A 144,179-nucleotide genomic window follows, 5' to 3' on the forward strand; every position below is an offset into this window, starting at 1 on the left:
TTTGGAACATAAACAAATAGTCTGTATTTTTTTCCAAAGAAAGGTGTTAGCACTAACCACACTGCGTCGTTTTATTTATATGTAGAATAGCATGATGACAAGCATTATATTGTATTTTTTTTGCGATTGTAGTTACATAGCGCTCACAACCCCTGACGGGGTATCAAAATGCTTTCCGTCAAGTAGCACGCTACTCCGGAACCTAAAAGGATTAGTGGTCGATTAGTATATGGAAATAGGAGTTAATTTGAGCGGTGGACGCAGGAGTTTGTTAGTTTGGATTGAAAAGGCTAATGGAGTGATAGAAGAGGGAAGAGTCTAGAAAGAATTCTTTTGTTTGCCCGTGTTGCCGTCGCTCCCGTGAATAACTGGCCTTTAATCCTGGGAGAGCATTGCAGCCTACTGCGGACCCGCCCGCCAGTCTCCAGCCACTCCCTCGCTCTCTTACCAACTGGAGCGGGAGCCGCCGGGAGGAGACCGGCGAGGGCAGGACCACAACCCCCAGCAGCCCTACTGGGGTCCGCCTCATCAGTAAGCGCCTGGAGGCGCATAAATACGGCGTCACCACTACAGCGAGTGGAATTCTTTTGTTTGCCCGTGTTGCCGTCGCTCCCGTGAATAACTGACCTTTAATCCTGGGAGAGCATTGCAGCCTACTGCGGACCCGCCCGCCAGTCTCCAGCCACTCCCTCGCTCTCTTACCAACTGGAGCGGGAGCCGCCGGGAGGAGACCGGCGAGGGGCAGGACCACAACCCCCAGCCACCCTACTGGGGTCCGCCTCATCAGTAAGCGCCTGGAGGCGCATAAATATGGCGCCACCACCGTCTCACGGGACGCCGGGCGAAGCCCGGGCCAAGGGCGGGCCCGTCCTAGCCCGTCACAGACCGGAGGAGACTGGGCTGGGGCCATCCTCTAACAACTAACATAAGGTACCTCTCTATTAAAGGCCCTACACGCTGATCAGAAAGGGAATATACAGCACCCCCGCTGCATAGTACCTAGTTAATCGAAATTTGTCATTCGCCCTGTCTAATCACACACAATGTCATCGAGGGGCTCCAGAAGTAAAACGCTCAAAAACATGGTGAAATCTGTAGGTCCAATAGATCAATTTATTACCAAAGTCAATCAAACTATCGACCAAACAGTAATGTTGATTGACCGACGAGTTTCTTACGAGCTAGACCAAGCAAGACGCTCGTCAATGGGATTATTGGCACAAGCACAAACCCCAATTATACAATCAATAAACACATCTGCACCGGAAATACACGCGGACATCCATGTCATTCCCAATTCAGTCGACCTGTCAGTATCCTCACTATTGTCGGATTCGCAACTGACTCAGGGCCTCGAGCAAACTCCCGACATCTTTGCGAGCCCGCAGTTACTGGAAAATGATTCTACACAGAGCGACTCAAGGGGGTTAAGGGAGGGTGCAATCCCGAAACACCCGCAATATAAGGAAACAATTCCAAAAAACCAAGATATTAAAGACACTGTAACCTCTGAATCCTCACAACATAACTTACACTCTAAAAAACCTTGTCAGCCTAATATAACTAATGAGCAAAGTCAGGACAACAAGAAACTCATCGAAACAACAGAGGCTAATAGAAACATTAATCCTGACGTTGTCGTGGTCGATGACCACCCAAATGTAGTTAATTCTAACAAGACTCACATAGAAAATCTAGTTTCACTTCCAGCTAAAAGCAATAAAAAAGGCCGAGCCTCAACACTCTTTGATGAAAGAGATAGCTGAAATAGTTAAATATCAGCTACAACCAATTCAAAAAAGCCTTGAAATCATTGAGAAGCAAGTAGCAATACTAGTTGCCATCTCGAAAAAACCCACAAACCCAAGAAACCAAGGGCTGCCAAATTTGGGTGGGTCTAAGCCCGCATTTAATAATGCAAAGCCTAGCAACAATTCAGGACAACCATCTAACAATAATACGACCGTAATAAATACTCCAACTGCAAGGTCAGGAGACCCTGTGAAAAATTCCAATAATCCACCTGCTACATCAAAAACCAAGACCCCCCAAGAACCCCCTAAAAAAGCCCCAGACCTGCAAAATCCGCCGCCAGTAAACGCTCCCCCTAGACCACTCGCAACAACCACTCCCCACCATGAACAACCCCAGAGGCATAAGACTAAGCCAGAACGTACAAAGAAGAGATGGCCCAAATTAGTAAACCTCCCACCGGAGGCAGCCCCTTTCGTAGCTATTTTAACAGGAGTTCCAGAATTAAGTAACGACACAGACGAACCAACTTGGTCTTTACTAAATAAAACTTGTCACTGGCTGAATATTAACAGACCAAATCAGCATAATTATGTTACCAGAATTACCACAGCAAGAAGAGCCTCATGGATAGGACATCAACCAAAAACTATCCCGGGCGACTGCATAATAGTCAATTTTGAGAACCCCCGTGCAGTGGATTATATCTGCTCCTGGGACTCACTAGGTAGCAGCGGAGGAATAAATGTAAAACGACTATCATTTTTCTCTCCCCGACAAGGTCATTACTCTGAGGGCCCTAACTGGTCCTCAAACTGGTTTTGGAACCAGCCTGAGCATGGACAAAGAGGGTGGAGCCAGGGAGACTGGGGTTCTGGAAACAATCAAAAGGGCTGGCCCCAGGGAGAATGGGGGCACGAAATCAAAGATCGGGGTGACTGGAACATATACGGCAGGAGGGCCCAACAACCACCATACAGGGAACCATGGGGCGGAATACCAACTTTTAATAGCTACAGCTGCTTAGAGATGGTCGGCTGACCACCATCACAGAAGCACGTCACTACTCCTTCGCCTAACAACAGAGTTTCACCCAACAAATCAGTCAAGTATCCCGAAAAGATTACATCTAATAAGGTCCCTTTTAAAGTAAACCAACTGCTCACACGAACTAACTGTGACGCCAAAAACCCAGAAAATGGCAGATCGGATACAAGAGCAGCAACGCCCTTTTAAGGTCCTTACCAGACCTCCTTCTCCACCACAAACTGGTTCAGAGGCGCAGGAAAGCGTCTTAAACCCGACACCTGAGTCACAACAAAGTCAACCCGAAGAAATCAGCGCTCAGAGCATGACATCCATCGTAATTGGCGACAACTCTGATAAAAGGCTGCTATTCTGGAATGTGGCGGGCTAGTCACAAAATACACTGAAAAAAGCTTTCTTAGCTTGGTAAACTCGAACGACGTAATTTGCCTTCAGGAGACATGGCTTAATGACCCAATTCATCTTTTGGGCTACAAAACATACTTCTCTCAAGCCATAAGATCCAATTCAGGCAGAAGTAAGGGAGGCCTAACAATATACATTTCCAACCTCTGGTCTTGTGAAATAATTTCCGTAATGTTAGATCAGAACTTTCAGATCATTAACATACGTGGAACCAGACAAGAGGTCTACACTATCATCAATTTCTATAACAACATGAGCTCAATAGAGTTGACTAAGGCCTTAAATGAAATTTTCCACCTAATAAACGATCTCAAAACAAAATACGCAAAGGACTTCCGTACAGTAATTTGGGAAGGAGATTTTAATCTCCACTTATGTAACAGAAGCGATACCCCCATTTGCGGGATCACAGATGAAGAAGGAAACTGTTTAACTCACTTTATTCACACCACAGAGGGCAGCAATTTACAGGCCATGATGACTGGTTTAGATATAGGGTTCGCTAACATGATAAAAACGCCCACAACCGAATTCACTCCAACTTTTCACGGCAGAGGTTTCGAAACCCTAATAGACTATATTTTAGTATCCATAAATAAAGCAGAAAATATCAAGACCTTTGAAGTGCTCGACAATGCACTCAGTGATCACTTCTCCATCAGAATGACGTTCCAGGAACCTAAACACCAGAACAAGCTAGACAGGGCGTACTCTAGCATGCTACACCAGCAAGTACTAACACTGGACAGATTAAACGGCTACACCTTAAAATGGGGCAAAATAGACCAGGAAACCATAAACACAAGAATAATTAAAACATGCAGAAATGAAATAGAAAGGTGCTTAGATCCTTCCACAACTCCTAATGAAATTCTGACTAACTATACTGGCATTGTGGAAAACATAAGAAAAGAATTAACTAAGCCCCACACACAAAACAGGACTACAAGAAAGGGATGGTTCACCACGGAATGCACAAAAGCTTATTCTAATCAAAATAAGGCCCTAGCCAAAAAAGAAAGAGATAGAGAAGAGGTGATTAAATTAAGGAAGGTCTATACGCTCGCAATTCGAAAAAGGAAAAGGGACCTGCAAGCAAATTTATGGACTGAACTACAGAAAAGCAGCACTCAAAAAGATAGTGCTGCTTTCTGGCAGATAGTGAAAACTCCCTTCCTAACAGAAAAGCACGATGTCCCCTCACTAGATGTTGGCGGAACGCGTCGACTGGATGCCATCTGACCTCTTTTTAATTCATTTTGTGAATACATATGTATCATCATTTTTATCAACTGTGATTAATGCACTTACTTTTTATTCCCTTATTTTATCAAATTAAAAATTAATAATTTTTCTAACTGAACTAGTTTGTTTGTTGCATCTATTGTGTACTTTCCTCAGTGTATGCCTGGGATTGTTACTTTTCACATACCCTCACTAGATGTTGCCATAAATGCTGGGGATTGGGTGCAACATTTCTAAGGGGTTTTCAGTGAGGACAAACTTATAGATTTAGATCATCCGGACCCCCTTCCGGCGGTGAAATACCCACTAGCTATCCATTTCACAATCAACGAAATGATGAAGGCCATAAAAATTGCGAAATTAGGCAAAGCACCAGGTCCAGACTCGGTTCCTATGGACCTTTATAAATACATACCTGACCTCTGGTGTCCACTGCTCACTAAAGTATTAAACGCGGCGATGGAGATTGGTCTCCCCGAATCCTGGTCAACCTCGATACTCGTCCCCATCTTTAAGAAGGGTAACAGAGACAGCCCCTCCTGTTACCGTCCCATCTCCCTCCTGGATTCGATCGGAAAAATGGCAGGGCGCATACTTCTTGATCGTCTCCAGGAGTGGTCGTTAGAACACAGGGCAATCTCAGACCTACAATATGAGTTCAGGACGGGACTGAGCACAGTCGACCAGTTCTTAAACCTAACACTACTGGCCGGAAAGTACGTAGACGCAAAAAGATCTTCTCTACACATGGTCTACGTCGACCTCACAGCAGCGTTCGACTGTGTCGAACACTCGAAACTATGGTCAATAATGTTGCAAATGGGGATTGACCCACCAATAGTTGATTTCCTTCGTGAACTATATACCGGAGCCACGGGAAAGGTGAGATTTGGGACTGGTGGTCAGTTAACTGATAGTTTCTTAATACAGAAGGGGGTCAGACAAGGATGTGTGCTGGCCCCTTTCCTATTCACGCTCTACACCAACGGGCTAGAGGCTACAATGTTAAAGGGTGCAAAAGATCTTCCAGCAGTCGGTCGTCGGCAGATTCCAGCATTACTATACGCCGACGATGCAGTAATCCTCGCCCGAACCCTAGTCCAGCTCCAACGGGTATTGAACAACTATTGCTCCTTTATGACCAGCTTGAGCCTAAAAGTTAATATAAAGAAAACATACGTGATGCACGCTGGTACAAAGGGGAAAAAACCAAGGAAAATTTACGTGGATAATTCACCCCTCGAAAGAACAGATATGCATCCTTACCTAGGCATCATCATTGATGAGGCATTTAAATGGAAGGAAGCCATCAACTCCCGTAAACTTGCCTTCATAAGAACTATTGGCGCACTAAAGGCTTTCTCCCTTCGGCTCGGTAAAAGACCTCCGACCGAGATGTTAAAAATATACAATGCCAAATGTCTGAGTACCAAAAAGCTACAAAGGGGTGGCTCTAATCAGTATGGCTGAGCCAATAACTAGAAAAACAAAATGGAAATGCCAGTACTGATCCAAACAATTAATTGACAAATGTTAGAACACAAGACCTGAAGCAATGATTCAAGGCTGGAAGCTGATTAGTAGCTTTTATTATTTTGTTCAATTTTATCAAAAAGCAGCTATATTTTTAGGAAAAGTAAACAGTATTACATGCTAGGTACAAAAAATAATAAGGGAAGAGGGAATCTTTCATTATGTCAAACATGTCACAAGCATACAACATTCAACCATTCAGGGACTATGGGGGGAATATGACGTGTGTAATATATTACAGTGAACAATATTTACAGTGGGCAAACAAGCACAAGGATGCTGGAACAGGCCACAGTCTGCGAAGTATTTTAGAGAATATTACTACTAAAGAAATTATTTATACGAACAGTACATTCCTTACACAAATTCAAATATTCACAGTTTTTGTTAGGTGAAGAAAAAATGGACAAAGTAATGTACAGAAAGCGGTGATAAGCAACGAGGCAATTCAGATGGACTTATCACCCATGCAGACTTGAGAGTGGTAATGGGCCTACGCGTTTCGAATCCTGCTGGTCTAAAAGGATTCTCATCAGGGCCTTTAGTTATATCTGGAAAAGGAAAGAAAAATTTTTTTTAAGGAGAAAATTATACAAAGTGTGCATTCAGTGGATCAACATCAGAATCCCCACTCAGGTTACACCCCCTCCTCCACAGCTTACCAAAAAGGTGGAGTTACATCCATATATTGGTTTTCACAGCATCATGGCTGGGGGAACAAACTGTACCTAAAAATGATCAAGGCAGACTTAGGTTACCTACAGGACTAGATCAGGGTGGCTGAAAGATGGAAGAATTGGAAAACTCTTAATCTTACCTGCCTTGGTAAAAAGAGAATGCTATATCAAAGGCGGAATCAATTGGAAGAACGGTGGAAGTACCTGTAAGGCAGTGGACACATGTAAAATTAGGGCAGACTTCTTATAAATGAAGCGCGAAGAAGTTCTAAGGAGGCAGCAACAATCCTTACCTACTATTCTTACGTCTTTGTCTTAAGGTGCGGCCGCCGTTGGAATAAAAGTAAAACTTAGCGCGAGGTCTATAAAAGAACAAGCATTGGAAATGCAATAGGTCTCGCACCATTAGAGTTAGTGCTTTTAGAATTGTTTATGGGTTTTTCTTGTAAATGTTTAGCATTTTTGTTTCCTGTAGCCAATGCTAAAGTATTACAAATAAAAAAAGCCATAAACATTTCTAAAAGCTCTAACTTAAATGGTCTGAGAACTATTGCACTGTGTGAGGGTGAGGGTGAGTGAGGGTGAGGGTGGGTGAGGGTGAGTGAGGGTGAGTGAGGGTGAGGGGTTGAGGGTGAGTGAGGGTGAGTGAGGGTGAGTGAGGGTGAGTGAGAGTGAGGGTGAGTGAGGTTTAGGGTGAGTGAGGGTGAGGGTGAGTGAGGGTGAGTGAGGTGTTGAGGGTGAGTGAGGGTGAGGGTGAGTGAGGGTGAGGGTGAGGGGTTTTGGGTGAGTGAGGGTGAGGGGGAGTAGTTGAGGCTGAGTGAGGGTGAGTGAGAGTGAGGGTGAGTGAGGGGTTGAGGGTGAGGGGTTGAGGGTGAGTGAGTGAGGGTGAGGGGTTGAGGGTGAGTGAGGGGTTGAGGGTGAGGGGTTGAGGGTGAGTGAGTGAGGGTGAGGGGTTGAGGGTGAGTGAGGGTGAGGGGTTGAGGGTGAGTGAGGGTTTGAGGGTGAGGGGTTGAGGGGTTGAGGGTGAGGGGTCGAGGGGGAGGGGTTGAGGGTGAGTGAGGGTATATACAATTCATAGTTAAAAGAAATAATTATATTGGCAAACCACCCAAGTTGATCAAAATCCACTGTCATAAGCCAGTCAAAAAGAAACCAACATTTTATAACAGCTAATCACTTCACGACAGCAAAAATAGACTGCCTCAAAGATTTTATGAGAGCAGCTTCCATTTCCCCACAGCTAGAAATAGAAAAAATAGCAACAATGATTGTCCCTCAAAAGCTGAAGGCAAAACTGTGTTTAGACACCCACCATTGCAAAGAGTAAAATCAAAAACAAAATCAAAGAACAGCGTTCTCAGTGGTGTTAATATGGATGCATTTCATAAAATATAATGACTGGTTGAACGTACTAAACAATAGGCAATCATATTCTAGGATCATTAGTAAAAAGGACAACAGTGGCTGAATAAGTAGCACTCAAATGACCGATACCTCTGAAATGCTGGCAGGGCTAGTTTACATTCGGACAATTGTGGGACCGTTGACAGAAAGAACAGTATTTCTGGCTAGTCAGACATAAGAATCACCTCAAAGGGGGAGTGGCTGAATCATATGTCATTTGAGGCTTGGCTAGTCAGAAACCAACCACCCTCATAAGTCTAGCTATTTACACCTCACTAGGACTGCATACGTTTAGGAAAATTAATTCTGCATTATCTGTGCAGAGGGAAAAGTATATTAAACCAGCAGCAAAAGTATATCATAACTATATACAGTGCAGCATAATGAGCAACACAGAATGAGCCCAGGCGCAGAGACATTTCCCTATATCAAACAATAATAAACCTCAATTCTCGTTCTTCTCAACTCCTACATATTGTGCAGTATGTTACTACATAAACATGGAAGGCCAATACAAGTCATATTTATCCTCTAGTACTGTATCCCTCGGCAGCAACAATCACCAGCTGAACAGAATTAGAATATCAGTTGAGATCTGCCTCATATCGCAAGCTAACCCTATTGTAGACTACCACTGCAGATCCCAACTAACTGCATACTATGACCGCTTTTTCACATTTCATAATGACAATCACAAACGGGATGATTGTAACAAAAACAATGCAATCAGATCTATGCCTGCCCAAAATCATAAATATAAACAAATCTCATAATGGACAACCTTATACGGTAACCAGCTTAGTTGAAGGTGAACATAAGAAATACCTTTTAAGATTTAAAAACAAATGCTTCCGAAATATAGAATTTAGTACTACTCAGACTGTACACAGTGCACTTTGCTTTTAGAACTGTACTTTATAAGCACACAACACTGCTAAGTTGGTAACTCACTTGCAATACCACTCAAAAAGAGTACATCTGTCATCGGGAAGCTTAAAGTGATTACATCAATTAAAGCAAATACCACCTTCCAAGCACCCTTTATGTTACAGATTGACCACTTGTGCACATTTACATTTTTTCAGGAAGCAGGCACGCTGGCAAGAACGCCTGTTTAGCTGTCTGCCCCGCCTTCAGTTTCACAGCACAGGATACTACCTGCCTTACACTTTTAGCGTACACATTTCACTGTCGGAATCAACCGTACCGGATTGTGTATTTTCACAAAAAGAAGGCGAACTGTTGTTCTTACATTTAAAAAGTATGGGCACCTCATGCCCCTCAGTGTGTATAGTATCATAACAAATACGGCACCCTGTCAACCACACACCCTACATATCGAGTCTAACTTATGTAGGCAGGGAAGCACTTCAGCATCCCGCATATGGGTAATACGTGCTATATAATTGCTACAAATGAATACATACCAGGCAAGGTTTAGTAGTACAGTTTGTGGCACTTGCAAAGGCTTTAGTGTACTATGATTAACATTTTTGAGCATTCTAACAACTTCTTAGTGAACAGAATTGTTAGCCTTTTAACGTGCGTTGTTTAGAGGAGCAGCGTGCACGGTAAAGAGGGAGCATCTGTAACATGTTCATTAACAGAGTATGGTCCACCACACTTTTAGTTAGCTTCAAGGCGCAGTCTGCGGTACAATACAAGAGGGAATAAATACTATGCATAGTTTACACACAAAAGGGGTGGCGCAAAGAAACACAGCATCATTGCAAGGTTCCTTACCCTCACAAACAGAAAGGGTAATTTCTTACCAAGCGGCAACAGCTGAGAGGGATTGGTGGTTGCGGTCACCGCCATATCGCCTTCCCGCAAACAAGTCAGCTTGTCAGAAACCTGCATTAAAGTCGGACGTTCCCGATTTGATGGCTGGTATTGTGTTCGGCCGGAGCAGGGGGCGGAGCAGGGAGAGCGGGCTTTGTAATGTAATTGACACGGCCGGCCGGTCGTGAAACTGAAAGCATGGCCGGCCGGCCGTGAAAGCCTTTGATGCGGCAGGGGGAAATGCGAGACGGCGGGGAGGGGGCGGAGCGGGTAAACAAAGACGGACGTGCACGCGCTTTTAAGCTCAATGCGCATGCGCATTGAGCTTAAAAGTCACGGGCACTGCAAGGAATCGCCATGATTCCTTGCAGTGTGGATAAAGAGTGGATAAGTCGCAATACTCTCGCCTTGCTCGATGCGCATGCGCATCGACAGGCGAGACCTAAAAATGGAACAGAAGCTTCAGTTAAATGCAACAGCCGCAAGGTACTGACGTCACGGAGTGTAACTGCTGGAATTTCTTACCAGGAGGACTGGACATACAGTGTGGCAATTGAAGTAACCGACACTTTAACTCAAAGATAGTTTGGCGAACCTACGAGAAGACCAACAAGGCGCTCGTCAGTACATTCGAGATATAGCCCGCTACTGATTGCACAACGCTCGGTGGACGCTACGCTGCTTACCGTAGTTTAATTGCGAAGGGCGCGGTCCGCTGAACGCGGCTTGCAGATTACAAACAATTCAAAGGCCCTGCAACAGTGTAACATGACAATTGTCAGGGACCCATTGAGACAGATAAAAACCAAATTTTCAAACAAAGATTATGAATGTATTACCGTCAACGCGGCGCTGCACGCTGGGGGTATGTTGAAGATAATTACTACGATAAAGGCGGAGAGGTAGGAGTTAGCTATACAGAAATAAAATGTGACCGACTAACACTGCGGGGCAAGCGTTTTATTAATACTCACATTTGAAGCTTTAATCAAGGACCTCGGGCGGCGGCGTGGCGAAAAGACTGCACTATGGCGGAGGCGCCTTAGCTAGCTGAGCTGCCATCAGAACGCCCATATATACAGGTTGATAATTAGTCCACGCCCACAAAGTTTCCCAGTATTCGGTTTGGAAAAGGAAAACCCGGACCGGATTGGTGGGTCCGTAAAGGCTTACAATGGTCTATTCTAACCAAGGAATTTACAGGCATAGAAGGGGAGGATGGAAGCCAAGCGAAACTACTTATAACTTAAATATTTCGCTTAGTTCATTCAGCCCAGACACCGCAGTGTCAAATTTAACTATTAATAGAGCTTCCCGTTTCGACAAGGCCAGATTCTGATCGCCACCACGTGGATTTTTTTCCACTTTGGAAATTACAGTCCATTTGAGGTCACTTACAGTGTGTTGCATCCGCGTCCAGTGGAGCACCAAAGGGGCGTTTTCGACCCTCCTTTTGATTCTCGATTTATGCTGCGAGATCCGTTGCCGGATCTCTTGATTGGTTTTGCCTATGTACAGTAGGCGACAAGGGCATATGATGCCATAAACAACAAACTTACTCTTGCAGTTACTGAAGGATTCATGCTTCCAGAAAATTCCATTGTGCTGGAACAGTGAACCCTCAATCGAGGACTCGCAACAGAGGCAAGTACCACATTTATGGTGTCCAAGGATGGGCGGCATCCCCATCATTTGGCGTAGCGTAGCAGGTTTAGGTGCTGGCATGGCAGCCCGAACTATATGGTTAGCGATGTTATTTTCCTTTTTAAAGGCAAATAGGGGGATGTCTACAAGACTGTCATCCAAATCTTTCACTAAATGCCAATTCTGCTTTATGACTTTTTTCAGATGATTGGCATTGGGGCAATATGTCGTGACGCAGACCTGTCGCTTTAATTCAGGTTTAGTCTTGCGTTCTAAGGTGGTCTCACGCGGTGTCCATTGTGCTCTCCTCATACAGCTCTTCACAAGTTTCTTAGGATACCCCCTTTCGCACAATTTGGATGTTAATTGTGCTGAGTGGGTTTGAAAATCTTCTTTAAATGTACAGTTCCTGCGGACTCGCAGGAACTGCCCAAATGGGAGATTTTCTTTGAGGTTCCTAGGGTGATTACTTGAGAACATAAGGGACTTATTTCTGTCAGTGGGCTTGCTGTATAGGGTCGTAGCCAGTTTCCCTTCAGAAGGGAAGACTTCCACGTCTAGAAATGCAATCCTTCTAGTTGAGCTAGAAATACCAACGCAGGTGCCTACTAAATTCATTGTTGACTTAGCAGCGTTCGCCTTAAAGAAGAATTATTTCTGCTTTAATGGAGAATACTACTACCAAGTCAAATGGGTAGCCATGGGCTGCCCCTTTGCACCAGAATTGGCGGTACTATTTATGGCAATGTATGAAGAAGCGTATATCTATCAAAACAACCCTTTCATTCAATACATCGGAGCGTGGCTCCGGTTTATTGATGATGTCTTTATGACTTGGACGGGCGATAGTGACACCCTTGACCAGTTCCACCAATGGTTGAATGATAGAACTGCTGATATAAAATTCAGTATTTCTAGCTCAACTAGAAGGATTGCATTTCTAGACGTGGAAGTCTTCCCTTCTGAAGGGAAACTGGCTACGACCCTATACAGCAAGCCCACTGACAGAAATAAGTCCCTTATGTTCTCAAGTAATCACCCTAGGAACCTCAAAGAAAATCTCCCATTTGGGCAGTTCCTGCGAGTCCGCAGGAACTGTACATTTAAAGAAGATTTTCAAACCCACTCAGCACAATTAACATCCAAATTGTGCGAAAGGGGGTATCCTAAGAAACTTGGGAAGAGCTGTATGAGGAGAGCACAATGGACACCGCGTGAGATCACCTTAGAACGCAAGACTAAACCTGAATTAAAGCGACAGGTCTGCGTCACGACATATTGCCCCAATGCCAATCATCTGAAAAAAGTCATAAAGCCGAATTGGCATTTAGTGAAAGATTTGGATGACAGTCTTGTAGACATCCCCCTATTTGCCTTTAAAAAGGAAAATAACATCGCTAACCATATAGTTCGGGCTGCCATGCCAGCACCTAAACCTGCTACGCTACGCCAAATGATGGGGATGCCGCCCATCCTTGGACACCATAAATGTGGTACTTGCCTCTGTTGCGAGTCCTCGATTGAGGGTTCACTGTTCCAGCACAATGGAATTTTCTGGAAGCATGAATCCTTCAGTAACTGCAAGAGTAAGTTTGTTGTTTATGGCATCATATGCCCTTGTCGCCTACTGTACATAGGCAAAACCAATCAAGAGATCCGGCAACGGATCTCGCAGCATAAATCGAGAATCAAAAGGAGGGTCGAAAACGCCCCTTTGGTGCTCCACTGGACGCGGATGCAACACACTGTAAGTGACCTCAAATGGACTGTAATTTCCAAAGTGGAAAAAATCCACGTGGTGGCGATCAGAATCTGGCCTTGTCGAAACGGGAAGCTCTATTAATAGTTAAATTTGACACTGCGGTGTCTGGGCTGAATGAACTAAGCGAAATATTTAAAGTATAAGTAGTTTCGCTTGGCTTCCATCCTCCCCTTCTATGCCTGTAAATTCCTTGGTTAGAATAGACCATTGTAAGCCTTTACGGACCCACCAATCCGGTCCGGGTTTTCCTTTTCCAAACCGAATACTGGGAAACTTCGTGGGCGTGGACTAATTATCAACCTGTATATATGGGCGTTCTGATGGCAGCTCAGCTAGCTAAGGCGCCTCCGCCATAGTGCAGTCTTTTCGCCACGCCGCCGCCCGAGGTCCTTGATTAAAGCTTCAAATGTGAGTATTACTAAAACGCTTGCCCCGCAGTGTTAGTCGGTCACATTTTATTTCTGTATAGCTAACTCCTACCTCTCTGCCTTTATCGTAGTAATTATCTTCAACATACCCCCAGCGTGCAGCGACGCGTTGACGGTAATACATTCATAATCTTTGTTTGAAAATTTGGTTTTTATCTGTCTCAATGGGTCCCTGACAATTGTCATGTTACACTGTTGCAGGGCCTTTGAATTGTTTGTAATCTGCAAGCCGCGTTCAGCGGACCGCGCCCTTCGCAATTAAACTACGGTAAGCAGCGTAGCGTCCACCGAGCGTTGTGCAATCAGTAGCGGGCTATATCTCGAATGTACTGACGAGCGCCTTGTTGGTCTTCTCGTAGGTTCGCCAAACTATCTTTGAGTTAAAGTGTCGGTTACTTCAATTGCCACACTGTATGTCCAGTCCACCTGGTAAGAAATTCCAGCAGTTACACTCCGTGACGTCAGTACCTTGCGGCTGTCGCATTTAACTGAAGCTTCTGTTCCATTTTTCTTTTATAGACCTCGCGCTAAGTTTTACTTTTATTCCAACGGCGGCCGCACCTTAAGACAAAGACGTAAGAATAGTAGGTAAGGATTGTTGCTGCCTCCTTAGAACTTCTTCGCGCTTCATTTATAAGAAGTCTGCCCTAATTTTACATGTGTCCACTGCCTTACAGGTACTTCCACCGTTCTTCCAATTGATTCCGCCTTTGATATAGCATTCTCTTTTTACCAAGGCAGGTAAGATTAAGAGTTTTCCAATTCTTCCATCTTTCAGCCACCCTGATCTAGTCCTGTAGGTAACCTAAGTCTGCCTTGATCATTTTTAGGTACAATTTGTTCCCCCAGCCATGATGCTGTGAAAACCAATATATGGATGTAACTCCACCTTTTTGGTAAGCTGTGGAGGAGGGGGTGTAACCTGAGTGGGGATTCTGATGTTGATCCACTGAATGCACACTTTGTATAATTTTCTCCTTAAAAAAAATTTTTCTTTCCTTTTCCAGATATAACTAAAGGCCCTGATGAGAATCCTTTTAGACCAGCAGGATTCGAAATGCGTAGGCCCATTACCACTCTCAAGTCTGCATGGGTGATAAGTCCATCTGAATTGCCTCGTTGCTTATCACCGCTTTCTGTACATTACTTTGTCCATTTTTTCTTCACCTAACAAAAACTGTGAATATTTGAATTTGTGTAAGGAATGTACTGTTCGTATAAATAATTTCTTTAGTAGTAATATTCTCTAAAATACTTCGCAGACTGTGGCCTGTTCCAGCATCCTTGTGCTTGTTTGCCCACTGTAAATATTGTTCACTGTAATATATTACACACGTCATATTCCCCCCATAGTCCCTGAATGGTTGAATGTTGTATGCTTGTGACATGTTTGACATAATGAAAGATTCCCTCTTCCCTTATTATTTTTTGTACCTAGCATGTAATACTGTTTACTTTTCTTAAAAATATAGCTGCTTTTTGATAAAATTGAACAAAATAATAAAAGCTACTAATCAGCTTCCAGCCTTGAATCATTGCTTCAGGTCTTGTGTTCTAACATTTGTCAATTAAATGTCTGAGTACAGCAACTTTTGGTGCAGGGGTCTGGGGAGGGGCAAATGTAGACCAGCTCCAAAAAGTTGTAAACTCTTTCCTAAGATTTTTATTGGCCGTAACGAAAAGTACAACTACATATGGGTGCCATCTCGAACTCGGCATGGATTATATTTCTGACATTATCAAAATCCAACCGTTCATGTTGTGGCGTAGAATCTGGGCAACGGATCAATGCCAGCTTACAAGAACAATAGTCTCGGACTGTATGAAACTTGAGAACACGAGAAAGATAAGATGGTTGGTCTATGTGAAAACATTCCTCACAGACATTGGATATGTGCGATTTTTTGACGATCCCTTATCGGTAACAGACATATCAAAAAAAGAACTAAAAACACTCTGTCTGTCACACCTATCTCAATTGCGGTTGCTGAGCGAAATAGGGAAGCCATCAGTCCAGCAATGTTTATTAATTCAGCTAGTCCCCACTATCCAACCATATCTTCAGTATAATCTAACCCAATATGAAAGATATCTCCTCACCCGTTTCAGGTTTAATTTATATCACTATATGGTTTTATTTCCCAACCAAAATGATTGGTCACACAATGTTTCTGTTTGTCCTTGCGACTCAATGTCTTCACAGTCCACAATTCATGTTCTCTTTTTTTGTAAATTCTATACACCATTACGTAGGCGGTGGATAATACCACTATTAAAGGTTTTAAAGATCCGTAAATGCCGCCCGGCCTATCTGGCCCTACAGTTTTTAGAAAACAACCTGATGGCAAAATCTATTGCACAGTTCCTCAAATTGTGTGTTAGGCACCGAACGAACCTCTGAACAGTGACTGAATAGCCTTTCCGAAACAAGACGGACTAATAAAAAATGTTTTTTTTTAACATCCTTCGAATCTAGAAAGAATGTGAATTAAAAAAAAAATTATTGTGTTTTTATGTACTTTCATGGCTTTCAAAATAACGGAAACCGAATAAAGATTATTTGATTTGATTTGAGTCTAGAAAGTGTTATTTAGTAGTAAGATGAGGTTTGGGATGAGTCAAAGGAGGGATACATGAGGGAAGAATTTAGAAAGGGTTGTTTGGGAGATCATAGTAGTATAATTAGTTTTGGGGTGAGCCAGGGGGGATAGATGTCATCACATCCCAGCAAATCTAAAGCTAATTTAATCTACCATTATTCTGGTAAAACCCCAAAACGCTATCATTTCAAATTGCTCCTAGCAATCTAGATGCTTCAGTGCCTGGAAATATTGTTCTCTACTTGATCACATCCAATGGTTAAAATTAGTGTACTTTTCCATTTCTTACTTCTGAATTGTTTTGTTGCCGGTGTATCTAAGCATGCACCATATAGAAACTTGTAATAAATAAATAAATAAATCCTCCAAATGCATTTCATGGGTACCTATGTGTTTCCTAATCTTGAGAGTACATCATTTACGCTTTGTAGAAAACATACTTTGTTGGCAATATTTTACAAAAAACGTTCTCCACATTCCCTCATTCTACTTCTGGAAAAGAATGACATACAAGGTGTAGCAAAGATCTATTACAAGAAAAAAGGATCCCAAACCCATAAGCAAAGATGACACAGTCGAACTTCGCTGAAATCTAAGAATCTTCCCTCTCCAGAAAGTCCTAAATCGACTTAACACTCCCCCTTCTAAATTCTTTCAAGCTATAACTACTTCCTTTCTTATGTCACCCTCAGTGCCTTAAATGGGCCGGTACTCACAGGTAATGAGCACCGGCATTTCTCTACTGCCAAGGAGAGTACTGGTACTCATAAACCTTAGGCGCATTGGCTGCTAGTGGAGGTGACCTGTCTAACAGCCAAGGCACTTCTGTAGCAGTGACTGGTGAGCTGAGCCCCTGCTGAACTATTCAGTGTGGGCTAATTTGCATAACATCCGGTGTCCACCATCATGCTGCGTTGCAAACACCGGAATCGAGGCAGCCCAGTGACAACGCAATTAAGAAAGCCAAAGAAGTTAACAAGGTTAAATTGGCTTTAATCTTACCTGCCTGGGGGCGTTTTTGTGTGTGGAAAAAAGTGAGAGAAAGGAGGGGGAAATCGAGACACTCTTGGGAGGTTTATTAAAGGAAATGTGTGGAATGCTTTGTGTGTGCACGTCTGCTTGTTTCTTTCTCTGTGTGTGTGCACTCAGGAATATATACTATTGTGCCAATGAACAGTATATAACAGTGTGGAAACTGCAAATATTATAAAACAAGGAAATGTTAAAACATCACCGCATTTGGCTTTTGTTTTGTGTAATGAGTTAATACCTTTTGTTTAAAGAAACACATTTTTCATATGTTTTAGTATGTGCTGCAACTAGTACTGAAGTCAATAAGTATCAGCATGGCTTGCTCTTAGTCCCGGCCCTAGCCCAACCCACTCGCCGCATTTAAATGAGTACCTGCACAATTTTTAGGTCTCGCCTACGCAGCGCACATGCGCTGCTTAGGAGGACCTTTAGCCGTCGACCTGCTCTTTTTGGAAGCACATACTCGTGCTTGTGGCGCCATATACTTTGCGGGAGCGAGCAGCGGTGCGCATGCTAATTGGCTGTTGCTTGCTCCCACAAGGCAGATGCCGCCACAAGCATGATTATTCTTGAAAACAGCTGCTGTTACTCCCCCTCTCTCACTCACAACCCTCCCCCATTCCTTTCTTTGATGCTTTTTTTTCAACTTTCAACGCGAGGCGCGCACGCTTGTTTTTCTTGCTCTCTTTTATGAGCGAGCAAGGACGGTGTCAGCAAGGACTCTTTAGAACACTGCTGCTGCGCTGTCTCAGGCTACTTCAGATTTGCCTTTTTGAACCATCAACAGGTCAGGGAGATAGCGACTAGTCTCCGTCTCAGACAGGGCCAAGAGGTCTTGGAAATGTCAGACCTTGTTATATTATGTTGTTAAGTTTTGTAAAGCTATTACCATTTGTACAGCGCCTTTAACCAAAAGAACAGTCCTGGAGAGCTTTCTTAATTTGACTGCCATTTTTGTACAGTTCTGGGATTTCCATCCATCGGTTTGCACAATTGTCTGTGTTGCGCTTTCCAATTGTTGTGTGCCATACAATATATTGTCTTTTTTCTACCAGTACTCTAACTCATTGTCGACGCACAGCAGCTCACGAGCCCCGACCTAAAGCACTTTGAATGCGGCCTCCTCAGGGAACTGTAATCCATCTGTAACAAAACTGGTGCTCGTGTAAAGCGCTCTGATACTGGTCTAAGTCGCGCTATATAAAAATCTTTAAAAAACAATAAACAGACCCGTGAATAAACAGTGCTTCCTGTAGCTGCACATGTGGGAAACATCTCTCTGCTGTCTGAATTCACCTCCCTTTTAATCTTTTTTTCTTTTCTTTTCTCGTCCAATTCTTTTATTAGCCAAGAATTCTAGCAGAAAGAAGGGTGTGCTTTTGTTTTGTGGGCTCCGTGATTAAACACTGCAACAGTGAAAACTGAAACTTATATTTCAAGTGTCTTCACATAAAAGACAGAAAGAAGATCGACATACAAGCAGATCAAGTATTAAACAGAGAATAACTCATGGCAAGCCATGTACAAGGCTTGAGGCTTCCACAAAGAACATTACTCTGATGCACGCGCACAAAGTTCAATCCTTATGACCTATGATGGTGTCTACAGTAGCTTTGGGTAGCGGTCACAGAGTAACCCAAGCAAAGGAAGGGACAACCTACCCTGTTGTATGGAAGGATGCATTGTTAAAGAGCTTACTTTATTTAGAGTGAATTAGGAATTAAAAAGCACACAAATATGCGCTCAAGCAGTGCTTTTACGAGCTTTGTTACTTGTTCATTGGTTACATCCAAGCAGCGAAGCTGCGCCCTGCATGCGAAATACACTAACTCAGGGTGGAACTTTTCTCCATCAAAATTTTTATAGCAGCAACTCAAAACAAGTAAATAGGACAGTAAAAAAACAACAACAAAAAACACACACTAGCTGACGCTATTGTAATTGTTATTGGTTGTTATTGGGGTTTTTTGTTTTAAATTGAACCTCCAGCCATACAGAGATGCTTTTAACAAAATTATACCGTTCTTCCCCTGCCTACATTTAGTGCTGTGAATGCGTTTATTATTTACGAAAAATAATAATTCCAGAATTGATCTTTATGTCCAGACCTGACCCCTACTGATATCACACAAGGCTAGCCTATTGGAGGAAGCGAGTTAATTGGTGTCTTCTTCAAGGTTTCTTTCCCGATTCCTGAAGGATGGTTTTGGCACTTTCTTGCAAAGGCACCACATAAATTAAACATCTTTACTTATACCCTCAAATGTATGAGCAGACCAGGAAGCATAACGGAGGCTGCTTTATTACACATAGTTAATAACCCATACAGAGCCTTAACACTACTCATTATCGGATAACAGTCCTCGACTTATCTGCGGCTTATCTGCTGAAATATTATTTTGGAATATTTCTTTAAGAAGTCATACAAAAAAGGAAAGTAACAGTGGTGGATTCCCAAAGGGACAGCACCTAGTCAAATTATTCTCCAAGAAATCTCGCCCACTAGTACATGGGGCAGTATGTGTGCACACTTCAAAGAACACCCACTGTCACAATGCAGGTTCAAACATGAACTATAACAAGATTTGAAAAAAGGCCAAGGAGACCTCCGTGTAATATCTACTTAAATCTTTTCTTTATATGCGGGTAAGTGTAGGGTAATTCTATTGCCAAACAGCTCTTGATGAAGCCTGCTAATGCATCCCCTGGTTCCTGCGTGGCTAGAAACGATAGCGTCCGACCAGACGTCCCCCTCCGTCAAGTACCGGTCTTGACGGAGGGGGACGTCTGGTCTCCATTACCTATCTACCCTGGTTCCACTACCATTGGATTATTGTCCTCACTTTCTATGTGGCTTGAACACAAGACATTGCAACACCTGATATCATTGGTGCGATTTTGAAGGCGGTTGAATCCTCTAACGCCAGTTATCCAATTGGATTTAAGTTCTAATTATACATGATACTATCGGATGATCAATATAGTTATCCGGGCACATTCTCACATCCCTCACCTACGGTCCAGAAACCAGGGACATTATCACCATCTGACTATCCTGCCCTGAAGAAGTCCCTTGTGGACGAAACGCGTCGGCTGTAGATCCTGTATATCTTTTAACCATCTGAACTAAATAAAGAACTTTCAAAATTATATGAAGAAAAATCTCTCTGATATGATCATTACTGATTACCTCGCTGAAAATATCTATTCCACTAAATGTTGATGTGGTGCACCTTGGCCTTTTTTCATTTCTTTAAGAAGTATTTTAATTTAAGTGCATCAAAAATGCAAAAGATAAAAAACTGAATTTGGGGAATAAGCCGCATCACAGGGTACTATAACATGCAAGGAACCTCACAGCGGCACACATCGACATGTATAATTTTTTTTTTGTTGCTATTATCCTCCCAGTGCTGGTTGGAACAGATTAAATAACAAGCATTTGCAATGCTATCGGTCTCGCATTTGTTAAAGTCAGAGCTATCGGAGTGGTGAACAACGTTTTTAACTTATTTTTTTGTTGGCAGTGGAGTGATTTAAAGAAACAAGCATTGGCATAGCCAATAGGTCTCGCCTTTGGGACCTTATAAGTGTTTAGCCATGCAACAGTTGGTGTTGTTGCATCAAGGATATTGTGCTGCATAACTAAATACTTATAAGGCCCTAAAGACGAGACCTATTGGCTATGCCTAAACTTGTTTCCCATTTACACCGTTCACCCTCATATACTCACCACATCTACATCTGTAAAGTGTATTATTATTTATATACGTAAAGAAGATGTGCTGTTCGAATTCAATAAATAAAATTGAAAATTGCATTTGTTTTTAGAAAGGATAACTAAAAGTAACAGCAATGTTTAAATTGTTAGATATTTTAGAGCAGTTGATTTTATAGAATTGCGAAAAAATATCTGGGGCGGGTCGGTTGATTTTTTTTCACGAGCGTGGCTCTGCATCGAACAGTTTAAGCACCACTGATTTAAGGTCCGGAAGTGCACTGCACCCGGGCTCCCAGTCGATGGGGTCAATTGTACTAATGAGCACGGAAATTACGCGAAATCAGCACAACCATTGAACATAGGAAACGAACCGGAAGTGACGTCGTTTGGGAGGGGAAGTGGCCTTTCAAAACAAAAAAAAAGACAGCTACTACTCCACCAGAGGCAGCACCCGTGGAGACATGGACCCGGCTCCGCGTAACTGCCCCGCCGCCAGGGCCCCGCAGGTGGAGTTACCGGCCCCGCAGGCCTCCGGGGAGGAGGGCGAGGAGGAGGAGCTGCTGCTCACCGAGGCGCGGCACCCGCTGCATGTGCTGGAGGGCCTGAACAGCCTGCGCCTGCTGCGCTCCTTCTGCGACGTGGTGCTGTGCTGCGGCGGCCACGACTTCCCGTGCCACCGCCTGGTGCTGGCCGCCTGCAGCTCCTACTTCCGGGCCATGTTCTCCAACTCCGGCCTGGCCGAGGCGCAGCAGGAGCGGGTGGCCATCAACGGAGTGGAGCCGGCCATGATCGGCGCCCTGGTGGACTACGCCTACACGGCCCAGGTGGTGCCCCAGCCAGACCTGCCTTGCATGCGCTGCGTATTGTATACCGATCTGTGTATTGTCCTGCTGCCCCTTCTTTGCTCTTCATCCTGTAAGAGTAGCTCAGAGAACTTGTGCATAGGATAACGCTGCAAACGCACTATTGACCCATGCATCTTTTCCCGATGGCTTTTAGGCTGTTCCTCAGCGGCAGTCGCGGAGTTGGTATTCATCAGTAACTGGGATTTTTCACCCGATAGTACCAACCATGAGGTGCTAACTTATTATACAAACAGTTATAAGTAACCATTGGGTTTGGTGGTTAGGCTGTTAAACAAGGTCTTGTTGAGTCACCCTTCTGACATAGGGTACACGATATCGGCTTGTCTGTGCTATTCAAAAATTCTGATGGCCCCTGTTTTCTGTTCGTATACTCTTGATTTTATGTAAGGTCTCCTCTGTTAACGCAGTCACTATTGTTAATCTATCCCGCGCCTCATTGCTCCTTAATACATTATGTAATACATTACCTCGCCGTATTGGCTGCCTCGAATATATGATGTTACCACGAATACAAGTTCCACGCATGGCAATACCACGCGAATTTTAGTTCGCAAGTGGCTTTACCACGCTGGAATTTGCAACGAAGGATCATACCACGCATTTTTACGTCCTAAACACAAACACAAATGCTAAAGATTATTTTCTTACCTGACACCTTCCTGTCTTTCACCAGCAGCCCGTACCTTCCATCCACCATCGAAACAAGCGTGAAAACACGTCTGCCAAAATTAAAAAAGGACTGCCGTAACGGCACGTCTTTGGGGGAGGCACTTTCCTTTTACCTCAGTGCTACTGTAGTGCGTTTTTTAAAAAAATGTAATTAACCCGCTCTGGAGGAAGCCGTCGACGCCTGCTCAATTAGAGCCGAGCTCAGGGCAGTAAACTGACACTCGGACGCCGTGTGTGGCATCCTCGTTGGTACGGAAGTGCGTTTTTTTTTTTATTTAATTAACCCGCTCCTTTTTTTTATTTCTGGGGGGGAGACCCCCCCCAGGCCCCCCCCCCCCGCCCCTCCCCCAGCCGACCCCCGCCAACCCCCCAATCCCCCTAATGCGTGGCAAAGACGTCGTGGAAGGAACCCTGCGTGGAAGGCACCCTGCGTGGTAAGTGTCACGTGGTAAACGTGAGTAGTGGTAATGCCTTCGTGGTAAATGATGTTTCCCGGCTGCCTCGCTACTAAGCACACCACATAACATTATAACACACAGATGCCAGACTTTGGTGCAACTGAGAGCTACTGTGCACTAGGAAGTTGATGCACGCATCTGACATGCACATCGGCCATCGGTAACACTAGGTAGGCGACAAGACTTAATTCACAAGTCGGTCCTCTTGACGCCACTTGCCCCCTCGTCCCTCACATATTTGGGGGCAGTTTACAGTTTCTTTATTTTTGCATAGTTAACTGAAACCATTGCAGGATTAACACTTAAAAGAATACAAATTTAGCCAAACATTCAATATAACTTCATCCACCTTTGCTACCTTTTTTAGGCGCTATAATTATAAAAGGGAAATCTTCAAGTAAAACCAGTTAAAACCCAGAGGTAGGGAATGTTCATTACAAGTTAGAATCCGAAATAATAATGGTAATATTAATGAATGTCCTTAGTTCGCTGGGTACTACACGATACAGTCACATATTTTTTTTGATCCAGCCGTGCTTGCCCATTGACCAAGATCGTGTTATATATGTTGTTCAGATTATCTGGGCTTCTTGCGACGTTTCCATTATAGTGCAGGTGGTCTGTCCTTAGTGTGGTCAGGCAAGGCCTCTTCCAGTCTTCATGACTACCTGCGGTGCAGAGTATTCTGATTGCTTTTCAAGTTTTCTGTATTTTAGGCATTTTTTGTTCTGCCAGTATAATGAACTTTACAAATCTACAATTCAATTGTATGTTTTCCGGATTTAAACAGGCCAGCACTGCTTGTCGGCTGGTGTAGGTGATTTTCTGCTTGAGAGGTTCTTTTAGGAGCTGTTGCCATTCTTGGTGCAGTTCCTTACATGAGCAGATTATTAGATGTAAAATATCTCCTTGCTTGATGTTACACAGCCTACATGTGTCTTGTGCTATTGTCCTCCGCCATGGTGGAAGATGCTGTGCATACTAAAAAATCCCCAATCTATGCCTTAAAAAGTTCATTTTTATGGCTTTAGGATATCCCTGGTTGAAGAATGTTTGTGAGGCAATCATAGGAATTCCAGGTCATCCAGGCATGAGATCTCTTGGAGAAGCTAGCCTTGTCCTCCAGCAAGGAAATTTGTTTTATGGACTTCTAGACTAGTTTTTAGGTTTTGCCTAGCCAATGCTTACAAAGTAAGCATTCGCTAGAAAAAACCTAATGAGAATAGTATGTGGGGCTTGGAATCCGCCCCGTCTTCTATTGGCTAGCTCCATAAATGGAGGCTAGCCATTGAAGACGGGCCTGTCCGTCAATGCCGGACCAGATTCGGGGGCGTTCCCGAGAATTTTTGGCTTTTGGCGACGTCAGCCGAAAGCCTGTCCTCTGGAACGCCCCCGAATCTGGTCCTGCATTAGAAACACCGGAAGAAAATGTCCGGCCCGCCGCCTGGTTGTGGGCGGGGCCGGGAGGACGTGGTTTCGCTTCCCCCTTCTTGGGGAAGCCATTTCCTGCCTTGCCGGTCTCCCGTGTTGTGAGGGAGACCGGAGATGCTGCCCGCAGCGAGATCCGTCCCGAAGGAAGCAGCCGTGTGCCTCCAGCCAGGGCCGCGCTGGGATTGGCCCGGCCGGCCGAGCCTCCGCCACGTCATCCGGAGGAGGAGTGGAGAGCCTTGTACTTGCTTTCAGGAAACCGGTACCGAGGGAGGGGGGGTGCCATTGGGGTTGCGCCACCACCAGCTCTAAAGCCAACAACGGTTGCGAGATCTAAAGCGCTTACTAAGTGTCCCGATTGCATTCATCGTACAATTTGTCTTCCCCTGCTGAGAAAGGGAAGCGCTCCGATCTGTGTCTTGCGCCCGGACACCTCCGGAGTGCGTGATGCATTAAATGAAGATGCCTGCAGCACGTGGAATACCCGAGTGTGCACAAAACAAATGCGCCCCGGGTTTGTGCACTTCATTGGATGTGAGGCGGTGCTGTCTGTACCAGTCGCCTCGCTCCTACGCAGTATGGTTTGGCAGGACTACATGCGAGCCTTTCCCGAGCATCGCCCCTCGGCCGGGCAGCTGCGGGCGGGCGGTGTAATTGAGCCTGTGTTCTTGGACTTCAGAAACGGTCCGCGTGTGTACGTCTAACGCACCTGATTCGGTTCTGCAGTGAACTGTTTCATCAGAATGATTTTGTGGGCAGTGCCTGAGTCAGACGCAGCGCGGCGGATCAGCTCACGTGCTGAGAGACGGGGAAGCCCTTGCTTGACTCGGCGTGCCTTTTCAAGCAGCAGGCTGTGAAACCCCAGCGCTTTAGCGTGTTCAGGTCGCGGGTGATAGAAAAAAAACTGTCTCCGCTTCTCACGGAGGTTAAAGTTGCATATTCTTGTGAACAGAAACGCTCCGGAATTCGAAAGACCTTGACAGCATATGATGTATTTGGCGACTTGGAAAAAATCCCGGTTTGCTAGATGACAGTGCCAGGGTTAATTTTCGGCACATCATACCAAGGACATGCAGTGTGCAGGTATGTGCTTTGTATATGCACTATTTACGCGTGTGCAGAGTCCAGTTTGAAATTTAAAGAACACGGTATAAATAAACAGTTACGGTATACAATTGTATCCCCTTTTGTACTGTAGCTGGTTACGGAAGATATTAGACACTGAAACAACGTTTCTAACATGTTTATTGTCCACGAATCCACCTCGGCGTGCTCTTGTTACTGTGTCACTTACTCAAGGGCGCATTTTATGGGGTGCGTGATGGGGATGCAGGGAAGCAAGCAAGACCAGAAAAAGACTCATTTAGCAATGTGACCCACATCCAACGTCTTCCCCCCCCCCCCCCCCCCCCCCCCCCCCCCCCCATACAGATTTGTTGAAATGAAAGATGGCTAGAACTGGGAGGTGGGCACTGCTGTGTTGCCATTCTGCTTTGTGGCTGCGCGAGGCCCCTTCCCGTGTGTGTGTGTGTGTGTGTGTGTGTTTCCCGTGCCGTAAGTAATGCTCGTTTCTCAGACTTGCGAAGTAGGCGTGGGCTGCACAGGGTTCAGTTTGTGAATTGCTGACTCGTTTCCATGGGCACGTGGCTGCCACGCTGGGTGGGGCGCTCCGCATTAAAGAATTTGGGTGTTCTACTGGTTTAGGGACATAATTTAACCTTGCCTGGTCACATTCCTTCTTAGTAACAAAACAAATGTATTTTGAAAAACACCTTCTGTGATGGAGAACCTTCCACATATTCATCATGTAAACTAAAGCTGACCTCTCCAGTGCACCTGCCTGTGCAAATCTCTTGTTCAGTTTGAAAGGCCGGCCACTTTAGGATGTCAAGCATCCTTATGACAAATATGGCACCCTCAGCAAGTTGTGTGATTTTTCTTTTCTTTAATTTTTTTTTATTCTACCAGTTACACTGGATGCTGTGGTTTGTGGGCTCATACTCTAAACGAGAAACTCCATGTCCCAAAATGCATTGTTCTACCAGCTAAAGGACCTGAACTGGTTGAAGGTCTCATGATATGGGGACACTAGGGCAGGGAGGCTTGCACACGTCTAGAATGTCCGTGCCCCTTTGCCTGCTTGTGCCTCCGTGTGCCCCTGTTGCCTGCTTGTGCCTCCGTGAGCCCCTGTTGCCTGCTTGTGCCTCCGTTTTCGTGCCCCTGTCACCTGCTTGTGCCTCCGTTTTCGTGCCCCTGTCACCTGCTTGTGCCTCCGTTTTCGTGCCCCTGTCACCTGCTTGTGCCTCCGTGTGCCCCTGTCGCCTGCTTGTGCCCCTGTCGCCTGCTTGTGCCCCTGTCGCCTGCTTGTGCCTCTGTATGTCCCTGTCGCCTGCTTGTGCCTCTGTGTGCCCCTGTTGCCTGCTTGTGCTGTGTGGGTGGGTGTGTGTGAAGGGCTCTGTGTGGCTGTGTGTGTGGGGGGCTCTGTGTGGCTGTGTGTGGGGGCTCTGTGTGGGGGGGCTCTGTGTGTGTTTGTGTGTGTCATTTGCGAGAGATAAAGCTAGTGGCATTGTAAATGACAATGCCATTTATTTATGTTAAAAAAATACATAAATAAAAATGTCAAGAGCAATGCCAATAGCTCTAACTTTAACAAAGGCAAAACCATTGCATTGTAAATGCTTGTTTAAAGGTTAAATTGTCGAGTTGCGTGTCCCAAATCCCATGAGTTTGGTACATTCCAGGGCTAGCTGAAGGTAGCTTCTAGCCTGGGACTGCTCCCTAAGCTGTATGTCATGCCACAACAAGTAATTTAACGTGTTTGTAGTTGTGCTTCTGATCTTATGCCAGCAAATGATATACAAGCCGTACCTGGCTAAGGCTTGTTGTAGAAGACCTAACTCCAACCTTATTTGAGCAGGTGATGTAAAGGGCGGAAGGCAGAACATGGTTCTGTATGCTTTGACCTGTATGTTGTCCAGATCCTTAGCGTCTCTTCCCCGCATTGCCTCGCTGCCATAGGCTATCGAGGGGAGAAGTTTAGCCTGGACTACCTTCAGCAGTGGGGTCATTGATACTTGTACTGTTGAGCTGGGTCAAGTTTAGTGCCGCCCAGGAACCGGTTTCTCTGCAGGTTTTGTTGTTGTTTATTGACAACATTGTCCGAGTCTTACTTAGATTTAGTTTTAGCTGAAGTTCCTGAGGGCGATGGTCACTGTCACCCTTGTCCCCATTCTGAACCCATAGGATGTATTGGAACGGAGAGAGACTTGGAAAGGTGTAGTCCAGTATAGAGCTTGTTGTTGCAGAGTAAAATGAATCGACCGGAGGAGAGTCGCCCAGGAATATTCCGTTAAATGCTCGGAGGTTTAGATGTTCTAGATCATCGAGAAGGCTGCTTTTGCAGCATTTCTTCCTTTCATGCAGTGAGGTGCATTGTGTGGGGATATTGAAGATAACGCACTGGAAGGAGGAGTGATTCCAGCCCTCGCCGGGTGCACTGCTTTAATGTCCAGGCATCACAAATTATGCCACACGTTAAATCTTTTGTTTTCTTCTTCTTTATTTTAATCACAATAATCCACATCTTGTTACATTCTTCTTATTTTCACATCTTTTCGCTCTGTCACAAGCGGGAACGCTTACATCTAGCTTTATTCTAAATGAGGCAGAAATGCTAATCCAAGCCTTCTTCTGCGCCACGATTGCACATGTAAGTTTTGTTAATGTTCATTAAAATCCATATACCCAATGCATTTCGGGCCTTTAAATTTGGCCCTTCGTCAGGGGTTATCTAAAATGCAAAATACATAATTAACTCTATGTTCCATTCAGTGATACTGCATCTTAAATTCTCATACCATCTTTATCAAAACAGAGCTGTTGCTTAAACTAACGTTTTCCCGCTAATAAACGTAGCCTACCGCTACACATTATCCTGAATACCTCTACTCCCTTCCATGTCTTTCCACCTTGTTGTTATACTCCCCATGTGTCCCAAAGCCTCCCACGTCATCTGTCTACCCTTATCCCCCCTCCAGAATGCTCCTTCCTATGTGCGCCTCTAACCACGTACTGGTATTCCATTGCTTAATGCACATTCCCCCATTCTTTTTCATCATTGCATATGCGTACCTTTTTGCAAAATAATCACGTTCTCGTGCTTGCGTCTGCTGTCTCGTCAGACTTCTGTTCAACTCCTACGCTTTTCAATGTGCACCCGCCTTCTTGAACCTAAAGTTATCCCCGCCCCTCTGTTGCACCTGTGCGTGGTTAGTCCACCACCCTTCCTTCTTTCGCGCTGTTGTTACACCATCCCCTCTTAATCACCGCCTACAAATAACGTGGCAGGGCTGTCCGCGTTTTTTCGGGGAAGCACGCAACAGAAGACGACTAAAGTGATTAAAACAACTGAAATTGAAATAAAGAAGGTGTGCACCGTGAAACCTATACAGTGCAGTTTGACATTTTACAGCCCAAATACCTCGGAGCACCCACCGCAGACATTTGACAAAATTTGATGAAAGATCAAAAATGTCACAAGCAGGACGATGGTTTAACCAGTTGTTCGCAACAGCTTTCATTAGGTTCATGAATTAAGCATGGTACACAGAGAACGTTATATGTCTTATCAGTGTTATTGTAATTGGATTACATAGTAATTTGGGGGACGAATAACATACACCTCACATATCAAGGCGAAAACTAATGTTAGTTGACATCTACGGGAGGGCGGGGTAATTATGTTGAATACATTGATGTGGTGAACTTCGGAATGTTAGCAGTGAGGATTAAGGATGCCGGATATTTAGAATGGAACACGAACTGCAACATGGGGCCTGTAGGCGGTGATTAAGAGGGGATGGTGTAACAACAGCGCGAAAGAAAGAAGGAAGGGTGGTGGACTAACCACGCACAGGTGCAACAGAGGGGCGGGGATAACTTTAGGTTCAAGAAGGCGGGTGCACGTTGAAAAGCGTAGGAGTTGAACAGAAGTCTGACGAGACAGCAGACGCAAGCACGAGAACGTGATTATTTTGCAAAAAGGTATGCTTATGCAATGATGAAAAAGAATGGGGGAATGTGCATTAAGCAATGGAATACCAGTACGTGGTTAGAGGCGCACATAGGAGGAGCATTCTGGAGGGGGATAAGGGTAGACAGATGACGTGGGAGGCTTTGGGACACATGGGGAGTATAACAACAAGGTGGAAAGACATGGAAGGGAGTAGAGGTATTCAGGATAATGTGTAGCGGTAGGCTACGTTTATTAGCGGGAAAACGTTAGTTTAAGCAACAGCTCTGTTTTGATAAAGATGGTATGAGAATTTAAGATGCAGTATCACTGAATGGAACATAGAGTTAATTATGTATTTTGCATTTTAGATAACCCCTGACGAAGGGCCAAATTTAAAGGCCCGAAATGCATTGGGTATATGGATTTTAATGAACATGAACAAAACTTACATGTGCAATCTTGGCGCAGAAGAAGGCTTGGATTAGCATTTCTGCCTCATTTAGAATAAAGCTAGATGTAAGCGTTCCCGCTTGTGACAGAGCGAAAAGATGTGAAAATAAGAAGAATGTAACAAGATGTGGATTATTGTGATTAAAATAAAGAAGAATAAAACAAAAGATTTAACGTGTGGCATAATTTGTGATGCCTGGACATTAAAGCAGTGCACCCGGCGAGGGCTGGAATCACTCCTCCTTCCAGTGCGTTATATTCAAATAACGTGGCAGGGCTGTCCGCGTTTTTTCGGGGAAGCACGCAACAGAAGACGACTAAAATGAAACAACTGAAATTGAAATAAAGAAGGTGTGCACCGTGAAACCTATACAGGGATATTGAAGATGCCATTTTACTTACAGACCTCCTCTCCTTCAGCTGAACCAATGAGATATTGGTATAGGTCCCCAGCCAAGATAAACATAGTTTTTTCCATCTCTGTAGCGTACGTTGCCACTTGATCAGTGAGTTTTTTTTTGTTGTTTTTTTTGTCTTTCACTTTACGTTTTGGGGTGAAAATACGAGTTGATTAGGCACACCTCTGTTTCTTTGGCCTGGAGGGAGATAATAATTGTGACTGCTATTATTGCAGTTGATGTCGAGCCAGTGAGAATTGCTGAAGTCGTACTCGTTGTGGAAACCTAGGTGGCCAGCACCCCAGAGCGATGTCCAAATCTACCGGTCCTTTTTGCTGGTGTAGCAAAGCACATGTAGCCCTGAATGTGCTGAGGATCCGTGAGCCAGGTTTCTTGCTGCAAGATTATGTTGAAGGTTCTAACATAACTCAGGAAATCTGTGTCATCTATTTTTGTTGCTAAGCCATTGATATTCCACGAGCATAGACTGAGCGGGGTCCCCTTTGCCCTGCTATGGGCTTTGTCCTGTGAGTAGCGTCAGTCCTCCTCTGTGCATATGATTATAGTACAGGATATTGCTTCCCTATTAAATCCTTGCCATGTGGAAGCGGCTACCCTCTGTGATATTTCTTGTCGATCCCACTGACTGCTAACGCTCTGTTGTCGAGATCTGCCCCGAGCACCTCTAAGTACACTGTTTGAGTGTGCATGGTGTGTTGTTGGTCCAGGACTTGCGTTGCTTAATAGTGGAAATGGATAGGCTGGTTTTTGGTAGGGGGCGATATCAATGCCCCAATTTTGGAATGTGCCCCGATTTGCTAGGATTGTCTCTGCAGTTTTGCTTGTGATCGACGTTGTCTTTATGGCCTCTGGCCTTTGAGGATTGGCGGTGTGTATGAACTCTACGGGAAGTAGATCCTTTGACCTAATACTGGCAAGATTTGGAATTGCCTTAATTAATCTTCATATATTTCTTCTGTTTAACGTATCCTGATGGCCCTTAGAAGTGTAAAGGGGATAGAATACCAGAGCCTCTATTTCTTGCTGTCTGGTACTTGATGTTTGAGTTGCTGGCAGATGTTGGTTTACTTTGGCCATCGGTACGGGTTGAAGTGTGTAGCTGGTTTCTTCTTTGGGCGGAGTTTCCACTTGATTGCTTGATGCTTCTACCGTAGAGTTCATTGGATGTTATCAATTAGGGGGATATTTGTTTTGAGTCTTGCACCTCGTCCTGAGTCCCTTTGTCCGGGAGACTCCAGCTGGGGCAATCATTGATTGATGTAAAAGGCTCTGAGCATTGACTCCTGGTTTGGCCTGTTCATCTTTCCAGTACCTTCTCTTCTGGACCCGTTGTTTAAACTCATATTGGTTACTTTTTGCTTTGTTTCAGTCGGCCTTGGTGCCCCAGAGTTGCCTGCCTCTCCACTTGACTGTTGAAGGTATACAGATTTGTTGGGTAAGACCTCTATTTCTCCCCTCGGGTCTTGGCAGTGTGTTGCCTGTTGACTATGGCCTCTGACTGGTTTTGTTATCAACGGGATGGTTGTAATACTTTGTCTATTTTCTTCTTTGTGTTCTGTGTTAGCCCCAGATGGGGGTCCATGTCCATTTTCTTCTCCAGTTTCCGCGTGTGCCATAGCTGCAAGTGACTGTGTTGGGGCACCTCCTAGTTCCGGGGGGTTATTGTTGATGGTTAGAGACTGTTGTGCTTGATATACTTGGGGGCAGATTTACAAGCCCCTAGCGCTGCCATTGCATCACTATTTTTTGAAGCAACGGCGGCGCAAACAATCTGGCCAATTTACAACGTGATGCATCTAGGGAAATGAGTCGCGTTGTAAAGCCCTGCATCACATTATACCTGCGCTAGGTATAATGTATGCATGTTAGGCGTTCCAACACAAAAAACAATGTAGAACTGACGCTGTGAAATATACATTTCACTGCTTCACTCTACGCCTTAACTGTGTCAAAATCCCTACGCCTGCTCAGACCAGGCGTAAGGAATGATGCAGTGCTTTTTGTATGGACTTACCTATCCGTTGTGGCGCAGTGCTGGAGTTGCATCACTTTCATGAGCAACTCCAGCAATGCGTCCCTTTTGTGCCAACAGATGCAAGATGCGTCATCATTTCTGACGCATCTGTTAATCCTTGCACTGTATTGTAAATAAAGTGCATCCATGGTGGCGCAAGGACATTTGGCAGTGGCGCAAGGAAACTGACTCATCTATGCAGATGAGTCCGTTCCTTGTAAATCTGCCCCTTGGAATGTGGTGGGATGTTGCAAATACTGTGATGCAACTAGTCATGCATGTTTTTGAATTCTAATATGCTGACTAGTTTAGTTCGCTGCTGTAAGTCTGGTTTAGTTTTATTAAATTACATATGTATCTAAAGATTTATTTCTTCGATTTAGGTGGTGATCAACAAGGGAAATGTGCAGGCCCTGCTGGCTGCCGCCAATCTGCTGGACATGCTGGCTGTGCGGGAGGCCTGTTGCCGGTTCATGGCCCAGCAGATGGACGAGACCAACTGTGTGGGCATCCACTGTTTTGCAGAAGCCCATTCGTGCCTGGAACTACAGCGTCAGAGTTTTGAGTACATTCTGCAGCACTTTGGCCGGGTGTGCCGTCAAGAGGAGTTTCTCAGTCTGTGCCGGGACAAGCTAACTGAGATAGTGGCCAGCGATGACCTCAACGTGTCCAAGGAGGAGACAGTCTTTGAGGCAGTCATGTTGTGGCTCGAGAAGGAGCTGTCGCGCAAACAGAGCTTTGAGAAGGTGGGTGCTGTTGTACGGACTAATAGTAGGGTTGGGAAATTGGTGCTGGCAGTTGAATAAATGAGGTGGGCGAGCCAACAAATTAATAGGGATAGCGGAGCCTAGGGTCTGGCTCGGATCTTGGGGCCCGTTCACGAGCTGAGCCATGAAAATGTGTTCTCTAAATTCTACAACAAACCACGTAAAATATGCTAAACTCTTCATAGTAATAAAAAAAAGTATTACTTTAACAGTTGGAAGCTTTGACATTAATGGGGCATATTATAACCCTTATTAAAAGCAATAGTTTTATACAGCTGAACTCTTATCCGAAAGTGCTTGATACACGATCATGAAGAATAAAGAGTTTTGGTGAAATTAAATATTTGCATAAGATCACACAATTTAAGCAGGGGAGCTGCATTTAAGCTATGTTTTCTGGTTTCACTCTGTACAGTACAACTCCGCTGGTAAATGGGTATCTTTTTGTCTTTCCTTAAAGGCTTTGTTTTTACCTCTTAGGACATTCTTCTGCAGTTTTTGAAATATAGCACAAACTCGAACCAGGGGTATTAAAGCACATTACACGAGCACCAGTTGAATGAATGAAATATAATTTTTTATAGCGCGTAAGTACCCGAAGATGTCTTAGCGGAAAAAAATTAGACAAGGTTAATTGTTAATAAGCATGGAGAGATTAAGGACATGATTTTGGCGGAAGGGTTACTTCGTCACAACGGTGACGGATATCCCATCTGCTGAAATATAAATCCCATATGCTATAATGGGTTGTGTATTTCGGCGGATAGGATATCAATCACCCTTGTGTCGGAGTAACTTGTCTGCAAATATCTAATTTAGGCCTTAAGTGATTTTCCCAGAATCCCATGATGTTATGCGGACGCATAGACTCAAACCTGTTTCCAGAGTTCCATATTCAGCAGTTCTACTTCATCCTGGGTAGAAAGAGGTAGGTAGAAGCCATGAGCAACACTTCAAGCTTAAGCGTGGCCGAGCTTTCAGTGGTTCGTCCACCTCTATTGAGCTGTATTGAAGTTCAGTGCAATAAGCATTAAATACGTCTCACCATGTTCTTATTTCAGTTGCTTCTATTAGACAATTAGTTGTTTCGGCTGTTGTCCTAACATAAAATCGAACCCTGTCGGCTGAATCCTCTCTGTGCTTTCTGCTATGTGTGCTCTCAATTTACACAAGAAAACGCACAGACTAACAAAGTGGCAAGCTTCTTGTACTTTACTATGGGCATATTAAGATCCTATTAGTTCATGCTTTTGCGGTCCTTCAGTACCTATAAAAAGATCTCTGAGCCTTTAGAGCTTCACTGGATTTCATTTAAGCAAGAAGTGTAGAATGTAGCTCTGGAGGGACCGATGTATGCCAGCGTTTCAGAGCTATACACTTTAGTGTACAAAAAAAAAGTGATGGATGGAATGCTTGAGTTAATCTCAACCACTGGGGTCGCATCCCATATCTGGTGGACTTTTGCACACCATGCCACTTCAGCTTGGACCCAGCCTTATGCAAATACTTCTTGGCCCTGCTCCGTTGGGAACAGTCCAGCTTGAACTGCCTGGCCAGGTATTCCCTGAACCGGAAAACAAAAAGCCCAATGCCGGTTTCGCCCTGATAAGGGGTCATCAGCCACCTATTGTTTAGTTAGTGTGCACGGACCCACTTATTGACGCCATCCCACATAGGGCGACATACTTTAGTATACAAAAAATGGGTGGATTGGATGCTTGAATGAATCTCAGCCTCTGGTAATCACCCGGGCTGCTTGCCAGTCCATCTTTATTTTGCATACAATGGAAATTAACAATGGACTGGGATGCGGCCTGAGTAAATTGCCAGTGGCTGAGATTAATTCAGACATTTCCTTCATCACTTCTTTTGTATACTTTAGCGTTTCAAGGTTGGCTCTGACTCTGTTGGAGAGAGCATTCTCCCAAGATAATTCTTAGGAAAGATCCAGCCCTCCTTGACACTGTGTTGAGCACAGCTACTTTAGACAGTGAGCTAGTTACGCTATATGAAAAAGTTAATTGTAAACCTGGTTCTCCATCATAGTAACATTTCATGAATTCTGAATCTTTAGGAAACCATTTATAGAAACTTCAACAATAAAGTATGCATATTTTACCTATGATGTATTTTCTTGAATGTTTGTCCATAACTCAAGACTTCCAAAAATTAAATAGTCATTTTGAGTAAACAGAAAACTATCACCATAACCCATTTTCTATTTTTAAAACCAAAAGCAATGAAAGGACAATACCTACTTAGGCACTTTTATACTTAAGGCTATTTTAAAAAACTGAACCATGCTGTAAATAATGCAGTCTGATTCATCTATCCTACAAGGTGCAGCCCAAGGGAGTTGAGCTCCAGTTGGGTCTCTTTTTCTAGTTGCCATTCGTTTTAGTCCAAGTTACCTCTCTGCTTAATTTCAAGAATCAGGGGACACAATAAACCGAGTTATTTAGGAAATTTTCAAAGATGCCTATAATGTGTATTCAGAATACAAGTATTCAATTTTTTTCTTTGTCACCATAGGATCTCTGCTGACATTCTTGAACACAGAATAGAATGGCATACTCTGTGCTAAATGCTGCTAGTATATAGAGAGCAGAAAAAATAGAAATGCTGCAGTTAAAATGTTTAACCAAACTGATTAAAGAAGGCATTCATCCTGGGTTCTGAGTCTAGGCAATAGTGTTTGTGAAGATACGACCTTGTCTCCAGGTTGCTGCTTTATGTCTCTGCCCCCGGTATCTTGCTGAATAAGGCTGCATTTTACATGATCTAATGAGCTCTAGATTTATAGTTAAAGTGGCCTATATAATATCAGATTGCTAACAGGATATCATCCATTAGGGTGAAGATTGTTCCGATAGAGCCACCTCTGTAGTAGTAGTGCTACTATTTAACTAAAAATTATTTGAAATGCTGATCCTAGCTCATTAAAACCTCTCTCATTCAATGCAGTAATGTGCCTGGACACGTGGATTCTTTAAATTTTTTTTAAAATCATAATAAAACAAGCATTTGCAATGCATAAGGTCTCGCATTCGGAAAGTTTGAGCTATTGGTATTGTAAATTACACATTTTTTATTTGTGTTGGTTTTGAAAATAGCAAAAATAATAGCTTTGTCATTTACAGTGCCAATAGTTATAACTTGTGACACCTATAGCATTTGTAATGCAATATGTGTTGTATTCACGTGACTTAGATATATTACAAATAACAATGGCTTTTCATTTTTTTAATAATTAAAAGTTATTGTAATTTATAATGGCAATAGCTTAAACTTTTGTAAATAACTTGTGAAGAATATGTTCAGTGTATTTTATTGTGACGAAAATCCAAGAACAGAAGTGAAATACTAACCTCTTTTTGTGACATTTGTAATAAAGCTTGAAACATTGAGAGAACGTATTTGACCCAGTTGTTGTTGAATGGTTGCACAGATTGAGGCTGTGGTGGCGCTGAGTGATGCTGTGGTGGCTACTAGTGATGCTGTGGCATTCAATGATCATGTGGTAGCGCATGGTGATGTTGTTGTGCCCCTTAGTGATGCTGTGGTGGTGCTGAGTAATGCTGTGGTGATGCGATCGATAGAGTGAGATAGATAGAGTGAGTGGGATAGATAGATAGAGTGAGGGCGATAGATAGATAGAGGGAGGGCGATAGATAGCTAGACAGAGTGATGGTGATCAGTATCTAGATAGATAGATAGATAGAATGATAGAGTGAGGGTGATAGATAGTGAGGGCGATAGCAAGATAGAGTGAATGAGGGCGATGGATAGAGTGAATGAGGGCGATTAGATAGACAGATGTGGTGAGTGTGTGTGTGTGTGGTTTGTTTTGCTATGCTATGTTTTGTTGTGTTTGGTATGCTATGCTATGTTTTGCTAGGCTATGCTATGTTTTGTTATGCTATGTTTTGTTATGCTATGTTTTGTTATGCTATGTTTTGTTATGCTATGTTTTGTTATGCTATGTTTTGTTATGCTATGTTTTGTTATGCTATGTTTTGTTATGCTATGTTTTGTTATGCTTTGTTTTGTTATGCTTTGTTTTATTATGCTATGTTTTGCTATCCTATGTTTTGTTGTGTTTTGCTATGCTATGCTTTGTTGTGTTTTGCTATGCTTTGTTATGCTATGCTTTGTTGTGTTTTACTATGCTTTGTTTTACTATGCTTTGTTTTGCTATGCTTTGTTTTGCTATGCTTTGTTTTGCTATGCTTTGTTTTGCTATGCTTTGTTTTGCTATGCTTTGTTTTGCTATGCTTTGTTTTGCTATGCTTTGTTTTGCTATGCTTTGCTATGCTTTGTTTTGCTATGCTTTGTTTTGCTATGCTTTGTTTTGCTATGCTTTGTTTTGCTATGTTTTGTTTTGCTATGCTATGTTTTGTTTTGCTATGCTATGTTTTGTTTTGCTATGCTATGTTTTGTTTTGCTATGCTTTGTTTTGCTATGCTTTGTTTTGCTATGCTTTGTTTTGCTATGCTTTGTTTTGCTATGCTTTGTTTTGCTATGCTATGTTTTGTTTTTTGCTGTTTTGTTATGCTATGTTTTGTCATGTCATGCAATGTTTTCTATGCCATGCTTGTTTTGCTATCCTATGCTTTGTTTTGTTATTCTATGCTCCGTTTAGTATTGCTATCCTATGCTTTGTTTTGTTATGCTATGCTCCGTTTAGTATTGCTATCCTATGCTTTGTTTTGCTATGCTATGCTTTGTGTTTTGCTATGCTATGTTACGCTATGCTTTGTTACGCTATCACCTTAGCTGCTTCGCAAATATCCCTCCCCAGTGCTGCGCTGTCCATTGGAACTAGTGCTGAATGGACGTCCAATGGTCGTGCGCAGCACTGGGGAGGTAGCGTTTGTGACGACCGTTGGCCGGCAGCAGCGCTTAAGAGGTTAAGGTCTGGTTTGTTTTGTTAAGCTCTGGTTTGTTTTGTTAAGCTCTGGTTTGTTTTGTTATGCTATGGTTTGTTTTGTTATGCTATGGTTTGTTTTGTTATGCTATGGTTTGTTTTGTTATGCAACGACATCACCCCCTCTCAAGCACTCTGCGACTCCCTAGCCTCATTCTTCCACAACAAAATTGCAGACATCCACAACAGCTTCGACAACCAACGCGAAGACCAACCCACCCATCCCCCTGCAGGACCCCCACCTCCCTTGAACACCCTCAATGACTGGAAGCCAATCTCCACTGAGGACACCATCCGTCTGATGAACTCTATCCACTCAGGATCCCCCACAGACCCATGCCCTCACCACATCTTTAACAAAGCAGACTCCATCATAGCACCGCACCTCCGAGACGTCATCAACTGCTCCCTCGACTCCGCAACCTTCCCGGAAAGCTGGAAACATGCCGAACTCAGCGCCCTCCTGAAGAAACCCACAGCTGATCCCACCGAACTCAAAAACTACCGCCCCATCTCGCTCCTTCCATTCCCGGCCAAAGTCATTGAGAAAGCGGTCAACAACCAGCTCGCCGCCTTCCTCGAAACAAACAAATCCCTCGACTCCTCACAATCCGGCTTCCGAGCCAAGCACCGCACTGAAACCGCCCTCATCGCAGCAACAGACGACATTCGAACTCTCCTGGACAATGGAGACCCAGTCGCCCTCATCCTCCTTGACCTCTCCGCAGCCTTCGACACAGTCTGCCATAGCACCCTTCTACAGCGCCTCAGAAACATCGGAATACAAGGAAAAGCACTGGAATGGATCACCTCGTTCCTCACCGGAAGAACCCAGAGAGTCCGCCTCCCACCATTCATCTCAGAGGCCACTGAAGTCATCTGCGGCGCACCCCAAGGGTCCTCATACAGTCCCACCCTTTTCAACGTATACATGAGCCCCCTCGCGGCCATCGCACGCCAACACAACCTCAACATCATCTCCTACGCGGATGACACTCAACTGATCCTATCACTCACCAATGACCCTAGCACCGCCAAAACTAACCTACACAAAGGAATGAAGGAAGTAGCCGAATGGATGAAACACAGCCGTCTGAAACTGAACTCTGATAAAACAGAAGTCCTTATCTTAGGTACCTCCCCCTCTGCCTGGGACGACTCTTGGTGGCCGGAAGCCCTTGGAAAAGCACCCATCCCGACGGACCACGCACGGAACCTGGGCGTCATCCTGGATTCCTCACTTTCGATGAACAGACAAGTCAACGCCGTCTCTTCATCCTGCTTCAACATTCTTCGCATGCTCAAAAAAACATTTAGTTGGATCCTCACCGAAACTAGAAAACGGTCACCCACGCTCTGGTCACGAGCCGACTGGACTACGGAAACACCCTCTACGCTGGTACTACCGCTAAACTCCAGATAAAACTCCAACGAATCCAGAATGTTTCAGCCAGGCTCATATTAGACATCCCGCGTAAAGAACATATCTCTGGTCACCTGAAAAACCTCCACTGGCTCCCCGTCAATAAGAGGATCACTTTCCGGCTCCTAACCCACGCACACAAAGCACTCTACGAAACCGGACCCGAATGCCTCAACACACGACTGTCCTTCTACACCCCCTCCCGCCAGCTACGATCATCCAACCAAGCCCTTGCCACTGTACCTCGCATCAACAAAACCACCATGGGAGGTAGATCCTTCTCCTACCTGGCAGCTAAAACCTGGAACTTACTTCCCACTTACCTTCGCCTTACTCAGAACCACCTAGCATTCAGACAGCAACTTAAAACGTGGATATTTGACAAGTAATTCCCCACCCCTCTTCAAGCGCCTTGAGACCCTCTGGGTATGTAGCGCGCTATATAAATTTTTTGACTTGACTTGACTTGACTTTTGTTATGCTATGGTTTGTTCTATGGTTTGTCTTGTTATGCTATGGTTTGTTCTGTGAGGGTGAGGGGGGTGTGAGGGTGAGGAGGTGTGTGACAGGTCAGGGGGTGTGAGGGGGTCGGGGCGAGTGAGGGGGGTGAGGGCGTGAGGGTGAGTGTCGCCAATGAATATTGCTGCTTCGCCTTCTTTGAAAATGTTCAGTGCTGCAAATAGAGCATGCCGCCCTAATTATCACAGCATGAGGCCCCAAAGTGATAGTTATCACAGCATGCAGAGAGGCGCCCACACTGCTGGAGCACTCAACTGCACATTAATTATAGTTGAGTGCTCCAGCAGCCTGGGGCGCTTGTTGACATGCTGTGATAAGTGGGGTCTCATGCTGTGATAATTGTTACTTGCGACGCACAAGCTGTTCTAAGGTGAAGCTCCTTCATGTGTGCCCATACTACAATAAAAACTGGGCGGGAACAGGATACTGAATCCCGCCCCTCCAGGACTCCCTGACCTGCCTCATGGTTGCCAATATTTACAACAAGGGGTGGTGAGGGACAGAGTCTCTGAATTAAGCAGAAAGCTCTCACCCAGTCAAGAGATCAGGGCTAGATCCAACACCGTTTTTTAGCTCACTGCACCATCCCAGTTTCAGAACCTGGCTGTATGCAAATTAGTCTGTTCCTGTCCCAGTGCATGATGGGAACAGGGCAAACCAAACTACAAAAGCCAATTCTTACACTGGGAAGGAAACAAGCTCCCGGGGACCGGTTTCTGGCATTACAGCCGTCTTCGGCCCGGTTTGCTTGAATCCTGATGGTGCAATGAGCAAGGGTCTCACATCTGAGAATACCCTTCCACGCTTAGGGTGGACAAAAATATTTACAACAAGGGGTGGTGAGGAACAGAGTCTCTGAATTAAGCAGAAAGCTCTCACCCAGTCAAGAGATCAGGGCTAGATCCAACACCGTTTTTTAGCTCACTGCACCATCCCAGTTTCAGAACCTGGCTGTATGCAAATTAGTCTGTTCCTGTCCCAGTGCATGATGAGAACAGGGCAAACCAAACTACAAAAGCCAATTCCTACACTGGGAAGGAAACAAGCTCCCGGGGACCGGTTTCTGGCATTACAGCCGTCTTCGGCCCGGTTTGCTTGAATCCTGATGGTGCAATGAGCAAGGGTCTCACATCTGAGAATACCCTTCCACGCTTAGGGTGGACAAAAATATTTACAATGGATGGGGCAGTGAGATAAATAACGGTGATGGATCAAGCCCTGATCTTTGGACTGGGTAAGAGTGGTCTGCTTAATTCAGACACTCTGTTCATCACCACCCCCTTTTCTGAATCATGGTTACCAAGGCAATATTTCTAAAAATATTGCCGTGCTACCGTAAGGCAGGTCATGGAGTCCTCGAGAGGTGGGATCCAGAGCAGACAAATCTGCTAAACAGGAGCTTTTTCCAATGGCAGGCCTCCGTTTCCAGAGGCCTGCCAATGGAAAAAAGGAGCGTGGCTTCACGCCATTCTGAAATCCCCTGCTCACAATATCTCTTTGCCTGTAGCAGGGCCATGCCCTGCAATGCAGGCTTCGACCTAAAAATGATTTGGGAGCCTAGAGTCCTTTGTTCTCTCTAAATAGCCTCATTGTCCTATTGACACCTAGGGTGTGCAGTGACTTCTATGTTTTGTTGTGGGCATTTATAAAGCACATAGTCCCCAAAGCATCATGGCACTAAACAACTTCTGTTACTTAATCATACTTTAATGACTACTTAGATATCCTCATGTTCCATCCCAGCAAATGAGAGTTGTTAAAAGTTTCCTGAAACAAGAGGCCAGGCCCGGCTCGTGGAACAGATTGCAAAGAGTTTTATGCATTTGTGGCTGCACTAGGAGTGGCTTGGTCATCAAATTTACACATCCAGAACTTTGGGACGTTAAGGATAAAGGTATTTGCTAATCCTTATTCTCTGACGGGAGTGCATAACGGAAATCTGAAAGTTAAAAAGTTGGGTGAGTTTTTGACAAACAATCTTATGCATAATAGTCATGGTTTTAAAGTTCTTTATTTCTACATGTAGACAATGTAATTGGAGTAAAGATTCATTTTAGAAGAGTCTAGGCCCAAATTTGGTCGCCCATCGGGGGCTTATTTATTGGGATCAGCGTTGCTGCTGGTGGGAGTACGAAGGTCCTACCAACCAATAGCCGTCATTTTCAGATATTTAGATATAAGCGGAGTGTTTCCTTTTATTTGATTAATTTTTATAATAATGACTTCTATTCTATTCCAAATAGGGCTTTTTAACTATATCGCTAAACTAGATAGTCGGCATGGTTTGGAGGGGTTCACTCGGATTCTCTTGAGTGGTGTTTTTAATGCAAAATGTACATCCCCTCTGCATGGTGCGTGTATATCCCCCTCTGACCCTGCTTTGCGCAGGGGCACCGAGCTAGCTACTTTCCTGGCCTGTTATAATCTCGTTAATGTTATGGACTTTGAGGGAGTTTTACCTGATACGAACTATAGAGCACCCACATTTAAAGGAAGGAATTGTTCTTCAACTATTGATTTCATTTTTATTACCCCCTACTCTTGTGGATCGCTTAATGACCGCTGAAGTTACCGTGACTTATCACGCGGACCACAACCCTCTTAAAATAGTTCTGAGAGTAGCATCCCGCCCTGTGTTCTCTATAGAATGTGGGGCCAGGAATATAATGCCTTTGAATGATAATTTAGAAGTAAAATGGAGGGGCGTTGATTGTGACAGTGTTCCAAACTATACTGAAGGAGAATATGCACTAAATTAATTGTTGCCTATCAACCTACGACCCATATCCTGGGGTAGTCAATGATTTTATTTAACTTTGTACCGCAATTAAAACTCACTTGTCAAAACCAATCCCCCGGGCAGACAATGCACCAAGGTGGTTTAATAATGAATGTTCAGAGGCTAATAGGAATTTACGGAAATTTTAACGTCCAGCCCAAGGTGCATGATAGATGTGAGAGCAGCCAGGCGGAGGTACACCACAACAATTACTAATCGGAAGGGTACACTCCTGAACGATCGTTGGGAAGCCTTATCTAAGGCTGCTGCTACAAAAAAGGGTAACACATTATAGTCTGCCGTAAAGAACTTGCGCTCTATGGGCCAGCTATCGACACCGGTTAGCTGTACCATCTCGAGAGATGTGGGAGAGCCGCTTTTCTAAGATTTATGCCTCACCTATACAAGGGTCAGAACAGTATGTATTGGGCCAATTGTCCGACCTGCAAATAACTCTGCCTAAGGTGGAAGAAGCGATTGACCAGAGCCTGGGAAATACGGCTTCTGGTCCAGACGGCCTGCCTACAGACTTGATTAAATGGCAAACATTGTTTTGGGCTCCGCTCCTCCTGAATGTTTTTAATAACTTGCTGTATGCACCGTTGCCGAGCACCTGGGCCATGAGCACCATTGTCCCAATTTTTAAAAAAAGGGGATCGATCAGATCCCATTAATTATAGGCCAATTTCTTTGCTTGATAATACCCTAAAGATATTGGGCAGAGTTCTATATAATAGGATCTTAGAATGGTCAGAGGACAGTGGTATGCTAGAGTCATGCCAATCGGGCTTTCGCAGTAAGGTCTGGACAATTGAGCAGTGTCTAAACCTAAATTTGGTCACTGTAAAATATACCATTGCCCGATCCTCCCAAGTTTATTTGGCCTTTATGGACCTATCGTCTGCTTTTGATTTAGTTAATAGGTCCAAATTGTGGACCATTTTATTGGCCTATGGGCTGGATGAGCCTTTGGTACATTTTTTGGCGCATCTTCCCAAAGATCTCAAGGCTCAGGTTAGGATCGGTAGTGGCGGTGAGGTCTCTGGTGCTATAGGGGTGGGCAGGGGTGTCGGACAGGGATGTGTTCTGGTACCCCTGCTTTTTAATATTTACATTAATGGTTTGAACACTTCACTGAAAGCTTTGACAGCAGATGTCCCCAGAATCCATGGGATGCAGCTGCCTGTACTGCTTTACGCAGATGATGCGGTCTTAATTGGCCGTACTCCGAACTCTCTGCGTATTTTAGTAAATTCCTTTGTAAACTACATGGGCAGTCTAGACTTAAGAGTTAATTAAAAAAATCTTACATTATGTCATGTGGCCCTGGAAAGCGTAAGCTTAATTCAATTTTGTGTAGGCAGCCAAAAATGTAAAACGACTAGCAGTTTTCGCTATCTTGGGGTGGTCTTTGCTGCGAACGGCTCCTGGACTGAGCATTTGGCTCATTCCAGGAGCAAGTTCTCAAAGGCCACTAATTCAATCCTTAGTCTCCCACGTCCAAAGAATACAGGTACTATATTAGCCATTTAACATTTTTTAAAACTATAATGTATCCCTGTTGCCACTTATGGGGCTGAGATTTGGGGCAATGTGAATACACACTGAATTCAGCGAGAGGAAAATAGGTTTTGCAGAAAGCTGTTGGGTGTCCCAATTTCCACCCCTCAATATATTTGTCACAGGGAACTTAATTTAAAATGTTATTAATGATTTTATTAATGCTCGCCCAGCTCTTTTTTTGGTTATCAGTTTGGAGGAATCAAGCTGCGTCTTTAACTAGAGGAATTATTAGCGACTGTCTTAAATGTGAGAGGGGAATGGATATTCCATGGTTATCGGGAGTCTACCATAGTTTGTGTAGTGTTAATAAAGGCAGTCTCTTCCTAAACCCAAGCACAGCCGAAACACTGCACAAAAATGAGCTAAAAAGCGCACTCTATGCACTTTATAACACAGAAAGGATTTGTATGGAATCAAAGAAATCCTTTGCATTTATATATATGTCCATAGAATCATATAGGCATCCTTTACCTATCTTACTCTACTAATAAGTCACTGGGAAAGGAGTATTTTATTTCGCCAAAGAGCGGGCACTGTTAAATTTCTCTTATGTTTTCCGCTTGGCTATCAGCCCAATCTTGATCACGTACTTTGTCCATGTGATGGTGTGAGTGGCCAAACTGATTTACATTTTTTATTCTCTTGTAAATAATATTTAAAATATACTTAGTGGTTTTTAACCCCTTTTTTAAAAACAAGCAGAGACCTGTCTCTTTGGATAATGCTTATCAGTGGTTGCTTACTTTGAATATCGAAGAATTCGTTTTTCGCACCAGCACTTTTTTGAAAATTGCCACTAGAGCACGCAAGACTATGTGTAACGCCTGAATGTTTTTATCCTGGTACGATCAGTATGATCAAATCAATTGACGACTTGCTATTGTATAATATTGTAAACTGAGTAATATGGAATCTTATTAACTTTTTTGTAAATTTGTGATTGTGCTTTTATGAATTTTTTTGGAATCCGAATAAAGTTGAATTTGACAAGGAAAAGGATAAAAAAAGGTTTGCGCTCGAGCTTACAAAACTGTTTCCCTTTGGGACGCAATCGGTTCTGGAGGACAATGTTTCCAGTTCAGTTGAATGGGCATATCTCGGGCGAGTTTAAGTTTTGCTGATAAAATGAAAATCACAAAGGATGATGTAATGCTCATTCCACTAGAGAGGAATAGTTTCTCTTATTCTATTACAGCTGTGGTTGAAAAGATTGGGGTCTATTAGTTAACCTGCTAGGTGAATATGCTGTTGATTAATTACATTGAACTATATCAATTTCCATTGCTTGCTTGAATTGAATTGGCCAGTACCTCCGTCAACAAATTTAAAGCTGAAGAGGCAAGGTTTAGTAGGCCATATATTGAAATAAAGTAAATATTTATTTTGCATGACACGTCCAATGGGTCTATGCTGGCATCGGTGCTAAATGTTTTAATTTGAATGGCCAGATTAGGGAGCACCATAACTGCTATTCCCTCACCCCGTTTGTTACTGTGGTTAACCCAATACTGGGGTACGAGCTAATCTTAAAGAGTATTGTTATTGTTTGAAGTAGGTTTCAGTTAGGAAAAATAAGTTGGCTTGATGTTCAGTCGAATCCTGAATTTGGTGAGGATGTGCAACCGCAGATGTCTGGTTTCAAAGAAGGGCACGTATATATGACTTCAGTCACTAGCACAACCCCAGAGGTGGAGAACCACAAATTTTTATTAAAATATATATATTTATTTTCAATCAAATTCTTACCCTTCAGGCGGTTGGGGCTTCTGTGCAGGATTTAGGGACAAATGCTGAAAAAAAATAGAATGCCCAGTACCATTTTCGGGACAAAAAGAACCAGAAAAGCTGCTTTCCGTGATGTGTTGCAGAGTGGACATATGCTTGGCTTGAAACCAGTCTCATTAGTTTAACTCGCAAGGAGGGGATCGGCGCCTCACAGGGCGATAAACTTTATGGCCTACTAAGAAATCATTGATTACTTCATTCCAGAATTACATTTGTGATGGAGTCTTTCTGCTGAGTGTGGCACTGCTAAAGGGGCACACATGAAATACACATTTACGTCAGCCTTTGCTAACTCTAGGAAGTGAGGGTTTTACTTTATCTTCTTGATATAACTTAGGACCCACAGACCACTTGATACACCACAAGTAAACCCTCTTTAATGAAATACTTGCACTGATATTCTGATATTGTAAAGGGCCTTCTTTCCTCATGAAGGCTGTTCATACATTCAAATGGGAAGTTCAAATGACCATACTAGGTGAATTCTGGACCTGTGCGGTTACCTACCTGTTATCATAGCACTTGCTCTGGATAGTAAATCCAGTCTGCGCTGCAGTGTCACGTGTGATTATTCCAGATGAATAGATATTTGAGTTACCATTGTTTTGGCTATTGCAGAGCTGTGAGAATCATTCTGGTTGTGGCTTGTTTTAGCTTACTGATCAATCACGTTTGGAGGGAGTGGGCTTTGGGGGGAGGGGGAGGGGGAGGCATAGACCTGTTTTTAACGAGTTGATAAAAATACATCCCCCAGTACCACTGGTACTTGTGACCTAGATGTGAAGGTTCAACATATTGCCATGAGGGCAACCACCCCTTAGCCAAAAATATGGTTCATGACCTAGTCGTCAGTGACCATTCATTATCTTTTGCCAGTCATCTGCTTTAAGCATTTGCTTGTTGATTTTTAAATGCTTGGACAAAGTATGACATTGACGTTTCTGTTGATAAGCCAATGTCATATTTTTTTGTATTTCCCTGGAGTGACCATGACCTGATTCCTTCCAGTTTATGTTAACACGTTGTTGTGTTAGTCATTTGAATAGTGGCCCAATTGTGGCCCAATTGTTGTTGTAAGTGACAGACTGCTCCATTTAACAGCTTGTTTGTGATGTAAAATCTCCACATATTCTTTGAAACTGCAAGTCTCCGAAGTGTGCTCTCTATCGTAGGAGGTAGGTATCTGTGAAAAGTGTCGGTTTTGCTCCGGAGTGTTGGAATGGAAGTCCTTTCATGTTAATTTTGTGTCTTGTCCACCCAGGGAACGATGGCAGTGCTACACCAAGGGAGCCTTCCCATTCCCCACTCATTCTTTTGGCTCTCCTGACATTCTCAGAGAAGCCTCAGGTGTAGTCTTGCACAACTCAATGAAACGCAGCTGTGATAATCCCTGTCACACGTGGAGTGCTTGTTGCAGGTCACCTTTCACTTGGATGCATTTTAACTTCCTTTTTGTAAAGAATAAACTTTTTCCAGATTGGAATCTAGGGTGCTATTTCAATGTTTTATCTTCTATTTCCGTAGCCATTTTGACTAACAGTAGTTTTCATGGAGCTCCAGTCGGTTCATTATAGACTGAGTTGTTCATAAGTCTTTTAGTTAATTCTGACGAGGCTTACAGGGGCCACATTTCCAAGTTTGGAGACAAGGAATTTCCTTTCCCTGAGATAAGTAGCTACAATCATCATGGCAATTGACAGTACTCCTGTGATCAATTCCATGCAGAATTAGAAAGAGCTAGAAGTTTTTTTTTTTTTTTGCACCACAAATATTATTCATTTTGCATGGCTCTGGGTGACTTCTAGATGAATATACTCCAGTTGGAGGTCTTTGGTCATATCAGTACCTATGATGGATTTGGAACCACACCTGGTTTAATTCAAGCATTCTGAATTGTGCCTTTTCTCACATTTGTTTGCTTTGAGATCGAAAGTGGGTCTGAATCATTTCTTTGCTCTTATTTTCCTTATTTTCCCAATTAGAAAGTATCATGAGTGCCCTCTTCTTGTGAATGTAACTGACACACTCCATAAAGCCTTTTCTTCCAAAGGTTCCTAGATCGTTAATGAGTTCTATGTGTGGATGGCTGATTTTTCTCTAGCTTTCCTGATGGAGAAAAAGACTTGAGCTTCAGTTTGTAGTCATTCTTTGCAGAAGTTGTGTTCCGATATGCTGCCCTAACCGGGCAGATAACAGTGGGGACAGAAAGTGGAAGTCCTTGTCTGGAAGATTATTTGACTTTTCCAACTTCAGCTGAGGGTTGTTGTCCTCTTTGCTTAGAACGCCTCTTGCATTCGGAGATCTTTCTCTCTGCAAATGTCGTAGATGTTGCTATCTGTGGTGGGGCTCACTGTAAAACGAATGAACACGTGGATGGTATTCCATGTCTGGGTACCTGCAGCTAGGCACGGAACACAACCTGGATTTTTCCACTCTGCTGCTATTAGGGTGTCCTCTTCAGCCTTGATCTTTGCATTTTGTCTGTCTGGGAACCAAATATAGAGGTCTGACAATAGAAGCCGGATTATTTTTATTGGTGGAACTCCTGGTTTCAAAGCAGTGAGGATTAACTATGAAGAGTATCTTAAGCAGTCTTTGATCATACCCAGCAAGATCAGTAACCTCAACAGCGGCATATCTAAGCCAGCTTGATTCAGCAGTCTCTTCATTAATTATGTCTGAAAAATCAAGTCTGTCCTCAGGCAAGCAGCCTTCAAACCTATCCAGTGTACCCAAAAAGGAGCAGTTGGGTTTACGCGAAGTAGAGTAGTTGTGCTTGCTCCTTCCCGAATCGCAACCTATGTATCCCAAAATGTGTTGCCTCCTTCCTCCAATCTGCGACTCTTTGTTTGGAGGTGCTGAGGCAGATTTCATGTTTTCAGCTCATGACACAATGACTGATTTCGGGGCTGAAACGCTCCACACAGAGATTGAGTTTGTTCTGTTTGGTGATATTTGCTCAGGAATCTTTGTATTGCTGTCTTAATGTTTATTTCCATGGAACGAGTGGTCTTTACAACAGAATTATTTCTCATTGTTCGCAGATTACTTCATAGGTTGTAGAAGGTGCCTCGAGATCTACTGAGCGTAGCAACAACCTCTTGCTCAGTTTTAGCGAAACCATATTCTGTCATCCGAGAAGAGGCTAAACAATAGTTCCTTCCCAAATCTGTTGAGGAATTGCTGTCAGTCAGTGGGTTCCAAGATCCTCTCTGAATTGTAGATCAGCAGTTCTTAACATTTGGACTTCTGTAGATTCCCAGTGGATTGAGACAACCAATCGTCCATACTAGGTTCTGTACGCTATACTTGAGATTCTTCCATAAATCAAGCCATTTCAGTTTCAAGTTGTTCATATTTACAAAGTGTTACGAAATGTTACATCTTCGCTTTTTATATATGTATATGTAATTTCCTAATCTGCTAGTATTTTAATTTTCTAAACAGCGCTTGACCCCTGGTTACGAAGTGTTCATTCTATATACCTTTTTTGTCTTCCCTGTGATAAGTACATTTATAATGCTTTTTGTTGAGAGGGTGCAAGGTATCTACTGAAATCTGAAGAACTGGAGCTTACTGTGGAATTGGCACGGTGGCTGATTGTGGAGCAGGATGTGGCATTGCTATTTGAACTGCATGAGGGGCCAGTTGAGAAAAGTGAACAGCATGTGAAGTGGTCTGTGCTTGAGATGGAGTATTTAGGTAGATTGCTAATGATTTAGATTGTCTTGGACATTGAGGTGAGTCTCTGTGCATTGGTCCCTTTATCTACAAAAGTCAGTTCTTTGGAAACCAGGGGATACATTTCCTGTAACAAAGGTTTTGGAGGTTGACTGTTCAAGATTTGTGTGCTCGTCATACTTTTAGCTGTGTCTGAACTGGAGTGGCGAAGTGAGCTAAAGAACGATGATGGATTCAACCCAGATCTGTGACCGGGGTGAGTGTCTGAAAAGTTTCAGTGCTCCGTCCATCATCGCCTTGTGTTTGCTCTATTTGGTATCTGCCAGTATTATATTGAATAATTTGCATATGTGCCAAGTGTACAACTAATTTCTAAATGGGCATGCTAACCAGTTGTCTGTGAAAAGTGATGTATTTAGGAAAGATGTTGAAATTTGAATACTTGCTTCAGCAGTACAGAGATTTTAAAAACAAAAATCATCAGAAATCTGCACCAACTTGTGTCTTCTGTATTGGACTCATTCTCTTCTCTGGTGTTTCAGTGGCAGCTTGCTTGTTTGTTTTAGTGTGAGGTGTATGCAGGTGTTTTTTATTTTTAAATGTGTTTTTTTTTTTTTTAATTTCATTTCAATATTTCATAACGTTCATACTTGCATGGGAATGTTTTCTGCATTTTTCCACAATGGACTGCAACTCCATAATTTCCAGTGATCTGTTTGAGGAATGTTTTGCCATAAAAAATTATCTTGACATCCTTTAGGTCTCCCCCACTAAGCAGGGGCTCACCTCCCCCCCACCCGTGACCTCTGTTTTGCTTCCCCAGCCCTTAGTAATTCCCCACCCCTACAACCACGCTACTTTTTTTCTTTCTTTTTACAGATCCAGCTCTGATCGGTAATCCGAAAGAAAACAAGCGTTGTATTGCAATAGGTCTCATTTGCAAGAAATTGAGCTATTGGCATTGTAAATCATAACGCCTTTTATTTGTTATGTTTACAAACCTGCAAGTGGTGTGTAAACACATGAATAAAAAGCATTGTCATTTACAATACCAATAGCTCAAACTTGCAAATGCAAGACCTTTGTGGCACCTGCGCTTTAGCTTTGAACATATTAAGCTAAAGCGCGGGTACAGGGATTGCTTCAAAAGAAACAAATAGAAAAAATGCACATTGCTTTAAACGTAACCAATGAGAAAAAAAAATGTGCATTTTTTTTTCTCTCATTGGTTAAGTTTAAAGCAATCTCGGTACCCGCTCTTTACCTTTTAGGATGTTGAAAGCACAGGTGCCACAAAAGTCTTGCGTAAATAAACAGGAAATGAAAGGCATGTGGTCTGTTCGGCCAGCAAATAACAAAAGAAAAGCACGGCCGCCATTCTTCTGGCCGAGAAGTGCCATGCTGGATTAATTGGGGGGAGGGCACAAAGCATTGAGGGAAACCTTGTCCTACTTGCTGACAAAGCTATTTAAGAAAATAGTGCTCAGAGGCTGTAAATAAAGCCTACAAAGTAATTACACATGTAGCGGGGTGTCCTCATGGGAGATTATAAGAAACGGTGGTACTAAGGAGGAAGTGCTGATGCCTATTGACCAATGAAAAGCCACCATTTTACAAAGTATTGGGACAGAGGCCAATTAAAAAGGTCAGCGGAGCTACATGCTCTTATCCTGAATACGTTTGGAGAATGGGGGAGTCAGGTCCTGGGACGTGGGGCTAGCTGGACCATTAATATAACTAAGTACACAGATTGCCAGCCACACACTTACTTAAATCCTCTATTTTTGAGGGAACAAACCATAAGAGACTTCCTGGTTCGTACGGGTATATCACTCAAACCCTTTTTATTATTTATTTGTTTTTTGTCTTTTTTTAAGTATTGATGTATGAAAGGGACACCTTATCGTTTTGTACACCTTATATACAATTATTTACAATTCGCGATTATTTACAACACAAACACATACACATAACTAGTTGTATTATACAAAGTGAATTGCTCTGATATAGATATATATACACTCAAATATTCATACTACAAAGAAAAAATCATCCGTAATTCCATAAAGACCAGAGTCAAAAGTATAAACTTGATGACCATCATAAATCAATGAACTACAGTTGAATGTAGGCAGTTCAAAAAAGGAAAAATAGACTTCAAATTAATTCATTCAGTCCATTCAACCAATAAATGGCTAATCTTTTTACGCCAATGCGTTTTCGAATCCGGTATGTCAACTCTACGGATTCTCATCAGGGCTCTGTCTTAATACGGGATATCTGCAAGTGTATAAAATAAAACTTGTTTTAGCTACATTTCTGACAGTTGTTTAGCTTCCATCTACATTTAACTTGGATTCCTCATATTACCTGTTGAACCAGCAGCCGCCGGTCAAGGGTAGGGTATTAGTTCTGACTGAGTTTCTTTTCTTTTCGGGATCTAAAAACAAGCGCAGGTATCATGACCTGTTCTTGCTCACTTTCTAAGACCAGAATGGGGCACATATGTTATCAACATACCTTACTGGATTATGCTCGTGATCCTACGTTTCCACCAAATGGGAGTTAATTTTCAGTCTTGTATTACAGCCTGAAAATAATGAGAATAACGTTTTACGCGCTTTTTATGCACAGACGGAGAGAGTATGGCACTTGTTGCTCTACTCGGCATACCTGCTCTGAGGGATTCCTCGCTTGGGCTGTTCGTGTTCTAATCGGTTGCAGCGGTAAACGCTTTCGAACCATGTAGGCACCGCTTTCCTCAGTCCTTATTTTTTGCGCTTGCTTTCCCTAGAGGAAATAACAGTGTTTTATTAGGTTTCTGGGGCTACTGCAATATTGGTGGCAAATCAAACCCATGTTAGCTCTAGACTTACTTGAACAAGCTGTGACTCGGCATCTAGCTCTCATTCACTTAGTTTGGCAGCCATGTTGTAACATGGTTTTGGACCTACTTATAGCTACTTGCTTGGCGGCCATCTTAGAGTGGGGTCGCTAGAGAAGGCTATCATTTAGATGTGAAAAAAGGTGAATTTAAACCACATATGAAAACATACGCGCAATTACCATCGACCCTTTCTTTTGGAGGCACTATACTAGATAAAGCTCACACTCTAGATATTTCAGAAAGCGAGTTGAGCCCGCTGAGTGCGCTATTAAACTTAAGTATAAGGTAGGCCTCTTTTTTTAGTAGAAGTTTATCATGGTCAATGGGTCTAGACTGTTGCAGAACATATAGAATTGACCACTTTAAGTCATTCTCAGTGTGTTTATTTTCAATGCAATGCTCCACCATAGGTGCTGTAAGCACTTTATTCTTGATTCTAGACTTATGTTGCGTTATGCGCATATTCACTTGTGTTGTCTATGTAAATCTTATTACATGGGCAGATGACTACATACACAACATTTCGTGTTTTACAATTTGAGAAACTTAAGTGTTTCCACTTAATATTCCCATGTTGGAATTCCTTCCCTTCCACAGTAGTCCCGCAGGCCACGCATGTCCCACATTTATGATGTCCCTCAATGGGTTTCATTCCCCATTGAGACAATAGGTCACTCTTGGGTTTGGGTAATGCGATCTCGGCTCGGACAAGATGTTGTCCGATGCTCCTGTTCTTACGATACGCGAAAAGAGGACGGGGAAATGGACAGTCCAGGTTTTCTAGTAAGTGCCAATTTTTTAACACGGTTTGTCTGAATTTGTTTGTGTCAGGCCCAAATGTGGTGACACAGACCATCCGGTCTAGTTCAGCCTTTGATTTTGTTTGTAGCAAACATTCGTGTGGTGTACATCGTGCCCGCTTGAATGAGTTTTTTAACAGTTTTTTCGGATAACCACAGCTTTCCATTTCGTGACAGAATGTGTCAGCGTGTCTTTCATACTCTGACAACTCCGTGCAGTTTCTCCTGATACGGAGCAGTTTGCCATAGGGCAAGTTAGCCTTCAAGTTCCTGGGGTGGTCACTTTGGTGGTGCAGTATTGTGTTTTTTTCAGTCTGCTTCTTGTACAAAGAGGAGACCAACTTCCCGTTTGAACATGTGATTTCCACATCCAGGAACGTCATTCTTGTGTCACTGATCTCAATAGAAAATTTAATGTCTGGATGTTTGGAATTAAGCCATCGATGAAATTTCATCAACTCCGTGTGGCTCCCCTGCCACAGGAGCCACACGTCGTCGATATATCGTAGCCATTGCTTAATGTGACTGCAATATGGGTTATCCTTTTCAATAAATTTCTTCTCATATTCTGCCATATACAATATGGCCATCTCAGGAGCATAGGGGCATCCCATAGCAGTCCCTTTGGTCTGCATAAAGAACTGCTCATTGAATCGGAAGTAATTTTTGCGCAACGCTATTTCTGCCAATTTGAGAATAAAGCTGGTAGGGACTCGATGTGGTCTTGCACGAGCTTCTAAATAAAGCTCAATTACTTCCAATGCCTCTCCCTGGGGTATTTGAGTATAAAGGGACGTGACGTCCATTGTCACAAGCAATTGTGATGCAGGATTAAAATCAGTCCCTTCTACTTTGACGAGGAAATCCATTGTGTCTCTGAGATATGATTTAACAGAGCTAACAAAGGGCTTCAAGAAAAAATCAACATATTTCGCAAGTGGTTCCAGGCAAGAATCGCACCCAGAAACAATGGGTCATCCTGGAGGCTCATTTAGACTTTTATGGATCTTGGGGAGGAAGTACAGGATTGGAGTCCTGGGATATTTTTTGATTAAAAATTCACCTTCTCTCACACCAACATAGCCTTCATCTAACCCTATTTTAACAGTATCTGCTATCAGTCCCTGAATATTTTTGACCGGATCTTCCTGTAGGGTTCTATACCAAACAGTGTTGCTCACCTGTGTATTGGCTTCAGCAAGATATTGTTCTCTTGGCCAAAGGACTACAGCTCCGCCTTTGTCGGCCTGTTTCACAACTATCGACGTATCATTCCTCAAGTCATGTAATGCACTTCTCTGTCCTTTACTCATATTCTGTTGGAAATATTTTTTATTTCTCTCTAGTTTGTCAATTGAGGAAAGCATGATTTGTTCGAAGGCATAAACCTGTTTAGGAATTTTTTGACTAGGTATGAAGGTCGATTTATTACGTAACCCTGTAGTTTCTTTTTCTATCATAGGTGGCTGATTGGCAAAAAAGGCCCTCAGTCGAATTTTACGACAAAATTCTATGGTCTCTAACTTCATTTGGGTAAAGTCTGTTTGTTGACGAGGTACAAATTTTAGTCCAAGATTTAGTACAGATTCCTCATCTTTTGTGAGTGTTTTGTCTGATAGATTGACTATTGTAGATGGCGCCTTTATGATTTGTAAAAATTCCTCCTTGTCCGCATCTCCCATGGCACCTTGAATCTGGTTTTTCCTTGCTGGTCCTTCTCTAAAAAAGACACCTGCTTTTTATTAGGGCTCGGGCCTCCCCTACACGGAGTGTAGGAGGAGCTTGCGAGCTCTTTAGTATTTAGAATTTTCAGAAAGGACTCCGGCTGGGACATTCCTTAGATTTTTCTGGCATCTGCCTAGTGATTCGTCTTCGCTGTGCTGTGTATTCAGTAGCGTTGACGTGATAGGCTGTATGCAATGTACGCGTGGCCGAGTTGGCATTTTCTGTTCGCGAACGAGCACGGGAGAGTGATTCATCTTAATTAGGAGCTGTCAGAGTGCCCGTGTAATGCAATCCAGATGATGCGTGCGCTTTCACAGCGGTGAGCGCGTTCAATGTTAAATGACGAGAGAGGCAGCAGGCGAGGCTCACAGAAGATGACTCATACATGCTGTTCCCAAGAAGAGCTCCGGAGTGGAGCTGGATTGATGCGATTTCTTGGAGTGCAAAATCAAACAACGTCTGAAGTTGTGCGCACACGCATAACGCAGTTTATCCGCTGTCAGAAACTGCTTAGAAGCACATTTTTACCTCCAGATATTATTTACATCCAGGATGTACAAACACCAAACGCTCCCTACAGTTGCAAAGGCCTCGGGCCCGAGCGGCACCCGCCACGGCGGCTTCCAAAAATATTCCTAAATCACGACATATGTGCCTCACGGCACCCGGCTGTTTGCTCTGCAGGCCGACACCATGCAAGCCGCACTTATTAAATTTCCATGAAGTTTACCGAATTTGCAAGATCAGTAGGGTGGGCCCGGCGGGGAGGCAGCACCTCTGAGGCAGCCGGTGCCTTGCGGACACTTTGCATTCTGCCGCTCTCTGCCGCTGTAGCCATCCAGTTAATCTCCACAGCAAAGATTAGTTTATTCGATTAAGCGTGTTCCCTCCGGACCGTCCCCGCAGCTCCCTGGAAAACATAAAGAGCGCCTCTCACCAGCCGCGCGAGCTGCTAAAAGGAGTCAATAAAGTAAACGCGCCCCCCCCTCCCCTTCTTCCTTTTATATGATTGGAAAATAAATTGAAAATGAATTTCGGCTATTGCTTGTGTTTTAAATACGAGATAAAGGTCGGCTGCCTCCAGCTATCTCGATGGCGGGAGTTTAACAGGAGCATGTTTCGCAGTTATAAAATCGTGTTGTCGGTTTGCGGATGTGTCAGACCGTCCACGTGTGTATGATTAGCCAGTTTGATATTTAAATCGATGAACGCTGGTTTGCGTCTTGTAGTGCTGTCTAGCACCCCAAGTAGTTTTGTGAGTTTCATGTAATAAGGAAGCTAATTTGTGCATATTCGTCTTCCTGTAACCAAAGTCCGGAGCAGAGTGTGACATCATCGTGATGTCAGAACTGACACACTCGTTTAGAAGTGGCGGCTAAATTATGAGCTAGGGGTCTGAGGCAACAATAACTTTACTGTGCTAATGACCAATACATTAACGATAGTAAGGTTTCCGTACTTTATTCCGCTCGTATTTGGCTCAACATGTTCATAAAGGGCCTACCCAGGAGTGGTTAATGAAGGGGACTAACAAGTGAAGCAGTATTCATGCCCGATTTGCACACACCTTTAGCTCATTTCACATATTATCCACTCGCTATTATCAGTAATGAAAATCTGGTTCAAAAAGTGAACAAGGACAATTTGAGGCCACCTGGTCACCAGGGCAAAAAAGGTTCCAAAATGTGAGTCCGTTTTCTCACCAAGATATGTGCCAAAATGAACGTGAGGTACCCAAGGAAGCGTTAGATGTTTGACCCGGGAACTGCAATGCAATTTAGTTTAACATCCAGAAGGCGGCGCTGTTTTTGCTATTCACTATCATGTAGAAATGAATCTGCATTTTTTTCCGACTACCTTATATTTTTTAAAAAAAGACCAGGCATGACTGGGTCAGTGTAGGAAATTCCTCCAAACTGCTCAGTTTAATAGGTCATGCTTAGGGAGACGTGCTATGCATTATGATAAAAATGAAGTGCACGAAAAAAAAATACTTTCATGTATTATTAAAAGAATTGCACAAGTCATGTACAGCACACGCACGCATGTAGAGTAGTGAGTAGTGAGTAGTGAGTGCAGAGTAGTGAGTAGTGAGTAGTGAGTAGTGAGTAGTGAGTGCAGAGTAGTGAGTAGTGAGTAGTGAGTGCAGAGTAGTGAGTAGTGAGTGCAGAGTAGTGAGTAGTGAGTAGTGAGTGCAGAGTAGTGAGTAGTGAGTGCAGAGTAGTGAGTAGTGAGTAGTGAGTAGTGAGTAGTGAGTAGTGAGTAGTGAGTAGTGAGTAGTGAGTAGTGAGTGCAGAGTAGTGAGTAGTGAGTGCAGCGTAGTGAGTAGTGAGTAGTGAGTAGTGAGTGCAGAGTAGTGAGTAGTGAGTGCAGAGTAGTGAGTAGTGAGTAGTGAGTAGTGAGTAGTGAGTAGTGAGTAGTGAGTAGTGAGTAGTGAGTGCAGAGTAGTGAGTGCAGAGTAGTGAGTGCAGAGTAGTGAGTAGTGAGTAGTGAGTAGTGAGTAGTGAGTAGTGAGTGCAGAGTAGTGAGTAGTGAGTGCAGCGTAGTGAGTAGTGAGTGCAGAGTAGTGAGTAGTGAGTGCAGAGTAGTGAGTAGTGAGTAGTGAGTAGTGAGTAGTGAGTGCAGAGTAGTGAGTAGTGAGTGCAGAGTAGTGAGTAGTGAGTAGTGAGTAGTGAGTAGTGAGTAGTGAGTAGTGAGTAGCGAGTAGCGAGTAGCGAGTAGCGAGTAGCGAGTAGCGAGTAGCGAGCTGAGTAGTGAGTAGTGTAGTGAGTGCAGAGCAGTGAGTAGAGTAGAGAGTAGGACATCACAGGCAGCAGCTGTGCAAGCTTCTTACACTCAGAAGGAGACCACAGGCAGCTGAGGTGCAATCTTCTCCCACTCACAAGAACGACATCACATGCAGCAGCAGTGCAAGCTTCTTACACTCACAAGGAGACCACAGGCAGCAGAGGTGCAAGCTTCTCACACTCACAAGAAGGACATCACAGGCAGTAACGGTGCAACATTCTCACACTCACAAGGAGATCACTGGCAGTACACACCACATGAACACACTCCATAACACATAGCAACAATACATTGGCATTTACAATGCCATTAGCTCAAACTCAAATAAATCCGAGCCCGATTGCATTTCTAATGCTTGTTTTGGTTTCCTCGCGTATCGGAGCCCGATGAGTCTGATGATGAGGTTTCGGAAAAGGTTTTAAACCTATATCGGGACCTCCCCTGATAATTACGCAATGCTCCCCTTGACTCAGGCTGAGTATAGTACTCGTCCTTCAGAAATGGATATGCTTTCTCGAGCGTGAATGCCTTAGAGTCTCTCTCGTATTGTGCGATTTTATTATTCAGTGTGTTATCTTTAAATGTAGAAATTTCTTTGTCTATTTTTTCTAATAGCGCTTTAGCGTCAGAAATTGTGGGACTGTCTTTAATCGCCTGGGTTAGTGTTTCCATTTCCTCGAGTTCTTTTAAGCTGATTCTTTGAGCAGTTTCTATCGTATGGACTATCAGGTCCCTACTGCATTTCGTATTAATACAGCTAAATCCCTTTCTGTATTCAGTGTCCTCGGTAAAGATCACAGGGACATTCTTCACCTGTAACCCCCAGGGAATAGTTCCACCTCTCAAATGTTTTAATAGAAAGTGTCCATGTAGTTCTGTCCGTAAGTGTTTCTTACTCAGCCTTATTAGTTTGTCTGATTCGTTTTGCTGTTGAGCCGAAGAGCTCAAAGCAACATTCGTCCCTCCAAAAGAAAGGGTCGATGGTAATTGCACGTATGTTTTCATATGTGGTTTAAATTCACCTTTTTTCACATCTAAATGAAAGCCTTCTCTAGCGACTCCACTCTAAGATGGCCACCAAGCAAGTAGCTATAAGTAGGTCCAAAACCATGTTACAACATGGCTGCCAAACTAAGTGAATGAGAGCTTTCTCTAGCGACCCCACTCTAAGATGGCCGCCAAGCAAGTAGCTATAAGTAGGTCCAAAACCATGTTACAACATGGCTGCCAAACTAAGTGAATGAGAGCTAGATGCCGAGTCACAGCGTGTTCAAGTAAGTCTAGAGCTAACATGGGTTTGATTTGCCACCAATATTGCAGTAGCCCCAGAAACCTAATAAAACGCTGTTATTTCCTCTAGGGGAAAGCGAGCGCAAATAATAAGGACTGGGGAAAGCGGTGCCTACATGGTTAGAAAGCGTTTACCGCTGCAACCGATTAGAACACGAACAGCCCAAGCGAGGAATCCCTCAAAGCAGGTATGCCGAGTAGAGCAACGAGTGCCATACTCTCTCCGTCTGTGCATAAAAAGCGCGTAAAACGTTATTCTCATTATTTTCAGGCTGTAATACAAGACTGAAAATTAACTCCCATTTGGTGGAAACGTAGGATCACGAGCATGATCCAGTAAGGTATGTTGATAACATATGTGCCCCATTCTAGTCTTAGAAAGTGAGCAAGAACAGGTCATGATACCTGTGTTTGTTTTTAGATCCTGAAAAGAAAAGTAACTCAGTCAGAACTAATACCCTACCCTTGACCGGCGGCTGCTGGTTCAACAGGTAATATGAGGAATCCGAGTTAAATGTAGTTGGAAGCTAAACAACTGTCAGAAATGTAGCTAAAACAAGTTTTATTTTATACACTTGCAGATATCCCGTATTAAGACAGAGCCCTGATGAGAATCCGTAGAGTTGACATACCGGATTCGAAACGCGTTGGCGTAAAAAGATCAGCCATTTATTGGTTGAATGGACTGAATGAATTAATTTGAAGTCTATTTTTCCTTTTTTGAACTGCCTACATTCAACTGTAGTTCATTGATTTATGATTGTCATCAAGTTTATACTTTTGACTCTGGTCTTTATGGAATTACGGATGATTTTTTCTTCGTAGTATGAATATTTGAGTGTATATATATATCAGAGCAATTCACTTTGTATAATACAACTAGTTATGTGTATGTTTTTGTGTTGTAAATAATCGCGAATTGTAAATAATTGTATATAAGGTGTACAAAACGATAAGGTGTCCCTTTCATACATCAATACTTAAAAAAAGACAAAAAACAAATAAATAATAAAAGGGTTTGAGTGATATACCCGTACGAACCAGTAAGTCTCTTATGGTTTGTTCCCTCAAAAATAGAGGATTTAAGTAAGTGTGTGGCTGGCAATCTGTGTACTTACTTATCCTGAATACATCATGTCTTGAAAAGACAGAGCAAGCGCTGCCTAGGTGAGACCTAAAAAAGCACCTGCATCATTTTGTAGGTGCGCACATGCTTGTTACACATGCCTGCAAAATGATGTAGCCTGCCGTGAAGGATTTTCTTTTTTAAAAGCCATGCTGTGCAGCATGTGTAAAACCTTCTGAATAGCCAGTAGGCCCCAAGACCCATATGTATACCTATTTGGGCGGTTAATGTCGGTCTCAAAATCTATATAATGTCCATCAGTGTTTGTTACAGCTTCATAGGATTCAACTGTCTGTGTAACGGTTGAAGGTCTTCTTTGATTCAAGGTATATTGCCTTATCAATAATGTATTGCATTTAGAGAATTTGTTGGCATGTCCGATCATTATGTAGTGGACACGATTCAGGGACCTGGTGAGTAAAGGATAGGGTCCCGATGAGGTGAGACATGAAGAGCACTTGGTAGGGAACAGTTTGGGATACAGACCAAAAAACATGGGTCCGGCTCAGCATTGTGGGAACTATGTTGTACGACCCTGGAAAGGGCGTTCTGGCTATGGGTAGGGCCTCTCACTGTGTGTGATTGGGGACAGGACCCCCTACAATTGGGAGACACCAGTCTGCCAATCAAGCACTGGCAGCTAGCACTGCCTTCCAAGCACGTGGTTGCTGCCGATTTTTTTTTTTTTTTTATTTATTTTAATTTTTTTTAATTTTTTTTTGTCTATAAAATTTTGTGGTTGAATGTATTCACAGATTCTAGAGTATGTTTTTGTCTTTTAGTTTATTTGGAACTATTGAATTGCTGAGAACTGAATGGTCTTCACGTATGAAAGGCTGTAGTTCAATTTGAGATGTTCATCTTTGCTTCTTTCAGTCCGGGGAAAGTGATTTGCTGTTAATCAAGTTTTCGTTTAGTGAAGTTTATATATCTGTTTGCAAGGGAAGTTGTTTTCATCACCAGAAACAATCAAGCTTGTTTGTTTTGGGTGGTGCAGTGAATTGGGTTAGCAGGTCACAGTTTATGTAGTAGTGGTAAGTCTTGTCTTTTAGGCGTTCCAGTGCCTCGGGCCTGTTGGCAACTTTGCACTGGCTTCCCATCCGCAAGCGGATCGCCTTTAAGGCGCTGACCCTGGCCTATAAAGCTCTTCACAAGGGGGGAGCTAAGTACCTCCAAAAGAGACTGGTCTTTTATCAACCGACCAGGTCTCTGAGGTCGGAATCCCTGTACCTGGCAGTTGTCCCACGGGTAAAGAAAGCGCGCCTCGGAGGCCGCTCTTTTGGATTGCTGGCACCACAGCTGTGGAACTCTTTGCCGCTTGCTCTGCGGGGAGCCACTAGCTTGCTGGCTTTTAGGAAAGGCCTTAAAACTTGGCTGTTCACTCAGTAGCCTGTCTCTTGTGAGTTTCTGGCTGACATTTCTTTTATTTTTTTATCTGGTGTTATGTTAGTATGTCGCAGTTTTTTTCTTTCTCCAATAAAGTGCCGGGAAACTCTTTTTGAGTAGCCGAGCGCTATACAAAAGAATAAATAACATAACATAACATAACTGGATTTCCATGCACAGCTCGACACTGTTATTCATAATAAGTGTTTATCCTTGAAGTAGGGAATTGGCCAAGATCTAAAGAGTATTTAGATGGGATGTCCACTGTACAAACTAGAATAACTGAAAAAGAGATTAAGGTACGTAGGTCAAGGAAGAAGGCTTTTAATATATATTTTTAGTAGGATACTGTTGAAAGTAGAGGGTATACTGAGGAATCCTTTTTAACCTTCATCTTTCATTTGGAGCTGGTTTGAGTGATTCTGAAGATTGATCTGTTTTTGCTTGATTGATCAAGCATACCTGTTTGATACATTGATCTTTGTTGGGCAGATAGATGTTTGGCTTTCAGTTTTACAGTTGGTTGTTCCAAACTTCAAGATGCTATTTCCATGAATGGGCTGATGTGAGAAATCTTGAGGTGCAGCAGTAGTTTGGTGAGCTAGTATTACCGTGAGTAGTTAGCATTATTAAGTCTACTTTCTATTGTGTCCCCAATCGTACCAACTCTGCGTTGGAAGAAAAACATCTCCTGCAAACATTCCTGGTCGGTTCCTCCAGCTTTAATACCAGAGCTTTTACACAGAAGTTTCATAAGAATAAGACCCAACTCTACTGGCACCTAAAAATTAGGCTCTTCATCTGCATTGTCCAACCACACCCGTTGCTGTGTAATTGCTGACTTCAAAGGAATGCACTCCCCCGCCACAGCAATGATGCGAGCGTGTTATTTTATTTACCCATCCCCATGTTTTACTTCCTTTCCATTACGTCTTTTCCCGCTTCATTGCACGTAGCTTCCTCTTTTTTTCAAATATCATTTTATGTACCCATTTCTTCTCCTGTTTCTAACATTCCTCATCCTCTCACCTTGTCTCTTCCGATCTCTTCCTCTTGATTCGTGCTGTCCTTTTATCCTCTTTCTTTCTCTGTCATAAGCTGCACTTTTCCTTTTCCAATGCCCTGTTTTCGCCTCCCACTCGTATCTACCTCCACTGATCCTTTCCTTCTTCTTATATTTTGTATGCAAAACAAAAACTCTTTCTCCACAAACAGCACTTTTATCCAGTATCGCCTCTGGCTGTCTTTACATGCTTACACCCTTCTCCAACAGACCACTCACACTGCCCCCGCTTTCACACAAACCACACACACTGGCTCCCTCGCACACAGACCACGCCTCCCACTGCCGCACGCCTCCCACTGCCGCACGCCTCTGGGACACCACCGCATCATCACTCTAGGACACCACCGCATCATCACTCTGGGACACCGCATCATCACTGTCCTTGCTTGCTACCAACAAGCATTGCCATAGCAAATAGGACTCGCATTAGGAAAGTGTAGGCTATTGGCTTTTTGAATAACAGTGCTATTAATTTATATATTTTCAAAGCCAACACAAATTAAAACAAATTGTCATTTAGAATACCAATAGCTCACACTTTTCTAATGCGAGACCTATTGCATTGCAAATGCTTGTTGATATTGAGGTGGCATGGAAGAAAACTCTCTGATTGCTCAGCAGGGCCGTTGCAGCTAAATGAACTAGACGGTGTTGTGCTGCTCATGGACATTTTAGGATTTTACTGTTTTAGGGCTAGTGGCATCTTCTTGGAAGAGTGTTTGCCTACATGGGAAGTGATGCGATATTGTGCATGAGCAGAGAGTTGTGCTCTTGCCATGTTTTGTTGCTGTCTGTCCATCCTTTGGAAACAGAAAGGAGTGGGAGATCGGACACTGATGCCTTAGATCAGTAGTTCCCATACTTGGTCTCCCTTGAGCCATGGTCTCCCTTGAGCCATGACTCCCCACTGTTATTTTTTGGGAGGGTGAAGGGGATGTAAGCCTGGCCTCGGAAGCACTTGCATTTTTCTCCCTGAAAATAATTGGGATGAAGCAGATTATGGTATTATAATCATATACGCAAGGTGTTTCATATTAGTAAGGGGGCGCCTCTAATAAAATATTCCTAGTTACACTTCTTTGCCCATGCCTTTTTTTTTTTCTTCTTTTTTTTGAGTACCTTCTCAAACTTTTTTTTTTGTATCCCACTTAGTGCTAGATGGTACCCATATGCATGTATGCCCCACTCGCAAAGTCTTTCTGCGCTTAAATATTTGCATGCACTTCCATTTCAACCCATGGCATACGTATCAACACACCTGTCTCAGCAGGGCGACTCATGATTTTTTTAAAACCACATTTAGCTTTATTTTTGCTGTCTCATCCCTAAAATTGCCTCCAAATCAATGCAAGTAAAATACACTCCTCAGAATGTATTTATTTTTAAAAACGTCCTACTTTCTTTCTTCCAAATGCTGGCATTATGCCGTATATGGTGTTTTACTTCCCTGTGCTCAAGGAGATAGCAGGCCTCTCTAGAAATGTGTGTGCACTGGAAGTACCTATGATTCAGGTACAAATGTCCATACTTAATAATACTTGGTGTGGTTAATAGACAGGGCAACTGTAATTTCCTGATAACTTGCATTGGTATAAAATGCCTTTTCCAAAAATGAAACTATTAACGAGTCTAACAAAATCCGGCATCTTCCGCTTACGTTGGGAGTGTTGGAATGTGGGGATCCAGTGAAATATGTAGGTCCTCTCCCTTGACATGCCATCAATTAAGCACAACATTTACAGCTTTAGGCATGTCACTTACAAATCATCAACATCATGCATTTAATTCTATTTAGTTTAACTGAAACCAACAGACCCTTCAACATTAAATGCATTAAAGTGCTTGGTGCGCGGCTAGGTTTGACGGCTCCCCAGGGAGCCACGGCGCACAGTTTCGGAACCACTGCCTTAGATGTTTTGAACACTGCTCAAACCTTATCACCGCCAGCATGGAGCTGCGCATGCGTAGGCACATGTAGGGACATCGCTTCTTCAGAGTGGTTTAGTTGCATCTAGTTTAACCAGATTGAATATTCTGTGTAGGAAAGTGCCCAGAGGTCAAGGGTGCTGCCGGGGGCTGTGCAGTCCTCACATTATAGTCGGGCCACTGGAATTATGCGGCACGAGGGACAAATTTGGTGCCAGGCAGGAGTAAATTATGTGGCAAAAAAGGCCAAATTATGTGGTACGTTTTGTAATCGTATTTCCTCATTTTGTCAGTTTTAAACATGGTAACACTGTCTGTGCATTTGTTGCCCTTCATTAGTACCAGTTTAATATCAATACCCAATATAGAAATAAGCAACAGAAAGATGACTTGTATAGAATTGCAAACAGCCTTGAACTGCGTGGCAACATGTACCGTTGCGTTTTTGTTGTTGTTTTTTTAAACTTTTTTTTGTTGTAACTTTTGAACCGTTTGAGCTAGAAACACATTTTTGTTAACATCTGCAGATTATGTGGCAGATGATTGATTATGGGCCCAGTGTCATAAATCTATTATGCGAACATTTCTGCAGAACCATAATTGCATAATTCCAGTGGCCCAGACTATAGTGTATGCTTTGGAGCTCACAGAGGAGCAGTCCCTATGAATGGGAAATTTAACAGCCGCCCTTAGTATCTGCAAAGTCTACGCAAGCAGCAGAGATAACTAGGATGCAGCTATCCATAGTATATGAAAGAAATTGCATGGCACATATTCAATAGCTACCCACCGGCCCAAATATCACTTGATGAAGCTGGGTATACGTGAACTGTAATACCAATCTATACTTTAGCAAGCGATTTCTCCTGTTGGTTTCTTTTTGTTGAACCGGTGGTAGTTCGGTGGCTTTGCTTTAACAGGCTCTCTCTTCTGACAGGTATTTGAGCACATCCGCCTACCCCTTATCAGCCCCTACTACATCCATGACGTCATTGAGTCGCAGAGCGTGGTGCAGGCGTCGCTGCAGTGCCAGCGTCTCATCTCTGAGGCCAAGGATTTTCTGCTGCTCCCTGACCGGCGTAGTGAGCTCTTTGGGCCCCGCACCAGGCCACGCAGGTCCACAGGTAACCAGCCCCCTGTCCCCTCTCCCCTCTCCCTTTTCTGTCCTCCCTAAACACCGCCCTCTGCTCGGAGGCTGCCCACACTGTTATAGTACTAAAAGGGCTGCAGGATCAAGAGATACATTACACAAGGTGTTTGAAAAGGCTGTGAGTGCAGTGAGTATATATTTATGAATCAATAAAGGCTTTGGATACCAGGACTCGATGTGGCTCACCAGGTGAGGTATGCATTATAAAAAGCAGGCTGGGGTGCGCCCCCCCCCCCCCCCGGCCAAATAAAGTGCAGATCAGAACTCCTTTGTCTTTCCTCAAATCCTCTCCCACAGAAACCACAAAGGCACTTAGAAGTATGGGAAAAACACATTGTGAAATACACGAGTCTCGAGTGTTTCTGAAGAGAGAAATCTGTAGAAAACAACCGTTTTGTTGCTGAATCGGTGAAATGTATTCTTGCCATCTGCTGTGCATGGCAGGTAATTCCATTTGCCACAACCTTTGGAAATCACTGGTGAGCTCCTTATGAGCAGCAGCGCTGCTGTGGATGATGGAGGCGCAGGCCGGGCTGTCACTGGGGTGTAGAGAGTCTGCTGTCCGGCTGGGGGCACCCAAGAGACCTGCAGTGGTGGTGCTACACCTGCTGTGCGGGTGATTGGGAGTGAGGGGAGAGGTTGAGCACTATGGATGCCCCCTTTACGGTTGGCAACGTGCTGTGTTGTGTGGGATGCAAATAGAAACAGCAAGGGAGGCAGAGGCTTGTGGTACCTGGAGATAAAACCAAAAGTTTACAAATACAATGGGTTTCACCTTGCCCAGCCCTCTAAACAAAATTGGGGCAACAGCAAGGAGGTATCTAGCCCAGGTTTTGGAAAGCAGCATGGACACTAGCGTGCACAGTATTCATGTTCACGTGCACTGGTCCCTCTCCTGCTTGAGCTTGAAAGTATTCAACAGTATTTTCATTCATGCGTTTCCACCCTCTAGCTAGCCGTATTTGCTATTGAGGTACCTTCATTGAGCAAAGGTTAGCATTGTGCTAGGCTGGGCAAGGTTATGTATTACCATCACTATGCTGCATTGAGAACAGTGTTGGTATCATAAATACTAACAGTAGGGCAAGAGGCACCACCATGCTGCCAGAACCATTACAGTGCCATGCGTGCCCCGGAATCGCTAGCAATGCGCCTGGATGAACATTACCTCCACCAAAGATGGGTAATATGTAAAGTCTATCACAGTACTGTGCAGCATCATATCTAGGATGACCGCATTGTCTCGAATTCCCTGTGTTTGACGTGTGGTAGGTTTTGTGGCATGGGTGCCCCCTTGTCAAGAAATGCCACCATTACGCATGGGTCTGGATTTCAGAGTAGGCAATAGGCATTGTGCATGCTTGACCAAAAGTTGAAAACAGTTGCCGCCATTGTAACCACGCCTAGATTTTCCCTTGGTAGATAGTGGGTATGACACTCCTACGCCTCCTTTGCTGACAGATCGAGTAGTAAAATATGTTATTGGCTGGCACTAAATGCTAGCAATGACTTTTTACCACTTCACTGGATAGCGCATGTCTACTTCATTTTAATTTCCTGCGGGACAATGGAAGTTCCTAGGCGGTAGGAATAAGGGCCATGTGGGAGAGAATAAGGCAGCTTGTGGGACTGGGCAAGCATTCGGGGCCTCAGAGGGGCAAATGGGACTGCTTTTGTGAGAGGGGTCTGGTGAGCTGTTCTGTCACTTGTATCACTGTTTCTCTTCTCCTGGTTCCTGCGCTCTCTGTGGCCTTTTTTTGTCGACGGGTGGATAGGCACTCACGGCTCTAAGTTAAGGTTTCAGGTAGATTTAAATTCACCCCCCAACCCCTTTTTCTGCTACACTGCTGGGACAAGGGACCCTTGTTTTCTCCCATTCAATGCAGCTGAAAGGTTTCCCCCTTCTCCTTTATGGCATACAGGTATTTGGGTGCTTACTGACAAAGTGCCAGACTCCTTTTATGCTCTTCTTTCCTGATTGGGACATGGGCGCAGTCAGTGAAAAGTGTGTGTGGACGGGAACAGGGGGGGAAATGAAGGTTTTGGAGCGTGACTGTTTTGGGTTTAATTTATCCTAAGAATTCTTCCACCCTGCTCTCATATTTTCACTTTGTCTTTTTCTGATTGTGACAACCCCTTGTCATCCATTGTGAAGGTTTTGGGAAGAGGAGTAGGGACATTCCTGTAACTTCATGTAATCTCAGGTTTGACTTTTACTCCTATAATCGCGTTGGTTAACAAGGCCCTGTTTGGGGCAACGGTACATGCTTCTGGAGGAAAAAAACGTATATCCCCATGACACTTAAGGCGTAGAGGTTGTCTTTAGACTGAGGACACATCATGCTTGTGAGTCAGTAATTAATTGACCTACTTATCTACTTATGCTTTTCTTTCTACTTTACCTATCCCCAGGAACTGCTGAGGTGATTGTGACCGTTGGCGGAGAGGATGACAAGGTGGTACTGCGCAGCGTTGAGAGTTTTGATCCGGTCACCAACCAGTGGCGTTCACTCTCTTGCCTCTCCTTCGCAGTCAGCAAGCATGGACTGGTGGTGTCAGGTACTCCATATTCCACTATTTTGTTTGCAACCTCATAGACCTAGTTTCACTCCTGCCTCCTCCTTACTTCTGACTAAACACGTAGCTTAAAAAAGTCTGTTATCTATCTTTACTTAAATTATCGACAAGTCCTCTGCTCCATGATTAACCCCAGAGTTTGAAATGACCATCTGCAATCCTGCATCATCACAAAAGCTTTCACATAGGGTGATTGCAAAAGCAGACTCTTTAAGACTTTACTCTGCAGCTTTCATGAGGAAGTTAGTGCAACTGTTTGTGGAATAAACAATAATGCCTCGCAACAAAGTGCAGTACTTCATAGTAATCAGAGATCATTGTTTTATCTGGTGAACTGCCCACACGAACACACCACTTGCTATGTTTTCCATGACCACCAAGCGACCTTGTATATTTCAATTCATTGCATAGTCTCAGTAAGCAAGTTTTAACACAGGTTTACACTTTTCTCAAGAGCCTTTGTTTTCCTATTATTCCATGTGGCATAGAAATTCATCTAATTCCTACCTCCTTTCCCATCCTCTTGTGTAACTTCCCTCTAGAGGTTACTTTTGATATTTTTGCATGTGTGAGACACTTCCTTCTCAGAAAGGAGGCAGAAGTGAGTGGCGGAGCTAACAGTAAGAGTGTAGGTTCGTAGCAGAAGATTCCCTATAAATGCAGTCCGAGATCAACTAGGCTTTTACAAGTTTTAACTATGTGATTTGTCCCATAAGGCTCCACCCTGTACCTTGCCGGAGGAGAGTTTCCCGATGGATCGGCCAGCCGAGAGATGTGGCGCTACGACCCCTGCTTTGACATCTGGCAGGAAATGGCACCCATGAATGTGGCTCGCTCAGAACTAGGTAAGAGTTCTGCAATTCCCATCCTATAGTTTGTCTGAAAACACCCCCAAGTATAACTATTTTTAGAACTCCTTTCAGTGGGCCATTGGGCAAGAAGGAGCTACTAGGTCCAACTGTGCTGGATTAGACCTTTTTTAGAGTATAAGTAAAATGCACCTGAGCTCAACTTACCATGAACCTCCTTAGCCCTTGACTCTCATTAGTAGCATGGGGTCAAGCAGTCGAAAGCTGCTCTGGGGAGTCGGGCTGCTGTGGTAGATTCCAGGGCTGACCAAAGGCTTTCGACTCAAAATGTATTCTATAGCAGCAAAAAAATGATTGTCAAGTCAAAATACTTGCTTTTATAAAGGAGAAACCGTTCCGTTCTCTAGTGTTCATTTGGCAGGCCTGAGTCCCATTTTCCTCTCTCTAATGCTAGTGTTCCCCATTAATGATAGGTGACATTCAGGTTAGGCCCTACTAGTAGTCCGTCTCAGGAGTCCCACCCGTACTCTTCAAAGTCAAAATGTTCTAGAGCCTAAAGTGTTATGAGGTAGGGCAAGGTCCCCCTAGGCCTTTCGTCACTTTGATCAGTCTTACCTGCTCCTGCAGGGGTTGTGCTACCGGAGTCTCCTGGAGTGTGCAGTAGCTGCTGAAAGTGAGTAGCACTCCCTGTTTTGAAGGGCTCCACTGGCATAGGGGGTCGCCGACTTGATTCTCCTCACAGAAGATGGCCCAAAAGGTGCAGAAGTCTCTTCACATCTTGCTAATGAGATCCACTCACCAGGATCCCCTCACTGTACATAGCTCCCTCTAACGCTCTCCTCTTCCTCACAGGACACAGTGGTCTGGGCAAGTGGGCAGGAGCTGATGCTCCAGGCACCAGAACAGGTGGTCTTTGATTTCTCTGTTTGATGCCCCACACACATCTGGGAGACTGGCAACCCTTAGCCCCCTGTCCTGGTCACAGGCAGAAATCTTACAGAGCTTCCCCTCTTCAATCCGCCCGACTGGCTGTTTGTCAGGTGACCATTTAGTGGGCCTTGAGCTACCCTTATAGGCTATTTTCAGACCCAAAATGTGATTTAGTGTCTGAGCCTTTGAAGTTTGTGTTGGGGGTCTGCTTCCTTTTGAAGTGCCAACTCCTCTGCTCTGGCCTTCTACTAGAAAGCAGTTTGTCAAAGCAGGAGCGACTCCAAATTTGATAGCCCCACATGTCAGGCCGAGGGAGCGACTAGAGGTTCACACCTGAATGTCAGACAGTGATATGTGCCATACACCCCAGGGCCCGAGCCCTCATTTTTATGATTCTTTTATTTTTTATTTTTATTTTTTTAGCCCCATCTCTTTCTGAAGATATTCACAAGCCCTTTTCCAGTGACCTTTCGCAGAATCAAAGCGCACCCTTTGAAGTGTACCGAAGAGCATCACTCTTCCTTTTGCCAGTTTAACCAAACAAGCTCTCCAGAATGCAGCAATCCACAAATCTGTCTGGGGGAAATACTCTTCTAACTCTCACCTAGTCAGCCCTGGGTATCCCAAAATGGAACCCAGTCTTCATGTATTGTACCATACACAGTCACACATGCACCCAGGGCATGCATGCAACCACATATGTGCTGCAAGGCACTACATACTAACTTGATGTTGGTCATGGGTGAGATAAGCCTACATCTGAGTAACTTTACAAGTGGTCCTGTAGGCCTCACTCCATTGACGCAAGTAAAAAGGACTGTGCGTGCATACGGATCACCACACAGTATGCTGCCACCACTGTGCTATTGTAACTTAACTCCTGATAAAGGTAGTAGCTTTGCACCTTCATGAGTAGTGCTTTGGACACCTCTCCTGGTCCAACAAGAGTGCAGGCCTATGTTATGGTGCACATGCATGATTTGTGTTTGCCCATGACAACAAAAAACTGCACCTGGGATCTAGATTTATTTATTTTTATTTTGAAAGTTTTATATAGCGCTAACAAGATCTTTGCAGATATCAGAGCGCTTTACAAAAACAGGGGGTAAGAAAACAAGAGTGATTAACAGTGATTAACTTTTGAGCAAAGAATAGTTGTAGGTAATTGAGTAGCACAATAGGGTAGGTACGTAGGGGAGCATAGTTAATCAGCTAAAACCAATGATACAGATTGACAATCAGAAAAACGAATAGTACAAATAGGTGCAGAGTCTCAAATAATTCTAAAGCAGGGTTACTCATAGTACGGCACACATCATTACCAGTGTTTGCATTTTTTTTTAAAAAAGAGTGTCTGTAAACTAAGTTACAGCAGCGCGACTCTGAGACTCTGCTGCTCTGTGGGGGCCGGCCGGGCGATTCCTGCCATAGTTAGAGTGGAGCTGCAGGGGCGCTAAGAGGTCAACAACACAGCCTCATTAACATGCTAATAGTCTTTTAAAGACCTGTTAATGGGCTTGTGCGGCTATGTGTGTGTGCTCCGAAGCTGTATCAGCCCGGGCTGACACAGAGGCAGGGTAAGATGGCAGAGGAGACAAAGGGAAGGGAAGGGAAAGGGAGACCAGGAGAGGGAGTAAAAGAAAGAAGAAGAGAAAGGGAGGGAGGAAGGGAAAAGGAGGGTGAGGGAGGGAAAGGGAGAGAAAGGGATCTGAATTTTATTGCCGCATCGTCAAAATTGTGAATCTATTATTATTTGCAATTTATATGCACTTTAAAAAACATTCACTGCCTTGGGTGGCTACCCCCAGAAGTCTGTGACTTGAGGGAAGTGGTGACGGCAAGCCAAAGGTATGCAAATCGTGAGTCACACACAATTAAACAGTGTAAAAGCCTGCACGCAAATCATTTAACCTGCAAGTTGCCATTTTTGATGCCAGATTCAAGCACATTTTTATAAATTATTCACAAATCGATTGTGATTCACAAGTGTTGTGTGGTGAAAATAAATCCACAGGCAGAGGGAGACACATTCATGAGTTTCTGACCCCAAGGCATAGGTGGGTGGAAAACACTAGGCTGCTGGCAGCAGTTTGGCTGTTGATGAGGTTAGGTGCAGGGCTGGTTGCAGCCCAGGCCCTATACCCAACCCCACTGTGTGCAACCTGTGGCCGTGTGCAGAAGGGGTTGGCCAACTGCAAGGTTTGAACCCTGCGCCAACTAGATATCTAGCTAGGTAGACAGCAGACAGACAGATTTTTTTTTGGAGAGCCGCAATGACCCCACTTCTACCTGTGGTCCACCTGCTCTATTAAAATATTTCCACTTTATTAGCATGATGTTTCAGTCAAAAGCGATTTCATCAATGTGGCAGGAGTGCTTTTGAGAAAATACATATCTGTTAAATCCGGTGGCGTAATGAACCTTGAGGGAGGGAAAGGGAGACCAGGTGAGGGAGTGAGAGAGGGAAAGGGTAGGAGGAAAAGGGAGGGAGGAAGGGAAAAGGAGGGGAAGGGAGGGAAAGGGAGTGACGGTGAGGGAGGGCAGGAAAGAGAGACAGAGGGAGGGAGTGAAGGAGGGAAAGGGAGACAGAGAGGGAGGGAGGGAAAGGAAGTGACAGAGTGAGGGAGTAAGGGAGGGAAAGGGAGATAAAGCGAAGGAGGGAAAGGGAGAGGGAGGGAAAGGGAGACAGTGTGAGGGAGTGAGAGAGGGAAATGGATACAGGGAAAGGGAGGGAGGGTAAGGGATGGAGGGAAAGGGAGTAACAGAGTGAGGGAGTGAGAGAGGGAAAGGGAGACATAATGAGGGAGTGAGAGAGGGAAAGGAAGGGAGGGAAAGGGAGTGACAGAGTGAGGGAGTGAGAGGGAGAAAGGGAGACAGAGGGAGGGGGACAGAGTAAGGGAGAGGGAGGGAGGGAGGGAGGGAGACCGAGAGAGAAAGAGAGCGAGAGAGATATATGTATGCCAGGTCTGGTGGCTCAGTGGACGAAGGTGTCCACTGCAGGGATCAGTGATCAACCTCATGGTCAGTTTTTTTTTTTAATTGCTCTAGCCCCGCCCCCACTGACCCCGCCCCCACTGGTGCGGCCCTCGGACACAAACCACAGTGTAAATTTGGCCCCCGAGAGAAAGTTTGTGAGTACCCATGTTCTAAAGTAAAAGTTCAGGTGAATTTAGTCATGAGGATGATTTTCTTTTCCAACATGGGAGATGTTCTAATCTCTTTGTACTGCCACCTCAATGTCACTAAGGCTGTCTTTTTCAGAAATTCCACCTTAGTCTGTTTTTAAGTGTTAAGCGTATCTTTTTTTCGGTATCTTCCCCCCCCCCCCCCACCCCCCCCCCTCCTGACGGCCTCCCCCCCCCCCCCACCTGACAGAGCGAGTACCTCGTCACACATCAAAGCAGTAAACACAATTATGGTGTACAGGCAAAGGAAGAGTGTCCTGTTCCTGGAACCCAATCTGTGGATACAACCCCCAAACTTGTGGTTAGTTGAGTTGTACTCACAAGTCATGTGGCTGTCTTGTGCAATTTCATATGTAGAGATGGTTTGACGAGGGAATATTAGTTTTTGAGCTCTGACCTTTAGTTCAGATTTATGTTTAGATAATCGGGCTCCTTTTTTGGTCTCGCGCCTGCGATGCATATGGCCATATGCCATCGCGCAGGGGCGATACTATAGTTGCCTGGTCTGCTTCCCAGAAGACTGTCACGCGCACACTCAGGAAACCGATCGGAGCAGGCCGCGCGTGTGCGTTCCCAATCTCCTGCCTCTCTAGGAAGCACACAAGCAATCCCAGCAAGCCCCGCCAAGGCACCACGAGCACGTCCCACGTGGGCGCCTACCACGATGACAACCGCAGCAGCAGGGCAGGCCCCGGAGTTACAAGGTACAAAATAGCGTCCTTGCAAAACCGCGCAAACCGCAAGCCATTGGAAATGAGGTTTTTTGTTGCCGCCCTGTCTCCTTTTCGGACGGCCCATCCGGACAGGATTGTTTGCTTTACGTCTGTCATGAGGCTATTCTAATCTCAAGGAGGCGTGTGTTAGTCTGTGATGCAGGCAGGCACAACGGGCATAACGCGCTTTTACTTTCCGAGCAGACCGTGACTTCTTATGTGTGCACTCAGTGTACCAGCCGTACCACCTGGCAAAACTCTAACTGGCTTTTGAATAAGTTTGCAATTGGTATTGCATCAGAGTACCGGGTGCCATTCGCGTTCCTTACCATATGTTTGAGAAGTGTAGTTAAGACCGTTTATTATATACTTTGTGCATGAGGAAGGGACGAAGTTAAGTTTTGCAACAATTTAATAAAAAGAATTAACACCTCCTCAGAAGCACAGTTTATCCTTCAAACGGTGAGCTTAAAGCCTGTCTCTGGAGTCAATCGGATCACACTTCTCAGAGGCAGCCCATACTTTGCTTGTCACATCCAATCACAAGCCGCCGTAGATAAAGGAGGAGGCTTAACTTTGTAACTCCAGGGACCTCCACAGCTTCAGGTCCCAGAGCCTGTTGCAGCTGTTCAGCTCAGAGTGCCTTGAAGCCCCGGTCCAAGCGGCTGGTAACGAGAATGCTGCTAGGTGGCGCTACCCTCTTGTAAAATGGTCTAGATCGATTTAGTGTAAACTTCTTGTCAATACGGCTCTGTTCGGGGCGTCCTGCACCGGCGGTAATCAGGATTGTGGTGGTTGGTGCAAGTGAGACCGCTCAGTCCGAGGAAGATACGCAGTTTCCTCATCTTTGCCCATGCTCTGCTGGCACTGGCGGCATCCGCCGCAGGCATGGAGTTTGCCACTGGTGCACCTGATGCCCCAGGCGGCTGAGGCCACGCAGACCCAGGCTGTGCTGGAGCTGCTGCTGCGGCGGATAATCTGGGGCCGGGCGGCTGACTTTGTGGTGCAGGTTAACAGCTCCCTGGCAGCCCGGGCAGAGAGGGCAGACACCTACAAGTTCTGCACGCTGCCTGATGGGAAGCTGCAGGTGACAGGCAGCACCGGGGTGGCCCCCGCTGCTGGCATCTATAGCTACCTAAATTACTCGTGCGGGTGCCACATCTCCTTGTCTGCAGCGCAGCTGCGGGTGCTGTCTCTCTTGCCCCTGTAAAGGGCACCGTGATCGTCACCGCCCCCAACAGGTAAGGGCAGAGTGTTCTTAGCATCATAAGTGTTTGACACATGTCTTTGAGCCTTGTGGGCCTAGTTTACCATATCCCATTTAGGAGATACTATAACCAGCATCCTTGCAACATAAATTGGCGGAAACTGGTCCACCGGCCTCTTCAGGGATGTGAAGCTCTATGCACATTCTGCAATCACAGTACAGTAACTTTTCACCTCCTGATACTAAATGCCATGGAAGGTTATACATACAATAAGAGACAGGGCACTTTTGTTAGTGGTATCACCAGACTAGCGTATGGCAAGATGATGCACTTTATTACTAGCATATAACATTATAGAGGTCAATTTTAGCAGAGTGGCTTCTGGCCACTTCAGTAACATGACCCTGAAAGGCAATATGTCGAATGCCCTGGAACACGTAGGACAATCGGTCTCACCTCACATGGCCGGTTCATGGTTCCCCCAAGCTCATCACACTGTAAAGGCCCAAAGCCTTAGCACTGTAAATATAGTCCACTTTTTACTCTGTTCATGTGCCTCAATCTCCATGTTATCTTATACAGATTTGTAGATTTGTAGAACGCACTATCACCCGATAGGATATCCATGTGCACAGACAGTGTATCAAAGCAGTGGAAACCACCCAAACCATTCCTTTTTCGCCACATGAGAACAGTACCAGCAACCATTCCTTTTTCGCCACATGAGAACAGTACCAGCAACCCTACCCTTCTGCACCCAGGCTGTAACGAACAACTCCTCCCCTTGTCCGGGAGAGAATCCTGGAAGCATTCCACGATAATAGCAGAAGCATCCTCGCTGCACGTTTCATGTGAAATTATTTGAAGTCGGTGATTCATGCTAGAAAACTGGGGTACTCAATAAACCTGCCTATCTGGCTTTGTACATAACCACTCCTTACACTCATTTAACTATCAGATTACCAACAAGTTTTCATCATTAATGCATTCTTTTTTTTTCCTCTTAACAGCCATTCTTTTGTCAAAATCTATTTCATAAATGCCTGTACTGCTGTGGAATAAAAGGTGTGAATCTTTATTTCATCTGCATCCCACTAGACCACATTTTTTCACAGTTTTCCATAATTGGGGTTGATTTGAGCCCCACACCCTCCTGGAAGTACAATGACAGCAGCTGCTCTGAGTAGCAGGTTTTCTCCTGTACCTCTTTCACCCTTTCCCCACCATACCTGGTCATCACCTGAAACAGGGTCTGTCCCTTAATGAGAAAAATAACTCCATGCTGACAGCAAGCGGCTTAAAGCGTGTAAGCACGGGACATGGCCCCACAACTCTTTGCTTGTGCCCAAGGGCCTTTCAAAGGGCCCGAAGAGGAGTCCTTTCAAGATACCTCACTTGCAATGCAATAGGTCTCGCAATCACGCTAGTTTGAGCTATTGACATTGCAAATAAAGAAATTAAAAAAACATAAATAGTAGGCATTGTCATTTACAATTCCAATAGCTTAAGCTTGTGTAACTGCGAGACCTATTGCATTGCAAATGCTTGTTGTATCTCTGCTGCATGTTTCAATGTTCTCCATGCCAAGTATATGGACCTGCCCATGGTTGGAGCAGTTACAGCTTCCTTTACTTACATTCTGTGTATCTTTTTTCCCCCCTAGGACTGGCCATGTTAGATGGCCTCGTGTTTGCTGTTGGTGGATGGGAGGGACACTCCCGGCTGGATTCTGTGGAGTGCTACAACCCTCACACAAACACATGGCTCTTTGTGGAGTCGATGAAGATGGCAGTGACCAGCCCAGCTGTAGTGGCCCATGATGGGCTTTTGTATGTGACAGGTGTGTGTCCTTCATTTTGGGTCTGAATACTTGACTGCCTCTTACACATTTTGCCATTGGTCTTGACTTCTTGTAGATTTGCCACATCATAAAAGGAGTGTGAAAATGCAGAAATGAGATCTGAAGAAACACTAGTCGCACATCCAGTCAAAACTGAACAGTATGATCTTACTAATGTGGAGGCACAATTGTACCAAGGGATAGAAGAGGCATGCTCCTTGAACTATACTTAGCCTATAGAGCAATACTTATGTGAATATGACAACTCTGAATATGCAAGGAGAACACTCAACACTATGTTGCTTACGCTCCTTTTCAGAGCAGAGATCCCCAGTACATTTACTGCGTGATTGCACAACTACTTAGGCATGTAACATTATGTATATGGCCCCCCCCCCCCCAAAAGAGAAGCATAGACATTCCGTGTGTCTAGGTACACCTTATGAGGAGGAATGGTGTGGTGTTGGGGTATAAACAGCCGCAAATGAGAGGTTCTGCCACCTCATCAATAAAGGCTCAACTTCACAGTGTGCCATGTGCTAAATGCTACATCTGTATCCGTGAGATCCAAGGTAGTCTTTGTTGGGAGCAAAGACCTTGGGTAGACAAATTTCTCCTCTGGTCAGCTGACCAATATATCCTGGTCCTGTCTCACATTTTAGATGTGCAGCCATTCCTGGCGTCTGCTGCTGCTTCTTTTAATGCTCTTCTAGCATCTTCTCGGTTGTGACTATCCATGTTCTATTCTGATGGAACACATTTTTTTTTTATACCTGTCCACGTTTGTTTGGTCTGGGGTTGTGCTGCTGGCACCATACAACTAAAGTGCCTGTTTTTAGTTGGTATACTTAGTAGGCCTTGTAGTTCTGTTCCAAAGAGTAATGTTCGAGGCATGTGGGCTGCTGAATTCATATCTGTGCATAGATCGCCGCCTAGTGTTGGGTCCGGATGATTGCACATTGTTGTCCTGGAAGAGTCTTCGAAGTATCACGAGATAGGTGGCTCCTCCCCTGGACTACAGTGCGCATGGGCATCGCCTCCATCCCCAGATTGTTTTTTTCCGCCATTGGGTTCGGATGTGTTTCGGTTCCCTCTGTCGGAACCGATAGTAGTTTTACGTTTCTACTTGAGACCAAAAGGTCTTTAGGCTGGGCGTCGGTATTGTTTCGTTCGGGTTATCTTATTTTCAGCTCCGAACGCTTTCCTGCCCCTCCGCGTGCTCTCGGCGCGGACGGGCCTACTCGACGCTCCAAGTTCCTGAACATGGAACGGACTCCGTTCAAGAGGAAGATGGTCAAGGTCGACGACCCGAAAAAGGCTCCAAAGAAGCGTCAAAGCGATTCCAAGGCTCCAGCTGTGCCGGCTCCGACCGTCGGGGCCAAGGATGGCAAGGTGTCGACTCCGAAGACGCTGCCCCCGGCAGACTCGACTCCCGACTCGGGGAGATATCTCGAGACAGTCAAGCCCTCTCCAGCCTTGACGAAGAAGGTCGTTGAATCCCTCCAACGGATTCGAAACACTGCGGTTCCCGAACCAGAGGGGGTGAAGCCGAAGCCCGCATCGAAGCCGGCGAAGGCCCAGACGCCTATTCGCTACACCCTGCCGCCAAAGTCGACGCCGAAAGCCTTCGCTCCGAAGCAGGGGGCGGACGTGCCCTCGAAGGAGGTGTCGACTCCCAAAGCCTCGTTGGCGTGGTCGAAGCCTCGGCTCCAGCCACTCGCTGAGGAAGAGCGCCGTGAGGTCATCATCGATGCCAATACTGGGAAATTGTCCCTCCTCAAACGGAAAATCACCACGGAACCGGTGCTTGAGCATTTTCGGATTCCTCTTAAAAACAAGCAGGACTCGACGGGCGCTTCGGCCCCTATGGAGCCTTCGTCTCCCAAACAAGTGGTACGTTCTCCTACGCGTTCTAACGCAGGGGAGGGTGACAATGAGGAGGAAGTCGAGTACAACTATCCGGCGTACTCTGATCCGGAGGAGGAACATGAACCCTGGTCAGTCGGAGCCGACCCAGATGACCCGCAATCGGGTCAGGAACCGCAGCTCTTTGCGGCAAAGACCTCGCCGACGGAGGACTCTGCGGCCTTCAACGCCCTAATTGAGAGGGCCGCAGCCAACCATGATGTCGAGCTCCACTCAGATCCTGTGGATGTGGATTTTTTGTTTGACACTTTCTCAGTGGCAGAGAAGTCAGTCAAGACATTGCCGATGCTCAAAGGGGTGCTAAAGCACGCGCCGGAGGTCTTCAAGGAGCCCACTCGGGCGCGTGTCATCAATCCTCGCATTGATAAGAAATATAAGGCAGCGCCCTCGGATCCAACATACATCAAGGGACACTTGCCACTGGACTCTTTGGTTGTATCCAACGCTCGGAAGAGGGCGAATTCACAGACTACTGGTGACGCTCCTCCCCCAGACAAAGAGTCGAAAATCTTCGAGGCCTCAGGAAAGAGGATTGCTGCGCAGGCAGCTAACATCTGGCGTATTTCAAACACGCAGGCCCTACTTGCACGCTACGATAGGGCTCACTATGACACCCTAGAAACACTGTTGCAGTACCTACCTGACCAGTACAAGGAGGCTGGGGAGATGTTAATTCAGGAGGGCAAGCTAATCACTAACGCTTCCATCAAATGTGCACTAGATGTGGCTGACACTGCCTCCAGGGCGATCAACACTAGTGTGTTGCTGAGGCGGCATGCATGGCTTCGATTCTCAGGCTTTAAACCTGATATCCAAACAACCATACTCAACCAAACAGTGAATCCTGACCACCTGTTTGGCCCTGAGGTGGATGCGACACTGGAAAAAATGAAAAAAGACACGGACACTGCTAAGTCTATGGGGGCCCTCCAATCTCAGCAGTTTCGGGGTGGTTCCTTTCGCCGCTCCAATTCCAGAGGCACCTCCAGGGGTCAAGCATCGCAATCCACACAGTACTATAAAAGCAATACCCAGACCTCCTACACCAACAAGGGTAGAGGTGGCTACAGAGGCAACAATGTCAAGGGCAGGGGACGTGGAAACAATAGCTCCAGGTCCACCGCCACCAACAAGCAGTGACGTCTTGTCACTGCCCCCCGACCACTCAACACCGGTCGGGGGGAGACACCAGCAGTTCCTGCCCGCGTGGAAAACCATCACCACGGACAGGTGGGTGAGATCTCTTATCCAGTACGGTTACTGTCTGGAACTTACTTCCACTCCACCAAACATTCCTCCAAGAAGCCGTCCTATGTCCGGCTTGCACTTGTTGCAGCAGGAGGTCACAGGCATGCTGCAAAAAGGGGCAATAGAGCTCGTTCCACTGCAAGAAAGGGGAACAGGGGTTTACTCCTTGTACTTTCTGATCCCCAAAAAGGACGGATCCCTCAGGCCCATCCTGGACCTCAGGCCCCTCAACTGGTACATTCTCTCGGAGCACTTCCATATGCTCACGTTACAGCAGGTTCTCCCTCTGCTTCAACAGGGGGACTTCCTGGCCACACTGGACCTAAAGGATGCATACTTTCATATCCCCCTGCATCCTTCCCACAGGAAGTATCTCAGATTCACAATCCTGGACCAGCACTACCAGTTCAGGGTTCTGCCGTTCGGGGTCACCACAGCGCCAAGAGTCTTTACAAAGTGCCTGGCGACTGTGGCGGCGCATCTGCGACGCCAAAACGTCCACGTCTATCCTTATCTGGACGACTGGCTCATTCAGGCAAGGACAGAACAGCAGTGCGCAGACCACGTGTCACGCACTATTCATCTCCTGCACGATCTGGGATTCTCGCTGAACTATCCAAAATCTCATCTCCAGCCCGCCCATGTACGGCAGTATCTGGGCGCGACGATAGACACGCTGGCAGCCACTGCGCAGCCGAATTCAGTGAGAATCGCCAGCATCCAGACTCTGATCCAACGATTCAGACCTCAGCACTCTCTTCCAGCGAAGGTGTTCATGCAGTTGATAGGCATGATGGCCTCCTGCATCTCCATCGTCCCGCACGCGAGACTACATATGCGTCCGCTTCAGGAGTGCTTGGCACGTCAGTGGACTCAGGCTCATGGGCAACTGACAGACCTAGTGTTGGTGAGCGGTCGGGCATACAACTCTCTGCATTGGTGGAATCCACAAAACCTTTGCAAGGGCTGACCGTTCCAGGAGCCTGTGCCACAGATTATCCTGACAACGGACGCTTCTCTCCAGGGATGGGGAGCGCATGTACTCCATTACACGGTGCAGGGACTATGGACACTACAGCAGAGGAAGATGCACATCAACGTTCTGGAACTGATGGCAATCTTCATGGCGTTAAAGGCATTCAAAGTACATCTGTCCAACAAGGTCGTGTTGATCCGGACGGACAACATGACGGCCATGTACTACATCCAGAAGCAGGGAGGCACACACTCTCCGCAGCTGTCTCATCTGGCTCTGAGCATGTGGAAGGGGGCCATTCAGAGGAACCTCTTCCTCATGGCTGAGCATCTCCCGGGCAAAGACAACCAGATGGCGGACCTGCTCAGCAGGCACAGCCACCAAATGCACGAGTGGGAGATACACCCATCAGTACTCCAACCGTACTTCCAAAGGTGGGGTCATCCAGAGATAGACCTGTTCGCCACAAAGGAGAACGCAAAATGCCAAAGCTTCGCCGCCAGGTTCCCACACCCGCAATCACAGGGCAATGCGATGTGGATGAACTGGTCAGGCAGATTTGCGTACGCTTTTCCCCCAGCACCTCTGATACCGCTGGTGGCACGCAAACTCAGGCAGCACTCGATGACTCTCATCCTGGTTGCTCCAACATGGGCCCGCCAACCATGGTACACCACGTTTCTCGAACTCTCCGTGGTACCGCATCAGAGGCTTCATCTCACCCCCAGCCTTCTGACGCAGAGCCATGGCGACATTCAGCACCCAGATCCGCAACAGCTCAACCTGGCGATCTGGCTCCTGAAGTCCTAGAGTTTGGCTACCTCAATCTTCCCCCCGATTGTATGGACATCATTCGGGAGGCAAGGAAGCCCACTACTCGAGCTTGTTACGCAGCCAAGTGGAAGCGTTTTGTCATGTACTGTGTAAACCACAATATTGACCCACTGGACGCTTCCATTCAGAACATTATTTGCTACCTGTTCCACCTGTACCAATGCAATTTGGCGTACTCTTCCATCCGCATTCATTTGTCTGCGATGGCAGCATACCTTCAAAATAGGTAACACCTATCCCTTTTTAAGGTCCCTGCTATCAAGGCTTTTCTGGAAGGACTTAAAAGGGTCATTCCACCGCGGACACCACCAGCTCCGGAATGGAACCTCAATGTGGTTCTTACAAGGCTGATGGGTCCTCCCTTTGAGCCACTGCACTCTTGTGAGCTTCAGTTTCTAACTTGGAAGGTTGCTTTCTTAGTAGCAATTACATCGCTACGGAGGGTTAGCGAGTTGCAGGCGCTCACCATCCAGGAACCTTTCTTCCAAGTACACGCTAACAGGGTGGTGCTCCGCACTAACCCTAAATTCTTACCCAAGGTTGTATCTCAATTCCACATGAACCAAACAATTGAGTTACCAGTGTTTTTTCAAAACCCAGAGTCACTGGCGGAGCGGATGCTCCACACCCTTGATGTTAAAAGAGCCTTGATGTACTACGTCGACAGAACTAAAGATTTTCGTAAGACCAAGCAACTCTTTGTTGCTTTTGCCTCACACCACAAGGGAAATGCTATCTCCAAAGCGGGGATCGCTAGGTGGATAGTGAAATGCATTCAGATCTGTTACGCTAAAGCTAAACGCACTCTCACAATTCCACCAAGAGCCCACTCCACCAGAAAGATGGGGGCCTCTATGGCTTTCCTAGGTAAAATTCCCTTAGAAGATATTTGTAGAGCAGCTACATGGTCTACCACACATACTTTCACTAAGCATTACTGTGTAGACGTGCACTCTAAACAGCAGGCAGCTGTTGGCCAGGCTGTTCTCAAAACGCTTTTTCAAACGGCTGCAGCTGGCACGGGCGGCCGCCGCTAATGGAGGGACTGCTATGTATTCTATGCACAGATATGAATTCAGCAGCCCACATGCCTCGAACTGCAAATGCTACTTACCAGTATGCATCTGTTCTTGGCATGTAGGGCTGCTGACATTCAGATCGCCCGCCCTCCTCCCCGGCGCCTGTAGCAGCTGCAGTATTTTCTTTACACATTTTCATACTCTTAGCATAGGGCATCACTCACATATGTCACTCCATCTCTGCCAATGGCTAAAAACAATCTGGGGATGGAGGCGATGCCCATGCGCACTGTAGTCCAGGGGAGGAGCCACCTATCTCGTGATACTTCGAAGACTCTTCCAGGACAACAATGTGCAATCATCCGGACCCAACACTAGGCGGCGATCTATGCACAGATATGAATGTCAGCAGCCCTACATGCCAAGAACAGATGCATACTGGTAAGTAGCATTTACATTAATAACCTAGTGTCATTCAGAGTACGTCTTTTACATGTGGAAAGTGACATGTTGCTGGAACCTTATGCGGCTCGTCATTTTCTCCCGTCTTCTACACTGTACTTCTGATTCTTACTGTAGAATTTGTATCTCCACCACCCCCCTCACAGGTGGTGCCGTCCTGGAAGATGGTGATGGAATGGACCTTGTGCAGGTCTACAATCCTAAAATCAATGTCTGGACTGAAGTGGCCCCCATGCGCATTGCCCGCTCAGGATCGGCTGCCTGCGTTCTCCGTGGCAAAATTTATGTTATTGGTATGTACGGCTACCATCCTCTTGGGGTTGACAATGGTATAGCAAAAAGGGATTTTATTATTTGTAATATAATCATTTACGAGGAATCCAGTTCATTTTCTTGTATAGTACCATCATTTTGCTTGACTTCTTTATTCTCAACCATATTTCCTTAATTAGTGTACCCCTACATGTGTTGCAAGTTCATTGGCTTTCTTAAGGCTTAAAGATATAATACACATGCATTGCTGCTCATCCTTAAACTTATGATGTTGGTTAATTTACCATAGTCCAGATCGAACTCTTATTTACAATATTTGGTTGGGGAATGTTACTTTTTATTCTACTTATACATTGTAGGTTTCTTCTTTGAAGTTATAAATGTTAAATACGCTCGCCTGTGTGGTTTCTGCAACACTTCAAAATAGCATATGTGTTTAGAAGTGAAAGGCTGCCATTTCCCAAATGCAGACGAAGATTAAGAAGGCTGAATTTGTTATGACTTTCTGTCAATAATTGTCAAAATGCAGCATAAGAAAATAGACGTGCTGCAACAAAGGAACCTGTAGCCCCTACGTGGAAGAAAGAATATGAAGGGAACGGTAGCGTCAGACTATGACAGGGCAGAGAACTGAAACACTTGCAGAATTTTCAATTTTATTGAATATATGTTTACCCTTTTCAATAGGAGAAGCTGGTGGTTATTTATGACTTCAGTGAAGATGCCAAAATGCAGAATGCCCGAGTATAATCGAAAGACTGCTTGCATCCATGGAATGCAGCTATTTCTGCCAGAGAGGAGGCATTCTGAAAGTAAACAATCCATGATATAACTTGGTTCATATGGAAATCTATACTATATTGGGTATTGTGGTGGAAAAAACGCTGTCCTGTTATGAGATGGAGGCCAAAGCTCCATCTGTTAGCTGATGTAATGGCCCTATAAAGACTGCCTTCCACTTGAAATGCTGCACTGATGCCTTATGCGTAGGCTCAAAAGGAGCCATCAGTTTAGATAGTACCTGATGAAATTCCCATGCAGTAAGTTCCCATCTGAGAGGGTAAGATTTCTTCATCCATTCTAGAGTCTTCTCTGATTGGAATAGTAACAAAAAATCTTTGAGTGGGTCCTTTGTTGTCTAATCAAGTATCGGAAATGTGGTCTAGCAATATTTGTACGGATTGATCTAGAAGTAAAACATGACCAAATTCAGACAAATAATCCAAATCTGCTTGCGTTAAAGCTACGATATAAAGCCTGCTAAAACAGGTCATACAAAACTCTAATCTTAGTCTATCTATATATATATATATATATATATATATATATCTCGTTTCCCGTTTGATCGAGAGTACAGGCTTCCGGGTGCTCTTCGGCGGTGCACGCGAAGCGCGGCAGGACCCAGCCGCGTATTAAATTAATTCCGTTTTCCCCAAGAAGGGGAGTTGTACCTTCATGCACTCTCAAATTACAACCACACACAGCAAGCCAGCAACACCTTACGCGTTTCGGTCTCTACGGAGACCTTGCTCACAGGAAAACCAATTACTAAATTTTTTTACTTAGTTTAAATACAATTCCTTGATATATACACACAATAAGCACAGGTGGGTATCCCCACCTGTGCTTATTGTGTGTATATATCAAGGAATTCACAAAAGACTTTAATGTGAATTAAGTATTGATTGTACAAAACTACATGTCCCAGAAGTCTGTGCAACTAACAGGAAGTGATGCGTTAACAATGACGATACATCGTATTTAAACTAAGTAAAAAAAATGTAGTAAGGAGGATGGAAACCGGCACTGTTAGAGCTACTGAAAAGCGGAGTCGTGGGGCTGACCTGGCTGGGTGCTTTTGTTGCTCTTGATTGACCTACTCGTCGTTGGAATCAAACACTTTTCCCTTTGGACGCGGCTCTCCTCAGAAAGCTGCTGCTGCTGACTCCAGGACCCGCCCACACAGCTGCGGGACTGCGAGGCAGTCTCTACACCTGTAGCCTCTTCCCGCAGCGGCTCCGCCCCCCACCAGGGAGGACATAAACAGTCAACTCGTCGCGCGCAGCGGGACGCGCTCGGGACGAAGACCGGGCAAAGAGCGGGCCGTTTGAGGCCGTTCGAGAACGTTCGAGACTGGACTGGGCCACTCCATTATACCAGGATTTCCCCAAGCATCCACCTTTGATTTCACTAAGCCATCGCCCTCTCACCAGGCGTCCTTGAGCCATATTGCTCATTGCTCATTATGAGCAAAATGGAGACGCAGAGTAAAGCCAGCTTGACAGCTAATCGCCCCATAACAACTGCCCCTAATCAAGGTAAAATTGACAACTATTTTCTGAAGGCAGGTTCCCTCTTGATAGATGACATCACTCTTCTAGAAAGGCGAATTTCACAGGAAATAAGAGTGGGTCAGGAGGTCATCGATGGGCGTTATAGCGCTGGCAAAAACCCCTGAGGATAGGAGGATCATAGATAGTTCACAGCTCGGTGCTTACGGTGGGGTACAGCGAACCACTAGTATATACCTCTCAGAGGGAACACTAAGCGACCTAGAGGATATGAGTCTTCTTTCACTGCCATTGACTCAAATCACCCAACTACCAAACACAACAAATACGGGGGAGGAAAGTGACCTACCCACTCAAAGCCCCATACTATTGAGGGAAGAACTTCCCTTAACAACCGACATCCCAAATTTAGCAAGCACTTCGAGTGCAGATAGGGGCTTAAGGGAGGGTGCCATACAAAAGAGGAAAATGGGGAAACAGTGCAACAAGGAAAGAAAGGCAAAAAAAACTAGGCAAAAGACAGGGTCAACACACAACACATCTAGCACAGACCATACTATCCAGGAAAGAATCGCACCTGTCATATCGATTGACCCTTCCCAGGAACTCCCCAGTGACACCCTCACTGATCTGCCACCTCCCACCACTGAACACAATTCCGAGGCAGCAGATGAGGACATAACACTAGCAGATATAAGTCATCTCCTCAAATCAATCTTAAGCCCCCTAGAAGCACGCCTGATGAAAATGGAGGCGAGACTAATTAAAATTGAGAAAACTGCCTCACAGTTTATGGACTGTTGGAAATCGGGGGCCCCCCGCCCCACAGCTCCCAACATCGATCCAAAACATAAAAACCAACTCTGATCCTCCTAAACCTGTAAAAACCAGCGAGGCAGCAACAACTTCATCGGGTGTTAAAAATACTAAAGCACTCGGTAAACAACCAGCAAACCCAATAGCTAAATCATCAACGTTAGCGACTTCTGTAGGCGGCCCCAAAAAGCAACTTCCCACCCCACAACAACAACCATCTTTAGCTAATGATAACACGCAGCTCAATCCCCAACATAAAAGTCCCCTCAAATCCCCCTTGACTACCAATCAAAATGTACCAGACCTGACCAATCCAGCGGTAAAACCACCTAGAACAGTCACTGTCAACCTCCCACCTGAGGTAGCTCCATATACTGTAACTCTAGTTGGGGTACCCGAAATAAAATCAGATTCAAACGAGACAGGGGAGTCATTAAAAAACAAAGTACTCAATTGGCTCTCAATACACAGACCTCTTCCCAGAGGTATGACCAGCGACATCCGCATGGTTAGGAGAGTCTCGTGGGTAGGCAAGAGACCGAAAACCATCAGCGGTGACTGTATACTGGTGAGTTTTAAAGAACCAGGAACAGTTTTGTTCATCTGTAGTTCCTTTCTGGAGGACAAAGGAAGTACCATTCACCCAGTCCCTCTTTCGTTCTTTTATCCAGCAAATGACCACACAACTAGCGACCAGAGAAGAGGATACCACCAGAACTCACAGGGAAATTGGGAGGGTAGCCAGGGAAGGAGGAGACTCCCCTTTAATCAAACGCGAATTCCCCCTGATCATCAGATCATATATAACAACTGCAGGGGATGGGAATCTGTACAGAGAAGAGGAATGGGAAGGGATGGATTTGATAGAGAGGTGCCATGGCCCCCAAGATTTTACCAGCCACCATTTCTATCGCTGTCTAACCATTATGACTGCCTTGAAATGGTGGACTGACAGCTGGCCTCTGTAGAAGGGGCACATGAGCAACCACCAGGGGCGGAACTAGGCAACCATGACTCCCCAAACCACAGGGAGGAGAGGCCCACTACTGGGAATTCAGACCTACCCCATGAGACAAATAATAGGGAAATTGCCCCGGAAGGCCTACCCATGGTTGAAGGGCATACAGATAGTGCATTACGGTTAGACCTCACAAGTCACACGGTTAACCAATCTGGTACGCAGATTGCCCCACAAACTCTAAAATTACTCTCTTGGAATGTGGCAGGCCTGGCCAACAAAATAGACTCGGACTTATGGCTAGAACTAATACTCCCAAAAAGTGTTTGTCTCCTTCAAGAGCCTTGGACAAGGGATGAGACTTCCTTCAGGGGCTTCCAGACATTCTCAATTCCAGCTACCTGGGGTGGGAAGGGCCGACCATCTGGAGGCTTGGCAACCTGGGTGGCTTCCGACTTAGGATGCCGAGCGTCAAGATATACAGTAGATTCGGAAGACATACTGGCCGTCCTTCTCGAATGGCCGGGTCCTTTTAAACTACTAGTCATAAATATCTATTCCAGGCCAGTCCAAATAGCGTCCATTTCCAAAACCATAGAGGCACTGTCGCTCCTTCTAGAAACCATCCCTGGGGATATCTCTTACCTAATAGGAGGGGACTTCAATTCTCATTTTGAACCACTACCTGGACTACTTGATGGACCCTCCCTAGAGGAGGATTCAAGTTGGCAGGTTCCCCAGACAGAAGCGCCCCCTCCTAGAGCATGGACACCGCTGGCCGTCCAAATAAATACATTAAATCTCACCTATGGCTTGAGAGCCTGTAACGGCCGCACTAGGTCTGACATCCCGTGGAAATGTACATTTAATAAAGTAGGGAGAGAATCCAGATTAGATTATTTTATGGTACAAATGCAGACATGGAAAAGGGTAGTGGATTTTAAAATAATACCCAGGCATGACAGTGACCACAATGCCTTGGAGTTAGAGTATGCCATCCCCTCTCCGTGGGTGACTGCATCAAGCGAACAGGAATTGAAAGGGGGACACCTGTTGGACAACAACAGGAGGCGGATAAGATGGGAAAAGCTTGCCTCTAGTGAAGTTAAGCTAGCCTCTCTCTATGCTGGAATTATCCCTATCCTCGAGGAGGCATTTGACCTATGGAATTTAGACTCCATACAAGAAAATATCGAGGACTTAGCAAAAGTACACGATCACCTAATTAAGAAGCTTGAAGTTGATCTTTTTAGCACAAGGCGACCAAGAATCCAGGGAACAACCAGGAACACTTGGTATAATAGCACATGTCGATTGGCAAAACGAGACCTCCTATCCACTATAAAAGGAGGCCCTAGGGAGGAGATTCGCTCCAAAAAGAGTGCTTACACATCACTCCTAGCTAATGCTAAAATAGAGTGGGACGTACAGTATTGGGAGAATCTATCGGAGTCGCTAGCCAAAAGGGACTCCCGTAGATTCTGGAGAATAATCAACCATGGGAGCAGGGATCTTGCCTCGGCTATCGAACCCAACATTGCAGCAAACGCCTGGCAAGACCACTTCCAGCAGCTATATTCCCCCGAAAATGAGGACTTAGAAATAACAACACCTATTACTCTTGCCACACACACTTCTGTTCCCTTTACCATAAAAGAGATTAGGACAGCAATAGCGGGGCTTTCCGCTGGAAAGGCGCCGGGCTTGGATGGGGTGCCGGGTGACCTCTTCAGGCAGGAACCTGGGATTTGGGCACCCTACTTCATGGTTTTATTCAATGCAGTGCTGGGAGGAATGAAAATACCGGATACTTGGCTGGGAGCGGAGGTGGTCCCGATATTTAATAAAAAGGGTCGCCCCTGCCCCCCTCCAACTATCGCCCAATCAGCCTCATTGATGTATCCCAGAAGTTGTTTGGCAGACTAATCCTAGATAGGCTGCAAAGCTGGATGGAGGAGACAGATATTTTAAGCCCCCTCCAGGCGGGATTTAGGAAGGGAGTCTCAACAGTTGATCAAATACTCAGACTGAACATCCTGTACTGGAATACGGTTCATCTAGAAGGAGGGTCACTCTATGCGGTCTTCGTGGACCTCTGTGCCGCCTTCGATTTGGTCCCTAGGGCCAAATTGTGGGCGGTACTGGCTGATCTGGGCGTCCCTGGAGATATCCTCCAGATCATAATCAGGCTACACACAGACAACTACGCCCGAGTAAGATACGGCAAGGGTGGTAGGCTGACAGATAGGTTCCCTGTCCAAAGAGGGGTAAGGCAGGGTTGCGTGTTGGCTCCGACCCTGTTCTGTCTATTCACGAACGGGGTGATAGAGCATCTGTGCAGGATCCCTAATATCGAAGCGCCGCAATTGAACAGCAGCAGGGTGCCAGCGAGAATGCTTGCGGATGACACCCTGCTGTTGTCAAAAACACCAATGGGGCTACAGAGAGTCCTGAATGGATTCTTGGAGTTTTGCAATGAAAGGGGATTGGAAATAAACCCCTCCAAGACTAAATTCATGATTCTCAATCATAAACCCAAAAGTTGCCCAAATCCCCGCTTGGGATCCACATCCCTAGAAAGAGTTCATGTAATTGAGTACCTTGGGATAACCCTCAATCAGAATCTATCTTGGCTGCCACATAAAACAAAGGCAACCACAAAACTAATTCAGAGGGCGGGTGCAATTACAAGAATCGCTAAAAATTCTCCTCTTCGCCCACTGGCCCCTGCCATACACTTCTACAAAGCCCAAGCTAGGGGAGGCATTACCTACGGGGCCGAGTTATGGGGACATACACCGCTACAGACTATGCAGGTCGCAGGGAACAACTTTATTAGACAACTGGCGCTCTCCCACCGAGTACTCCTCTTCTCCCTTTGAGAATGGACTTGGCATTACGACCAATCACCGAGGAACTGGGCCTCAAACCTTTGACCCACTGGAGACGTTTGTGGAGTAGTCAGGATTTGGCCCACTATAGAAGAGAATTGCAGGAGCTTCTCAGGTCAATCCACGTGGCTAAAATCCCATGGCTGAAGTACATCAGGGACATGTGTACGACCCTTGGAGTCCCAGAGCTATGGAGTAACCCGCAAGCAATGTCCGTAAGGCTCTCGAGGAAAGAACTTTCTAAACTGTTTTACAGCTTTATGTTCCAGAGAACTCTGAGCTCAATCCGGGAAGGTTCCCTAACCGATACGTTTATCAAAGCAAAAGACTCCTACAGTCCTGAGTACGTCTTGGATGCTATGACGCCAGTGCATGTGAGAAAGATCTTCTTGCAATGGAGATACAGCTCTCTCCCCTTGAGGTCCCTTACTAAATCCTGGGCCGGTAATTTGGATTTGGGTAACTGGCCAGCATGCAACTACAAGCTGGAAAGTGATCTGCATGTGGTACTGTTCTGCCGAGCCTACAGTAGAATCTGGAGCTATTGGCTGGTCCCCTATCTAAGGAACTTGGGCTTTCGAACTTATGCCCCAGCCTACAGAGTGCTTAAAACAGACTTAACAGCTCCAACTGTGTTTGTAATGGCGAAATTTTTGACGGCAATGTGGAGAATACGCGCAAGAATTATAAGGGATTGTAATACTGCATGAACCATTAGTTCTTAAACCAAAATGTATTATTTTAAATTTGATTATAATCATGAACTTTTGTATTCTAAAACACTGAACTCATTTTTTAACGCTTTTATGTGGCATTTATTTGTACATCTTTTATGATCTCTAATGATCGAAATAAAGATTATTTGAATTTGGTTTTCCTGTGAGCAAGGTCTCTGTAGAGACTGAAACGCGTAAGGTGTTGCTGGCTTGCTGTAAATCTGAGTAAATATACCGTACCAATCTGCAATCGATGTGTATGGTTGTAATTTGAAAATACCCGAGAGTGCATGAAGGTACAACTCCCCTTGACCTCCAAGAAAGAAATGTGCGCCGCTCTTAATAATGTCATACTGGAGAAAATCTTGGAAGAGCCCTTAGCGGATTACATTGTAACTGGGGATTTTAATATAAACTTGTTAATATTCTTCATGCGGGACGACTTTGTTCAGTCACAAAATCAACAATGGGAAATCTCGGACCCTGTAATGGAACCCAGAACAACTAATAATCAAACTAGAACGGAGAGAAATCTTGTGATGGACATGGAAGCTCTGGGACTCAGAATATTAATTGGTAGATTCTCAACGGACATCCCACCCGCTTGCTCATTCCATTCATGTAACAGTAATTCACGTATTGACTACACACTGACATCGCTGTATAATTTTTAACAAAGTGAAAACCTACCGTCTGAATAAATTCCTGGACAGCGATCATAGTCCACAAACGATCGAGAACAAGTTATCCTGTACAAAATCTCAAAGTATCAAACAATGCAAGGCCAGACCTGCACTATCAGTTACAGGAAACTTAAATGGAAACCCCATAATGCTGAGGAGACTATGGCAAAGGCGAAAAGTTTATTTGAAGAATGTTTTAAAGAAACATGGGTGAGAACAGTAACAGACCAATGGGAAACATTTACAGAGAAGATAGCGAGTTACAATGAACAAACATCATGCATAGAAAGTAAAAAAAAGGGCCCAGAGTGAAACAAGCGAATCTATCTACCTTCCATATACTGTAAGAAAACTCAGATGTACCCGAAATAGACTTAGGAAACAGTTAAGTTTTCATTTAATGAGGAACTACGGGTATTATTAAAAACAAATTAAAATCTGAGGAATTTTATTATGGAATGGAAAAAATAAAGCCAGGCAAGATCTATGGACAAAAATCTTCCATGCAAGTTCTTAAACTCACAGAAGTTCTGGAAATTGATTAACAGTTTAGCAAGACCAAACAAACAGGCTGTAGGGTCTGTTTTAACTGAAGAAGAATGGGTGATGTTTCTTTTAAAACCTTTAAATACAGAAACCTCAGCAAATTAGCAATGTACGAATCAGGAAAAGAGGATAAAAGATGACCCGGAAGGCAACTGCGAAATTCATATAACCAACTTACAGGTGGCAACGTTGATTAAGAAACTGAAGGATGGGGCCCATGGTCCCAACGGTATTCCGTTTGCACTATACAAGGAAGCACCAGAATTTTGGTCTACTTACTTGACTGATGTCTTTCGTGAGGTGGTTCGGAGTGGATTGACTCCAAAATCATGGAAAGGAACGCTAATAACACAAATCTATAGGAAAGGAAATTGGCAAATGCCGGAAAATTATCGGTTAATTACCTTGCAAGACACAGATGCAAAATTGTTTGCCAGGATTTTATTGGTGCTTTTGACTGATTGGGCAAAGGAGAACGAGGTATTGCCCACAAATCAAACCGGCTTTATCAAAGGCCTTGGAACATCCACAAATATACTAACATTATCGGTATTAATTGAAAAGGCAAGATTAGGAAAACCACCCTTATATCTTTGTTTCGTAGATTTTAAATCTGCTTTTGATTGTGTTGACAGAGACCTGTTGGCTAAATTTAAAAAAAAGGAATTCCGGATATTTTGCTAAAAATGATCAGGCTTCTTCACTCTGAAACCTGGATTAGGGTAAGTATTGGTGATGGAAGCATACTAACTAATGAAATTCCGACAAGTGGTCTTAAACAAGTGTGCGTTTTGGCCCCCTTGCTTTTTAATTTATTTTTAGCTGATCTATCTCCTATGTTGAACTAAATCCATGCACATCCTCCAAGGTTAGCATACAAACAGATATCCAATTTATTGTATGCTGATGATGTCATACTCCTAAGTCATACCAATATTGGAATGCAACGATTCATTGATGGCATTTTTAAGTATTCAAAAGCAAATGGGTTCGTAATTAACAAAGCTAAAACCAAGGTAATGGTTATTACAAAAAATGTGCGACTCAAATTTAAACATTTATGGTTTTTGGAAGACAAAACTGGAAAGTTGCTATTTACAAATACCTTGGCGTTATCCATTAATGATAATGGAAACTTCCTGCCACAAAAACAGGATATCTCAAGGAAAGCAAACACACTTGTTGCGGCATTTAGAACCATTCAGAAAACCATAAGAGACCTGTCTTATCACCCTTTCCTAAAAATAATTGCTTTAAAACTACTCCCTACCTTAACATATGGTAGTGAGGCAATCAATGGAAAAGATGCTGAGATCATTAACACTGCTGTCGCTAAAGCATACAGAATTTTATTTTCTCTACCAAAGAATGCCTCACAAGCTCAGGTCCGGCTGGAATTTGGGCTAAATAATCAACTACATACAAGGAAAGGACTATTACTGAAAGCTTGGAAAAGAATAAAAAAATAATCAGGACAATCAAATGTCTCGTTTATTGTGGCATGGAGTAAAAAATAACAGAAATGTATATGTTTGATCCTATTTAAATAAATCGATAGACTTTGGTATAACATAGATTTGAAGTACCACTATCACACAGGAAAGCTTCAAAAAAACGATAAACAAGCTTACCAACCACCTTTCTTTGAAAAAAGTACAAAGATATATTAGTAAAAAGAAATCATGCATGGCCAATTGTAAACAGATTCAAGGTAAAAAAGGTACAACAATATTTAGAAATGTCGTGGACCAAGAAAAATAAACAGATTTTTATCAAAGCTAGATTTGGTTGTTTGCCAGGACAATGTCACTTACTACCATGGAGGAGGCCAGGACAATGTCACTTACTACCATGGAAAAGACCAGAAGAAAACGTATGCAGGCTTTGTAAATTAGGGCAAGAAAATAAACGGTTAGAATCCACTCTTTGAGATTAAGGGTGTCTCCTCCACAGTGGGGAACACCTTTATGTTTTTAGGTCCCCTGTCACACCAACAGGCCCCTTGGTGTCATGCTTCATCATCTGGGTCATCGTACCCCTCTACGGGGTACGGCGTGCTGCGACCTACGGAGACGTGGGAGCACTTGTTAGACTATGTGTGGTGTTGGTGAGGGGGTAGTTTGAATAAATGTGAGTGTATTGTGGGGTTTGGGAAATAGTGATAGTTAAAAAGAACCTGGCTCGTGGGGTGACGTCTATTGATCAACTGTTTTTTTTGCTAGGTACATTACTTTTACCCCGATGATGAAGCATGACACCAAGGGGCCTGTTGGTGTGTGAGGGGACCTAAAAACATAAAGGTGTTCCCCACTGTGGAGGAGACACCCTTAATCTCAAGGAGTGGATTCTAACTGTTTATTGATATATAATAAAGTCTTTGGATACAAATTAGAATGATGGGTTGTTTTTTAATTTTAAAGTTTTGCTTGATATTGTAGCTAGTTTTGTTAGATTTTAATTAATCAAACAAAATAAATTAAACTTGAAACCTTTCTTGCGCATGGTCATGGCCACAATATTTTCTTAATGGAGAGTTGTAAGTTTAGCTGTGCAAGAAGTAGGAGGGTTAATGTTAGTAAACAATAAATATAGACCCAATCAGCACTATATTTTACAGCTGGACAGGGTTTTTTTAATATGCAGTTGCTTAAACATATACAAAATAAAGCAAGAAACAATTAAAGGGGGACACAAGCCTGTATCTAACTTAGTGGGAAGGGCGTACAACATAAAAACAGAAAAGGCTCAGGCAGAGTAGTTTGACATATCAAAATGTGCCCCACACAAACTAATTATAGTGGAGACACCATTACACAAAATGAGTATTGAATAAAGAAGTGTATATGGCCCACAACAAGTCGACAGTGTTTTGATCCTTACAAAAGATATAGGATCATCATCAGGACATTATCAATGGTATGCCTGTGTACATTTTGCCTATAATAACTTGGTCCAGGTCAGAGTGACTTGGAGGAGGTTCCTTCCAGACCGAGACCGATTAGAAGCCCTGGCCGAGTAAGAAAGATGCTGAGAACTGCAGGCATGGTCTTTACAATTAGAGGCAGGGTCAGAGTCGACATAATTAGGACTGTAACAGCTTAAGTAAGCAGCCGGACGGTGTCCGGTGTATTTCGGAGGCTGAGATGTTATTGCCGCTTAGCGGTCTAGGAATCGGGGTCCAGGAAGGCCTATTTCAGATGGCTGCAGTATATCTGGGACTGTAAAATGTACACTGGCATACCATTGATAATGTCCTGATGATGATCCTATATCTTTTGTAAGGATCGAAACACCGTCTACTTGTTGTGCTCCATATACACTTCTTTATTCAATTCTCATTTTGTGTAATGGTGTCTCCACTTTCATTTGTTTTGTCATATCAAAATGTGCCCCATACAAACAATTTGCTCTGCCTGAGCCTTTTCTGTTTTTATGTTGTACGTCCTTCCCACTAAGTTGGATACAGGCTTGTGTCACCCTTTAATTGTTTCTTCCTTTATTTTGTATATATTTAAACCGCATATTTTTAAAAAAACCCTGTCCGGCTGGACAGCTGTAAAATATAGTACTGATTGGGTCTAAATCTATAGTTTACTCACATTAACACTTGTCTAGTTACCACTGTCTTCAGAAATAATTGATTACCCAAGGTCCCTGACCAATTGTATTTGGGGTTCCCTAGTCTTTTTTATAACGTGCAAGGAGGAGGCATAGAAGGATCACATCCTCTTGGCAGGACACTGGATCATGATTGACACTGTAGGTGGAACCTTTTTTTACTTATTCATCAGATATTTTCGTAGAGGGTCTCCAAGAATTTTCGTGCACTCCTGTTAGGTTCAGGCGTCTGTTGCATGATTTAAGGAGAAATGCTGCAGAATTGAAGGCAGTCTTGCTGGGTGGTGTATTGATCTTGCATCTTGGTTAACAGTTTGAGTTTGCATGGAAGCTTCCTGTGTGGTCTTAAACACAGGTAAAGAAGAAATGGAAACCACCATGGTCTGTGCTGTTTGAGGTCAGTATGAAACATCTTTGCATTGAAAGGCCTCAGTTTCATTAGGATTGATGGAATCAGAGGAACTGATGTAAAAGCAAAGATACATTTATTCGACGAGCTAGTTAAAAGGTTGTTCGTTGCCTAGCAATCCTGGTTTCTACATTGGAGGTGAAGTTAATTCCTGTTTAGGCCTCTGACATAAGGAACAAAATAAATGAAATCTAAACTGTCAAGGCAATAGTTTATTGCATATGATTACTACAAATCCAAACTGTTTAGCCATGCCCATACCTGCATTTTCTAGAAATATACGTATTGGTAAATCTAATCTCACTTTTACGGCATCTGATGCGTGTACAAATGCTTAGCACAAAGATCTAATATATACGTAACATCCACAGTTGATTTTCTAAAAACAAACTAGGCAAAATTTAAAGTATGTGAATCAAAGCATGACAAACAGGGTCTTGAGCCGAGACCTTTATCATTGTGCTACTCACTCATTTGAGATTATTTGAATCTTAACCCTTACAACAGTGGTTCCCAAACTTTTTTGACCTGTGGCTCCCTTGACCTACCCGGCAGTTGGCCGTGGCTCCCCACCATTTTTTTGCGGGTGGGGGGGGATATAAGCCCGACTTCGAGAGTACTTCCAGTTGTCTTCCCTAAAGTAACAACGTTACTAAAAGTCCCTAAGAGAACGACGACCCACCGCCACCAGCAACAGGCCGCCCGCAGAAGCTGGAACAAGATCACAGCAGACCAGCTCGCCACCTCCCTGAGCCAGCACCCTCCTGCCAGCTCAGCGAACCCCAGCCAGGCCGCCGACAACCTCACGAAGTGGATCAGCAACTGCGCGGACGAGCTCGCCCCGCTGAGGACCCAGCCCAGCAGACCCAGCAGCAAGAAAGCCCCGTGGTTCACCGACGAACTCAAGAGCTCCAAGAAGAACTGCCGAGCCCTCGAGAAAGTCTGGAGAAGGGAACCTACACCGGACAACAGGACCTCCCTCAAGCTTGCCACCCGGAAGCACCACCAGCTGATCCGCGTCGCCAAGAAAACAGCATTCAAGGACCGGTTGGACAACAACGCACACAACTGCAAGGAGCTCTTCAACATCGTGAAAGAGCTCTCCAACCCCAGCGCAGGGAACAACGACATCACCCCATCGCAAGACCTCTGCAACTCCCTCGCTTCATACTTCCACAACAAGATCGCGGACATACACAACAGCTTCAACAACCAACCAACGCACACCATGACCGAACAACCACCCCCCACCACCACCCTCCACGCCTGGACCCCGATCAGCACCGAAGACACCATACGCACAATGAACTCCATCCACTCCGGATCACCGACCGACCCCTGCCCTCACCACTCCTCAAGAAACCAACAGCGGACCCCACCGAACTCAAGAACTACCGCCCCATCTCGCTCCTCCCGTTTCCAGCCAAAGTCATCGAGAAGACCGTCAACAAGCAGATGGCCGCCTTCCTCGAGACGAACGGATCCCTCGACCCCTCACAGTCCGGCTTCCGAGCCAATCACAGCACCGAGACCGCCCTCATCGCCGCCACCGATGACATCCGAGCCCTGATGGACAATGGAGAAACAGCGGCCCTCATCCTCCTAGACCTCTCCGCGGCATTCGACACTGTCTGCCACCGCACCCTAGTACAGCGCCTCAGCAACGTCGGAATCCAGGACAAGGCGCTGGAATGGATCATCTCCTTCCTCGACGGAAGAACACAGAGAGTCCGCCTACCACCGTACAAGTCAGAGGCCTCCGAAGTCATCTGCGGCGTCCCTCAAGGGTCATCTCTGAGCCCCACCCTCTTCAACGTCTACATGAGCCCCCTCGCGGCCATCGTACGCAAACACAACCTCAGCATAATCTCCTACGCCGACGACACCCAGCTGATCCTCTCCCTGACCAACGACCCCGCCTCCGCCAGAGCCAACCTGCACGATGGGATGAAAGAGGTAGCCGAGTGGATGACGACCAGCCGCCTGAAACTGAACTCTGGCAAGACGGAGGTCCTCATCCTGGGCTCTTCACCCTCCGCCTGGGACGACTCCTGGTGGCCTCCCGCCCTGGGCACCGCACCCAAACCGACAGACCATGCACGCAACCTGGGCTTCATCCTGGACTCCTCCCTCTCCATGACCAGGCAAGTCAACAACGTCTCCTCGGCGTGCTTCAACATCCTACGCATGCTACGAAAGATCTTCTGGTGGATCCCCTCCGAGACCAGGAAGACCGTCACCCAGGCCCTCGTCACCAGCCGACTGGACTACGGCAACGCCCTCTACGCCGGTACCACCGCCAAGCTCCAGAAGAGACTCCAGCGGATCCAGAACGCCTCAGCCAGACTCATCCTCGACATCCCACGAACCAGCCACATCACCGGACATCTGAGAGACCTCCACTGGCTCCCCGTCAACAAAAGAATCACCTTCCGCCTCCTCACCCACGCACACAAAGCCCTACACGACCAGGGCCCGAGCTACCTCAACAGCTGAATCAACTTCTACGCTCCCAAACGCCACCTCCGATCAGCCAACCACGCCCTCGCCGCCGTCCCCCGTATCCGAAGAGCGACTACGGGAGGAAGGTCCTTCTCCTACCTGGCCGCCAAGACCTGGAACTCCCTCCCGACCGACCTGCGCCTGACCCAAGACCACCTCTCCTTCTCCTTCAGGAAGAAGCTGAAGACCTGGCTGTTCGAGCAGTAGCGGCACCCCCAATCCTCCCCCCCCCCCCGCGTCTGAGACCCTACGGGTAGGTAGCGCGCTATATAAGTGTCACTGATTGATTGATTGAATTGGGACTCAATGAAGGTATTGTAAGGGTTGGAATGCTTGAATTATTGATCTCATCCACTGGCAATCACTTTGGCTGCATCCCAATCCATCGTTTTTCCCCCCAACAGAGTGCCTGGTCCCAAACCTATTCTCTCTTGCAGGGTTACTACATTCTACCTCTTCACGTTTTTTCTCCATTGCTCACTTTCTCTTTTTCTGGCTTTTGTGATTTTTCACTTTCTTGCTTCGGGTCAAAGCCTGGTGAGGAAAAGTAATTGCCAGTCCCCAAAATGATTGCCAGTGGGCCTGACTTGCAACCACCATCTCTAATTAGGCACTGACCCTACTGGCTTTGTGTTCACTGCTCCTATAGTCTCTCCACAGTCCCTTGTGCCCTTCACTCTACTGTACCCCCCTTGCTCTCAGCCATATTTCCCTTTCTATGCCGCGTCCCCACTTTTCTGTTATATCCAATGTAATGAGTTTGATCAAAAGTGTAGGAAGCTCTCAAAATGGAGCAGGGCCAAATAAGCATAACCAGACTTCCTTTTCTAAGAGGCATGGCCTACTTGGTTAATGGTGTGGCTTAAAACATGTAAACTAGAACTCCATGTTTCACAGAGCATGCCACCTGACCAGTAATTGTATGCCTCTCTATGAGATTTCTATTATTGCATTCTGACATGTAACAGCACAACCAATGCACACACCCAAATCAAGTCAGACCTATTAGCTTTGCCAGTGCTTGTTAGCAGTAGCAGATAAATGAGTAACAACAATAATATTATTGGGAATAATTAGAATCTAAAATGTTTCAATTCTGAAAATATGAGCCTGCGAATTAACATAGTAAGGTCTATGGAAAGGGCAGTGCCCTTTCGAGTGCTTCAGACAACCCAGTTCACCCCTTCACACCACTTTCTTATGAAGTCTCCCACTCTGTTACCCAATTATGCCCATTTCCTCCTAACATCTTTCTGCAATCGTCCATCTGCATATCTCGCACTTTCCCACAATTACAACTGAACATATGTAGCCATCGCTCTGAAGAGAGGCCAAGGACTGGAGGTGCATACAGTCTGTACACATTTAGAACCAAACGGCAGACACTGTGAGAAAGTCGCACTGCCTTCTGTCTCAGCTTGAGAGCTCTCAATGGTGCACCTTGAACCGCCCACACACATAACCCGAGCTTACTCGGACATCTGGAGGCGTCTCAGTTTAAAATATGCACCATTATAAAAGAGTAATTTGGTGTATCAAAACACTACAGAAACACAACACCTTGAAAAAGCAAATACTCCCAGGGAATGCAAGATAAAGTAAAACATGTGACACGTAAACAGAGATTGCATCACTAATATGGAATATCGAAATGCTTTTTACAGTCATTGTTGAGAAAACAATTAGGGTTTTTGCTAGTAAAATTACGGACATGAATATAGAGCCAGATAGCGGCCAGTTTTAAAGACAGATTTCAATTGCTACTGGGTTTGAGACTTAGCAAGGCCCACCCCCACCTAAAGTCCTGATGACAGCCCTGGGGCCTTATTTATGAAGGCCTTGCGCCACCGGTGCGTCACTTTTTCCCATGTTAAAAGTGACGCGGCGCAAGGCCTTCATAAATAAGGCCCCTGGTTTATTTCGTGTCTGGTATAAAGGTATTCTAACCCATCTCCACACCACTCAGTAAGCTGCATTCTAGGACCTCAAAGTATCACTAAAATAAAGCACTGCTCCCCCGCACAAGCACACAAAGGCAAACATTTTAACCACAGCAATTAAAAGATTGGAAAGACGCCTCGTGCGAAGCCTTGTTTCTCCAACATGTTCGCTAACCTCATTTGTTACAGTGACTGCCTAGTTAAAGGCTGTTTTGGGAAAGTTAGGATGCACTGAAGTCTCTTCTGCGAGCCAGCTCACTTTCTCGCGCTCCCATTGGTGCAGGCGCGCACACACATGTGAAAGCTCAGTGATATGAGTATTAGATTTTTTCCAAAACCTATGGCCTTTTTAATCAGGCTCTGTGTGCTTGTTCACTGAATGCTGGCCCCGAAATAGTGCAGCCTGCGGCGGACCGAACCCCCCTCCCCCAGCTGCGCCACTGCACATAGGTCCATCAGCTCGCCCCTGGCACCTCATTACGGCGCACCAGGGCTAAGTTTGTGTTGAAATTACAAATATAGGACTATTAACCCCTTCGAAGCTAATGACGAGCTGGGCTCGTCATGGCGCTTACCTGCCGTGCGCGGATGACAAGGCCAGCTCGTCATGAATAATGGTAATTTTGGTTCTTCAGCGCAGGACGGGAAAACGCCTAGCAGCCATGTGGTTAAAAAATAAAAGCACCTTGCTGAAACTCACATAATCATATTAGACTATTTGAAATTAATTGTAATATATTTTAAATATGAACAGGTATGGCAAATTGACCAGCACCATAAAATTATTGACTAATAACAATGAGTCTGTGCATTATATCCATGTCTTCTGGACTTGAGGTAAGGAATTCACTTGTGCAGTACATGTTGGTTAGAATTATATCTATTAAGGAGATATTGTTCAGAAGAAAGATGTCGGGCAAAAAATTTGAAAATAAAAAACTAAACTGGCCTCCTGTTTAATGATGGGATACTATTAATACTGCATGCTAGGGTACCGCACAGAACTGGTTTTGGAAGCAAACCTAGTTTGTCATTTTATCTCGCTTAATCTTTTGTTTTGTAGTTTTTGTTCTTTCATAAGGTGTTTTTCAACCTCTTTTTTTTTCAGACTAGACTTTATGAAAAAAGAAGCCTTTTTTTAATTGCATCTCAACTTAACCACTAACCTATGACTTAATAACTCTTACCTCAATGCTTTGCTCATAAAGGTGGCTGGCATGCCTCGACTGAAAACACAGACAAAGTGGAATGTTACGACCCCAAGAGCAACACATGGTCCATGTGCTCCCCCATGAAGGAGAGACGGTATCGTCCGGGTGTAGCAGTTGTGGATGGGAAGATCTTTGTGCTTGGTGGTGAAGAAGGCTGGGATAGGTAAGCCAGAAGCAAGTAAGCAAAAATGGTTTGTCGTTCTGTCTGAAGCCTTTTCAGAGGTCATTGTTTTCTGCAAAGAGATATCATTGGGTGGCTGCTGATTGGTTATTGGTGGTTGTGGCAGGTCTCCCCTTCTGGCTAATATGCCAACACTTAAAATTCATACTCGAGGCTGATGTAAAATCACTAACTTTATAGTAGCAAAGTCCAAGTTTAACCATTTACGGCAATCCTCCACTACAACATGTTATGGTACATGAGCTGCAGTTTTATGCCCAAGGTCCTTTCATCTCTTCATGACCACTAAACATTTGAATATCCCATTTTCATCAATCATCAATTAACCCAGAGTAGTCTACACACATGTTGTTGGATCAGCTAGTTTATCATTTTAACATTTTATACAACACTTAATTGCTAAAAAGAAGTCCTGGCTCTAAAAAATGGATGGTAATGTAACCTGCAGTGGCTCAGAAGAAAGTGTATAGCTAAAGAAGTGCAGTCTAAATACGGTGCAAAAAACCAGGGGCCAAGGGTGATCGTTAATACCAACTTTCGACTACAAGACATCTGTAAAGTCGCAGCCTGGATCTCCGCATACACATTCTAAGCAGTTACTGTACTGCTGGAGATGCAGAAAAGCACAGGTGGGGCAAGTTGCACATACAAATTTATTCAGAAATTCTTGCTGTTAAAGTCACCTTATATGTAAATGCCTGAGGTCTGGAAATCTGTTGATTTCCAACCACTTTTTTACCCACTGCACCTTGCTTATATTTTTTGTTCTGGTTTCATTGATTATTCGTTCAAAAAATACATTGTTTTCCATTTGGATTATTACCAACACAGGTCTGAAAGTAGTTCTCTGTACCATTGCATTATGTTACTTTGACAGGGACCACTGTCTCTTGTAATACCTTTCTCAAAAGCTGACAGGTGTTTTTATAACACACAAAAAAATAATAAAAACAAATCAACCCTCCCTCTAGGTTAAATGGTGATCCTCAATGGGGCAAAATAATCAACGGAAGATTATATTCTGTTCATCCAAAGACAAGGTGCAGGCTCGCTTATTTGGCAAAGACTGCACATTATGCACCCTTCAGTGCCCTGTGAGTGGCACTACTCTGTGACTACTTTCTTTCATAGATATTCAATGTTGTGAATACTCGAGTGTGCCTAATGAGTCTGTTTCACTGATCCAGACCCCTTGCAAAACTAGAACTTCTACTAAACCAGAATTCCTTTTTGCTTGCTACTGCGCATGACATTGACAGCCCATCTGCCCAATCTTGTGCCTATGATTCTGTGTTCCTCCAAATCTAGTATCCAGCACATGTGATCCTTATTCAGTTTGCCATACTGTATTCTATTAAATTCATAATCCTTAACGCTTATCCATTGAAATTCATATTACGTTTGCATCCATTTGGTTTATATTCGATTTCACCTGTCACATTGCTTCTATTTAAATATTCCCTTTCCGCTATGCATTTCTTATGTATAGGGCATTTTGCCAGGGGGCGTTCACAGCTGACCTTCAGATACAAGCTTTCTATATTCTGAGCACAGACTTACCAGTAAACAGTTGGAATGATATAGAAATTCAAGCCTTGCTCTTCAAAGCAAAGGCCAGAAATGCACTTTGCATGGTTGTTGACAGTGGCAATACTAACTAATTCTGATTTAGTGTGTGTTGTAGCCCTCTTTATGTGTGTCATGCAAAGAGAATTAGATAACCTTTAACTCCAAATTTCAAAGAGCTGCGGCAACCTTATTTGTGCAACCCCTTGTGTGCGGCAAGTGCCACAGTGGTGTCAAGGGAACTGTCCTCAGCATGACCTAATTCGTCCTACACACAGATTGGAAGTAGACATGACTTTTCCCCAAAACACAATAGGAGAAAACACAAATGTATTTTCTAAGTCTGCGCGGTTTGCTTAGCTCTTAAAGCGTGCTTCTAACGCATCAGGTTAAATAAATAAATTCAGGACACATATGGAGAACATGGCTTATCTGTAGCCATGAGTGTTGTGAACCTACAATTCAAGCTAGAAAAGTATTGTTTAACAATTTCCCCTAAAGGTGCTGCTGTTCACAATACTAGCTAGTCACTCACTGAATGCATTGTGCGTTCTTAACATTTACCAGCCTTTGCTGGTCTATATGCTATCGGAATACTTATCTGGTTAGAATGATGAACCACTCTTGCACCTACCCGCTTCTCTTCATATATTTTGTGTCTTGGCATAGTGAAACTGGGAAAATTGTAAATTGACTGAACAAAGGGCTACATTGTGATCCACCATGGGATATCTTTGTAAAATATTCCTGTTCTTGGTTAGTAACATAGGTGATGAGTAAGTAATGCAACAGTGCACTGATGCATAGGACATGACCTATAGTCTCCATGATTTAAAGTTTCTGTTCCCCTTGTTAATTCTGTTCTTCTGCAATAAATCGAGGGTGAGGGCCAGTTTTTGTACCGACATTGCCACTGCCAGTTCAGCCAGCTATTCTTTAGTGGAATACAGAAGCAAGTCAATATTAACCTCTTGCTAAAACAGCATGTGGAAATCAGTTTAGTGTGAACTGTAAAAGTGGTCAAAATGTTAGCGATGGGAGAAATCCATTGATGGACTTTGTGAGCATCCCTGTTCATTTGCTACACTCTTAAGTATTTGAATAAGTCAAGTTCTTAAGCATTCCCGAGAGGGAGGGTTCCAGGTCACATCCCTCTTATCCACACCCCTACCTGCCTGATTTGTCTTTGCTAAATGGTACTGCTGTATTCTATATGCCTCTGTATGACTACCTTCCCTGTTGCTCCATTAGATACCATGATACCATTGAGCGCTACTGTGAAGAGACCAACAGCTGGGAGATCATCGGTGAAATGCCCACCAGCCGAAGCTGGCTGAGCTGTGTACCACTACAGATACGGAAGGACGTTGCAGGAGCCGGAGGTGGTGAAGCAGGCACCCCCTCGCTGGAGCAGGAATATTCTGTGGACTGAACCTGGTTCGTACAGCAAAGAAGTATGCTTCTCTTATGTAGGGAAGGACTGCGGAAGCTCTTAGAAAGAACTGTGCAGGGCTGCGAGCTGACGAGGCTGTCACCTGCCCGATCTGTGTCAAGCAAGGCAGCTATGGGAGCAGGCTGATGCACAAAAGGCCAGTTTTATTTATTGCTGTACATAGGATACTGGCAAAGGTTGATTGCTTAGAGAAGAAGGCATAGAAGTATCACCCAAAACAGCACTTTTCCCCCCCTCTGTACTACTCTGTGTTCTCTAATCCCATTTAGGGCTGAACTGACCACCAAACCACAGAGGGCACTGACTAAAGCCACTACACTATGAGCCTTTATTTCAGTAGAGAATGTTTGGAGCTCTTGGACCATCCACAGCCCTGACCAATGCACGGCTATGAAAACCACTATAGGGCTCTGCTGCGAAAGTTGTATACTGCTTTTCCTTTGACACTGACCATCAAAATAGTGACCTCTTTAAGTTGAAGGACAGCTCCCCTTCCCACTTTCATGTTTTTAATTTTACTCTAGTTGTCACAGCTGCAGTATATGTGTTTCCCATTCCCTCCCCTCTCCTGGTATTTTGCAGGCTGCAGTGAGCCCTGCAAACCAGGCACATGTCCCATAGCACCTAGGGTTTGAACAGCACCCACATGCAGTCCATACTGAGTCCTGGGGCTTTTCATGCAGCTGAGTCTTTTACTAAGAGATCCCTCCAGGTGAAAGTGTTGCTGTGTATGTTTTGGACCATCACCCAAATTACTTATTAAAGTTCAGATAATTTTCTTTCCTCTGTTTTTAATAAACATTTTTGGAGGAGAGGGGCAGTTCATTTCCAGACATTCAAGACCCACTGCAGGAAAAGGTGCCAGCTGTAATATACAGAAGAACATGGGTGAAAACATCACTTAATACTCATGTGGAAAGAATAAGGGAGGGCACGCTGTGGTGAAGACTAGAGTTTTCTGTGTGGGGTGAAAACCTGTAGGTGGAAGGATTCACTATCATGAGACATTCACAGATATTTATAAAGCTGTAGCTACACTTGCAAGCAGAATCCTGTTACATTTTTAGAACAGTTTCTTCAAACTAAGGAAAAACTGCAAAGAGAGGCCTTGGAAATTTTTTGGTATCCCTGTTTTCTATATATTTTAAGCTAGCTGCCCAGCAAGGCATGAACTTCTTTAGATACATGGTACAAAACAAATTTTTACAATTTTACAGTCCTTTCATGTAGTCACAGAGAAGGGTTTTTCTCCAGGGCACAGAAAAAGCCTATCTCAAGAGGAGAGGGTCTTTAGTCTATCCCCACCTGGCTCCTGGAATATCATTCTCAACAGAGTTCTCCAAGACTCCCAGACTGGAGTATCCATTAAGCAGAACATAGGTGTACATATCTATCAAATGTCTGCAAACACTGTCAATGTAACCAAGTAGTTTTCATCAATTATTGAGTTCTATTTCATGTTATTACAAATACTGTAAAAAAAAAAAAAGGTGGTAAGCAACGTTTTCTCGAGTAAATTGTTCTGGCACGCTGCCTTAAGGCACACACAGTTACTGTTCATGGGTTAGTGAAGATGTACGTGGCGAAGAACCAGGATGTTCTAGGCATGTGGGCTGCTGAATTCATATCTTGTGCATAGATCTCGCCTAGTGTTGGGTCCGGATGATTGCACTTTGTTTTCTTGGGAGAGTCTTCGAAGTATCACGAGATAGGTGACTCCTCCCTTGGACTACAGTGCGCATGGGCATCTTCTCCATCCTCAGATTGGTTTTTTAACTCCTATACTCCAACTTTGGAATTAAAAACAAAACTTTTCTAAAGGCCAAAAGGCCTTCGATTTGACGGTATTGTTCTCGCTCGGTACCTCTCTACTCGATCCAGCCTTCCATCTCAATCTGTCGTCGATGCAGGCCGTTGGGCCTTTTTGACGCCATGTGAGTCGACAGTCGATGGAAAGAAGCCTGTTTAAAAGGTGCCCACAATGCCACTCCAAGTTCCCACATACTGATCAGCACTCAGTATGCAACAAGTGCCTTTCCCCAGACCATAAGGAAGAAACCTGTCCAGCCTGCGCCCAGTTTCGATCGGAGAAAACTATCCGAAACAGACGAGCCGCTAGGCAAAAAATGCAGCACCGGACCCGGACAACTTCTTCGATGATGACCAGGATCTACAGGAAGCTCCAGACTCGGACCTAGAAATCGTCACCGTCGAGGACTACTCTGACTCCGAAGACGACTTCCCACATGGGCAAATCGTGAGTACCCTGCCCAGACACCCACTACCCCGTTACCAAAGGCTCGGGTCAAGGCATCGCCAAAAGGCCTTAGCCAAGATCAGAAAAGTTTTGCAAGCACCGCCATCCGGCTCAGCTCCGAAACCGAAGCCTTCTGAGACCCCTGGGCCCAGTACCATCGTCCCAAAGAAGGTTCCAGAGCCAAAGAAGGTTGTTGACCCGAAGGGTGTCGATCCGAAAACGGCCGTACAGCCAAAGAGCGTCTAGCCGAAAAAGACTATCGACCCCAAAAAGGCAGCACAGCCCAAAATTGTCGAGCCAAGAGTGGTTGTTGAACCGAACAAGGGCACACAACCAAAAAAGGTCACTGACCCAAACAAGCCTTCGGCTCTGAAATCTGTCGACCCGGAAAAGGGCGCCGTACCGAAACCTGCGCCGAGGCCAGAAAAACCTGTCGACTCAAAGACACCGGCTCCAAAAACACCAGTCGATACAAAAAAATACTATCGACTCGGGAAAGGACACTCCTCCAAAGAAGCCTACGGAGCACAAAAAACGTGTCAAACCGAAAGATCTGGTCGACCCGAAAAAAACGGTTATTAAGCCAAAAGGCGACGAAAAACCAAAGTCGAACACTCAACCCAGGACTGTAGAGGAAGAACTCTTCCACCCAGATCCCTCTGACGACCAGGCAAAGATATACATTAATCCAGGGACTGGTAAAGTTACCATCCTGCATAGGAAAAAGAGGCCTTTGGACTTTGAACACAAGTCCCCTATTCCATTAAAGAAAAAGGACTTTGGGACTTCTCCCTCTAGACCCTTCATTCCATTTCAGCCTACCATGCCTACTACTTTTATTCCCTACTCTCCTTATTCTCCTTCTCAACACGGGGACAATGAAGGTAACACAGGGTATGAGCCACAGCCTCAATATGATTTCCCACAAGATCCTGAACCACAAGAGGAACCATGGGAAGAGCCAACAGACCCTTACAACACCCATCCCTGATATACCCTCTTATCCTACTATGCCGTCACCTACTGATGACACCATAGTCTTTAATCCACTCTTAGACAGGGCAGCACAATTCCACAATGTAGAACTGCATAACGACCCTGTTGAGGAAGGCTTCTTGTTTGACACCTTCCCTACATCAGAAAACCACTTCCCATGTTAAAACGAGTCTGAAACATGCACCTGACATATTTAGAGATACAGCCAGGGCCCGGGTAATCAACTCCAGAATAGAAAAAAAGTATAGGGCAGCTCCTACAGACCCTACTTACATCAGAGGGCAGTTACCACTTGACTCCCTGGTAGTGGCAACAAGGAGTCAAAAATACTAGAGGCATCCGGCAAAAGGGTAGCCAAACAAGCCTCCAACTCATGGAGAATCACTAATACACAAACCCTACTGGCTCGTTACGACGGGCGCATTACGATCAGCTAGAAAACCTAAGGCAACACCTACCTGAGCCTTTCAAAGCACAAGCCCAGGATCTTATACATGAGGGAAAATTCATAACCAACGCCTCCATCAAATGCGCGCTTGACGCAGCAGAAACTGCAGCTAGGTTCAACAACACTAGCATGGCTGCGTATTTCTGGTTTTAGTAATGAGGTGCAGTCCACCATTCTTAACCAGCCTGTTAATCAGGATTTTCTATTTGGCCCTGCTGTCGCCACCATTTTGGATAAAATGAAAAAGGACACAGACCGCAAAATCAATGGGGGCATTGCAATTTCAGCAACATAGAGGCTCCTTTCATCGCTCCTCATACAGAGCGACTACACGAGGAAATACCTCACAAACATCTGCTTCATACAAAAGTAACAGACAAGGTTCCTCTAACAAGAACACAACCAGAGGAGGTTACAGAGGTAACAATAATAAGGGAAGAGGACGTGGAGGCAATAACACCAAAGCCTCCACTGCCACAAAACAGTGACTTCATTACGCTACCTCCAGACCACTTAACACTGGTCGGAGGAAGACACCAACAGTTCCTGCCTGTCTGAAACGCAATTACCACAGACAGGTGGGTGTGAGAAATTATCCAGTCTGGCTACTGCCTAGAACTGACTTCCACACCACCAAACATACCACCCAGACATCGTCCAATGTCCAAGGAACACATCACCCTGCTACAACAAGAGGTGAATTGCATGCTAGAAAAGAGGGCCATAGAGCAAGTCCCCTTTCAACAGCAAGGGACAGGAGTGTACTCCCTATACTTATTCCCAAGAAGGACGGTTCCCTCAGACCAATATTGGACCTCAGACCCCTAAATCAATACATACTATCGGAGCACTTTCATATGATCACACTACAACAAGTGCTCCCGTTGCTACAACAAGGAGATTTCCTAGCCACACTAGACTGTATTTTCACATACCCATCCATCCAGCCCACAGAAAATACCTCGGGTTCACAATAGGTCAACACTACCAATTCAAGGTTTTGCCCTTCGGGGTTACCACGGCTCCAAGAGTGTTTACAAAATGCTTAGCGACAGTAGCAGCACATCTCAGAAGGCAACACGTCCATGACTACCATTATCTGGACGATTGGCTCATACAAGCAAAATCGTACCAACAGTGTGCAGCACACATGTCTCAAATAATCCAGTTGCTACACAGCTTAGGCTTTTCAATCAACTACACAAAATCCCATCTGCAACCGTCTTACACACAGCAGTACCTGGGAGCCACTATAGACACCTCGGTGGCAAAGGCATATCCGAAGTCAGCAAGGATAGCCAGTATGCAGACACTCATTCGCAAATTCCTGCCAAAACACTCTCTGCCAGCTCAAGTATTCATGCAGCTCATAGGCCTGATGGCCTCCTGCATATTCACTGTTCCCCCATGCCAGACTTCAAATGCGCCCATTACAGGAATGCCTAGCACGGCAATGGAACCAGGCTCAAGGACAACTAAAAGACCTATGGGTAGATGCATCAACGTTGTCATTTGCAAATAAGGAATCGCAAATGGCAATGCATCATTTTTTTCGCAATTTTATTGAGATTCGGTAAAAATCGCAATTTTTACCGAATCGCAATAAAATTGCGAGTTTCAAATAGCGAATTCGCAATTCCCATTCATTCCTATGGGCTGAAATGCCCATAGGAATGAATGGGAATTGCGAATTCGCTATTTGAAAATCGGAATTCAACAAAGCATTTCAAGGGTGGAGAGGGCCACCCCCCCCCCCCCCCCCCCACCCCCCGCCTGCACCCATGAAATGCACTTTTACATGTAAGTCACATACACACATGTCCTAAGGACATGTGTGTCTGTAACTTAACAGTTTAAAAAATGCTTTTTTGTGCTTTTTTAAACAATTGTGCAAATTACCACGAGGTTCAAACTCGTGGTAATTTGCACTTGCAATTTTAAAATTCGCTAATTTTCTTACAATGATGCATTCCATTTAAGGAATCGCACAATTGCAATTCCTTAAATGCAATCGCATTTAAGAAATTCGCAAAATTAGCGAATTTTAACAAAAAGTAATGATGCATATCAAAAAGCATTTTTGGAGTCGCAAACGGCCGATTTTAAGGAATCGCACCGTTTGCGACTCCAAAAATGCTTGATGCATCTGGGCACTAGTGTTGGTAGACAGTCGCACTCCCAACTCTCTGCAGTGGTGGAACCCACAAAACCTTTCCAAGGGGCGACTGTTCCAAGAGCCGGTTCCACAACTAGTACTAACAGCGGATGCATCACCGACAGGCTGGGGAGCCCATCTCTTTCAATACACAGTACAAGGGCTCTGGACAAACAAACAGAAAAAGCTGCATATCAACCAACTGGAATTGCTAGCAATATTCCTAGCCCTAAAAGCATTTCAGAAATACTTATACAGAAAGACGGTGTTGATCCGGACGGACAACATGACCGCGATGTACTATATCCAGAAACAGGGAGGAACGCACTCTCCACAGCTATCCCACCTGGCACAAAGCATATGGAAGTGGGCGATTCCGAAAAATATTTTTCTCCTAGCAGAACACCTTCCAGGGAAGGACAATCAGGTTGCCGACCTACTCAGCAGGCACAGCCAACAACTACACGAATGGGAGATTCACCCCCAGGTTCTCCAGCCATTCTTCGAGGAGTGGAGGCGCCCAGAAATAGACCTGTACGCCATAAAAGAAAACTCAAAATGCCAGTACTTAGCCTCCAGGTTCCAACATTCATTGTCGCAGGGCAATGCGATATGGATGAACTGGTCAGGCAGATTTGTGTACGCTTTCCCCCAGCACTGCTGATCCCGCTGGTGGCACGCAAACTGCGGCAACCCTCCCTCACACTAATCCTAGTTGCTCCCACATGGGTGAGACAACCGTGGTATCCAACGTTCCTAAAACTCTCAGAAGTTCCTCATCAAAGACTGTGCCTTGCACCTCATCTTCTAACTCCGAACCATGGAGAAATCAGACACCCTGATCCCAATCAAATGAACCTAGCGATCTGGCTCCTGAGGTCTTAGAGTTTGGATACCTTAACTTGCCCCCAGATTCCATGAATATCATTAGGGAGGCAAGAAGACCAACCACACGAGCATGCTATGCAGCTAAATGGAAGAGATTTGTTATTTACTGCAACAATAATCAAATCAACCCCTTAGGAGGCTTCAATACAAAACATTATATGTTACCTGCTGCATCTACAAAGATGTAACTTAGCATACTCTTCAATAAGACTACACCTCGCTGCTACAGCAGCATTCCTTCAAAACAGGCAACACCTTTCACTGTTTAGAGTACCAGCAATCAAAGCCTTCATGCAGGGTTTAACAAGCATTTGCAATGCAATAGGTCTCGCATTAGGAAAGTGTGAGCTATTGGTATTTTAAATGACAATTTTTTTAAATATGTGTTGTCTTTGAAAGTATATAAATTAATAGCATTGTTATTCACAAAGCCAATAGCTTACACTTTTGCTAATGCGAATCCTATTGGCTATGGCAATGCTTGTTGGTAGCTAGCAAGGCGAGTGCTGTTGTGGTGCTGAGTGATGATGTGGTTGAGCTGAGTGATGTGGTGGTGCCCCCGAGTGATGTGGTGGTGCACCTGAGTGGTGCCCCCGAGTGATGTGGTGGTGTCCCCGAGTGATGTGGTGGTGTCCCAGAGGGATGTGTTGGTGTCCCAGAGGGATGTGTTGGTGTCCCAGAGTGATGTGTTGGTGTCCCAGAGTGATGTGTTGGTGTCCCAGAGTGATGTGTTGGTGTCCCAGAGTGATGTGTTGGTGTCCCAGAGTGATGTGTTGGTGTCCCAGAGTGATGTGTTGGTGTCCCAGAGTGATGTGTTGGTGTCCCAGAGTGATGTGTTGGTGCCCCAGAGTGATGTGATGGTGCCCCAGAGTGATGTGATGGTGCCCCAAAGTGATGTGATGGTGCCCCAGAGTGATGTGATGGTGCCCCAGAGTGATGTGATGGTGCCCCAGAGTGATGTGATGGTGCCCCAGAGTGATGTGATGGTGCCCCAGAGTGATGTGATGGTGTCCCAGAGTGATGTGATGGTGTCCCAGAGTGATGTGATGGTGTCCCAGAGTGATGTGATGGTGTCCCAGAGTGATGTGATGGTGTCCCAGAGTGATGTGATGGTGTCCCAGAGTGATGTGATGGTGTCCCAGAGTGATGTGATGGTGTCCAAGAGTGATGTGGTGGTGTTCAAGAGTGATGTGGTGGTGTTCAAGAGTGATGTGGTGGTGTTCAAGAGTGATGTGGTGGTGTTCAAGAGTGATGTGGTGGTGCCCCAAAGTGATGTGATGGTGTCCCAGAGTGATGTGATGGTGTCCCAGAGTGATGTGATGGTGTCCCAGAGTGATGTGATGGTGTCCCAGAGTGATGTGATGGTGTCCCAGAGTGATGTGATGGTGTCCCAGAGTGATGTGGTGGTGTCCAAGAGTGATGTGGTGGTGTCCAAGAGTGATGTGGTGGTGTCCAAGAGTGATGTGGTGGTGTCCAAGAGTGATGTGGTGGTGTCCAAGAGTGATGTGGTGGTGTTCAAGAATGATGTGGTGGTGTTCAAGAATGATGTGGTGGTGTTCCCGAGTGATGTGGTGGTGTTCCCGAGTGATGTGGTGGTGTTCCCGAGTGATGTGGTGGTGTCCCCGAGTGATGTGGTGGTGTCCCCGAGTGATGTGGTGGTGTCCCCGAGTGATGTGGTGGTGTCCCCGAGTGATGTGGTGGTGTCCCCGAGTGATGTGGTGGTGTCCCCGAGTGATGTGGTGGTGTCCCCGAGTGATGTGGTGGTGTCCCCGAGTGGTGCCCCCGAGTGATGTGGTGGTGTCGTCCCTGAGTGATGTGGTGGTGTCCCCGAGTGATGTGGTGGTGTCCCCGAGTGATGTGGTGGTGTCCCTGAGTGGTGCCCCCGAGTGATGTGGTCGTGTCCCCGAGTGATGTGGTCGTGTCCCCGAGTGATGTGGTCGTGTCCCCGAGTGATGTGGTCGTGTCCCCGAGTGATGTGGTCGTGTCCCCGAGTGATGTGGTGATGTTCCTGAGGGGTGTGGTGTGTGGGGGTGGGGGTGAGGGTGAGGGGTGTGAGGTTGTGATGGTGTGTGAGGGTGGGTGAGGGTGTGATGGGGTGTGATGGTGAGTGAGGGTGTGTGAGGGTGATGAGGGTGTGTTGGGGGTGAGGGGGTGAGTGAGGGTGAGAGATTGAGGGGGTGAGTGAGTGAGGGTGGGTGAGTGAGTGAGGGTGGGTGACGGGGTGAGGGTGAGTGAGAGTGAGTGAGAGTGAGAGGGTTGTGAGGGGGGAGGGTGAGTGAGGTGGTGTGAGGGTGGGTGAGTGTGTAAGGGTATGTAAGGGTGAGAGGGTGTGTGAGGGTGAGGAGGTGTGAGGGTCCAAAGTAAATGGTGTCAGGGCAGACATCATAAAAGAGAGAAGAGACTGAGGGGAGATGGAGGGGTGAGGGGGGGAGTGAGGAGAGAGAAGGGAGTGAGGAGAGAGGGGGAAGAGAGGGAGGGTAGAGCGGGATTGGAGAGTGAGGAGAGGGGAGAGTGGGGAGAGGGGAGAGTGAGGAGAGGGGAGAGTGAGGAGAGGGGAGATGGAGGGGAGAGAGGGAAGAGCGAGGAGAGAGGTGTTGGAGAGAGGGAGGGGGAGTGAGGGGAGAGTGAGGAGAGAGGGGGAGGGGAGAGTGAGGGGAGAGTAAGGAGAGAGTGAAGAGGGGAGGAGAGGGGAGAGAGGGAGTAAAGACAACACAGACAACCAGATGGGCGGGAGTAAAGACAACATGGAAAATGCGAGGGATAGAGGGGTAAAAACACAAACAGGAGGGAGCAGGAAGAAATTGAACGGGGACAACGGGAGGTGGGGGTCTGGAAAGGCAACACAAACTACCAAGGGGAGAGGGCCGGAGCAAAGTGAACACGGATAATGGGAAGGAGCAAAGAAAACTGGGACAGATAGCGCAACTGGAAAGTTACAATGCAAGCTGAGGCATGATGCAATTTAGCTGTGACCTGGAAGCATGTTAAAGGTCCAGCCAGGTGGCTCCTGTGTGACACTTCGCATGGAACCCTTGCCAGCTGTTGAGGGGTACATTCCTGCTCAGGCCGAGACCTAAAAATCCCCTTGAGGGTGAGAACAGAAATGGAGAGCCCGACCCGCTTAAAGCACTAGGTGCAGGTAGTAAAAAGTGCAAGCAGCAGCTTTCTAAAATAAAAAAACGGAAGTGAAAGCACAGCGAGGCCAAATAAGGGAGGGGCAGGGCTGCTTTATGGGTGAGGGAGGAGATGGGGCGGGGGGGCTATTCTTTCACTGAGCACAACTGTGCCTTGGCTGAGGTTTAAATGACGCTACTCGGGAGTAAACACAAACAAGAAATGCCAGTAACAGACGGAAAAACAGCGATGTAACTGTAAGCATCAGTGCGTTCAAAAGCAGAAAGATAAAAGCGCAGTTACAAATGGTCATATACGTATCTTCAAATACACACGCATACCTACACAATATTTTGTTCTGTCCAAAAAACAACATAAACGTGATATTGCAGAGGTGCTACTTTTATCAGACGCACTCGTATTACACAAAAATAGCGCTACGAGGTAACTTTGAGCGCTGTGAGGTAACCAGATGGGCGGGAGTAAAGACAACATGGAAAATGCGAGGGGTAGAGGGGTACTGGGGTAAAAACACAAACAGGAGGGTGTGGGAAGAAATTGAACGGGGACAACGGGAGGTGGGGGTCTGGAAAGGCAACACAAACTACCAAGGGGAGAGGGCCGGAGCAAAGTGAACACAGATAACGGGAAGGAGCAAAGAAAACGGGGACAGATAGTGCAACTGGAAAGTTACAATGCAAGCTGAGGCATGATGCAATTTAGCTGTGACCTGGAAGCATGTTAAAGGTCCAGCCAGGTGGCTCCTGTGTCACACTTGGCATGGAACCCTTGCCAGCTGTTGAGGGGTGCATTCCTGCTCAGGCCGAGACCTAAAAATCCCCTTGAGGGTGAGAACAGAAATGGAGAGCCCGACCCGCTTAAAGCACTAGGTGCAGGTAGTAAAAAGTGCAAGCAGCAGCTTTCTAAAATAAAAAAACGGAAGTGAAAGCACAGCGAGGCCAAATAAGGGAGGGGCAGGGCTGCTTTATGGGTGAGGGAGGAGATGGGGCGGGGGGGCTATTCTTTCACTGAGCACAACTGTGCCTTGGCTGAGGTTTAAATGACGCTACTCGGGAGTAAACACAAACAAGAAATGCCAGTAACAGACGGAAAATGTATGCAGCCACTGCCTAACTACCGCTTGCACTAACAATTAAAACTAGTGAAAACTGGAACGAAAGGAACAACATTTTTGTTTGAGCAATGTTCGGGAATGCCTCAATTTACAATCAAGCGTAATGCACATGTCACGTTACACGTTTGCTCTTTATCACAATAGTCTAAGCAAAATCGCAGAGCCATGATGGCGCCACGACTACAATGGCACAGGTAGAATTGCGCTGTCGAAATGGTTATCGCACGTTTGAAAGAAACAAGGTAAAAAAACAAGCCAGCAACAAATTACAGGGCGCCGCCACGCTGCCCGCAGCGACCCGGAAGCTCTTGGCCGGCCGGCCAATCCGCTCGCGGCCGGCCGGAAGTCCCGCCTCCCGAGGTCCGCGAGCTGCCGGCGCATGGCGCGCCCTGCCGTCCGGGGTAGCCCGGGTCCCCAGGAGGGGGCCGGGGAGAAGGAGGAGTGTGGCGCCTGTTGCGGGGCTCCTCTGACCTGAGGGAGCCCCGATTTAGATGAGGAGACGAGACGCGCCGCACCGTGCGGAGCCCCGCCGGAAGAGCGCAGTCGGTGAGTGGGGCCCAGGGCTGATGTGAAGTGCGTGCGTGCCTGTGTGTATGCCTTGGGGGGGGGGGGGGGGGGGGCTCGACCTAAAAAGGGTGATTCCTCCTAGGCACCCCACTTCCCCAGTCTGGAATCTAAATATAGTGCTTACCAGACTCATGGGCCCTCCTTTCGAACCTCTACATTCATGCGAACTACAATTCTTAACGTGGAAGGTTGCATTCTTGATTGCTATCACCTCACTCAGAAGAGTGAGCGAATTACAAGCACTTACAATTCAAGAACCTTTCATGCAGGTACATGCCAACAGGGTGGTTCATAGAACAAACCCTAAATTCATGCCTAAGGTCTTATCCAATTTCCATATCGACCAATCTATAGAACTGCCAGTGTTCTTTCAAAATCCACAGTCAGTAGCTGAGAGAGCCCTGCACACACTAGACGTAAAGAGAGCTCTACTTTATTATGTGGACAGAACTAAATCCTTTGGGAAAACAAAACAACTGTTTGTTGCCTTTGCACCATAACACAAGGGGAATCCAATTTCAAAATCAGGAATAGCCAGATGGATAGTTAAATGCATTCAAATATGCTATCAAAAGGCAAAATGCACTTTAACCGTCCCCCCAAGAGCACACACTACAAGGAAAATGGGGGCATCCATGGCTTTCCTAGGAAATATTCCTCTTGAAGATATCTGTAAGGCAGCCACATGGACCACCATTCACAGTTTCACAAAACACTACTGTGTAGACGTACAAGCAAAACAGCAAGCTGCTGTAGTCCAGGTTGTCCTCAAAACTCTTTTTCAAACTGCTGCAGCGGGCACAGGTAGCCACCGCTAGAGGAGATACTGCTGTACAGTCTATGCACAAGATATGAATTCAGCAGCCCACATGCCAAGAACAGATGCATACTGGTAAGTAGCATATTCCTTTTTTGCACATCCCTCCACAATTGCTTTTCACCCAGGAGAAGGGATGAAAAGAGAGCATTGGTAAATAGTGCATTGGTAAATAGTGGTTGACGGTTGAAAAGGGCATGGCATAAGCAAGATGGCCGGAGTACCCATAGGGCCACGCCATACTAAAATGAGTCAAATGAAAAAAGAATTCAGGGTTGCGCCAGAAAGCAGTATAAAATGAAGAACGTGTAACCTGGAGAGTCAAACTAAGTTTCTGATTCCCTGTGTCTTATGTGTCCTCAGCTGCTCCACTGTGATAGTACATAGTAAAGCCTAATCCACGCTCCTTTCATAGCTGATATCCGTTTAGTGTTTTTGAGTTTTTCTGCAGCTGGCTGGGGAAACTTTTCAATAGAACTTTAAGTGTTATATTTTCTTTGCACAGTTGTATACATGCACACACACTGTATGCCCTAGCATGTGTTAAGATGCTGGGGGAGAAATGCACTAGCTACCTATGATACAGCACAGTAGTCCCTAACAAGAGCTCATGCCACTCTTAAGCAATCGTGAAAATGCTCATGTTGAGAGAGAATTGTCAAAATTCGCAAATAGTTTTTTCCAATCTAAATGTTTAAAAGTAGAAGTGGATGGATCTTGCCGCTTACCAGATGAGTTTACTTTCAGACTGCGATGAAAAGAGCATGTGAACCTAGTTGGGGCTTTCTGAAAATATCGATATTTGTAAGTGCTGCTCAGTCACTGTAATGCTGCTTAATTATGTTAAAACTGCAGGAACCTTTGCCCATGCACTGCCGTGGAACTGGGGCTATCTCTGAAGAGTTAGGCCCTGGTCTTCACCAGGACGAAGGAGGCACAGGCTTAAACATTGCCACAATCGCCAAATACATTAGCAGGTTATTTTTTTTTCTGTGTTGACTTTTATCTGGTATAAAAGTGGTACCAAGTCTTCAGTGCAATTAAAGTTTCTTTGTCTAACACATCTGCCATTAGTTTGTGTGTGCGTAGTAGATATTTAACTGCATAGTTATTTGCAGCCGGTGGGCATTGCAAAGTCGTCTAGGTTACCTGGATCTCTGTCTGCTGTTATACAACAAACCCGACTTAGTTTTTAGAGTTCTTTGCTATCTTGCTTCAGTTTTCACCAAGTCTCTTTGATTACTGATTTTGCTCCCCACCCAACTGTTGTTGGAAGCTGGTTCCATGCCCCATCTGTTGCTCCTTCTTTGTTGCTCTTTCATTATGCTGTCATTCTTTCCAATTGACCGCTCCAAAAGATGTTGTCACTACAAACTAATTGCAAGGGGAACTCTGCTTAATTGGACTATCCATCCTGATTTCCACCACCACCACCACCACCACCACCACCACCACCACCACACATTCGGATGTCACAGTCCAGAAGTGCTGGTCCTGCTCTTTTGGGCATGTCTCCTAGATGTGCTCTCATTCTTGAAAAGGTTATTTTTTATTAGGCTTGACTTTCTTCTTTTGAGAAATGCCTGTGCCTATCTTGCTCAGCATGTTCTTAGAAGCCAGCATTGAACAATGCATACAGTGCGGATGATTTTCATTTTTTGTTTGGTGGTTTCTTGGGGGGAGGGAGGGGAGGGGTTAGTGAAACCTCACTATGGCTATGTCCCTTGTTTGGGGAATTTTTATTGATTACGGCATTTCAGTTCTCTGTAGAAATTGAGTGAAGGGGGCACGTGTTCTGTTAATGAAGCAGGTACAGTTGGAGACCATCGACTTGTGGGAGGCTCCACCCACTTCTCTTGGTAACAGTGACTTAAGACCGGGTATGGTATCAGGGGGCATCAGCTATCTTTACGGCCGCGAAGGCTGCCTTCCATGTTCTGTACCGCCAACTGCCAAATCAAGAGATGGAAACCTTCTAGGCTCAAGTGCTTGTGAATACTTAACGATGAGAATGAATGAATATATATAATTTGTAATGCAAAGTCTCACCTAAGCTAAAGTATCCTGAATGGTAGTGTGGAAGTAAAGCTGAGCTGTAGAGCCATGGTTTCAATGTCAGTGGCCGTGAAAGTTGACTCCTATGGACCATGAGAGGAATGGTGAGTCACTGCTGTACAAGCCATGTAAAACAATTAATGACCTACCAAGTGTTCCCTCTTAATGCAAGGTAAGCTTAGGAGGTTGGCTGTTGCAGTATATAGAGTTCTAATGGTACTTTAAGCAGTCTTTCTGCATGGAAGAAAGATTTGTCCGTTTTGTACATTGCTCAGTGGTGGGTCTAGAGTACCTTCAAAATTGAGTGCTTGGCAACTGAGTGAGTAGCAACCGGATGAGAAGTAACAAAAGAACGAGTGATAGTCTGAGTCTTGCAGTAACATTCTAAATAACAGTTAAAGTGTAGAGAGATGACCTAATTCGAAGTGTGATGTCACTGATTTTTACTACAAATCAGTCTAGTGGAAGTAGGGCCACCACCATAATCCGCATATGGACGTAGAAGAGGCTGGGGGAGACCTTGCAAATATGTTGCAGAGAAAATGATACAAAGTGGTCTGATATGAATCCAAGATTTTTGGCACCTTCGACTGATACTGGGTTTGGTTCTTCTCTCTTGGCAGTCTGAGTCAGCAAAGCTGTCAGGTCTCCAAAGATCAAATTATAATTATCACTACAGAGCTGTAGACAATTAGGTTTCACCTAAGTGAGTATGTCTTGCATGCAGTAATGGAAGCTCTTCAGCGCTCGACCCAAATTATCATCATTGAAAGAGACCTTAATGTGTAAGAGAAGCCAGGTTGAGGCATTAGCAGCTTACAAGGAAGGCAATAAGACTGCTTGTGAAATCCTAGTATGGAAAAGTGATCCATGCCAAGGGGAAGCCTTCAATCCCAGTATCTGAAAGAGACACGTTAGTGATAGATTCCTTACCTTAGAATATCCCCTGGCGTCAGACTGGATCCGGAAATTTTTGCGTAGCAGTACCCTTGCGCGTCGGCAGGCGTCGTCTGCGGCTCCGCGTCCGTCGTCGGCGTCGCGGGCGCCGTGATGACGTCGTCGGAGTACTTAGACGCCGCCTCCGTGTGCTGACGTCAGTTCTTCTTTTTTCCGCGCCAGCCAGCGCAGATCCGGAAAAAGCAGTTCCCTAGCCATTTTTTGACTAACTTTTTGGATCTTTTGATCTATTTCGAAGTCTTCACGACTCCGACGGTGCCGTTAGGGATGCCCGGCTTCAAGCATTGCGGCGAATGCGAACGCCTCATGTCGGTTACGCATCCGCACCGCCTGTGCCTGACGTGTTTGGGCGTCGACCATGACGGCGAGGCCTGCCCCGACTGTCGGGCCCTCTCGAGGAAGGCCAGGCGGGAGCGGTCCCGCAGGCGACTCGAGATCTGCCAGTCGGCCCCGCACCGTGTGAGGTCCCGCTCCCATGGGAGGTCGAGGGACAGGTCGCGGGGGCGGAGCCGTCACAGCTCCGGGAGTCGGCGCCACTCCTCCGGGTCCAAGTCGTCAGGTAAGAAGCATAAGAAGTCGAAGAGACATCATCGCTCTTCCGACTCCCCCCCGACGCTCGCGCGATGCGGCCGGGGGTTCGGGTGACACCGCCCACGCGGCTCCTCAGGAGTCGCGGGTGCCGCGTTCGGCTCCATACCCCCCGGTCCCTGGGCTGAACGCGACGCCGGAGGAGATAGAGCGCTTCCTCATGGCCATGAGGTCCCTTTCTTCTCCGACGGGTTCCGCGGCGCCTTCGGGCCCAGCGAACCCGTCTGGGGGCCCTAGTGGGTCGGGGGCTGCGACCCCGACGCCGTCGGGTGCTTCGGCCTCGACGGCGTCTTCGGCGCCGCAGGGCCCCACGATCCCGACGCCGCCGCTGCCCTCGGGCTCGGCGCCGCAGGGTTCAGCCGTCCTGGTGTCGTCGGTGCCTTCGGGCCCGACGCCGCAGGGTGCCGTTCGGCCCTCGTCGGGCGCTGGAGCGTCCCCGGTGGACCTTACGACCCCGCCGGGGTCGGTCCGTGTGGTGTCCCCTCCGGCGTCTGCCTCGGCCGACGCTGTCCCCGATGCCTCCTCTCTATGAGTTCCGGCGTCGGGACGGCGCCTGTCGGCGCCGATCTCGACGCCGTTCGGGGATTTCCATCCCTATGAACCATCCTCATTCACTTACGACCCTGAGTCTCAGGAGATGGGGGAAGAGGAGGATTGGGAGGGGTCTGAGGACCCTCTGACGAGGGAATGTCAGTCTACCATGGACTGGACAGGAGACCTAGGGGAGGCCAGTGGCCTGGACACCTCTCCAGACACTGGATTCGTCTCTCCTCCTACCGTGGCTTCGGAGGAGGGCGCGACATAAGGTGTGGTGTTGATGAGGGCTGCTAAGGCATTGGGCCTTGAGCTCCCCGTCGCGGCCGTGAGGACTAACCTCCTCACTGAGGTCCTTAAGCCGCAGTCATGCTCCATGGAGCCTCTGCTGCCGTTTCATGAGGCCTTGTCGGACGTTCTTTTGGGCACTTGGTCCAGGCCCGCTACAGGTTCGCCTGTAGATAGGAACGTGGCCAGACGCCACCACCCGGCTCCGGGCGACCCATGTTTCCTGTCCACCCACCCCACCCCCGAGAGTCTGGTTATCCAGGCCTCTAACTCCCAGACCGCCTTCCCGTCGGCTCCCCCTGATCGGGAATCCAAGAGGTACGAGGCCTTTGGCAAAAAGGTATTCTTGTCCCTTAGCTTAGGACTGCGGTCTTCCAACACCGCATGCCTCTTGGGCCGTTACACCCATTCTATATGGGAAACGGTGGCGGAATTGCTGCCAGAGTGTCTGTTGGAGGTACGGGCCAAACTCGGCCAAGCCCTAGTGGAGGGCCGGGACGCAGCGAAGTATTCGATCAGGTGTGGACTGGATACAACTGACTCGCTGGGCAGAGCGATGGCTACGACGGTGGCGATTCGACGCCACGCCTGGCTGAGATCCGCCAACTTCTCGGCTGATGTCCAGAATACCCTCATGGACATGCCGTTCGATGGCCGTCGCCTCTTTGGCGACAAGGCAGACCACGCGCTTGTGCGCTTTAAGGACTCCAGGGCTACAGCCAAGTCCTTGGGCCTCTCGGCCCGTGCCAGCAAGTGGGTGCCTTTCGCTCCTTTCGTGGCCAAGGAAGGGGCGTCCCCACGCGTGCCGCCAGCCACTCGCCGCAAACTATCGTCCAGCACGGCGGCGGCCGTGGAAACTGCTGTGGAGGCGGTCGGGGAGGCAAGCGGAGCCAGTCCACACCTGCATCCGCCTCTAAACCCTCCTAGTCCGTGCTTTTCGGCCCATGTGACGCCAGTGGGGGGCAGGGTTCGCCATCACCACTCTCACTGGCGCACAGTCACTTCGGACAGGTGGGTGCTGCAGATCGTCCGAAGTGGCTACTCCCTCCCCTTCGAGACGACCCCTCAAGCCATGCCACCGCAACACCACCGCGTATCGGGGGATCATTTGCGGCTCCTGCAGGAGGAAGTTTCGGCCCTCTTGGCCAAAGGGGCCATCGAGCGCGTTCCTGGGCCAGAAGTAGGTCGTGGTTGCTACTCCCACTACTTCCTGGTACCCAAGCAGGGCAAAGGGGGCCTACGCCCTATCTTGGATCTGAGGAACGCCAACGGCTTCCTCCGGAAGGAGAAGTTCAAAATGCTGACCATGGCTCAGGTCTTGGCTGCCCTAGACCCAGGAGACTGGATGGTAGGGTTGGACTTGCAGGACGCATATTTCCACATCCCCGTCCTGCCGGCCCACCGGCGTTACCTGCGGTTCACGGTAGGCCACGAGCACTTTCAGTTTACCGTGCTCCCCTTCGGCCTTACCAGCGCCCCACGGGTGTTCACGAAAGAGATGGAGGTGGTCGCAGCTCACCTGCGCAGGTTAAGGGTGTCAGTCTTCCCCTACCTAGACGACTGGTTGTTGAAGGCGGGCTCGCCCCAGGCAGTCGTCAGCCACCTCCAGACTACGGCGGATCTCCTGCACCAGCTGGGATTTTCCATCAATGTGCCGAAGTCACACCTGTGTCCCTCTCAGAAGCTCCTTTTCATCGGAGCGGTTCTCGACTCGGCGCAGTTTCGGGTTTACCCGCCCGAACAGCGGGTCCGGGATATACAGGCTCTGATTCCGGTCTTTCGGCCGTTATCCCGGGTTTCGGTCAGGTTGACGCTGCGGCTTCTGGGGCTGATGGCCTCCTGCATCCTTCTGGTGCATCACGCACGGTGGCGGATGCGGGCTCTGCAGTGGGACCTGAAGTTTCACTGGGCCCAGCACCGGGGCGACCTGTCCGGCCATGTCCTGATCTCGGAGGGCACTGCGAGACAGCTGCAGTGGTGGCTCACGGACCGCGATTGGGTCAACGGCAGATCCCTCTCCCTTCCCCAACCGGAGCACGTAGTTGTGACGGACGCGTCCCTCCAGGGCTGGGGAGGCCACTTGGGAGAGGCAGAGATCAGAGGACTCTGGTCTCCGGCGGAGTCCCGGCTCCATATCAACCTGTTGGAGCTGCGGGCGATTCGTCTGGCACTGAAAGCATTCCTCCCGTCTGTCCGAGGGAGTGCAATGCAAGTGTTCACCGACAACACTACCGCCATGTGGTACTGCAACAAACAGGGCGGAGTGGGGTCGTGGACCCTTTGCCAGGAGGCTTTGCGTCTCTGGCAATGGCTGGAACATCAGGGCGTGACTCTGGTGGTTCAACACCTGGCCGGTTCTCTGAACGCCAGGGCGGACGAACTCAGCGTCGGTGCTCGATGGATCACGAATGGCGTCTGAACTCGGGCGTGGCGCAAGGCCTCTTTCGGCAATGGGGAGAGCCTTGGTTAGATCTATTCGCCACCGAAGAGAACGCGCAATGTCATCAGTTCTGCGCGTTGGAATTTCCAAGGCGACACTCGCTCGGAGACGCTTTTCGTCGCGAGTGGAGCTGCGGTCTGTTGTACGCCTTTCCGCCTATACCTCTTCTGCCCAGAGTGCTGAAGATCAAGCGCGACTGGGCACAAGTCATCCTTGTGGCTCCGGACTGGGCTTGAAGGTACTGGTATCCCGAGCTACTCAGCATGTCAGTCGACCCCCCGATTCGTCTGCCTCTTCAGGAGGACCTTCTGTCGCAGCAGCAGGGGACGGTCCTCCACCCGAACCTGTCCAGTCTCCACCTCCATGCTTGGAGATTGAGCGGCGACAGTTGAGGCATTTGACTTGCCTCCTGAAGTTTGCAACATCATTCTGGCAGCCAGGCGTCCCTCCACAAAGACGGTATACGCCTGCAGGTGGAACAGATTTGTGGCATGGTGCACAGCAAAGGCTGTGGATCCCCTCAATGCCCCTCTCTCCGAGGTTCTTCTCTTCCTTCTTTCTCTAGCCCAGCAGGGCTCTGCTCTGGGCACTCTCAAGGGCTATCTTTTGGCTCTTTCAGCCTTTCTGAGGCTGCCTGACCAACCTTCTTTGTTCAAGTCCCCTATTGTTAACAGATTCCTGAAAGGCATCACTCATACCTTTCCTCCTGTTCCTTTCGTGATGCCTTAGTGGGACTTGAACCTGGTTCTCACCTTTCTGATGTGCGCTCCCTTTGAGCCACTTCATAACTGTCCGCTTCGCCTTCTTTCTTTGAAGACTGCCTTCCTGGTAGCCATCACCTCTGCCAGGAGAGTGAGTGAGCTCCAGGCCCTCTCCTGTAAGCCTCCCTTCCTTTCAGTCCATCCGGACAAGGTTGTTTTGAGGACTAGGCCCTCCTTCTTGCCAAAGGTGGTCACGGCCTTCCACATTGGACAGTCCATCACATTGCCCACCTTCTTTCCGCCTCCGCACCCCTCGAGAGAGGAGGAGAGGCTCCACCGCCTGGACCCAAAACGTGCGCTCTCGTTCTATCTGGATTGCACACGCCAGTTCCGGGTGGATGATCAACTCTTTGTTGGGTACGCGGGCGCTAAGAAAGGGAAAGCGGTGCACAAGAGGACCATCTCACGATGGATTATCATGTGCATCCAGGCGTGTTACTCCTTGGCTAAGAAGGAACCACCTGTTGGGCTGCGGGCTCATTCCACTCGAGCCACGGCCGCTACAACTGCCTTGGGCCGAGGTGTGCCCTTGCAGGACATTTGTCAGGCAGCTACGTGGGCCTCGTTGCACACGTTTGCTAGGCACTACTGCCTGGATAGTCCAGTCCGGAGAGACGGCTACTTTGGCCGCTCGGTTCTCCAGGACTTTCTAGTGTAAATATTGGTTCGCAGACCCACCACCACGGGGATGGTATTGCTGGGGTATCTATTCTAAGGTAAGGAATCTATCACTAACGTGTCTCTTTCAGATGCACAAGTTACTACTTGTGTAACGATATATCTGTAAGAGACATTAGTTAGTGATAGATTCCTTACCGACCCACCCATCCTCCCCGTTCTGCGAACCGATATCTAGGGTTAAGGTCATCCCCTTTCAGGGCCCTAGTTTCTTGGCACCAGTGCTGGTTTTTTGTCATGGCTCTGCGCTTCTGGCGTGGAAAAGCTGTGGCTAAGAACTGACGTCAGCACGCGGAGGCGGCGTCTAAGTACTCAGACGACGGACGCGGAGCCGCAGACGACGCCTGCCGACGCGCAAGGGTACTGCTACGCAAACATTTCCGGATCCAGTCTGACGCCTGGGGATATTCTAAGGTAAGGAATCTATCACTAACTAATGTCTCTTACAGATATATCGTTACACAAGTAGTAACTTGTGCGTCAAAGCTGATAGAGGATTGTAGGGCGATATGGGAAACTTTTAAAAGACACACTGAGTTCCTTTAGAATCAGCACTGCTGTTTGACACTAGTACTACTACTGTTCCATGCAAGAGCTGGGCACCTGCTTGAACATTGTCAACTAAAGAATTGCTCTCGGTGAAGGAACAGATGTGCTATGTTCAATGATCTCCTGGCCCCCTTGCTGGCCAAACATTGCAGTTACTCAGCGCCGAGATGCCCATGGGCCTTCGTTTCGCACTTTACAAATGTTAAAATAAATAAATGTTCAATCTTTCCCAGTTACTGTAAATAGCAACTGCAAATAGCAAATGTTGGTGTTTAGTTTGCTAGGAATTTTAGGGTCTGCTGTAGTTCTTTAGGTTGACGTTTACAAGACAGCACAACTGTTTGGTTGCCAAGACATGTTGGAGACCTGCTGAAAGCTTACCTAGGAATGCATTGCTTACCATTGGCTTTGATTTGTGACTAATATTTATCCAGCATTGGATCTTTTATAGATTCACATGCTTGAATCATTCCCCGTCATCAAAGTGGGAATCCCACTGTATCATAGTAAAGCAAGATATATATATAGATATATATATATATACCTGGAGCACATTAGGGCAGTCAAAAACAAAGATATGGCATACGCCACAGCGAAACATCTTTTAACTTGCCAAGGAGGAGACTGGAGAAAAATGTCTTATTTTGCAATTGACTCTGTGGAGGAACAAGAGAGGATGGGAGATCGGAAAAAGAAACTCCGACAGTTGGAATCAAAGTACATTATAAGACTAAGAACAAAAATACCTGGAGGCATGAACTTTGACGAGGAGCTCTATGTGCATTTGGAGTAACAAGCAGAGACAGGAGGCCCTAAAAATATCTGCCTTCATAAGAGACAAAGGACATTTAGCATGGAAAGATTATGTATAAGCAATCTGATATGGGTACTATACCATAATGCAAGACATAAACCTAGATATAAGGTGTAATGAGCTGTTCTCATATACACAAAAAAATGCTTTGAAAATACAACAATGTTACATGTATTCAATAGCATGGAAATACAAAAGTTTTTGAAATACATGCTAAAATGTCTGACCTAATGCACATTTTTTTAAATGCATTGCGATAAGAATATCCCATGAAATTAATTTGAGAACAATGTCTAACAGAAAGTGTATTCTTGTATGTTAATATGGACTACATATCCCAGAAGTCTATGGGAATAGTAGAAATCAAAAAAGAGTATAAACAGTTGCAAGAAAGTAGTTGCACTTACCGTGAGCAAGGCCGTCAGGCTGAAACGCGTTGGTGTTAGACTGGGCACTGAAATAAATCAGTAAAAAAGAAGTTGCTGTGTGCGGCGTCCTTTGTGCAAAAAAAAAATATATATATATATTTATTGCCATTATGAATTGGTTTTAATATGGGAATTCTTTTCGGATTTTAGACACTGTCTTTTACTCAATGATGAAAAATTCCTTGCAAGTATGTTTTATATGTTTATGTTCAACTATATTGAGTGTGGTGAACAATGCCTGCCCTTTTGTAGACTATAAGTACCCTCCCCATGGCTATGCAACATGTCGTGTGATCAAGCCTCTGGAGAGAGGCGAAACGCGTCATGGCGGACATGATGGCGATTTTCATGCACGAAATAAAGCACTGAAATAATTTGCACCAGACCTGGGTTTTGCTCATCGTCCTTCTTTTCCTGCGGTAACATTTGCCGGGAACGCTTGGGTGTGTGGTGAGGAATCCTTCGATATATATCCAATCGCAAAAGTTTGCCAAAGCTTGGAAGAGCCTCACACAGGTAGGTTTGGTAACGTGCATTTATTCACGGAGGCTGCAGGCAGTTTTGGTACAGACAAACATCTTGTGCCGACGCGTTTCGAGTCTTCCTGACTCGTCTTCATAGGCAATAACCCGTTAAAAAAACCGGCATTAGCAACCGATATAATCTAATATTGCCCGCCTCAGTGGGTGTTGCCAACTGTATGGCTTCATGGTACTTGTGGTTGCACAATTCAACTCCAGTGAGTCCGTCTTTGTAACAGCGTGATAATAAAATAATAACCACAGTGGGGTGATTTAGTTTTTACTTGTGTCTAATGCACATTCAATCCTTCATGAGCACTGCCTCCTGTAGTGATGACACTGGGTGGTGTAATCGTCGCTGCGCTTACAGCTGGGCATGTTCCGCGACCTGGGCAGGCCGCTAATATCCAATCACAAAAGTTTGCCAAAGCTTGGAAGAGCCTCACACAGGTAGGTTTGGTAACGTGCATTTATTCATGGAGGCTGCAGGCAGTTTCGGTAAAAACAAACACTGAAGCGGGGACTATTAGATTATATCGGTTGCTAATGCCAGTCTTTTCAGCGTGTTATTGCCTATGAAGAAGAGTCAGGAAGACTCTAAACGCGTCAGCACAAGATGTTTGTGAACAATCACCAATAGGAGTCTCTGGGAAGGGAACGCCAATCGATTCTCCCAAAGTCAGCAATGGTGGTAGGTGTAGTAATACGTTAGGTGTAGTAATACGTTCGAAACACCGGGTTCATGATTCTCCATAGTACCAACCGAGGGCTTTGGCACCTCTTGTCGCACGGGGTCCTCGTCCTGAATCAAAATGGTAGTCATGTAAATCGTAGCTGGCAGCAGTTGCAGCAGTGGAGCAGGGTCCGGTTCCACACACTCCTTCTCAGATAGGCCCATAATCATTTTGTGAATCAGGGCATCCATATGTGAATGAAATGTCCCGATGGCTGCCAATACGATCTTCAGCGACGGCTCACGCTCTGTCCGGTCCATTTCTCCTCGCTCAGTACCGATCATATTCACTTCCCCCAGAGAGCCTGGTTTCTCCGGGGGAACAGACCGGAACGGACGGCGTCTGAGGGTGACTGATCGGTTTCTGCGGCAGCAAACTGCACTCTGCTGCCTCGAGCGAAGACCCCCGGCGGCAGCAAACCGGGTCCGCGGGACAGGGACCTCCACCCACAGCCACTGTCGTGCCACGTCACTCCTCCCTCGATGTTAATCAATCAGAATGATCGCCGTCAAAATCGGGCAAAAAAGACCTCCACTGTGGTAAACCGGACCCTGCTTGATTCTCACGGCCGATGTTGTTCAACTGCAACCCGGCTGGGTCAAAACTCGAGGCCCGGCTCTCCTGCTGGACTAGTCTGCAAACTTCAACTCGACACAGCTCCGTCAACCAAGCCGATTACGTTTTCGGGATTGCACCATCGGAGTGTGCATCGGTTCATCTACACGGAGGTCGGGCGTAAAAACAGGATTATCGACAGAATCATCTGGCAGGCAGGTCGGCGGAGCCATCTTGTTTGCTAGCGTAGCTCCTCCTGTGGTTATTTTAATATCGCGCTGTTACAAAATTGTGCAACCTGTGGTAAATTTAATTACCTGGTACTGAATTTCTATGCGGTAAAGTCAATAAGAATAACTCATAATAAATAAGAGGCAAAATCCGTGATATTTGAGGTTTCTCAAAAAGGGTTTTATTCCTTAAAAAGGAATTGGGTGATTAGCATATTGGCTCGAGCCAAGGTGGCATACCGTTCCGTCACCACGCAGGTTCGGGAAGGGACAGACTGACAGAGTCAATGGTAATATGCGAGTATGCAAGTATGCAACAATACATTATTGACAGGCATTCATATATATAGTCAATGCATTACAGTAGAGGCATATGCAGGAGGCGTAACAGCTGAGAAGAGAGATAAGAGTGCATGTACATAATACAAAAAGGCGTTACAATAGGCGTGCATGAAGGAGTGAACAAGAACGTCATTTAACATGATGTCACAAGTAGGCGGATCCATGAGTGAATCCGGCAGTGTCAGCAGAAATACATGGCAGAGATGCGCGCGCAGCAGTGTGACGTGTAATGTACGTGTAACTTGAGGGGTGAAGGGGGACTTGACATTTAGCCCTACATGTGGAGACAGAAGTCTGGATGTCAGATCAACCTAATCCCAAATCGTATCTAATATCTCATGTTTAAGGAACTGTATTATCTGGAAGGAAAAGGTCTCTCGGACAAGAGGCTATTCTATACTGACTGTGAGTGCGTGTATGAGCGTCTACGTGTCTGCATGAGATGCGAGGGGTGCAAGGGAGGGCATGGGCCTACCACGGAAACAGAGCCATGAATTACTTGCACAGAGACAGTGAGGCCAAGCCCTTTGCTCTGCAGCTGGAAAGATGTTGACGTGAAACTACTAGACAGGAATGTATTTTTGAGGAGTGGAGCAGATAATTCGAAGGTTGATTACAGTCTTGGCAGGCAACAGGCTGAGCCAAGCACCGTTAGCCGCAGAGGGAGTAAGGCAGAGGTCACGGGTACAGATGCAGGCCCAGGTTTGAGATTCAGAGTCCGAAGGCAGGAAAAGGCTCGATGGCAGAATTCAGGGCCTACTTCGCCAGAGCTGAAAAACGTGTAAAGTACACTACATGAAGACGTTGGCATGGCATATTTAGGAACGGACTATTTGACCCATTCATGGTGGATCTGAAAGAGGACATGTTAACGTTGGACGCAAATGTATTTGCGTCTTCATAGCTTGAAGTGGAGGGAACATACATGTACTTGTAGCGTGTACACGGAGTCGTTGGGGTCTAAGATAGGGGACACAATCGATCACAAAAATGTATATTACCTCATTCCCTCCTTGTACCCTACGGACCCTTCATGATATATCGATCTGCATGAATCAATCAATTTGTTCATGTAACATCATTTGCTCTTCTTTCTTCTTTTGACGTTTTGAATGGGAATTTGAATGCGGAATACATGATGTGGCGCACAGGCCGCAAATCGCCGGTCCACATTGTAAACACAGGCAGCAACTGAATACTATGAGAAGGCCAATGCCTAGGAAGGATAGGATCTTCCATCCCCAAGCGGTCAACGTTGTCCAGAACCAACCGGACCAAGTCCAGGTGCCTGGATTCTGATGTATCAGACTTGCAATTTTATGGAGACGTGTTATAGCTTTATATACTGTTGGCGCGTTTTCTGGAATGAAAACACAGCGACTTGACCCGATGACCTTACAAGCTCCACCCCTATCAGCTAGGATGACGTCAATGACGAGACGATTTTGAAGAACAACCCGCATGGCAGACTGTTCCTCTGTTAAGTTGCCTAGAGCGGAAGTAGCTTCATTCACTACCGCTTCGAGGGTTCTAGTTAATCTACGTATCAGTTTACTATTAGTAACAGTACCTATGTAGGGGAAGAAACCTTTATTGAAGTCTGTGTATTGCTCCAATGCCGTTTCAGTGTTGTCGACAATCGGGAGATCTCTTCGGAGTCTATTGTTTACTAGATTGGTATTTCTGTGATAATCAGGAGGAGCTAGGAAAACAGGTGGCAGAAGGAATGCAATGTAACAGGTACCATCCCAATCTGGAGGCAAACGTATGTATGCGGTATGGCCACAGACAAAGTAGGAATGACGAGTAGCTCTAAACGTGGATTTGCCTCGATCACTGAATTCGATCACAGTAGTACATTTACTATGACCTAAGTGTATGGAACCATTCTTTCTGATACATAATTCACCTTTGACGGGTAACACTGACATAGCAGGCAATACTGGTGCGGCTTCGGATTCAACAGTTAGAATCATGAGGTTAATTGTGTAATTACCTAATCCATATACTTCATTTTCTAGATCAGTTCCTATTCTAGTGGGAAGTCCCTTCTTGTCAGGATAACAGACTTTAAGTAGAACTAAGTTCAGGTTTCCCCAAACCCAATTCCCATCGTAAACAGCAATGTCAGAATCTAGGGAATTAATCAATCTAAACCATGCCCCACAGGAGCCATTGTGAGTGAACGGGTACGGAAAGAAGGGCAGAACTCCCTTGTATTTCTGGTAGGGAGGGAGTCGGCCACATATCCAGCAGTTTGTAGCATTGTTAGTCTGATGGGAGTGATGTAACATACTAATGAATGTGTTGTTGCGCAGCGCAAGTCTGTAAGACAATTCATGGGGAGGTAATTCGCTAAAAGAATGTTCGGCAGTGACATTGTAAGCAGATTGTGCACGCTTGAAAATAGGGTAGAACATGTGCAATAATATACTGGCAGCAATAATAAGAAGGCTTAGAAAAAACATAATCAATAATGTCACTATACAGTGACTACGAAGTGATTCACAATATGCACGTTTCTTGACTTGTCTCTGTCTATCTCTCTCTCTATCTCGGTCTAGGGGATACATGTCAGAAACTAATTTAACCGATTCACCTAGGGGAGGACTTAAACAATTAAACTGTCTGACTTGCTAGACCGTAACTTTAGTCTATATTCTTCGGAGGCTGTTTTCTCAACCAGGGGGAGTTTTGAGTCAGTTTGTGGAGGAGGGCAGGGCTTAGATTCCAAGTCCGAAGGAAGTCCGTGAAACTTTTTGATGTGGCTCGAGTGCAGCCATCCTTTTCTGCCCTCCAATTTAACAGCCGTCCTTGTCGTCAGAAGAACCAGCTTCGGGGTCTGCCAGCGGGGCTCCAGTGGACTTCTCCGGTCAAAGTTCCGCACGAACACAAAATCGCCAGGGACCACTTCATGGGGCTTCACCTCGGTGTTGTCGGGAAAGGCTGCAGCTACCTGTGAACGACAAGATTGTAGTGCAGACATCAAGGAGGCAAGGTAATCTGTCAGCATAACGCAATCAATATCTGTGATTTTACGAGGTATAGGCGTCCCCCACATATTTGGTGGCCTACCGAAGACCACTTCATACGGGGATAGCCCGGTTCGAGAGTGCGCAACCATCCTCATATAGAAAAGGGCTACTGGCAATGCTACTATCCAGTCAACGCCCTTCTCTCTACATATTTTTGAAAGTCGGATCTTTAGAGTCTGATTATGGCGCTCCACGAGACCTGCTGCCTCGGGATGCCGGACACAGTGGAACTTCCACTGATACCCTAACAGGAGTGTTATGTGTTTCACAAGCTCGGATGAGAATGGCTGACCGTTATCTGAGTACACGATACGGGGCAAACCATACCATGGGAAGAACTCGCGAACCAGCTGCTTGGCAGTGGTCGGAGCAGTGTAATCTGGGACTGGATATGCTTCTGTCCATCGGGAAAGTGCACATACGACTACGAGGACATACTTGAATCCTCGACAACGTTCCATCTGGATATAATCCATCTGGAGGACTTCAAAAGGGTGATCGGGAGGCTGAAATCCACCTTTCTCTACAGGAATGCTTTTACCTGGATTGAACTGACAACAAATCATGCAAGTACGCACTTTCTGTTTCGCTGCGGCTCGTAAGTTCTTATTATACCATATGTGTTGAATGCTATCTAGCATTGCCTTTTCTCCTAGGTGTGCTGGGCTATGTATAGTGTTAATGATGACTTGAACCATAGAATCGGGGAGAAAACATATAGATTTTCCCTTCGTCATCCATCCCTGATCTGTTTGGATCCCTCCTAGTTCAGTCCACTTCTTCATTTCATCTGGTGTGGCATGTGTCTGTATGTCAATTACATCATGTGCGGGATCCTTGACTGTCATGCAGTGTGATGGTGTCGGAACTATTGTCTTTGTCAAGTCAGTTGCATGCATTCGATTCTGGGCAGTTTGCTTAGCTGTTCGGTCTGCCAGGTCGTTACCCTGGGAGATCGTATCAGTAACCTTTGTATGTGCCTTACACTTCATAATAGATATCGCAGTAGGTAGATGTATTGCGTCTAACAAGGCTTGAATGAGGGGACCGTGTTGAATGTTGGCACCGTGAGAAGTCAAGTAACCTCTTTCTCGCCAGAGGACTCCGAAATTGTGAACGACTCCGAATGCATAACGTGAATCAGTGTATATGTTAACTCTCTTATTTTTGGCTTGAATACAGGCTTGTGTCAGAGCGATGAGCTCTGCTGCTTGAGCTGACAGGGTGTCGATACAATTGGTTTCTATAACTTCGGTGTCTGTCGTGACTGCGTAAGCTGCCACTAATTCTCCTGTACCTGTTCTCATACATGAACCATCCACATAAAGTGTCAAGTCTGGGTCTGGTAATGGGACATCTGTCAAGTCTTGTCTGGGTTTCGTCGTAATAGTGATGACTTCGATACAATCATGCTTCAGTGGGTCTACACCACTTAATGGCAAAAGTGTGGCAGGATTCAATGTGCTGCAGCGTCTGATTTCTATGTGTGGTTGAAACAATGTCAATTCATAACCTGTCAGTCTTGCTATGGTCAAGTGTTGGGTCTGTGTACGGTTTAAAAGAACTTCCACGGAATGAGGAACTTGTACTGTCAATTGATGTCCTAATACTATGGAATCGCTCTGTCTGATTGCTAAAGCTGTCGCTGCGACTGATTTCAAACATGCAGGTAAAGCTTGGGCTACTAGATCTAATGTGCTAGAAAAGTAAGCACACGGTTTATGTGAACCTGCTTGTTCCTGAGTGAGGACTGACAAGGCAGTACCTTCACGTTCTGTAACAAAAAGTGTAAAAGGCTTACTGTAACATGGTGTTGCTAAAACTGGTGCTTGACATAAGGCTTTCTTTAAGTCTTCAAAAGCTTGTGTATGTTTCTGAGTCCAAGGGAGGACAGTCGATGTCGCTGCCTCCTGAGTTGTTAACTGAATGAGTGGCTTTGCTAGAAATGCATATTGGGGAATCCATTGTCTGCAGTACGAGGTGAGGCCTATGAAAGCCCGCACCTCCTTTTGTGTTTTCGGTGGTGACATGTTTACAATTAACTGGATGCGATCTGGAGTGAGCTGTCTCCCCACTTTGGACAGCAAGTGACCCAGGTACACAACTTGCTGAACACAGAATTGCAGCTTTGAAGGGGAAACCTTGTGCCCCTTGTCAGCCAGGAAATTTAAAACCGTCAGTGATGCTGTTTCACATTCGGGTTCGCTTCGTGCGGTGATCAGCAGATCATCGACATACTGGAGTAGGGCGGTGTTAACAGGCATGTGGATACTGTCAAGTTGTCTTTTCAGTGCTTGACTATAGATGCTGGGGCTTTCTGTGAATCCTTGAGGTGCGCGTGAAAATTTGAAACTTCGTCCATTTAAACTGAATCCGAACAAGTATTGGCTTTCTGGATCAATTGGGACGCTAAAGAAGGCGTTCTTGAGGTCAATTACAGTAAAGAACGACGCTTCTGAATCAATAGCTGTCAGTAATGAAGAGATGTCTGGAACCACAGGATACTGTGGTACAATGCATTTATTCAATTCGCGCAGATCAATAACTAATCGATAAACAGGTGGTGCATTTGGATCAGTACGTTTAAGAACTGGAATGATAGGAGAATTACATACATTGGAGTCGGTTTCCACGACCACTCCTTGTGCAATGAGCTCGTCAATGATTCTCAGTAAAGCCACTACAGCATCTGGAGGTAACTTGTATTGTCGAATTCGTGGTAATACCACTCCTGCTTTGAGTGTGACTCGATATGGTGTAATGTGCATACAACCTACATCAGTGGGGCCTTGCGCCCACAAGTGTGCAGGTACACTCTGTAACCGGGGATCCATGTCTCTTAATACATAATGGCCTTTAAAATCTCGCAAGAATAATCGTACTCCTTCAGGAGAACAGCATATTATAGCTCCTAGAGCTTTCAGTGTCTTTATACCTAACAAGTTTTCTGGACATGATTTTGTAAGCAATAAATCTGTAGTCCGTGTCAAAGGACCAACTGCAAGGGGAAGTGGCTGTGATACTTCATTAATAATAGGCTTTCCTGAAAATCCAAGGGAAACATTCTGTGAGCCTGAGAGGGGTGCCCCTGGAACCTCATTGTGACTGATTGTGGTCCTGCTTGCCCCTGTGTCAATTAAAAACTTTCTGTCTTTTCCTAACACTTGACTGTGTACATAAGGACCCTCTTGATCTACAGGAACTTCAATAAGGGGCAAGCCAAACTCCCTCTCTAGGCTGTTTCATGTGTACCGCTGATAATCGGGGTAGTCATTCTGTGCATACTGGTACATCTGTTGTGTCGTGTTCTGTGTTGCAGTAATAGGCTGTTGCTGTGGCACTGCTACAGTTTGTGATGAAGCTGGCATAGGCGGAATATGTTGTATATTCTGAGGTGCTTGTTGCTGGGCCTGATCTTGTCTAGGTACGCGCGGTCTCTCCTTGGTCTTACCCGTGGAGATATTGTGTTTCAGAACTGCACAATCGTTTACATAATGACCTGGCTGTTTACAATAGTTACATGTCCCTTTAACAGGAACCGTCGAATTACTGGGCTGGGTCGCACCCTTTTTGTGACCATCAGCAGGGACTGACTGGGCAACTAACATTTTCATTTTCGTGTCTTTCATACGTCTTTGTTCATGTTCTTGTTCTTCTCTAATTCTATTCTGGTGGTACTGTAACATCTGTAACATTTGTGAAGGGGTGTTAGCTTGCCAAGTGCTTTCGACTTTCAGTACTCTGTTCTTAACCTGGGGTAGGGAATTCTCGACTAATTTCGTTACAAAAAGGTGTGGATATGATTCGCTGCTTGGTTTCAGGCCGCTATTAATACCAAAACATTTCTCAAATCGAGTATAAAAATCACTAGTGTCTTCATCGGGTTTCTGTTTACAGGCTGAGATTGCACCCCAATCTTCCTTTTTCGTACTTAATAAACGTGGCAACACTTGTACTAACAATCCTGGTAATGCTTTAACCTTATCCCCAAGCCCTTGGCCTGGAATTCTAGTATTTTCTTCGTTTTCTAATGCAGTCCAATCAATTTTTGCATTTCCCACTTCCCATTCTTTTTCTTTAAGTTTCTCATAAATACCAGGAGGCAGTAATACTTTCAATATCTTCATAAGGTCGGGATAAGTATAGTCACCCATAAGTAACATGTCTTTTATTTCACGGTGAAAACCTGCGGGATCTTTATCATGGCTAGGTACCAGTTTTTTCATTTCCAATAATTCTATTTTGGTTATGGGTGTGAACACAAACACACGTTTAAGTGTATTATCGGTATTCTGAACTGGGTGCACTTCTCGTAACGGATTCTGTCTATCCATGTAATACATTTTTCTTTCCATGGAGTGTGCTGAATCAGATTGTGGACATAGAAAGGCACTATATCTGTGCCGATGTTCTAGAATTACCTTAATTAGATCGGTACCTAGACCTCTCCACTTATTCATGAGTAATTCTAATAATATATCAGGCAGGGGGCCTGGATCGGAATGTTGGCTTCTATACAATAGAAGTAGGTGTTGTATCATGTACGTACCAGCTAAACGCTGTTCACTTGGTGTCATATTCAGAAATGTGTGTGCTAACGCATCATCACTATATTTCTCGGGACTGTCAGCCCATTGTACTGCTGACCTCGCTAATTCTTGTTCATCCATAGAATCTAGTACATGGTACCCCATTCGTTCTCGGAGTCTGTTATCAGTAGCTTGAAATAAGTGTTCAGGAGTTCTTGGATTACACATGGCTTCTTGAAAAATTCTTTTACTTTCTGGACGCACTGGGCGCATTGAATTATTAAAGGGTCTTCCTTTACCTACATACGCTATCGTTTCTCTAACTGGTAATTGTGCTTGTCCTGTAGCTTCTTCTGGTTGCTCCTCTTCTGAGGACTCAAACTTGTCTGATTCATTTTCTGGTTCTAACTGTCTTGTTTCATGTATTTTTATTACTACGCTTCTGATTCTTTGATACATGTTTTTTATACAATTCTGTTTATCGTGGCTCCCGTCTGCTATATTCTGACCCCATCTATGAAGTGCTTTCATTTCCTCCGGGTCCATCCCCGGGCTATCTTGTTCTCTTATTAAGCAGTTTATAAAAAACCGTAATATCTTGGCTTGAGTGTCAACTTTCTGGTGAGCCATGGCTTCCTTAATACTTTCAGGTCCTTGCCCTGTTTGGACAAAATGATATATTCTGTCTAGATGTTTAACCATTCCGGGTAGGGTCAACAAAAAGTTGGTGACCCGTCTTAGTCGTACTGATGCTAGTATTAATCTTTCATCATTTCTACCGGGTACTGGATCATATCTACAATCCCTGAGACGTTCTTTTATTATGTCAAAATCGGCTGATCAAGGTGTACGTTGTTGTGCTAGATCCCTGTAAGTCAATCTTTGTACTTGTGGAGGTGTCTGGAAACCTATCGCTCCTCCGGACGCGCCTCCTGAGGCACTGGCTCCGAAGGGGTTGTTCGGGTGAAAAGTGGGAGGAATGGGTGCGGGAAGAACTGGAAGAACGGGAGGAAGACCAGGAGGGACATTCGGAACGGGAGGAAGAGGTGGAGGAGTAGCTTGTCGCGGGGGTAGGAGCTGATTGTCTCGGGGTCGAGCGCCGCCAGTAGAAGGTGTCCGCGGCGGTGCGGCATTAGCATATGCGGGCGCTACATCATCTAGATAGGAAGAAAGGAAAATGTCCTTCGCTGTTTTGGGATGCATTTTAGTCGGGAGCATGGGAAGTGGTAGATCTTTTGGTACTTCCGGAGTGGCCTTAGGTAAACCTTCGGCCAGGAGAGGATACATACCATTCCTAAGGGTGTTCAGTTGTCTGTCTACTTGTTCTATTTTTACTCGGATACCCTCCTCAACTAATACGTTTTCTTGGGCCTTGTCTGAATCCTCTTTCCTTTTCTCTTCTTTTCTAAGTGCTTTTTCTGTACGCCTATGCGATTCTTTACGCCATAATTCGATGGCATCCTTCTGTGACTGTCTGGCTTTCTTTTTCCGTAATGCTTCTTCTACTCTTATGATGCACTCTGAATCCCATGTCCCTGCAGCGGGCCATCTCTGATTCTCTGCTAGATCTTTAGTGTAGTCCACCCATAAATCGAGAAATAAAACGGCATCTAGGCCGTGCTTGTGGTACATAAAGTACCCTGGAGTGTCCCTAGGTGGAATGGGAACAGCCTCCTCGAGTATCCCTTTTCTAGTCTTTATCTGTCTTAATTTGGAGAATAACGGCATCTTAAAAATCTGGCTATTTGGTGCTTACTCAGATATGAACACAATAATCACAATAATGACGATCGAACAATCACTCATACCACGACATTTTGAGACACATTAAAACATTTTGAGATGAACAATAACAATTAGAATGTAACTCGCTAACTGCATAATACTAGATACACTGCTCAACAGTGCAGACTGGATATACTGCTAAACAGTACAGATACATTGTCTAAAACAGTGCAGACCAGGTCTGTGTACCCAAACCTGTCTTGACCGGCACAAACGAATGCGCACGTCTAGATGCGTCCCCAGCAACGGTACTCACCGGGAAGCACGGAAACAGAAGGCCTCGGAAACTCTGGACTGGACTCGACTGGATTCGGACTGGATTCGGACTCGACTCGTGACGCAGATACTTCGGAACTTGGTGGGCCTCCGTATACCTCGGATCTTGCTCTCTCAGCTAGGCTCTGGTCGGGATCCTCCGCACTTCTCACCGCCTCGTCTGGGTGTCGATCGCGGCCTCAGTCACCCCCGTTGGCCTGAGGGAGATACAGGAAATCCTGCGGGTACGCGTAGTTTCCGTCCGGCTGTGGCAGGGGACTAAGCCTGCAAAGCACCTCCGGCGGGTGAGATGGGGGAGGGGTCCCAGTTCGGGCGCCAATTATGTGGTAAATTTAATTACCTGGTACTGAATTTCTATGCGGTAAAGTCAATAAGAATAACTCATAATAAATAAGAGGCAAAATCCGTGATATTTGAGGTTTCTCAAAAAGGGTTTTATTCCTTAAAAAGGAATTGGGTGATTAGCATATTGGCTCGAGCCAAGGTGGCATACCGTTCCGTCACCACGCAGGTTCGGGAAGGGACAGACTGACAGAGTCAATGGTAATATGCGAATATGCAAGTATGCGACAATACATTGACAGGCATTCATATATATAGTCAATGCATTACAGTAGAGGCATATGCAGGAGGCGTAACAGCTGAGAAGAGAGATAAGAGTGCATGTACGTAATACAAAAAGGCGTTACAATAGGCGTGCATGAAGGAGTGAACAAGAACGTCATTTAACATGATGTCACAAATAGGCGGATCCATGAGTGAATCCGGCAGTGTCGGCAGAAATACATGGCAGAGATGCGCGCGCAGCAGTATGACGTGTAATGTACGTGTAACTTGAGGGGTGAAGGGGGACTTGACATTTAGCCCTACATGTGGAGACAGAAGTCTGGATGTCAGATCAACCTAATCCCAAATCGTATCTAATATCTCATGTTTAAGGAACTGTATTATCTGGAAGGAAAAGGTCTCTCGGACAAGAGGCTCTTCTATACTGACTGTGAGTGCGTGTATGAGCGTCTACGTGTCTGCATGAGATGCGAGGGGTGCAAGGGAGGGCATGGGCCTACCACGGAAACAGAGCCATGAATTACTTGCACAGAGACAGTGAGGCCAAGCCCTTTGCTCTGCAGCTGGAAAGATGTTGAAGTGAAACTACTAGACAGGAATGTATTTTCGAGGAGTGGAGCAGATAATTCGAAGGTTGAATACAGTCTTGGCAGGCAACAGGCTGAGCCAAGCACCGTTAGCCGCAGAGGGAGTAAGGCAGAGGTCACGGGTACAGATGCAGGCCCAGGTTTGAGATTCAGAGTCAGAAGGCAGGAAAAGGCTCGATGGCAGAATTCAGGGCCTACTTCGCCAGAGCTGAAAAACGTGTAAAGTACACTACATAAAGACGTTGGCATGGCATATTTAGGAACGGACTATTTGACCCATTCATGGTGGATCTGAAAGAGGACATGTTAACGTTGGACGCAAATGTATTTGCGTCTTCATAGCTTGAAGTGGAGGGAACATACATGTACTTGTAGCGTGTACACGGAGTCGTTGGGGTCTAAGATAGGGGACACAATCGATCACAAAAATTTATATTACCTCAAACCACAAGTACCATGAAGCCATGCAGTTGGCAACGCCCACTGAGGCGGGGACTATAAGATTATATCTGTTGCCAATGCCGGTCTTTTCAACATGTTATTGCCTATGAAGAAGAGTCAGGGAGACTCGAAATGCGTCGTTTTTACCGAAACTGCCTGCAGCCTCCGTGAATAAATGCATGTTACTAAATCTACCTGTGTGAGGCTCTTCCAAGCTTTGGCGAACTTTTGTGATTGTGTGTGTATGTATGTATGTATATATATCCATCATAGGCTTTATTGGCACTAGGCCTTCAGTTTAATAGCCTACATATGTCCTTTAAAAAAAAAAAAAAAGGACCAAACTTCTACTGTAACCAATCTGCCGCTAGCGCCCTCTAGAACACCCCTAAGAGAGGCAGAGTTCCTCAGATTTTCAACGCATGTCTTGAATGAAGGGAGACCCCCTTGAGCTCTGCTCAGCTTTTGTTTTTTCTTCAAGCAAGCTATTCAGAACTATTTCTACTTATACAATCTCTGACACAAGGTCTTCTCCGACCCTACAAGATCTGTGGGAAGAAAAGGTTACAGTGGATTACCCACATACGGCTTGTCTTTATTGCATCTACCCTCAACACAAGGTAAAGGAATGTATGTATGTATATATGTTCTTATATAGCGCTCGATTTTACCCTTGGGCATCTCGGCGCTTGCCTTGGGAACCCGTCCTGGTTTTTCCCTGTGACATCACCCGTGCTGGGCATCCCCAAGGTGAAAGCCAGGCATCCCGCCGCGGGGGGCCGTTGTGGAGATTAAGCAAGCTTGTTGCCCAGAGCTGCATTGTGTGAACTCGTGCTTAGAGTGGGCACCGAAGCGAGAATTATCGAGTCCATGGACAATTGGGTTCAGGACCCTGCCGCGTCTGGAATCGAACCCTGGTCCCGGGTCTGACCTCAGCTTCAGGGTATGCCTCCTCTAACCAGTGAGCCACACTGCCCCACATGTAACATTTGTTGTACCTTTTCCTCCAAGACCTTGAGGGATAGGGAGAGGATGCTGCTCTCATGGCTTCAAAAACTCAGAGGACATCTGAGTAGGATAGCAATGCCTTTTCAAGATTTAGCGAAAGATCAAGATACGAGGCTGGCACCTCTGTGGAGAGCTGAAAAGGAGAAACAGAAACTATTTCTCTTCAGAATTGGCATTGTCTGAGCCAAGTACGCCTTCCAACAAGGCTAGAGATCGTCCTCAGTCTTTTTCCTCCAATCCGTTGACGGTGACTGAAGCATAAATCTTCCCTCACAGCCCTGTCGATGACTGTGACTACTGTCGAGACCATCCTCTGCAAAGACAACAATGGCAGCAACCATAGACTCTACCATCCCGTCGAGGATTACCGTGTCAATGACTACCTAATCGCCAATACCTGTGTCGACTAACCCATCACAGTTGACTATGATTCCGCCTACCATGACTGTCGACAGTGGCTCTGTCAACGATGACTCCGTCTGTCTAAGACGATTCAGTCTTCGAAAGATACAATGTCCACTACATCAAAGCATGAAACCTACTTTGCACTGACCACAACGACGAGAATTATAATTACTAAAATATCAAAGACCTTTTTGGGCCTGAAGTTACTTTACCCAGCACTGTTGTAGCAGGAATTCCGTTCTCCTACAGAACTGTGCATAGAGACCTGGAACCTCGGTGAATTAGGATGGCCCAAAACTCACCTCAGTACCCAAAATCCCCTTACCGAGCTAGCTACAGTGTCTCATTGGTCATAACAAATTCCCAATGTTTAAACAGACCAGAACATGAACTTAGAATACCTCAGGTATCGTGGAACACATGAACACTCTTTCATTATATAATCATCACAAACCAGAAAGTGGAGTAAAAGAGGACACGTGCATGTTTGAAATATCTATTTACTAATGCAAGGTTCTCAAACGCAGTATCTTGTATAATACTAGCAAACATATTATAAGCAACAAAGTTATTAGCATAGTTATCAGTCCATAAAAGGCGAATGGTGACAGCATACTAATATGCTGAAATGAATAGAAATTAATAACGTCTAATTCACACCCTCCCTATTTAGCATAGTATTTTAGATCTATGAAGGTCTCAATTGGGTTTTAGCAGGGCGGGCCCATACCTCAAAATCTGTGGCAGGAGGATCACATCATCTTCCACCAGCTCTCTGCATGCGAAGCATATCAAGTGTGTTTTTGTGCGTTAAGCACAACAATATAAAACTCGCCTAGAGCCAGATTTTGGCAGCCGCATGTGTGTTATGTCTATAAGGGTGCGAAGATCAGACCTTACAACAACACTGGGTCAAGTTATCCGTGTAGCCTTCATCACTCACTGTGCAGACCGAGTACAGAACAAAACTGATATCA

At 45.5% G+C, this 144,179-nt stretch overlaps 1 protein-coding gene across 1 annotated transcript; it reads left to right on the forward strand.

The window, feature by feature from the left end:
* Positions 1-21,413: 21,413 nt before the first annotated feature.
* On the forward strand, positions 21,414-106,497 carry LOC147717764 (kelch-like protein 24). Its single transcript, XM_086924554.1, has 9 exons — positions 21,414-21,856; positions 32,734-33,096; positions 65,725-65,911; positions 68,350-68,496; positions 69,231-69,359; positions 77,023-77,199; positions 83,811-83,957; positions 102,516-102,681; positions 105,517-106,497. The coding sequence occupies exons 1-9, from the start codon at positions 21,494-21,496 to the stop codon at positions 105,695-105,697; spliced, it is 1,860 nt and encodes a 619-aa protein (XP_086780680.1). The 5' UTR covers positions 21,414-21,493; the 3' UTR covers positions 105,698-106,497.
* Positions 106,498-144,179: the final 37,682 nt, after the last annotated feature.

Source organism: Lissotriton vulgaris, chromosome 5, assembly GCF_964263255.1.
Source record: "Lissotriton vulgaris chromosome 5, aLisVul1.2, whole genome shotgun sequence".
NCBI classification, from domain to species: Eukaryota; Metazoa; Chordata; class Amphibia; order Caudata; family Salamandridae; genus Lissotriton; species Lissotriton vulgaris.

Coding starts and splice junctions, on each gene's coding strand:
- LOC147717764 (XM_086924554.1), top strand. CDS start 21,494: ATGGACCCGGCTCCGCGTAACTGCCCCGCCGCCAGGGCCCCGCAGGTG. Junction 33,097..65,724: donor GCAAACAGAGCTTTGAGAAG/GTGGGTGCTGTT, acceptor CTCTTCTGACAG/GTATTTGAGCACATCCGCCT. Junction 83,958..102,515: donor TGGCAAAATTTATGTTATTG/GTATGTACGGCT, acceptor TTGCTCATAAAG/GTGGCTGGCATGCCTCGACT.